Source organism: Dasypus novemcinctus, chromosome 17 (genome assembly GCF_030445035.2).
Source record: "Dasypus novemcinctus isolate mDasNov1 chromosome 17, mDasNov1.1.hap2, whole genome shotgun sequence".
Lineage (NCBI taxonomy): Eukaryota > Metazoa > Chordata > Mammalia > Cingulata > Dasypodidae > Dasypus > Dasypus novemcinctus.
This window is the reverse complement of record NC_080689.1, coordinates 11,105,945-11,231,665: the sequence shown is the minus strand read 5'-3', so window position 1 is coordinate 11,231,665 and position 125,721 is coordinate 11,105,945. Positions and strand designations below refer to the sequence as shown.

Genomic DNA, 125,721 nt, shown 5'->3' with positions numbered 1-125,721 from the left:
GTTCAATAAATGGTGGCTGGAACATCTATTTTTCTACAAAACTGGAAAAATGAACCCAGTTTTAGGAGAACGCATGAAAAAAATAAAGTAAGTCAAGCAGCATTGAAAAAAAAAGTTCAACAATAGTCTGTAAAATCATCTTGGAAAGCATAATATACAATTGGATAGCACTAAGCCAATTTATGGGCTAGGGCATTGCATACTTCCCTTTTCAGGATGGTAGCAAAGTGACTTTTCTCCTTAATTTTCTAAGTTAATGTGATATGATCAAGTGATAAGCTTTGCAACAGAAAAATCCAGTAGAAATCAACAGTATTGTGCACATGAGAAATCAGTTTCTTAATCTGGATAATGGTTAGAAATGCTTACCATGTCTGAGATGGACCTTCTGGACTTATAATTGCCCTGAGGTTTTGCTTAAGAAAGAATAATTTCAGGAAACGGACTTGGCCCAGTGGTTAGGGCGTCCGTCTACCACATGGGAGGTCCACGGCCTCCTTGACCTGTGTGGAGCTGGCCCATGCACAGTGCTGATGTGCACAAGGAGTGCCACACCACACAGGGGTGTCCCCCGCGGAGGTGTCCCCCGCGGAGGGGAGCCCCACGCACAAGGAGTGTACCCGTAAGGAGAGCTGCCCAGCGCGAAAGAAAGTGCAGCCTGCCCAGGAATGGCACCGCCCACACTTCTCGTGCCACTGATGACAACAGCAGCGGACAAAGAAACAAGACGCAGCAAATAGACACAGAGAACAGACAACCGGGGGAGGGAGGGGAATTAAATAAATAATCTTTAAAAAAAAAAAAAAGAATAATTCCATCCTCTGTTAGTTGTTTTACCATTCACACTTAAAATAAAGCTAAAGCACTCCAACTTTCAATATGGAGCATCTTACCTGTTCCTCATTACCACAGATGCACCATACTTACTGGCATTCAGCCTTAAATTAATGATCAGGGGCATGCCACTTTCAGTTAAGTGGCTCCTATTGGAACAGTCCTCCTTCAAATAACAGCCATATATTCTGGGTAAAATATTTTTTAAAAAGATGAAAACACTGGGGCATGATCCAAAATAGACATGCTGACATTGGAGTGGGGCTGACACTTGGAAGAAGAGAATGGCACTGGGTGAGTTTCCCATTTTTATGGCTTTTATCCAAGTACAGGTCCATCAGGGCAACTAAAACTCTGAAAGAAACTCCACAGTCTAACTGATTTGAAGAACTGGAGGACAGGATTTGGGGCAAACACAGCCTCTGCAAAGTGAAGGGTAAAATCCTGGAAAAAAAGAGCCCTAAATTCTAAACACTACAAATCCCCGGCTGACACCTGAACCTGTCCAGCCAACACTAAAAGAACTGAATATGTAACAACTGAAAGTCTCCTAAAAATTTCCTAAAGGCATGCATAAAATGGAGATACATTTATTCAAGAAAATCTACTAAATCTTAGAACAGTGAGTATCTGTGACATTGAGCCACAACCTGCTCCAATCCCACTACCAATCCCCTGGTTTCATGTGGCAGAAGCTCTTTTCTGGACAGATGCTGCCAGTAAGATAAGGGTTCCTTCCTCCCCGCGCTGAGGGTCTAGGGCTCTGCCCCAGCATGACAGGTGAGAATACCAGGGATTCGACTGTCCCTGCCCCAGCCTGCTAATGAGGTTCCACTGGGAGGGGCAGGCCAAGAAGCCCAGGGATGCTACTCATAAGTGTCCCCCAGAAGTGCAGCACCGCCCGCCTCGGGGGCAGGGGCAGGCTATAAGGACTGGTAGCTCAGCAACTCTGCCTGAGAAGACTTGCAACAAAGTGCATAGGGGCATTATCAAAATCAACGGAGATTTTGGTGGCAAGTAAATAAGAGGGGGGCAGTAGGATGCCAGTAGCAATGAGCAAAATGGCAGAGTAGTCAGAAGTTTGTTTAACAGAGAGAACCAGGGAAAGAAACAGCTAGGAAGAGTGATCCTTGGGAGTCCAGAAGCCTGTGCATGGGCCAGGTGGTACCCGTTCAGGAACAATCAGTGGGACGGGGACCAGACTTGAAGCATTACCCAATACACAGATGTGGCTGTCCTATTCGCTCAAAGGACTAACGCCCAACCTCCAACCAAATGCTGGCTGAAAAATAAGCTACTCTGACTCAGGGAACGCCTAAGAAGCGAGGCTTAAAGGTAAACTACACGCATATCTGGTGGTCTGCAAGACTTTGCAGTCTTGTAAAACCCTCTCAGGAGCAACCAGAGAGAGAACTTCTGAGCTACAAGTACCTGGCTGAACATGGGGCAGATGTGTAAACTCCCTGAACTGTATTACAGTCACCAAGCTATACATACATTCAGGGGTGAAGGGTGAAATTCTTACTGCCTAAGGGGAGTAAGCAAAACCTTTAACCAATATCTAATTTATAGAGACACCCAGAAGCACACCGTAGGAAGCTGTGCTAAAAGATATACATCCCAACCAGAACAGTGACTCAAAATAACAATAAATTTTCACCTGGGGCTGGGCCAGGATAGAAGGGAATATTAGGGGGAAATATTCTCCAGGACATTCTGATACAGGTTAACAATACCTAATCACACACCCACACAAAACATGCCGCTGGTCCAGTTCCAACTCTCTATCCATCCCATTCATCACTTGGTAATCACTGCAATCAATGTTTCTGACTGGTTCTAAAATAATACAACTTATGATAATCCTTTTTTAAGCAAGTCTATTCAGTAATTTGTGAAATAATGCATATATACAGAAAAATGCATAAAACAAATATTAATAAGAAAAACTACAGAATGGTGATGAAGTCAGAACAGTGGTTATCTCTGAAAAGGGGTACTGACTGGGAAGAGGCATGAGGGGACCTTCTGAGATGTTGAAAATGTTCTATATAAATGGGTCAGCAAACCATGGCTGATAGTCCAATTCCTGCCCACTGCCTGTTTTCTTAAAGTTTTATTGGAACAAATCCATGCCTGTCATGAACATATTATCTATGGCTGCTTTAGCACTACAAAGACAAAGTTGTGTTCTTGCCTCAGAGACTAAACGACCACAAGACATAAATTTTTATTATCTGGCCTTTTACAGAAGTTTGTCAAACTCTTCTTCTAACTTAGTGTATTAGTCATCCAAAGGGGTGCTGATCCAAAATACCAGAAATCGGTTGGTTTCTATAAAGGGTATTTATTGGGATAGGAGCTTACAGATACCAGGCCATAAAGCATAAGTTACTTCCCTCACCAAAGTCTATTTCCACGTGTTGGTGCAAGATGGCTGCCGCCTGCGAGGGTTCAGCTTTCCTGGGTTCCTCTGGGCTCAGCTCCTCTCTTTTCTCCACAAAGTCAGCCGTAGACTTTGAGGCTCTCTAGACTTTGCCTCTCTCCACAAGGTCAACTGTAGACTATCAGGTGAAGGCTCTGTCTCTCTCCCTGGGGCTCCAGCTTTAGCATCAAACTCCAACATCAAAACTGGAACATCAAAAACCCTTGCATCAAAAGCTCCAACTCTGTCCTTTCCCATGCCTTTTATCTGTGAGTCCCCACCCACCAAGGGGTGGGGACTCTATGCCCTAATGACATGTCTCAATCAAAGCCCTAATTATAACTCAATCATGCCCAGTAGTAGACCAGATTACAAGCATAATCCAATATCCATTTTTGGAATTCATAACCATATCAAACTGCTACACTTGGTCTGGGCAATGGTAATGCAGGTGTGTGTTGTATGTATGTGAATGTAGACACACACACATATATACACACACACATGTATTCACTTAAGCTGTGCAACTTAAGATGTTTGGACCTTATAGTATAAATGATATATACATCAACAAAAATTAAAATTTAAAAATACATATGTGTGGTTTAAGAAATTATTATGAAGAAAATACTCATGTAACTAACTTCCAGGTTATGAAGTAGAAGATTGCACACATCCCAAAAACCTCAATTCCATATCCTTCTATTTCTATTTCTCCCCGTCAGTAATCACACCTTTACATTTGTGACATTTACCCTTACTTTCCTTTATAGTTTTACCATCAAAATATTGATCTCCAAACAATATATTTAGATTTGCTTAAAAAAAGAAACTTTCTATGAATGTAATTAATATATGCATATGCATATGTGTGTGTGTATTTTGTTTCTTTTTTGTTCAAAATTATTTTGAGATATTAGGCCACACAGATGTATGTAGCTCTAGTTTTGTCCATTTTCATTATAGTATTCTACTGTATGCCTATTTCAAAATTTATCTCCTCCATTGTGGCTAGATATTTGAGCTGAAAAGGTTATGAAAAATGCTGTTATAAATATTCTTGATCATGTATCTGGGTACACAAGTGCATGGGCTTCCCTAGGGACCTGAATGGAAGTGAAGGGATATGAAACAGCAAATACTCAAGTTCAAAAGATGATGTCTGTTTCCCAAAATGGTTGTATTAATTTATACTAATTTGTAGTTTGAGAGATTTGCTACCCTGCATCTTTACAAATACTTGGTATTGTCAGACTTCTTACTTTTCTGCTAATATAAAAAATTACAAGTCCCCAATTACTGATTAGATAAACACCTTTTCATGTTTTTGTTTGTCCATATGGATAATTCTCTTTCATGAAATTCCATTCAAGTCTTTTGCCCACTCTTCTACTGGGTTTTCTTTTACTTGCTAATTTATAATTTTCTAAATTCTGGTTCTTTTTAAGTAATATAGATAACAAATATCTTTTTCTATTCTGTAGCTTATTTTTGCACTCTTCTTATAGTGTCTTTTCATGAGAAGTTCCTATATTTAATGGAACTAAAGTTATCTATTATCTCGTTTATGACCAGTGCTATTTGAGTCTCCTTTAAAAAATGCTTCCCTAACCCAAGCTCACGAAGATATTTTCCTACACAGTCTTCTAGAAGCATTAAAGAGCTTGTGTACTGGGTGGACTAGCCCTCCCTGCCCCACCCCACCCCCAATTCTAGTCCACCCAGAACTTCCGAATGTGACCTTATGTTCTCCCATTCTGTAAGTTGTCTTTTTACTTTTTTGATAATGTTCCCAGTACAAAAGTTTGTAATTTTGATGAAGCACAATTTACTTTTTCTTTCTTTTGTTGCTCGTGCTTTTGGTATAAAATCTAAGAATCTATTGTCCACTATAAGGTCCTGAAGATATTTTCCTATGTTTTCTTGTAAGAGTTTTATAATTTTACTTATCTTCTTTAAGAAATAATGTCTTGGTAGTTCTTGCCCGTTTGCTGTTCCATATAAACTTTAGAATCAGTTCAGCAAGTTTCCCACTCAGCACATGTGTACACACACAAATTGAGTATTCCATAATTGGGGTGCTAAGGGTACTCATATTTCCAGTTAGGAAATTGTTGCCAGGTCTTTTGGAGGACTCAATTGGGAAAGTTTTGTGTGTGTCTGTTTTAAGTTGTAATACATCATGAACTTATACTAATACAATTTACGTCCAGGATTATAGGGCTGTGGTGGTTTGAAGCTGTATGTACTCCAAAAAACCATGTTCTTAAATTTAATCCATTCCTGAGGGTGTGAACCCATTGTAAGTAGGACCTTTTGATGAGGTTGCTTCTGTTAAAAAAGCGAGGCCCACCTCAGTCAGGATGGGTCTTAGTCCTATTGCTGGAGTCCTTTATAAGCAGAGTGAAGGTAAGTGGACTTGGCCCAGTGGTTAGGGCGTCCGTCTACCATATGGGAAGTCCGCAGTTCAAACCCCGGGCCTCCTTGACCCGTGTGGAGCTCGCCCACACAAAGTGCTGATGCGCCCAAGGAGTGCCCTGCCACGCAGGGGTGTCCCTGCGTAGGGGAGCCCCACGTGCAGGGGGTGTGCCCCATAAGGAGAGCTGCCCAGCACAAAAGAAAGTGCAGCCTGCCCAGGAATGGTGCCACACACACAGAGAGCTGACACAAGATGACGCAACAAAAAGAAACACAGATTCCTGTGCCACTGACAACAACAGAAAGTGGACAAAGAAAGAACATGCAGAAAACAGACACAGAGAACAGACAACTGGGGCTGGGGGAGGGGGGGAAGGGGAGAGAAATAAATAAATAAATCTTAAAAAAAAAAAAGCAGAGTGAAATTCAGAGAGAAAACCACACAGGAAGCAGCCAGAAGCTGAAGTTAAGGGAATCCTAAAGAGAAGGGAGAGACCAGGAGATGCTGCCACATGCCTTGCCATGTGACAAACTAAGAACCAAGAATCTCTGGCAGCCAGCCCCAGAAAGCCAGTCTTTGGGAAGAAAGCATTGCCTTGATGACACTTTGATTTGGATTTTCTTTTATCCTCATATCCAGCTAATAAATTCCCATTGTTTAAGCCAACTGTTTTAGTTTGTGAAAAGCTGCTGTAGCAACATACCAGAAATGGGTTGGCTTTTACAATGGGGATTTATTATGTTAAAAGCTTACAGTTCCAGGGGAATGGGGGTAGCTCAGTGGTTGAGTACCTGCTTCCCATGTACGAAGTCCTGGGTTCAATTCCCAGTACCTTGTAAAAAAAAATTTTTTTTTCCAAGGCTGAGAAAAATGTCCAGGTTGACTTCCAGCAATCCTGGACTCCTGCTGCATGGCAGGGTGCAATGGGGGCTCTGCCAGTCCCTGCCTTCTCGGGGCCATGATGCCTTCAGCTTCTGACTGCTGTCTCTAGCTTTCTCTCAATTTCTGGGGGCCTCTCTGTCTCTGCAACTTTTTTTCTGTATCTGTGGCTTTTTATTCCTCTGTTTATAAAGGAGTGCAGTAAGGGGATTAAGACCCATCCTGGGTCACAAAATTTAATCAAAGGCCCCTAGCTAAAGTAATTTAATCAAAAGGTCCTACCTACAATAGACTTACACACACACAGGAGTAAGCTTTAAAAACAGGATCCATGATAGCTTCAAACTGCCACATCAACTCATTGCATGGTATGCTCGAGCAGCCTAGGAAATGAAAACAAGGGTTTATTGTTGTTCATTTTAACCTTTTCAATTTTTCCATTTTTTTTTCCCAAACACTTATTTATTTCATTTACTTTGTTTTTTTCTTTTTATTTATCCCCCTCTTCCCCAGATGGTTCTCTTATCTGTCTGTTCATTGTTTGCTCACCTTTTCCACGAGGCACTGGGAACCAAACCCATGATCTCCCACATGAGAGGTGGGTGCCCAACAGACTGAGCCACATCCACTCCCTGTGGGATGCTCTGCCAGCTGGATTGTGACCTCTGCTTATTGGGCAGGGGCAGAGTCTAGCTTGTTGTAGCAGGGGTGGAGTCTAACTCAGTGCAATAAAGATGGCTCCCTAGCTCACTGCAGCAGGAGGCAGCTTTCTAACTTGTTGCAGTGGAAGGTGGCATCTCCTTATCTTCTTTAGGAGGAACCAGGACCTGAACCTGGGGCCTCCCATGTGGTAGGCAGGTACTCAAGTGGTTGAGCCACATCTGCTTCCCTCCATTGAATTTTGTTACTGTATTTTTCATTTCTAAAGTTGCATTTATTTTGAAATCTGCAATGTCACTTTTTATAGTTTCCTAAGCAGTTATTTTCAAGCTTGCCTTTTTCTTATATACAACAAACAGACTTGCTTGATCTTTTCCTGATTATTCCAATACATGAAAACTTTGGGGGTCAGTTTCTACTCTCTGATGTTTCCACTGTGCCTTACTCTTGGTGCACTGTTTCCTTGGATAATTTTGACTTGTGCTAGTCAATGCCTTTTAAAAATTATTTGTGGATGTTTCCTGAGGTTTAGATTAGGGTATTCTCCTGCAAAGATGATTTGCCATGCCTCTACCACATGCCTAGAGTACTACCTAGAGACTGGAAATATTTCCAAGGCACTTCTTGAATTTCTTTCACCATCCTGAAGTAAATTTTGCTACAAATCAAGAGATGACTATCTTGCTTACCCTCCCACCCCACCTGTCCCTTCCTTCCTTTTCATTTCCTATTCTTCCCTCTCATTTTCTTGTTCTTTCTTCTTTTCTTCTCTTTCTTCTTTCTTCTTCCCTTCCTTCCTCATCAGGGAAGGCTTAGTTCTAATTCACCCTTACTATGTGGCAATTGCTCTCTGGGTTTTTGGCTATAGATTTCCCATCTTGGGAGATAGGGCTTTGACTTCCATCTCACATTACGAAGCCACCTAAACCACAGCTCAGTTTCAATAAAGTGTCAAGCCAAACAGCCTACATTTCTCTGCATTCTTGTGTTTCTCTTAGATCTTTGCTTGTCAGCTCTTAAATTGCTCTTAAGATTTAAGCACAGTATTCCAGTTGATAAAAGTTGCTTCCCACATTTTCCAAGCATTTTCAGTTATCTTCAGCAGAACTGTTCCTTAATTTTAAGAAGGCAAAGCAAGCTTTTTACTCAAATGCTTACCATATGAAAAAAAACTAGCTATAAGCATTGCCTTAGTCACCTCCTCTCCTTTTGACACATTCTAGTGTTAAAATTTACACCAATTTTAACTATTTCAGCATTTTAAGCTTCAATTTAAATGCACAGCTATCTTACAGAATAAATAATACATTTAAAACTTGTCATATTTAATACGATATTGAAAATTTCCTGAAAGAGCTAGTTTACAACCAAAATCCTGAAAACATAATAAAGGGAAGTCACTTTCTCTCTCTGGGTATCAGTTTCCTCTTCTGCAAAATCAGAGTGCTACATTAGATTGTGTTTAAAGTATAAATAATCTCCACTGGAAAAGAACTTTAAAAATTCACAATTTAACTTACTTGATAAATTTAAGGGAGGGCAATACATCTAAAATAAAACATGCATTATTTTCTTACATGTATAAACTATTTTCATGAAAATGCCATCTCTGAATACATGTTTTTTTGAAAGACAAGGAAATGCTCAGGCAATGCACATAATGTACATAAACTAGGAAACTGACCTTTTTAAGAGTGAGAAAAAGAAAAGAGAAAGAGTAACACATAAAACTCTGTTATAAAACTGGGAGAAGAATGAATTACCACCATCCCCAGACACCTATTAGCAATTAAACAATTAGCAAATGAATTTTTAAAATCCAGTTTCTGAGTTTGGATCTTCTAAAAGAAAAACACATTCTCTTAGTTTGCTTTTGGTTGATTTCCCAGGCTACAGGAAATTAAAAAAAACATCACTAGAGAGCTCCACCCCAATTGATATGGCAGACTGAGAAGCTTCCTGGCTCTATCCCTGTAGGTAGAGCGGCAGAGACTTTCAGCCTGGCTGTGTTGCAAGCGACTAGATGAGCACACTCTCTAGTCCACATGCTTTGGGGCACACCCAAAAGATGGCACACCGGCACTGAGCCAAATGTCTCCAGCCCCGCCTCACCCTCCTCCCATAAGCCCTGCACTTATCAGCTATGCCCTGTAAGCCAAACCACTATATAAATGCTGCAACTTCCTGAATAAAGCAGACGTGTGTCATGAACCCGTCTCTGGAGTGAGTCTGTCTCTGTCGTCCTTACCCCAACGAGCCCCTCGTTCAACAAGTGGCGCCTGAACAGGGACTCGTTGCAGCCAACACTCCTGCCATCTACGACTTGGATAAGTGATCCTTGCCATGGGTAACCTCCCCTCCTCTGCTCAGACTCCGCAGGCTCGGGCCCTGCACGCTCTCTTGGCAAGTAGGCACATTAAAATATCAGAAAAAGAACTTAACCAGTACTGGGATACAACAGTCCGCTTTAATCCCTGGCTCTCTACCATGTCTCTATGGGACCCTCAAACCTGGGCTAAACTGTTAAAGTGCGTGCGCTCTGCAGAGGTTCATGAAAACAAAATGTCCCCTCTCGGCCTTATCCCTGCGCTCCTACCTATGCATGCTTGCCTTACGGGGGCTCCAGTAGATGAACCAGTCCCTATCCCTGATATAATGTCTGCAGACTGCTTCCCAGCAGCACCGCCTTATACTTTAACCCCTACACAGTTATGGGGCCTGGCTACATAGTCTGATGCTCCTGATTTATACCCTCCACTATCAGAGTTTATATGAGCCGTTAATTCAGAACCCAATGCTACCGATCCTCCTGAGCCCACAATCAGTCTGTCAAACCCATGCACCCCCTATCACCGCCCGACTCTAAAATGGAGGCAAAGTCCCTCAATAGGAGACTCCCCACCCTTGACCTTCCCGCTGCGGAAGTCCCCATGGCTGAGGGACCTCCTACTATGAAACCCACAACCCGCCCCCCCTCCCGCCCCTGAACTTTCCGCTGTGGAACTCCCCATGGGAGTCCCCGCCACAAAAGAACTTTCCGCTGCAGAACTCTCCATGTCAGCACTTCCCACTTCGCAGCTTCCCCCTCCACAGAACCCAGCTCCCCGGGAAGCCTGGGCTATGGGCACACCCTGTGACACCTCAGACTCTCCTGCCAGCAGTCCATGGTTAACTAACTACTCCCAGCTTTGCCAGCAACGAGATACCCATTCTAACACAGGAGCAGAATCACGGCCCCACTTCTGTCCTGTTAATGTAAACCCCACTGCTGCCTGCCCGGCACAACGGTATCCCCATGAACAAAAAACAATCACCACTTTACGCCGTGCCGTGCAAGAGGATGGCCTCAACAGTCCATATGCACAAATGTTATTAGAAAACCTCAGCATAGGCCTTAATTGTGCCACTGATTGGAAAAATCTAGCATGTGCTATATTACCCACTAGGGATTATATCCAATGGAAGGCACTCTATTATGATGAGGCTGAAATACTGGGGGAAAGAAATATGGTGGCTAGAGTTAATATTCCTGCAGAATCCCTACAAGGAGAGGGCCAATATGCATCTCCTACTGTTCGGGCCACAGGAGTCCCCCAATATTTGATCAATGCAGTTTGTGTGTTATGAGAGCATTCAAAAAAATAAATCCTAAAGGAAAACCCCTCCAAATGTCTAAACTTATACAAGGGACTAATAAAGGCTTTGCTGGCTTTTTTGGCCAAGTTAAGAAAGTGGTAGAGAGAAAGTCGCCCGTCCCACAGCAGCGGAGGCGCTAGTAAAGGACCTTTTATGGGAGGGGGCCAACGGCGAATGCCGTACAGCCATCGCTCCATTGGGCAATGGCACACCGGAAGACTGGGTGCTAGCTTGTTGTGACGTTGGCTCAGTATCTGCCAGCGAGCTGGCGGCCGCCCTAGCCCAGCATCTCAAGGTATCCCCCAAATCGAACTCAGGCAATTGTTTCCACTGTCACTCTCCTGGACATTTTGCGAGAGAATGCCCACAAAAACAGACACAAAAATCCTCTCCAGGCAAGCCAAATTCAATCTGTCCTAGGTGCGGCAAGGGGCTCCATTGGAAACGTGACTGTAGGTCTCGCACCAACACCCGTGGAGAAACCCTACTGCCTTTAAACGAGAAGCGGGGCACCTCTCAGCCCGCCAGTAAGAGAGGAAACTCCATTAAATCCAGGCATATATTGGACAATCCCCATCACCCAAAACAAAGCGTGGTTGACACTGGATATCAATGGGAAATCTATAGTAGGTCAGCTCGATACAGGAGCGGACATTTCCGTCCTAAGTAGTAAATATCTAGACCCAGAATGGCCCCTACAAATTGGGCCCATTATTCAGGGAGTAAATGGCCTGAAAACTTCTCATCGGGTCGCAAAGCCCTTAACTTGGATAAACCCAGATGGTACTACAGGACAATTCAACCCCCTGGTATTACACAACTCCCCAATACACTCTGGGGCAGAAACATAATGCCTCAGCTTGGGACCATCCTAACAACCAACCAGTCCCCCCAGTCCTAAAGGCCACTCACTGCTCCACCAATAATGACAATCATGAAACCCCTACCAGTCACCCTAAAATGGGACACTAAACAACCCATCTGGGTAGACCAGTGGCCCCTGCCTTGTGAAAAACTCACTCAACTCAAAATCCTTGTCCAACAACAGCTAGACCTTGGGCACCTAGAGCCCACTACCAGCCCCCATAATACTCCTGTATTTGTCATACAAAAGAAAACAACGGGTAAATGGCACTTTCTTCATGACTTGTGAGCCGTCAACTCTCATATGGAAAAAATGGGCTCACCACAACCAGGTCTCCCTCATTCCTCAGCTGTACACGAAAATAGTTATATTTATATAATAAACACAAAAGATTGTTTCTTTTCCATCCCATTGCATAAACAAAACCACCCATATTTCGCCTTCACGGTTCCAGCAATTAACTATGCTCTTCCAGCTGAGGGTACCAATGAAAAGTCCTCCTCCAAGGCATGAAAAACAGTCCTACTATATGTCAAAATTTCATAGGCAATGTCACATTACCATTGCAAACTTACCGCCAAATCATCCACTACATGGATGACATTCATAGCACACCCTGATCAGGATCATCTAACAAACTGCTTTAAGGTGTTACTCCATAATCTAAAACAGTTGGGACTACAAATCACCCCCGAAAAGGTGCAAACTAAATCGCCTTTCAGCTTTCTAGGATATCATATCAATACGGGCATCAAGCCCTTGTCACCATCTCTACCAATACCACAAAACTGCACATTGAATGAACTGCAGAAAATCTGCGGGGCCATAACTGGATCAGGCACATTTATCCCTATCATCACATAAATTAGCCACCTCTTTTCCCTTTTAGAGGAAGACCCCAATCCCACGGTCGTCGTGTCCTCACCTCTGAGGCTGAAGACGTCATAAAATATATCAATTCCCAAATGCAAAACACAGAACTGGCCAAATTTAATCCTCATAAACCTCTCCTTGCCATAGTATTAGCAACCCCAGGAACACCCACTGAAGTTCTGGGTCAGGATGAGCCCCTATATTGGGTTCACCTTTCCTTCAACAGTCTAAGCAAAATCACATCCCAGGTAACGGCCATCTGCCTACTGGGAAGAAAGCTACGTCACACAGCAAAAGTCATTTATAGCCAGGAGCCTGACAAATTAATCCTGCCCCTTTCTGGAGAGCATATTACCCACCTCATCCAAACCAACCTCGAAACGCAAACGCTTGTAGCAGGATTTCCTGGGCAAATAGATAATCATCTGCCCGCTCACAAACTTCTCTCCACCCTCGAGCAATTGCTGTGCAGTTTCCATGAGAACGCTGACCCGCGGTCCACGCCACTCCCAAATGAAACCCCTGTCTTTACAGATGCCAATAAGGCATTCCATGTAGGACTCACAAAACAGCAAAAACAAATGGATTGGATTATAAAATGCCCCCATGACGGCTCAGTACAGTTTGGATAACTATATGCACTCTTCCTTGCTCTATATCATTGTCAAAATATCCCCATAACTATCTTCTCTGACAGTGCTTATGCGATACAAACCCTATAGCCTTCCACATGCAGTCTTCCACTCAAGAAAAACCCAGCTAGATGACCTGTTAACCCAAACCAAAGCTATCCTTGAAAATAGAGCACAGCCATAGTACATACAACACATTAGAGCACATAGTGGTTTGCCTAGCCCCCTAGCATGAGGGAACCAACAAGCAGACGAATCCATTCGGTTAATCCTCACTACATCTACAATCAACCAGGCACATACCCTACACGCCAAATTCCACATGTCTGCACACGCACTCAAGCGGCTTTTCCCCTCACTCTCTCATCAACAATGTAAACATCTGACTCGCACCTGCGCGCAATGTAGTCCCCTGTTACCACTAGGACCACTACAACCTCAAGAAGTCAACCCAAGGGGGTTATGTCCTAACAGCTTATGGCAAATGGATGTCACCCACGTCCCCTCTTTTGGAACACTGAAATATGTCCATGTAATTATTGACACATATTATGGATTCGTGTTTGCCACCACTCTCTCTGGTGAGCGTACCCGTCATGCTACTTCTGCCTTGTTGCAGGCCATTCTACAAATGGGGGTGCCATGGGCCTTAAAAACAGACAGTGGGCCCTGTTATACCTCCCGATCCTTCCAATCCTTCTGTCCTGAATGGCGGGTCAAACACTCTACAGGCATCCCACACAACCCACAGGGTCAAGCCATCGTTGAGCACGTCCATGCCACCCGAAACAACATATAATAAAACAAAAGGGGGAGAACCCTAGGGATATATCCAAAAACATCATAACAAAAGCCCTAATTACACTAAATTACTTTTCTTTCAGTTCTGAAGGTCTCTCTCCCGCCAACAAGCACTGGGGAGGGCTCCGCTCTATACCCACACCAGTGCCCTTGGTGCGCTGGAAAGACCCCCTAACACAACAGTGGAATGGGCCCCATCCCTTACTAACACAGGGGCGAGGGTTTGCTTGTGTCTTTCCAGAAAACGCAGACCAGCCCATCTGGGTCCCCAGCAGATTGATACGCCCCGCCATGCCCACCGAAAAACGAGATGGCCAATCCTCCGTCGCCGAAGATGACCCCCCAAACAATCACTCAACTCGCAGGTGACATAAATAACCTGTCCCTAGAAAAAAGACGAGAAGGAGGCAGCCCTATAAAACAACGCCGTCAACGCCGTACTCCTGCCCGTCCCATGGGGAGACATCAAATCACCGTGCACAGAAGCCCAACGTAATGGCACCTGCCCCTGCAACACCCGAAACCCTCTTTCTCCTCATTTGCTCGATCCTCACAGCAAACTCTGCTCAATCCTCACAGCAAACTCTGCTCACGGACAGCAACTCTGAACCACAGTAAGGCATCCGCCTCTTATGCCCGTGGACACAGACGCTCCACAGTTCCCAGCTGCATTTGCCACTGACTGTGCCCTCGGCTTGCCATGTCTCAACGAACCTATGATATCGAAAAAATGGAACGGATCACTGAGCAGCTCTTTAAAACACATCCTCAAGTTTACCGTGCAGAACAGAACCACCGAAGAAGATAAAGACTGGGTTCAACTTCTATCCATCTCTCTTAGGAATTTTGTGGAAAATAGAAATAGTAAAAGAAGCTATAATGAACAAAATGGCTCCTTTATCGGCATCACCGGTCACTTTCTTGTCACCAATATGAACTAGATCGACCGCCGTTCCAACATGTCAAGCCCACTCAGCCCGCCTTGGGTACATTGCCCGTACCAGTTCCTCATAATTCCTTCCACCAAAGTATCTGAGCTTCCCCCCTGGGCCAATTGCATCCCCACGAAACCTCCATATGGCAAGATTACACCAACTCTTTGGGCCACAAGCCCAGACACAGAGAAAGACACGCTATCCTACGCAAGTTGCGACCCTCGACTAGTGCTAAGAATGATTTTTGGACCATGGACACTTTGTGGTGAAAACACCTGCATGGACTTGAGCCCTTTCATCGCTATAAACTCTACCTTAACCAATGGAACATGGAGAACATTAAATAAGACATTGAATGGGACTTGGGAGGGAAATCTTAACATAACTAGCATAAGCACTCGCATTATACTACGCTAGTATGCTTCACCCTACCTTTTCTGTTTATTGTTAGCACCAGTGAGTCCTTTCAGTGCTATGACTCCTCCAGCAGCTGCGATATCACCAACTGCTGGAACAGCTCAGCCTTCCCCTATGCCATCCCTGTGCGCATCCCCACATTACTGTGGGTGCCTATAAACGCTACTGATTGGGAAGGTCCCTTTAATATCATAACTCATAAACAAATCTGCTCCAAAAGAGCCGTTGGCCTTGTCGTCACTGTAATTATGGCCATCACCACCAGCCTAGCCAGCATAGGCACAGGCATGGAGCCTTCATCCAAGCCAATCATATTGCAACCACACCAAACCAGCTGGCTAAAAACACAGCTGCCACATTTGACACACAGTCTCTCATCAATAGTCATATCCACGGCGCCTTACTTAACCTCCAGCAACAAATAAATCTCTTAGAAGAAGAAACATATATGTTCTGGCAACTTACTCATACCCATTGTAATCAGCGATTCCCCTCCATTTGCGTTACCCCAATTCCCGTAACTAATGCTTCGCTAGCTCGGCAGCAACTCAGAACCCACTTACTTGGCCCTTGGAACCAACAGTTTCTCAACCTCACCCAACTATTAACATCCCAAATCTTATCGATTAACAACACCTGAACCTCTGGAGTAGACACCTCTTTACTAGCTGCAATGCTGGAGTGCGCACGGTCCCTCCTATCACCTCCCAACCTTCTGCTATGGCTTATAATAGAAATCTTAATTGTTGTCATATGTATTGTCTATCGATGTATCAACAGAAGCCTTCAAGCTTTATCCCAAAAAACTGAAGAACTGAAATTAGTACAATTGGCTCTAATAACAGAGGGGGAGATGTAGGTAGAGCAGCAGAGACATTCAGCCTGGCTGTGTTGCAAGCGACTAGATGAGCACACTCTCTAGTCCACACGCTTTGGGGCACACCCAAAAGATGGCGCACCGGCACTGAGCCAAATGTCCCCAGCCCTGCCTCACCCTCCTCCCGTGAGCCCTTCAACTATCAGCTATGCCCCGTAAGCCAAACCGCTGTATAAATGCTGCAACTTCCTGAATAAAGCAGACGTGCGTCATGAACCCGTCTCCGGAGTGAGTCTGTCTCCGTCCTCCTTACCCCAACGAGCCCCTCGTTCAACATATCCCGACAGAAGTTTTGAACAACCAGCAAGAACTAGCAGGAATATCTTTCTCAAAGCTCCAGAACAGTTAAAGGATTATAGGAACTGGGTGAGGGCCAAATCAAGAAAAAAGGCACTTAATAGCAGTAGGATTTCCTGGTACCCAGGCTGGCCTCACCCCCACCTCCTCACCTAATCAGCCAAATTTTTGGATTAAAGAAATAGAGGAAAGTTAATTTGATAGTCTTTTAAAAATTACAATTATTAACCTGTAAAAATATTTTTAAAATGATACAATCTAAGTAACCCTGGAAATAACTAGTCTGCAAGGCTGAAGGCAAGAGGAATTGTATGAAAGCACTGTACTCTAGTTGATAAAGGTGTTTGCCACAGGAGTATGGGTTAACAATTTTGAAACTGCTATACATGTATACTGGAATTGAACAATTAAATAATAGATGAAGGATTATACGAGTCAGGTTTCTCATTCACGTGGGAGGTTATAGACAAGCAAAGTGAGAAGGTTAGAACAATCCACACGGTAAAGGATTAAAGTTGGAGACATCAATATAAACTCATGTTTAGTTTAATATACAGAAGGTTAAATACAGAAATTTTTCAAATATGTGTATCTACATAGGTTAGTACACACACATATTTCCTTGCTGCCACTGGAACCAGAAGCAATGACTCCCCAGCAGCAACAAGCACACCTAGCTGCCAGATTTTGATTTCTAATACCATTCTCCAATGAACAGAACTAGGGCTCTTTGGAAAAGTGATTAACTCTAGGAATGGGGCAGTATATATAAAAGATAAAACCTGGTGCAATTTAAGTGACAGAAAGTAAGAAAGTGTGCAAAAGAAGCCACATGATGGGGCTATGTCAAAGGAACAAAGGAACCAACTGAAAGAGCTTTCAGTGGCCAAAGCTGGAACAATCTGAGCAACAAAAATAAAGTACTCCAAATATAAATTAAATATGTGAGTCCACACTGATATAAACTATTGAATAAATGGGACAGTATAGACAAACTCTGTGGAGGAGAATTCCAAATAATTTGTGTAGCTACTTTGCCCTCAAAGAGTTGGAGCATAACTCCTCACTGCTTAAGTTTGAGCTGCATGTAGTGACTTCCTTCTTAAGACCACAGTATGAGGAAGCAGATGTGGCTTAAGTGATAAGGCCTCCACCTACCATATGGGAGGACCCAGTTTGATCTCTGTGGCCTCCTGGTGAAAAAAAAGAAGAGAAAGCATGCCTGTGCAGTGAGCCAGTGCCCACATGGTGAGCTAAATGCCCACATGGCGAGCTGAGTGCCTGCGCGGTGAGCTGAGTGCCCACATGGTGAACCAGTGCCCACATGGCAAGCCAGTGCCTGCATGGCAAGCCAACTGCCCATGCAGTGAGCCAGTGCCCATGCAAGTGAGTCACACAGCAAGATGATGACACAACAAAAGAGAGACAAAGGGGAGAGTCAAGGTGAAGTGAGCAGAAACTAGGAACTGAGGTGGAGCAGCTGACAAGGAACCTCTCTCCAGATCAGAGGTCCCCAGGATCAAATCCCAGTGAATCCTAGAGGAGAAAAAATGAGAAGAGAAGACAAAAAGATTACACAGATGATCAGACAGCGAATGGATACAGACAGTACAAATAGCAGGGACGGGGGAGTGGGGAGGGGGAGGCAAAGGGGGAAAAATAAAAAATCTTTAATTAAAAAAAAATAAGACCACAGTATGAAAAGGGAGAAAAAAGAGGAACTTTACACTAGAGAAACCTAACAAGCACTACTTTAACCAAATGATCAAGGTTAACATCAAAACGGTAAGTTATGTTGACAGTCTGTACCCATAATATGATGTGATCAGAATGGCACTTTAACTCTGTGGTCTTCCTCCCCCAAATCCATAACCCCATTCTAATCATGAGAAAAATATCAGAGAAATCCAACTTGACAGACATGCTACAAAATACCTGACCAGTACTTCTCAAAATTGTCAAGATCATCAAAACAAGTCAAGTCTGGAAAACTGTCATAACCAAGATGTGTAAGGAGATAATGACTAAAATGTAAAATGGTGTCTTGGATGGGATCCTGGAACAGAAAAAGGACAGTAGGTAAAACTTAAGGACATCTGAATAAAACATGAACCTCAGTTAATGATATCGTATCCATATTAGTTCATTAATTTTGACAAATATACCATAATGCATATTAATAATAGGAGAAGCTGGGTGTGAGATATATGGAAATTCTCTATAGTATCTTTGTAATTTTTCTGTAAATCTAAAACTTATAAAAGGCTTATTTTTAGCAAGTTTATTTTGAAGTTTTATATAGTGTGGCAGAATAGACACAACAGAAGGCTTAGATAAAAATGGTGTTTTTATATTTATGAAAGTATTTGTCTTTCACCAGAACTGATAAAGTTAGTCTCCTAAGTTTAACTATTAGTCAAAAAATATATATACACATTTTAGTTCATATTATCTACCCAAAAGGCAAAACAGAACTTGGATAATTTTACTAGAGGGGGAAAAATGTTTAGGGCTATTATATATTACATTAGTCTTATTTCGACTTCTAATAAAACAGTTAACAAATAGCTTCCACTGTTTGTTAGTGGAATGGCCTTAACAATGGCCTACGTCAGGTCCTAGGTAATTGGTCCTTACCTACATTCTTTGACTCATCTCATACTGCTCTTCTCCATTTTCACTGACTTAAGCCACACCCATCTTTCTGTTCCAAACACGCTGAGTCTCAGGGCTTTCATACTTTCCATACTTTTGTCTGGTAACTATCTACTGCTGGCTAACAAAACCACCTCCAAAAGTAGTGGCTGAGCACCCGGCCCCCCCCCCCCCCATTTTATTCACTCATGGTTCCTGGTCTAAAATGGCCTCACACGTCTGGGAGTAGTACTGGCTGTTGGCTGGGCCACATACTTCTAGTGGTCAAGCTTGGACTTCTTTCTTTACATGGCTGTAGCAGGGATCCAAGATGAGACCAGAAACATTCTCTTGATCACACTCAAGTCACAGGACCAGTCCATATTCAAGGAAATGATTTCCATCTCTTGATGGGAGAAGTAACAAAGAACATGCAGCCATTTAAAGTCTGTAGAATGCTTTCTGAAATCTTTCCACAGCTGTATCTTAGTCAGCGTCCCTTTAAATTATAAACTCATGAATATGGGTGATTTTGCATATAAAAGACTGTTTTACAAAATATAAATACAAATATACTAGAGCAGGAGTTCTTAACCTCTTTTGTTCCACGGACCCCTTTGCCAGGCAAGGTAAAAACCATGGACCCCCTTATTAAGTCCACACTATACTGTGCATTATTTAGTTTTAAAAATTTATTGAAGTATATCACTCATACATAAACAATAAGTGTAGAGTAATAGTTGTAAACTTACAAAACAAACATATATAACATCATACAGGACGCTCATACCTCACCTTACCACCAATACCTTGCATTGTTGTTAAACATTTTTAACTAAGGATTAAAGAGCATGGCCAAAACATTACTACTAACCAAAGTATTTTCCCCCAACTCACCCTTTTATTATTTTTATATCATTTATATATGAACATACATAAACTATAAGTGTATAGTAAAAGTTGTGAACTTACAAAGCAAACATGCATAACGTCATACAGGAGGTCCATACATCAACCCTCCACCAACACCTTGCATTGTTGTGAGACATTTGTTACAAATTGTGAAAGAATATTGTCAAAATCTTACTACTAATTATAGTCCTTATTTTACATTTGGAATATTTTTCCCCCAACACACCCTATTATTATTTTTTAAATATACTTTTATGATGAAAGTTGTAAACTTACAAAACAATCATGCACATGTGCAGAATTCCCAAACAACACCCCTCTATCAACACACCACATTGTGATGGAATATTTGTTACAGATTATAAGATAATATCACCCGATTGTTATCATGTCCGTAGTATACATTTGATACACATTTTCCCATACTGCCCCATTATCAACACAGTATATCTTTGACACAGATGCAAAAATATTGCATTATTACTGCTAACCACAGTCCATAGGTCACTCCAGTTGTATTTTTCCCATGATTCTCCACATTCCCACCACCCTGCAATAGTGATGTACATTTGCTTTAGCTAATAAAGGACACTCATGCATCTGTACCATCAACCACAATTCTCATCCACCTCTGGGTTTACTGTGCTATTCATTTCATTGATTATTCTCTAGCATTCTGTCATTTGGCATTTACATCCCTAGATTACCATTTTCAGCCACCTCCTCATTCACAAACTAGCTGTTACTCACTATATGTTACTATCCACTCTATACATTTCCATGCTTTTACAGTAAAGCTAATTAAAACTTCTACATACATTAAACATAAGTAGTCCACTTAGTTCTCTTATCTTCTTTAAGATTCCACCACATACCACCAGGTCTTGAAGATATTTTCCAACATTTTCTTCTAGAAACTTTATGATTCTTGCTTTTATATTTAGGTTTTTTCATCCATTTTGAGTTAATTTTTGGATAAGGTGTGAGATAGGAGTTCTCTTTCCTTCTTTTGGCTATGGATATCCAGTTCTCTCAGCATCATTTGTTGAATGGACTATTCTGCCTGAGCTGGGTGGGTTTGACAGGCTAGTCAAAAATCACTTGACCATACATGTGAGGGTCTCTTTCTGAATCATCAATTTGGTTCCGTGTGGTCTATGTGTCTGTCTTTATGCCAGTACCATGATGTTTTTATCACTGTAGCTAGGTAGTATGATTTAAAGTCTGGAGATGAGAGTCCCCCAACTTTGCTTTTCCTTTTTAAGATGTTTCTGGCTATTCAGCACCCCTTACCCTTACAAATAAATTTGATAATCATGTTTTCAATTTATTTAAAAAATGCTGGTGGAATTTTTATCAGGATTGCATTGAATCTGTGTATCAGTTTGGTAGAATTAACATCTTAATTATATTTAGTCTTCCAACCACTAAACATGGAATGTTATTCCAATTATTCAGGCCTTTTAAAATTTCTTTTAATACTGAGTTGTAGTTTTCTGAATACAAGTGCTTTATATTGCTGGTTAAGTTTATTCCTGAATATCTGGGTTTTATCTGTCATATTTTATTTTCACCACTCTTTTGACACATTTGGTTACTTTAACTGATAAAATATACATTTCTAGACTCTCTTCCAGGCCTCTTTCTTTTTTCAGGCTGTAGCACACCCTTTAGTATTTCCTGAAAATCTGGTCTCTTGGCTAGAAATTCGCTCAGTTTCTGTTTATCTGTAAATATTCTAGTCTCCCTCATTTTTGAAAGACAGTCTTGGGGATATAAGATTCTTGGCTGGAAGTTTTTCACTTCTATTTTAACTATATCATACCACTTTCTTCCTGTCATCACGGTTTCTGATGAGAAATCAGCACTTAGTCTTATTGGGTATCCCTTATGTTATGCATTGCTTTTCTCTTGCTGTTTTCAGAATTCTCTGCCTTTGGCATTCTTATTAGTCTGTGTCTTGGAATTGGTCTATTTGGATATTTTTGGATGGGAGTACATTGTGCTTCTTGGACATGGATATCTATGTCCTTCAATAGGATTAGGAAATTTTCTACCATTATTTCTTCAAATATTCCTTCAGCCCCTTTTCCCTCCTCCTTCTGGGACACACATGACATGTATATTTGCACGTCTCTGGCTGTCATTTAGTTCCCTGAGACATTGTTCATTTTTTCCCATTCTTTTCTTCATCTGTTCTTTTGTATGTTGACTTTTAGAGGCCATTTCTTCAACTTCACCAATCCTTTCTTCTGCCTCCTCAAATCTGCTATTATATGATTCCAATGTCTTTTTAATTTCATTTATTGCTCCCTTCATTCCCATAAGATCTGCTATCTTTCTAAGTATGCTTTCCAATTCTTCTTTGGGCTCATCCAATGTCTTTCTAATACCCTTAATCTCTTTAGCCATCTCATTGAACCTATTAAGGAGATTTGTTTTAACACTTATGATTAGTTGTTTCAACTCCTTTATGTCACCTGGAGGTTTAGCTTGCTCCTTTAACTGGGCCAGATCTTCCCGTTTCTTGGTGTGGATTGTAACTTTTTGTTGGTGTCTTGGCATCTGGCTTACTAGATTTATTTATTCCAGGTGCAGTTTTTCTCTTTATTTAGGGCTTCCTGCCATTTTTCCCTTGTTGGTGTGCAGTAAGAGCCACAGATGTAGTTGATGCTATAAGCTGTGTATAAGTATCTCCCAATTTTCTCCTTTGCCAGGGATAGGGATAGATTTGTAGCTGTGTGGAATAATCCAAGTTGTGCAGGCTTAGACTGTAGTTGCCCAGAGAGACTGACGAAGCTTTATGCCCCTTTCTCCCCTGCCTGGGGCAGGGATGGAGCTGCAGATGTGGGCAGCAATCTATGCAGTGTGGGTCCAAAATGACAACAGTTGCCCCAGTAGACTTCCAGTTATTCAGTCTGTGGCAGCCAAAATGTACCTGCAGTTACCTGGAGAAACTGGTGCAGGGCCCACCAGCTTCCTTCCTGCCAGAGGTGGGGCTGAAGGCTAGGCTAGGGCTGCAGGCTTATCTTGGTGGAAGAAACTGGTCCCTACAGTCACTCTGATTTTTCAGTCAGCCTGGCTTCCCCTCATACTGGGGGTGGAGTTAAAATGGAGGCTACTGGCCTTTTTCCAACTTGGACAGATTCAAACTTTATCTGTTCTTAGGGTTACACTTTAACCAGCCTAATTTACTAATCAGTAGCTGAAATCAATGGCCAACTGTCTTTTCCTCCTGATTTTGTGAAATGGAGCTTCCAATTCCAGCCACGAAATAGCTCCTGGGGCAGCTTGCGCTGCCAAAGGATCACTGGCCTCTGCAGTGTGGCTTGTAATTTCCGGGGGAGGCTGGCACAGGTCCCCACAGCTTCCTCCCTGCCAGAGAAGAAGCTGAAGCTTATGCTAGAGTTGCCATCTGGCCTGGATGGAAAGAAGCTGGTCCCTATCAGCACTGTGATTTTCAGTCCACCCTGCTTCCGCTCGTGCCAGGGGCAGAGTTAAGATGGCAGCCTCTTTCTGACTTGGACAGGTTCAAACTTTAGATGTTTTTAGTATTATACTTTAGCCCACTGAATGTACTAATCAGTAACTGAAGTTGGCACCCACCCGTCTCTTCCTCCCCCATTTCTGGCAAGTGGAGCTTCCAATTCCAGCTGCGGAACAGCTCCTGAGGTGACTTGTACCACCAGTGGAGGATGGACACTGGCCTCCAGGGTGTGGAGTGTTCTACTTACGAATCTTTCCTGCAGATGGGGAGTCTCCTTCCATTCCTTCAAGGATGCTGCAGGATGCTCTTCTGGTCTCCTGGAACTCCCAAACAGGTGCTACAGATAGCTCTGGGTGTTTACTAACTACCCTGTAGCCGAAGCTGACTCTAGGAACTCCTTACTCTGTCGCCATCTTGCTGGTTATCCTTGTTGTGTGTATTATTTAATAAATATATCACACCTACACCAACAGGTCCCCATAATGGTTTTTTAAATTTCAATTCAAACTCACGAATCCCTGATTAAGAACTCCTGTACTAGAGAAAAGAAAACAGAATAGCAGCTTGTACAGAAGGGGAAGTACTGGGAGGTTTAGAATGATGATTTTTTGTCTTTTATTATTATTTCTGGAATAGTGAAAATGCTCTAAAAATGACTGAAATGGTAAGTGTACAACTATGTGATTATACCCAATACCACTGTTTACTTTGGATGGATTTATACTTTATTAATGTACCAATAAAATTTGTTAAAAAAAAAAAAATATATATATATATAGGGAAGCAACTGTGACTCAATCAATTGGGCTCCTGTCTATCATATGGGAGGCCCTGGGTTTTTGTCCCAGGGACGGCCCGTGCCCGCAGAGAGCCAGTACAGCAAGATGACCCAATGAAGGGAGACAAGCAGACACAGAAGAATGTGCAGTGAATGGACACTGAGGGCAGACAGCAAGCAAGCCAGAAAGGGGGGGGTGGGGGGGTGGGAACGGGACAATAAAAAAAAAATCTCAACAACAAAAAATGTACACACACACATATAATCTCTTCAGAGTCCTTTCCTAACCACTATATTTAAAGGAGCTCCTTAACCTACCTCTCCTGTTTCATGAACCTATTATATTTTCTTTATAACGTTACCATCATGTTTTTTTTATTGTCTTTTCTATGAAAGAACAAACAATCTGCCTTGTTAAACCACAAGAGGTAGAATAGTAAGCACTAAAAAATTATCTGTTGAATTAACCAATGAATTGGAAGGGAGATAGTTAATTCAAAGAAGTGGAATGTAAGAGGAGTAAGTGAATACATATCAACTCACACCTTTTTCTAAGTTTTTTTTAAATTCCCAACCCCCCCTCATTGTCTGCTCTCTGTGTCCATTTGCTGTGTGTTCTTCTGTGTCTGCTTGTATTCTCATTAGGTGGCTCCGGGAACTGATCCTGGGACCTTCTGAAGTGGGAGAGAGGTGATTACTCTCCTGCACCACCTCAGCTCCCTGTTCTGCTACATCTTATTTTCTCTCCTGTATGTCTCTTGTTCCATCATCTTGCTGTGCCAGCTCTCCACGTTAGCAGACACTCATGGACGGGGCAGCATTCCTACATGGGCCGGCAGTCCCATGGGCCAGCTTGCGCTCACCAGGAGGTCCTGGGCATTGAACCCTGGACCTCCTATATGGTAGACGGAAGCCCAATCGGTTGAACCGCATCCGTTTCCCACATCTTTACAATTTATGCCAAATAACTAAATTTAATAACAATTAACAGAATAAAACATTTCCGTTAGTAAAAGCAAGCTAAATGGAAGTAAGATTTTGTCTCATCTGTCCTGACAAAAAATGAAAGATCTACTTTTTAAGTTCAAGGTAGAAAGCTACTTGAGTCTTTTCCAGATTAGAAAATTTAGAGCTTCACAGCTTCCAAATGTGATAACATTAAGATACCAGTTTAGAAAATAACTGTTAAGATATTCCCAAACACAGTGAACCCCTCAAATGAATCTCTGGGTTTGTCCCATTTGTAAAGCAAGCTCACACAGTGTGAAGTTCCAGGGACTTCTGTTTCCATCCATCACATAGTGGCAATAAAAGTAAAACATAGTGATTTTAATGTGTTAGCCTCTATAGCACCAGGATATCTTGAACTCAGACCACTCTAGTCCCTTCCCAGTTCCAAAAGCATCCCTCAAGACATAGCTGGACTGTTTGGATCACAACTAATCTCAATCAATCCTGGCAGAGAAGGTTGTGCTGTAAAGAATTAACACTTTTTGATATGATTTACTCAAATAGAAACAATCAAGTCACTACAGAGTATTTTTTCCATTTTATTTTTTTCATAAATAACAGATCTACTCAAGAGATCATTTTTATTCAGTTTATTTAAATAAGGATAGGCTACTTAAAAGACTTTTTACATACAAAAATGTACATTACAAGGTTAAACATTTCTGTACTTAAGTACAAAACCTGCACAAGCATTTAATAAAAGAGCACACTTAAAAACATTTTGACCATTTTGTAGCCTCTAAAAATTACTGAAGTTCCACAGTAGTAAATAGAGGAAGCTCTTACATACATATGATTTAAATCTACTGGCAGTTTTACTTAATGTAAGTTTTAAAAAGATCATTGCTACCAAATGAATCTCTAGATCATTTTTAGAATCACCCTCAAAACTTAAGTCAACCAAAATATTATTCAAATAATAATTACAATTCTAAAGAATTTTAATACTAGAAAATATATTATGGGTCTCATTATATTAGTTGAACCACCTTTCTTAAGTGCCTGGTAGCTCTCTAGATTAATAAAGCTATTTTGGAAAACTGTACTGCTTTTATAACCATTAGGAAGCAATTTAGTGGCCTGGTGTTGCAGAGTCCTAAGACTTTCAAGAATTCACACAGCAGTCTACGATCCCTCAAACTTAAGATTAAGGGTCAGTTAGCCTATCTTCACACCTCAGTAAATGAGTAGCACCAAGCATTATGACTGCAAACCTAAGACTGAAGCTTAGTGCCTACAGAAAGGAAGGAGAATGGAAGTAAAGAAATTGAAAGTATGGGAAAGAAGGTAAGTAAAAGGAAAAGAAGGAACAAAGAGGGAGTGAAAAGAACCAAGACAACCTGCCAAAGGCAGGAAGTAGTAAAGTGCCTGTCCCCAGAAGTCACCTACTGGCTCTAATGCCATTCATTTGCCTATCCCAATAAGAATATCGAGCTTTATTGGAATAAAGAATCAGGAGCAACAATAGTAATCTATGTTAGTGTTTAAAGGGCATTCCAAAATTGCATGCCATTCACCTCAAGTCCTTCTAACCTTTTCACACACTAAAGCAACATTTCAAAACATAAGATTTCCAACATTTCTGCTCCAGATTCCCATCATTCAGCATGCTTCATTATGTGGAGAAAGACATTTCAAGACAAAATTTATCTATACACCTTCAGAAGGCACAGCTCTGTAAGACGTTGGTATTATGTAATAATACATGGAACATGGTTTAGCACTTCTCCACATTTCAAACCAAAATAGCTCAAGAATATGCTGCTATATGAGCACTGATCCTGAATGTTCATAATATAAACTTCAATTTGAAGCAACAATGTTACACAGTTCAGCTGTTATTACCAACCTACTCTGTAAGTTAAATATACAAATTAAAAATTAATCTTGAGTAACTAAAAATAAGTTTCCACTGACTTAAAATTGTCAAATGGCTAACTCTCTCTTAACTGAGAGAGAAGTGCAGGTGGAAGCAGAGGGGACAACTGAATATCAAATACAATTTGTCATTCTACCCTAATATCTGCACTTTTAAAAACTCCCGTAACATCTATTTACGTAAAGAATCACAGTTGTCTATCAACAATGTTACATGTATCAGCCCTGCAGATAACTATATATTCAAGATTATTAACAATGTATGCAACATTTAGGATGTATCGATTTTGTGAAGTGTACAGATTTACAGTCTAGAATAAAGGCAGGATGCTTAAAGTTTTAGTACTTACCTGCAAGGCTGAATTACTTTTTTATAAGGCTATTCAACAGGTGAACGCAAATGCTTGTTTTAACACCAAAAGAAACGAGATTGCTCTAAAAAGCATTGAAAAATGCAACCCCCAATTTGAAGCTCAATTATACAAGGGAAAAAGTATAAAGTATTCTTTGTTCTTGGTTAGAAATGTATAGCAGAGAAGTTGACACAAATCATAAATATAAAGTAAACCCTATTTTCTCAAAGACTTCTGTTGTAAAATTGGAGTGGTATCACTTTAACAAAAATAAACAAAAGGCTTTAGTAGATAATCCTGCATGACATAGCCCTGTGGGAAGCTGTCCATATTATACCTAGAGGGGCAACCTGCCCCCCCGAGCTATGGGTACATTTTTCCTATATTGTACTCTGTAGTGACGTCCTGACTTTAGTATCTCCTCCATTGCCAACTACAGATCACCGATATCTTCTCCCAATACACTTCTTGGACTCTCCTAAGTCCTTGAAGTCTACTCCTCTCTTCCTATTCTCTAAACTTCCTGCCATCAGGTACCACCTCTAACATGATTACTCAGCCTGAAAATATTTTAATAACTTAATTTTGAAAAAAATTAAGCTCCTGAAAGGAAGCAATATCTGAACTCACAGAGTGAGAGCACAGACTGCTCATGAAAGGAATAGGGAGGACTACTGCATAACAAAAAAATTTGAAAAGATGGATCAAGTATGAAATTGATCAATTCATAATAAATGTATTCTGTTACCAATTTGAGAAGGAGCAATAGTAAGCAATGACTTCCCTTTTGATTTTTCTGGGAAGAAGCAATGTAAGCACTTAAAGAATAGCAATTTATCCGTATATTCTTATTAGTTTTCCTGTGGCACCAAAAATATGCTTTTCTTAGTGAACACTTGAGGATAAGTTTGGCAATATTTACTAAAATACTGTGATGGACTGTTACATGTCTGCTTGGGAAAAGAAATCAATAAAAATTGTGAATTAGTAAAATAAGAGTTTTTTTAAAATCCCAAATTTCCCCCAAAAGATTCTGAAAGAAACTGAGAATAATTCCTAAAATTAATTGGATGCTTTAATTTCAGATTTGCAGCTAGTGATTTAACTAGGAATAATATAAATGGCTTATACTAAGCCATTAGTTCACAAAGAAATTCTTTCCTATTCAGGGCATAAAAACCAAGAATTTTAAAGGAAGAAAGAAAGAAAGAAAAAAAGACTTTTTTAACCTAATTTAAAACCTCTTAAGAAAATTTCACAATAATCAGGATCTCTGTAAATACTGTCAATAAATGTGAACTTGTTTGAAAAACTACAGTTACAGTTATATTTACATTTTTGGAAACTTTCCTTCATGGCCACGTAACATGCTGTATCTTCCTCTTTGCTTCTGGGGGCTTCAGATTATTCTGAAAAGACATTGGCAGAAATCATCTTATACTCACAAAAAATGTCAAAAAATAGCTAAACACCAAGGTTTACTATTAGTATAGTAATGGTAGATAACTGCTGCCATCTGGTGGGAATAATTTTAATGAATAGTAGAAGATTTGAAAAAAATAAGTAAAGCTTCCCCTGGCTCTCATTTTGCTGGGCCCCTAGTTCTTAACTGTACATTACAATGACTGAGGGCACTGTAAGCTCCTCAGGTGATTCTAATGTGCAGTTAAGAGTTGAGAATGACTGCCTCCTTCCTGCCTAGTCCACCACCTCCCTGTTGACAATACAAAAAGATTTTTTTTTAAAATCACACCTTTGAAAGAATAATATTTCCCTGGGTAGAGAAATGCTGTTTAAGAACCTGAAGTAGGGAAACGGACTTTGGCCCAGTGGTTAGGGCGTCCGTCTACCACATGGGAGGCCCGCGGTTCAAGCCCCGGGCCTCCTTGACCCGTGTGGAGCTGGCCCATGCCCGCGGTTCAAGCCCCGGGCCTCCTTGACCCGTGTGGAGCTGGCCCATGCGCAGTGCTGATGTGCGCAAGGAGTGCCGCGCCACGCAGGGTGTCCCCCGCGTAGGGGAGCCCCACACGCAAGGAGTGTGCCCCATAAGGAGAGCCGCCCAGCGCGAAGGAGGGAGCAGCCTGCCCAGGAATGGCGCCGCCCACACTTCCCGTGCCGCTGCCGACAACAGAAGCGGACAAAGAAACAAGAAACAAGACGCAGCAAAAAGACACAGAAAACAGACAACCGGGGGAGGGGAGGGGAAATAAATAAATAAAAATAAATCTTTAAAAAAAAAAAAAAAAAAAGAACCTGAAGTAGAAGTCTTCAATGCTCACTTCCTATTGCAATATTTGAATTCTGGATTTCTTCTGATTCTTATCCAACACTACCCTTTCCTTCCCTCAAAAAGGTACCTCAATTAAGTAGTAGACAACAAAGTACCATAATAAGTGCATGTTTGGGATCAAACAAACCTGAATTCAAATTCTTATTAATGTTGGAACCTGAACAAGTTCATTTAAATTCTCTAAACTTCTGTTTCATCACCTGTGAAATAGGGATAACAATGGTGTCCATTTCATAAGGTTGCTGAAAGAACTCAGGGCCTCACAGCTACATAGTAGCTTTCTTTTCCCTCTAATAGGGTCTACTATTTGAAAATGTTTTAACTATTCTGAGTTTTCACTCCTGTGACACACAATTAGAAGATGAAAAAAAGCTAAAGTATAATACAAGAATAAAGACCACACAATGCTGGGTGTTTAAAAAATGAAATCACTTTTCTGAGGAACCCAGGGAAAGATAAATAAAGATATATACACATATTTTAAATCTCACAAATTCAACTCTATATAAATTGCTTAACTATAGCAAATTTGCCAGCAGTTGGAAATCCAAGTTAGAGACATTTAAACATAATCGAGAGCACAACATAACAGATCCTCCTAAACTTCCCCTATCCCTCCAAAGATATGTACATTTGAAGGGTAAAGAAGGCAAGTAGTAAATCTTAAAAAGATTCCAGTGACGTTTTAGGGTAAGTTCAAGGTCCAAAAATGTAACTTAATAGATGGTGACCCTGGACAACTTACTTAACATTCTGAGCCACGGAAATAAAGGAGTATTTCCCTCTTTCAGTTGCAAGACAGGTAATGGAACTATATGAGAAAAATCTAGGAAAAGTGCTTAAGAGATTCATTTTACACATTTTAAGCAGAAATAAATTGAATGTACTTTAAAAATATGAGTTTGTGATCATGGATTTTAAAATCCCACAATTCAAAACAAAAAAAAGTAGTAAGATGCAAAATTAAAACCAACTATTAAAGGGTTCAAGAAGAGCATGAAACACACCTGACACACCTGGGGCTATTAGGCAGACCACTTGAGTTTCACTCGTACCTCTTAGGAGTATGGAAACTACCCCTAGACTTACCATAGAATCTGCTTCTTCTTTAGGAGCAGCTCGCTTTAACTTCACGGGAGTAGTTCCAACAGGGGACAGTGGTGGTGACTTCACAGGACCAGAAGGACTTTTCCTATGCGTTAAGTCATGGTTCTGTTTAGTGTCATTATTATTGTGTTCCATTTTATTGTTCACAGGCAAATTGGAAGACAAAATTAAGGGTGAAACACTTGAAGAGGAATTTGATAATTTTGGAAAGGCATTACTGGGAAAGCTTGCCTGAGGGGGAGACTTTAGTCGATCATTATCTCCATTTTCCGTCTTTTTCACTTTTATGCTTGTGCTTGTTGAACTTCCATCAAATACAATGAGGGGTCTTTTCCTTAAGCCATCTACAGTGTTACTCCTGAAACTGAAGAGATGTATTCTTTTAAAAAAAAATATATAATCTGGAATGGCAAACCAATTCTCTGGAATTCAAACTTAAAACAAATATCAAAAAAAAAAGATTCGGTAAGACTAATCTATTATGAGTCTATCAAATAAAATTTTCTAGGTCTACTCTAAATGATACTCTACTTTTCAAGTGATTTTTAAAGTCAGAAGAATTTGTTTACAAGAAACTGAAATTTAGCTTTAATGTATACACAACTGTAGTTATTTAAAACATCAAACTAATGTTAGCATTTGAAACAGGATTTCCTAGTACCTAAAAAAAAAAAAAATCACCAGCTTAGTGATAGGTTATCTTGAACATTCATCAGTTATTATTTACAAGGATAATAAACTATAAAACTATCCCAAGACTACCACAGTGGCAGTCTCGAAATAATAAGGCAGAACATTCTACCGCATTCATTAAAGGTCTCCAAAGCCAAGGCATTTTCTAAACTAACTGTAGCTAACATTTATACAGTTCGTAATTGTGAAATTTGACAAATCTTATTTAGTGTATGAAAATCTAATCTCCACTTTTAATTGTAAAGTTTAAAGTTATACTTTATTCAAAAATTAATTTGTTCCCTACTCATTTACACTTCAAATTATACAATAGATTTGTTTATGGGGGGAAAAAAGATCCTTTTAATTAAATGTTAAAATAACTTGATACACTAGTTATTGGAAAGAACAGTGCAGCCTTGCAATTCCAAATGTAGTCCAGGAATCAACAGCATCACGAGCACCAGCACCTTGGAAGTGTGTAGAAATGCAGAGTAAGGGACCTCATCCTGAACTACTGAACCAGAATCTGCATTTTAGCCAGATCCTCAGATGACTAGCCAAACTCACCAAATGTTTTGTCACCACTGAACATCATTTGGTAGAACATGAAAAAATAAGCTTAATGTACCCACGGCCATTGCAGGAAGGAAAAAGAGTAAAGCTCATCAGCTCATGAGAGAGTTCCATCTTTGATTCACAGGCCATTAAAGTTTGAGAAGCAATGCACTATGAATTTGGTCCCAGGTCTGTGTGACCTTGGTCATGTCACAATTCTTCTGTAGGTCTCGGTTCCTCTAAGTGGGTCCAATGATACTTAATGATTTTTTTAGATCCTGCCAGCTTTAATACAGTCTTTCAAATATCAAATTGTGGTAGAAAGACACAGGATTCTTGTCTCCCAGAAAAACTGCTAGAGGACAGGCAGAAACCCCCTAGAAAAAAAATCTTCTGGAGTTTAGCATACCAGGGGAAGGCTGGACACCGCCCAGAAAAAAAGGAAAAGAAATGTGATGGCAAAACTGAGTTAAAAGCCACAGCTGCAAAAGCCAGCACCCTCCCCCACAATATAGACACTTCAGAATTCTCAGTCCTCGGGGCTGGCAGCTACAGACAAAGGGGGCCCCAGGGAGCCACCTCCCCAGGAGAGAGGAGAGAGAGGGACACAGCCTAAAGTTAACTCAGTTTCAGACCCACAAATTTGGTTTGCTGTGTGCCAGGAGCCCTTCCAGGCTGGGTGGGAGCACACCACTGTTTGCCTTGGAAGCCGGCCAAGAGATCTGACCCTCACAATCTCCTTCTCTACTGACCAGGACTAATTGTTGCTATAGAGGGGAGTGGAATTACTTCCTACCTGGGAAAAGGGAAGGGGCTACAAGCAAAGGTTGGAGAACTGCCTACCAATAAGTCTGAATTACGAGGCTCTTAGCCTTCAGGCAGGAACCTGTCACTCTGATTGCTTCTGTGTTACAACAAACACACTCGGACCAGGCTTTTAACTGAGAGTGCCATCTGCTGGCATATCAAAGAAATGCATGTGAGGAAATTAAAGCAAATAAGAGACTTTTTTGGGCCTTTACAGCCTCCCTTCCCAAGGCCCTAGGAAGCAGATCTGCAACCCATTACTGGGTCCATGGCCCAGATATAAGCAACAGGGACAATCCTAAAGACCCAGAACTGGCTGAATCAAGAATCCAAGGACAGAAGTAAACCACAGCCTCCCACCACTAAAACCCTATGTGAGAGAAATCAAACATCTGAGTAAATTCACCACCCTAATCTAGACATCAGCAAAAAATTACAAGCCATACTAAGAAACTGGAAGAAATGGCCCAAGGAAAGGTATATATCAAAGTCCAAGAAGAGATGCAAGATTTGTGACAACTAATCAAGAGATACACACAGATTTGCAAAATAAAATTAATGAGCTGAAAGACTATAATATGGCTAGAGATAAAGGACATCAAGATGACACTGGACGAGTACAAAGAAGAATCTGAAAACCTGAACAAAAAAAGTAACAGAGCTCATGGTAATGAAAGACATGATAGGTGAGATCAAAAATTATCCATGTGGTGCAGCAGTGCTCCAAAACGTATTCACCAAATGCAATGAATGTGCCACAATGATGAAAGAGGTTGTTAATGTGGGAGGAGTGGGGTGGGGGGTGTATGGAAATCTCATATTTTTTTGAATGTAATATTTTTGTGATCTATGTATCTTCAAAAAAATACAATTAAAAAAAAAAAAGGAAAATAAATAATGCAACCCCCCCCAACATTAGAGGCATATAACAGCAGACTTGAAATGGTAGAAGAAAGAATAAATGATACAGAAGACAGAAAAGCTGAAATTGGAAGGAGGAAAAAAACAGAAAAATTGGAAAAAAAATAGAGCAGGGCCTCAGGGAGTTGTGATAAAGTACAACAACATACATGTCATGGGAATTCCAGTGGATAAGGGAAAAGGGGTATTTGAAGAAATAATAGCTGAAAATTTTCCAACTCTCATGAAAGAAATGAACTTAGATGTCCAAAAAGCACAGCATACCCCAATCACAATAAATCAGAATAGACCTACTTTAAGACACATACTACTCAGAATGTCAAACATCAAAGATAAAAGAGAAAATTCTGAGAGCAGCAAGGGAGAAGCAAACCATCACATACAACGGATGCCCAGTAAGACTTAATGCAGATCTCCCACCAGAAACAACAGAGGAGAGAAGATAACGGTATGACACAATTAGGATACTGAAAGAGAAAAATTGCCAACTGAGAATTCTTCATCCAGCAAAACTGTCCTTGAAATATGAAGGTCATTTTAAAACATTCACAAACAAACAGAAACTGAGAGTTTATAAAAAAGAATCCAACTTTGCAGAAAATATTAAAGAAAGCCTTACAGACTGAAAGAAAAAGGAGAAAGAATAAGAGAAAGGGTAACCAAAAGAGTAAAAAAAGATGAAAATAAGATACGATATATGAAAACCAAAGATTAAAATGGTGAAATAAGTAATGCATTTACAGTACTATCATTGAATGTGAAAGGATTAAACTCCTCAATCAAAAGATACAGGCTGGCAGAATGGATAAAAAAACATGAGCCATCCATATACTGCTTACAAGAGACTCCCCTTAGAACCAGGGATACAAACCGACTGAAAGCGAAAGGCTGGAAGAAAATACTCCACGCAAATGGTAACCAAAAAAGAGCAGAGGAAGTTATACTAATATAAGACGAAACAGAGTTTAAATGCAAAAAAATTATGAGAACAGAAGGCCATTATATAGTAATAAAAGGGACAATCCACTAGGAAGAAATAACAGTAATAGATATCAGGGTGCCCCAAAATACATGAGACAAACTCTGGTAAAACCGAAGGGAGAAATACAAATCTCTGTGATAAAAGCTGGAGACTTCAACACATCACTCACATCATTAGATAGAAAACTGGTTGGAAGGTGAACAAGGAAACAAGAGAACCTGGTGATGAATGCACACTATAATTATAATAAAAGCCACTGACTGTATACTTTGGATGGATGTGTATGTGAATATATCTCAATAAAACTGCTTTAAAAAAAATCAATCTGTGGATTAAAAAAATAATGCAAAAGATGCTTTCCAAAATAACATCAAAGGACTATAGAGATTGTCTTTTGAGTCATGCTTTGAAGGAAAGCATCACCAGCACTCAAATCTTTGCTTAGTACAACATGCCTGTAATAGGTGATCAAGAAGAAAGTACTCCCTTAGTAAGAATCAGCAAAAGTACGTTGAAAGGTATATGCAGCATAATCCACAAATTCCTGAAAAGTTAACAATAATATAGAGCCTGCACCAATATGCGACCTGAAACCTATAATGATGCTAAATTCTGAACAGAAATGTGTTCTTGATCAAAGGTCAGATTATACGTGCATTTATTTTCCAAAAGATTATAAACAACATATTCAACTATTTTCATGCTTGAAGAGTCCTACTTAATCACAAGTTTTTCTTCATAACCAGAGATTACAACTATTCATCAACTCAGAACTACATGTTTCACTAGTACTGGCAATGGCTGCTCCTTATCCCCACACTCCTACTGTCTTTTACTGCCCCTTGTGCACTGTGTTTGACAGTTTTACAGAAGGCCCGAAAACAAACGAACGAAATGATTAACCAATAGGGTGCAATAAAACAGGAGAAGAAAAGATAACTGGCTCACTTAGAGATCTTAAGATTTTTTTCCTCATTAACTAAGGAAATTATTTTACTTGTGGTTTTTGGTTAACTTTTCTGAAAACTTTGAATAGTGTGTCTAAAACTATGTCACAGTCTACTCATTTCTTATTTTTCAAAGTCCTTAAAGTCTTACCTGACTCCTCTCTTTTTCTCACACATCAGCAAATCCCACTGGCTCTACCTATAAAGTATATCCAGATCCCAACCACTTTTACCACATCCACTACTACTATCTTAGTCAAGGTTGTCACCATTTATTGAATGGATTACTGTATAGCCTCCTAATTGGTCTCCTGGCTTCTACCCTTGTATCCTGCCTTCCCACCTTAAACGACTTCTCATTACAGGAGCCAGAGTGATCCAGTAAAAATGTATGTCAGATTGTATCCCCACTGAAAAAAACCCTCCAAGACTCTGCTTATATGAAACAACTCAAAGAAGAATATTTTATAGAAACAGGCAATAGTGTATAGGTTATGAGGGGTAGGGGTGAGTCAGGAAGAAAGCTAGAGTTTAGCAGGTGAAGATTTTGTTTGCAATGATGAAAAGTAGGGGTAATGGATACTGGTGACAACAGCAGATATTGTAAATGTTCTTACTACTACTGAATTGTACACGTGAATGTGGTTTAAATGGAAAGTTTTAATTTATATATATATAGAGATATATATATATGCTACTCAATAAAAAGTTCTCCCCACTCCACCAAACCTCTTTCCCACTACTTTCCCTTTGATTTTCTCTACTCTAGCCCTAATGACCTCGTTGCTCTTCCTAGTACATGATGGGCACACAAATGATCCAGAGCTTTGTTCATTTTCCCTGAAATGCTAGCTAATTCTACAGGCTTCTATGTGGAATTGTCGTTTCTCAGTGAGGCCTTTTCTGGCCACTTTACCTAAAATTGCAATCATTCTTCCTCTTTTACATTTGTCTCAGCACTTAGTACTATGTAACATATTGCATATTTACTTTTCTTTTCTATTGCCTTTCTCCCCACTAAAATATGAGCAGGGTTTTCTTTTTTATCAGTTTACTGCTATAGCACAGTGTCTGTTGCTCAACAGTTGTTGAATAAATGAATAAAAAAGTTTACCTGGGGAAAAAAATAAAAGCAAAATTGTTTAGTCATAAAAGATAAAATGAAAACAAGAGCCACTAAAAAGTACCTTTTAGTCTCACTTTTTATCTCATGTTGTTCTCTTTTTTTCTCCATCATTTTCCCCCATCTATTCTTTGGCAAATCCCTCCGAGGCAATGGTATTGCATGATGAACATAAAGATCAGTAAGATCATCTTTGTTTATTTTTACATCATTTTCAACAGCTATGTTCTTCTGTGTGAAAGGAAACAAAAGTAGTTTCAAAACAACATCCTTTATTTTAATAACTAACAAACTGCCTACCATGGTAAAACATTACTGTTTAACAAATTATGAAATCATTTTCACAATTACACAAATGCTTAACAGATCTACAAGCTATTGCAAGAAGTGGTATTATAAATAAGTTAAGCACTGCAATTATTAGATTTCATCTTGAAGACAATGGTCACATGTCCTCAGTGTGGCAAGTACCAAATCAGCCCACAAATGTTCAGCCAACACACCAGGAATGAAGACCATTTCCAAGAGCATTATTCTAAATCTATAAAGAGGACTGGATATAGAGAAATGCCTGGGGAAAACAGACAAGAGAAAACCAGCAGTTATAACAATGACCACATTCTCCCACAAACCTTTCTTGAGTGTTATTATCACGAACAGATGAGTGAGTTTAAGTCTCACCCTGTATATTATTTCCCATGTTCCTCTAATGTAGTGCTTTCTAAATTAAAGTTAACTACCAAGATTTCAAATGGCCCTGGAGTTGGAAACCACAGTCTTCTTATTGAAGACAATTAACAGCACATCATTAGAATTGCTCCCCATGTTATCTCAGGCCCTTTCAACTACCTTCCAGTCACTGGACGAGCATCCCTATCTAAATAACCTCATTCTCCCTCACTTTCCAATTTGTTCTCAACATCATGGAAAATATGCAGCATAAGGTACAGGAGTAGCTATGGGGATGGAATATGGACTTAGGAAGGAAAACTGAGAATGAAAATGAAGTCACAGACTCATCACTAAAGAAAGACTTAAAAACATTTATATTTAGTACAACTGGCAAAAAAAAATATCCAATCTATGTCCTCTGTAAATCTATCCCAATTCCTATTTTTCTTTAACATTTAAACATATAAAACATACTTCTTTTTCTCTTTTACACTGGACCATCATTTATTATGGATTTTTTTTTACCTTGTGCTCACTTAAAAGGTGTGGGGAAGCACTAGGAATTCTCTTGGACAAGATCCTCAGAGGATTCATAGGCGCATTAGTTTCAGAAGCACTGCTCTAAGGTAATGGTTCTCAAAGTGTGGTCTCTGGAATAGCAGCAAAAACTTGTCAAAAATGCTAATTCTCGGGGAACACCCAGACCTACCAATCAGAAATTCTGGGGATAGAGCTGAGCAATCTGAGTTTCAATACTCCATTAAGTGAGTGTGATGTGCCTAAAATGTTTGACATCCACTGGTGTATGGTAACTGTCATCACTAAAATAATCTACTTGGCAGGAGGAATGAGAAAATTAGAAAAAGGCAGGGTATTGGGAGAAAACCACATAGAATACAAACATCAAAGAGAAGGCAAAATAAGCTACTTAAAACCACAAGGGAACTTTCCTTTTTAAACGAAATGAGGGTGTGTGTGTGGAATAGACGATTTCTCAGATGCCTTCCAGCGCAAAACAGCCAATAATTTCTACTCTCAATTTCTTTTCTTCTGCCGTTCCTCCTCGCTCCCTTTTTTCTCAGCTCGGCATCTCCTGGGACTACTCTTTCCGAGACATCAAGGACCCAGAAAGGTTAAGTCCTGTTTCCCAGGAATTCCTGATATTCTAAAGATGTCTATTTTTCCGGATAGAGGGGTTCGGGAGGGACCTGGTTTGTCTGGGTGGAGGGAGAATGGCAGAAACCGGGCGGGAGAAGCGCGGCAGCAGGAGTGTCCGCGGCCGCCGAGGGTTACTTAGAAGAACTCAGGTCCGAGCGCCTCTCTCGAGCAGGCCCACCCACCCGTTCGCCGCCCCGGCGCTCCCAACCTGCTCCAGGGTGAGAAGAAGGAACTCCTGGGATAGCAGCTCCGGGTGCAGCAACAGCTCCGAATCTGTGCAGCCACGACCACCAACATCCCCCGCCATCGTCGTTGCCAGAAGACCCCGGCAGACCACCCACAAGGCTCCGCGAAGGAAACGTCCCGGACGTGACGCAGAAGGGCGGGGGCTCGCGCATGTCGTCATTTCGGAAGCGCCGCGCGCCCCGCTTGCTCCGCCTCCTGCCCGCTGTTGCTGTCTTGGGGCTGGATCCTATGGGCGAACGATCCCGAGGGAGAAGAGCTGAAAGGAAAAAGTGAATGGCGTTTAAAGCCCTTTTGCAAGAGAGAAAAGATTGGTCGTGACGCCTAGTAGAATGTGCCGAAGGGGTTCCTAGGGCAGCCGAGCGGGAGAGTGTCAGGAGGGAAGGGTAGATATAAATATGACAATCACGTCTGAAATTATTCCTTCCTTCCTTCTCCCCATCCCCCTCCGCCCCGCTCCTTTTTTTTTTTTTTAACCTGTTTACTATTTGTCTCCTAATTCTCCTTTAATAAAATAATAAGTCCAATAAGGCCGGGGGCTTTAATTTATTCTCTGTAATCACCAGCGCCTCCTATATAACGCGCTGATGTTATTTGTTCCTTGAAACTGAATTAACATCACACGTAAAAGTAATAACCAGCTAAGAAACGCTGATAATTGCCATTTGTTTATTAGATACTTTCTGTATTCCAGGTATTGAGTTTTACATGGATTATTTTATTTACTCCTCCTGACAGCCATATGAACGCCTATATTACTAGACTATCTGTTTTTTCAGGTGAGGAAACAGACATAGAGGATTTGTTCAAGCCCGTAGAATGGAGAAAGTAGAAGGACGGCAAAATTCAAGTACATTGTCTCTGCAGTTACTAATAAGTACAATGAAGTAACAGTTTTTTCGTTTGTTCATGACAATTGAACAAATTGTCATGGATGACAAAGTAATCCTTTGAGATTAATTTACTAAGAAATCTTTTTTCTTGCCTCATCTTTGAATGGAGAGAATATATCCCATCATATTTAAAACCTAAACATGCAGACATGTTCTAAATGCTCATTTTTTGCAACCCTGTGATATATCATTTTATTGAATTTACTGCATTATCTACAAAAATATGAGCAACTCTGAAGATCCCAAAATATAAATCTTGAAGAGTACTGGAAAATAATTGAGATGCTAACTCAAAAAAGATAAAGCCGAAGGGCATTTCTGATTTTTAAAAATCTTTACTTATTTATTTAAAATATTTTATTTATTTTTAAAAGATACATAGATCACACAAAATTTTACCTTAAAAATATATAGGGCTTAATTCTTTATGTATGTGAAACTTCTTTTCTGGAAATAGAATTTCAGAGTTGGAAATAGAATTAAAAGGTTCTTGATCCAGTTCTTTCATTTTAGTGTTGAGGAAACTGATCTGAAAGAGATTAAATGAGTTGCTCAAAGTTGAACAGAATGTCTTAGAACTAAGCTGAGGCAGATATTTGGATGTCCTAACTTGGAGTTAAGTATTTTCTCATCATGGTATTCCATATCTAAAATCTGATTAAAAAAAAAAAAAAAGTAATGTTGTGTTTTTTAAAAATGGATTTTAAAAAATTTTAAAGATACATAGATCATCCAAAATGTTACCTTAAAAAACATAAGAGGTTCCCATATACCCCTACTCCCCCCCCAATCTGATTTGATTTTCATAATAATAGGTTAGTGTAACTGGTATTACCCACATTTCCCAGATAAGGTAAAAAGACATTCACTGGGAAGCACATTGTTTTAGTGGCATCACCAACTGCCCTGGTAGAAGACGGGTTGAGAGCAAGACTCCAAGCAAATCCTGTTAGGCACTGGGATCCTGGGTGAGTTACTTCATGAAGTGAGTTACTTCATCTGTTAGTCTCAGTCCCTTCATCAGGAAAGTGCAGTGCCGACTTGTTTCTTGAAGAGTTACCAAAGGTTTGGAGATTATGTCACACACTTGGCACAGAGTAGGTACTTAATAACCAAATAGTTGTTGATTTTAGAACATTCTCTGTCATAGGAGGCAGTCTGGAGAAGTGGAGAAAGAGCAGGATTTGGAGGGGCCCACAACTGAATTATGATCCCTATCACCATGGCTACAGCACTCAGCTAGAATAAATACTTTATATGTCAGAGCTTTAGCTTCCTCACCTGTGAAGTGGAAATATATAATGTCTACTGCACGAAGTTGTAAGGATTGGAACTAAAGTAAAGTGCCTACCCTGTTCGCTGTTGACTGTCATCAGAGGAGATATCTGGCAGGATGGTGGTGTAGGAGAGGGAAAAAAAAGTTTTGAGTCTGAAAATGTGGTAAAGATTCTTGTGCTCTTTATCCCTGTGGTTTTTGGACCAATCACCTAACCTGAAGCCTCAGTCAAGCTCTTCATCAGCAAAAACGTTTTGCCACAGGTAAGATTAAAGCTTTTTCCCCTCCAAGTACTTCCCAACTTTAAAGAAATTAATTAATATTATTCTAAGTGTCTCTGAAGCAAACATCTCAGGGTAGAGGAATGCCCCCTGAAGAAAAAAAAAAAGGAACTATAACGAGATTTATACTTCTGCCTAGCACCCTCATGGAGAGACTAGTGGTATGGCCTACCCACTCCTTCCTGGATGCATTACCTTTTGATTTCTCACTGGATCACTAACATGCACAGTGCTTGCACTTAGTACGTAATTCAGTAAATGTTTGCTGAATGAATGAATAATGAACAAAGTATATACTGAGGAGTCTGGGTTCTGATTCCTCTTGTTGGTAGTATAATATTTAAGATATTTATATTCCAAATGCTTTATCATTCGTTGTCAAAATATCTGAGCTCCTAGTAATGGATGGCAGTGATGGCAGCACAACATTGTGAATGTAATTAACACCACTTGTATACATGGAAGTCATTAAAATGAAAATGTTATATTATACATATATTACCAAAATAAAAATGATATATATAACTGAGCATAAATAAAATTTATTAAAGTGAATATAACAAAAAAAAACTTCATATTTTGGACCAGCATTTCTATCAATTTAGGGTCACAATTCTGCTTTGAGTTTCAAAAAAACTGCTTTCAATGCCATCATATAATTAATTGTTCTATTTTTTATTGTCATTTCTCATTTCTTTCACAATCAGATCATAATATATAGATGCATTTATATACTTAAAGTACTGGCTTTTTGTAAAACTCTTTCATGAGCTCCTTGAAAACAGTATCTCTTTCATCTTTGGGTTCTCAGCATCTGGCATGGGGTCTGGCACAGAGCATGTGAACATTAATTGTGTGCTGAATGAATATGAATGAATGAATGAAACTTTTTCTGGTCCTCAGGCATTTCCATTAGACTCCTGGAACACATTATTTTTTGCCTTATGATCTACTTTGGTGGGTATTTCTTCTACATATCCCGCCAAATGATTTTTAATTTGAGTGAGCGTTAGAATCACCTGGAGGGCTTGTCAAATATTTTGCTGAGCCCTACCCCCAGAGTTTCTGATTTTGGAGTCCTGGGGTGGGGTAGAGGAATTTATATCTAACAGAGTTCCTAAGTGATGCTGATATATGGCTGATTAGTGACCGTATCTTACAAACCACTGCATTGAATTAGGCTACTTGAGGGCAGGGACTGTCTTGCTCACTTCAGTATCCCCTGAGCCTCTAGCATACTATCAGGCACATAGCTGGTTTAAATACTTGTCTTAATTTGCCAGGACTGTTATAATAAAGCCACAAACTGATTGACTTAAACAATAGGGATTTATTGGCTCACAGTTTTGGAGACTACCAAGTCCACGATCAAGGTATTGGCGGTCCATGCCTTCTCCCCTAAGTCTGCAGCATTCTTGTGGTGGCTTGCTGGCAATCCATAACTCAGTCTCTGCCTCCATCACATGGTGATCTGTCTCTATGGTCTCTTATGGCTTTCTGCAACTCAGTTGTATGTGTCTTTGTCTCCTTATGAGGACTCTGGTCATATGGATGCAGTTTGGCCTCATCTAAATAGGAGTTCACAATGAGTCCTCACCCACAGGACTGGGATGGTGAGGGTGATAGAACTTGAGCATGTCTTCATAGGGCACATGAATCAATCTACCGTAATAATTCAAAAGGTTTTTTACTGAAGCTAGACTGAAGTATATGGATGTGTATGATTAAATGAGATTAAAACATGGCACATAGTAGGCTATGTTTGGTTAAAAAAACAAAACCAAAAACTAAATGTGACATTTCTTTCCTTAACTTCCTCTTCTAAAATGACAGTCAAACATCAAGATGTGTTACTCGTAATGGGAGAGTTTAGATTGGAATAACAGTTTAGAAAGCAACAAAAGCCTTTTTTAAAGCCCACCTGTAGTTCATCTATCTAGAGCATTTTAACTCAAGAATTTAAAACTTGTTGATTGCTTTCTAGATGCAGAGAAATATAGCAGAAAACATGACACACATTTCTTGCCCTCATGTGCTTTCACCCAGTGAAGAAGTGAGGAACAAGAATATCACCAAGTGTGATGAAATTAGGAGTAGACTGCTACTGTTAAGCATTCAGTAGTATCTATGCAACTCAATCTTCATTAATCTCTTCTATTAGAACACATCTTTTTTACAGTCTATAAAATAATATGTTTAGCATGGGCCTAAGGGATATTTAATAAAAATAATAAAGTTAATTGGAAATTCTTTGGAAAAACATATGACTTTTATATTTCTTCTTAAAGGTAACCAATAGAAATAACATGAGGAATTTAGAATTAGCCAGAGGTATATACTCACAAATGCATTGGTGTTTACATACAGATACCTGCCATTTGTGAAACAGACTTGTCTAAGTTCCAGGAAAAACAAAAGTTTCTAGATGGAATAAAGTGCACATGTGGAGTTTGCCATTTGAAGAATCCTATGGTAAATCCTTTCATAAAGGATATAATTATTCTGAATTACCTCTTTTCTTATCTTTTTGAAAATGCACATTTTTACTCCTGGATTGTTTAATGTGAAAATCAAAGGTTGTTCCATAAAACAGTCATTCAATGGAACCTAATTTTATTTTTTAAAAAGCTGCTGTATTGTTGAATTCTGGGTTCTTACTCTTGCTATGTTTCTTATTAATTTGGGGTTTGGGATTTGGGGCAAGTCATTCACTTCTTGGACTCAGTCAACTCATCTGGAAAATGGGGAGATTAATATTTCTTCATAAGGGTATGGCAAGGCTTAAATGAGATAATTGATGTAAATCACTTGGCTCAGTGTCTGGCAATCAGTAAATGTTACCCTTGCCATTAGTCTTTTGCAGCTGTCAGCACTGTATAGTATATATAGTATATATATATAGTATGGTAAACAAATAAAATGGAAAAGTGGAAATATGGATTCTAGGGCCAGGAGGGCCAGTGATTAGCCAATGAGATTGGGCAAGAAACAAAAATTTTCTGTGGGCCTTGGTAAAATGAGGAGGCTGGACTAGGTTGCTCTGGTACCCTCTTGGTCCATGGCTCCACTGGCTGCCTGTTGGCTTAGACTTGAGGTGCATTTACTACTTGCCCTTGAAGCTCAGTTGCTGGTGATAGCTCTACACTCCTGGGCAAACCTGTCCCCACCCGGAGGCTGAGCCGGTGGCACTGGTTCCACTGGGTCCTATCTGAAGCACTATGTGTGACTGCAGCATGGGTGTGGCCTAAAGTCACAGGAGGGAAGGAGGGGAGCTGACTTCTGATGGTTTGTTTTCTTCATTAACTTTTTGGGGAGGCGTTCGTTTTTACCCTTTTGAAACAGATCAAGTTATCTGCTTTTCCCACGGTTTTGGATAGCATCTTTGTTTTACATTCCCCAGCAGTTTCACAGCTGGAAGAAAGCTGAGGCCAAGGTGGGCGCTAACGCCAGGGAAGATCATTGGAAAAATTGGGCTTTTTATGCAGTATTGGTTGAGCGCTGGCAACTCTGGAGGGAGATTTCTAATTCTTTCATTATGAAGTTAAATTTTGACTGTATATCAAAGGGATTTTAGTAACCCAGGATTCTTCATTGTGGCTTGACCTACATGAATAGTTACTGATGGACTTTCCAAACAGGAGTGGGTAAATATCCCCAGGATCCCTTCTTAGGTAAGTAGATCCTGCAAATATACCTGCTCCCCTAGGGCCTTCCATTCAGTCCCAGACCCGGGACTGCTGTGGCCAGTGGGGGCTCGAGCCCGGCAATACATTTCGGCTCTATAGCAGGCACCAGCAGCCAGGCAGCTTCCCAAGCCGACTTCGCTGTCAGGTGGCAGGGGGCCGAGCCTGTCCTCGGACTCTGGGTTCATTCACTCGGTATCTCCGGAGGGCCCCCACTAAGGCCAGCACTGTGCTGGGTCGGAGAGAGAGGGGCGAACCAATGCGCAAGGCCCGAGGCTTCCTGAGGCGCTGCATTCCGGCGGGGGCGGCAGAAAGCGCACCAGCGACCACAGCCGCCGCGGCGAACGCGCCCAGGGGTGAACTCAGGCCTCCCTGCAGAGCGCCCCGCCAAGCAGGCGCCGTCGCGAACCCTGTTGACAGAGGAGGAAGCTGAGGCCACGAGGGCGACCTCCCCGCCTCGAGCTGCGCGAGGTTGTGTGGCAAACGCGGGAAGAGTCCCGGCGGGAAGGGCCCTGGCCGGCGGGGTCGACTGCGCGGCGGCCTCCGCGACGCGGCGCGCCGGGGCCGAGGCCGGCGCGGGGACCGGGCGGCGCTCCCGCCCTCCCGCCGGCGCGGGGCGGCGGCCCCACGTGACGGGAAGCGGCAGCTGTGGCGGGGCCGGAGCAGCCCGGGCAGCCGCGGGCCGGGCGAGCGGGGTGGCGCGGCGGCGGCGCGGGAGCCCCAGGCCGCAGGGGCGGCGGCGCGGGCCGAGCGCGGGGCGGCGGCGGCGGGCGCCGGTGAGTGCGGGCGGCGGGCGCGGGAGGGCGGCGGCCGGGCCGGGCCGCGCCGGGAGAGCGTGCGGAGTCGGGGAGCAGCGCGACGGAAAACGGGGTGTTTGGAGGGAGGAGGGACGAGCAAGCGGGTCTGCCCCCGGGGGTGGGGGGCAGCTGTGTGCGAGCGGCCAGGTGTGCGACAGTGGAGGCGGAGTGTGTGCAGGCAGGTGTAATTGGGGGGCTGGAATGCAAGGGTGGGGGGTGGGGAGCAAGTGTGCGGCTCGGAGTCGGGCATACGGTCTTGGGGGCCGCGTACTTGGGGCGAGCAGGCGTGCACATGCGTGTGGGATGGCAGGTGTGTGTGAGTGGGGGTGAGCATGTGTGTACGCTGTGTGAGGAGGGACTGGGTTGCGTTGGGTGTAGGTTTAGGGTTTAGATCTGGGAGACGTAGAGCTTGCTTGGTGAGGGGGAGACTCGGTTTTCTGGGGGAGAGGGGTGAGGAGAGCCCATCCCGCCCCTTCCTGGGAATGGGCTGGGCGCTGTAATTGACGTTTCCTGGAGCTCTTTGGCTTTGGGAGCTCAAATTGAGGGTCCTGCGTGGCCGGAACCATTGCCTGGATTGGGAGGTTGTGAAGGAAACCCCGCACGGGTCCTCTGGGTTCTTCCCAGAGCAGATGAACTGGAGTCCACACCGAGGTGGTCGCGAGAAAAAGCAGGTTTATTGACGCCGGGGACAGCGGTGTCTCCAATCTGCCTTCCGCGACTTTGAGGGGTTTAGGGTTTTTTATCGATTCAAAGGGGCGGGTGGAGGTCGTTCCATCACAGTAAGGAGTGTACACGAGGTGAGCCTAACCGAAATAACCATAAACAAAGGTAAGGTCAGTCTAGAACAGCCATCACGGTAGTAAGTATACACAAGGGGGAGCCTAGTTTTGAAATAACCATAAACAAAGGTAAGGTCGAGCTAGCCAGTGTCAGTAATTTCAGGCATTAGCTTTTGGCTATTCTGTAATATACTGGAAAAATAAGGGGGAAAAAAGCATCTAGATAACGTTCAGTAGTCACTGTCATTTGTTAATTCCTAAGCCTCTGTTAAATGAAGTTTCAGGCTTCATTTTTGCTTCAAAACAAGCTGGGCACTTTTGTTTATCAATTAAGCTGCTAAAACCATTTCAGCATTAGGTTATGGAGGACAGAACTGAACTGCCCCAGCCAAGACTCTGGTGTTGGTGGAGACGAAGGTGGGGTTGGATTTAAACTGCTGTGGTTCAGTAGGGCAGGGCGGTGTTGGAGAAGAGGGAAGAGACCCGTGCTGGGGTTCCTGGCCGCTTGTTAGAGCACTGGGGCAAGGGTGCTAAAAATCTCCCACGGGGTTTCTCCATTCGTTTGCCTTCTGGAGGTCCAGGTAGAAGCTGGATTTTCTGCTTTCTGCTTGCCTCCCTGTGTTACATGGGGACGACTTTTAGAAAAAAGCTGCGGTCTCCAGTTGTCTGCTCCTGTCATTGCTTCCTTCCCGTGTGCTGATGGGTGACCTTCACAAAGTCCCCCCAGATGACTCTGGGGGCCTTAGCTGGCTTGCGGGAAATGGGGGTTCATGCGGTGCTTCTTAATCATATGGATTGCCTGGGTGCTGAGGTGAAAACGTGGAGCAGCGTTTAATCATTGATCAAGTGGTGGTGGGCGCCCCCTCCAGCTGAAGGAAGGCGGCAGCTGCCGTGATTGTAGCGGCAGGTTCGAGCGTTGGTAACCGCCGGTGCCATGATGATCTTCCTGCAACATGAGCCGGTTTATCTGAAGTCGGAATTAGTGACTGTGCAGTCGGCCCACGTGTGCCCACTGCCCCCTTGCTTTGGATGTGATTCTTTCTGTTGGTTAGCCAGAAGCTGGCAGAAAACTGAGGCCGTCCTGGCTCAGTGGTCAGATAGAACATCTCGCCAACTGCTTCCTTTTTTCCCTTCCCTTTCCGCCAGTCAGGCAGTCTCAGCAGTCATGGAAGTGGCCTCTTTGGTGGGTAGTGAAAGGCCTGAGGCACTAGAAAGAGCAGTGACTGGACTCCAGGAGTCTGCCCGCAGCTAGCCCTCCACAGACCCCATCCAGCCACAAGCGGGAGGCAGTGCCACATAGTGAGACATGAGCATGGGGCTTTGGGTTCAAATCCTGGCTTACTTACTGAAACCTTGGGCAATTCACTTGACATTCTGAGTATCAATTTCCTCACTCGAAGTAGGGATAATATTAGAAAATTTGTGTGCATATTAGAAAATATCTAGGGTACAGCATTTGGCACAGGAGCTGGCACTTAGGTGCTCAATAAATTATTCATCAATATAAATGAGGGGATAGGGCAATAACTCTCTCAGCTCTGAAAATCAATGGTTATATGATCTGAGTAATTGTTAGCCCAGTAAATGCTTTGTTCTGGAGTTAGACTCATGGGTTCTCAGTTCCAATTTGCTGTACACACCAATAGATAGATACAGAGATTGGGGGAGAAGTGTGTTAATACCCCTAGCTTTCATTTACTCTGCCTTGTCTTGTCCACCCACGATTGTAAGCCATCCTCTGGGCTCTTGGAGAGAGAGCTTGATTCACCCCTGCAGGCTCCCCAGACCCCTTCAGCCTTGCCATAAACAGAAGTCCATCACCAATCTTCGCTAGGCTGTTTCAGCTGACAAAGTTTTAAAAGCACAGGACGCACTGTTTAAAATGCTATGCATTCTGGTCTTGATTTGCAGCTGGCATTTGTGTTAAGAAAATAAAAAATGAAGTCGTATGGCTTCTTCCTTCACACTGATAGTAAAGTTTTGTGATCCTTTAAGAAAACTCGAGTAAATTTTACTTAATCGGTTAAGCATCTTCATCTTGGGCTGACTCCAGTCCTCATTAGAAATACATTAAAGTAATCATTTGTGGCAGCCAGGTGTTTGAATGCTGTTGAATAATTTGGCCCATACTTTACAACTCATATCCTCTTTGGCAAGCCTGGCCTGCTTTTCTTTATTAAAAAATATGTAACTACTAAACGAAGGTAGACGTAACCACTTAATTTAGGGCTACCCTAAATGAGATGGAGTGCTTTGTGCAGAAGAGCTGGAGAAGGTTGTAGTAAAATCATGCAAATGATCTGAAATCAAGATCTTTTCTTGATAGCAAAGTACTGCTATTGAGTAAATGGAAGTTTTAAGATATGCAATGTAAATAAAAGGGGACCACTGCCTAGTTAGTGTCTAGTAAGCACTCACTGATTCTTCAGACTTTTGCTAGAAGGACCAGAATTGAAAAAGATGCTGTGAAATGACTGCCCTACACACCCCTGTTGTCTCTGCTTCTCTTCCAATTCCCCTTTCCCTTCCCAAGTCAGCTTCATGAGTTATAACTGTTGATATAATATTCTAGACTATCTATATGTGTGTGTATAATCATGTATATAAAACATATAATAATATAATATACACATATACTATAGATGAATATTACCCAGGAAGAAAGATACGGAGTATGAGTAGTTACATACAGGTATACACCACTGTAATATCAAGATGACAAGTTAGATGTTAGACGGTAGCTACCTTTTTCCTCCTGTGCTTAGATGCCCTTACAGGTCACTGAAACGGGTTTATTGTGCTTTAATTAGTCTTATGCTGTTGGAGATTTGGACCCGAAGCGTATCGGGAATTAAAGAAAGAGAGAAAAGAGAGTGAAACAAAGAGTAAGAAAGAGAGAGAGCTGGGATCAGGGGGTCTGCGAGTAATGACTCCTCAGACAACTTTATTTTCTACATGTGGCATTATATATACTCAAACTATCGAGATAACAAGCAGTGTAACTACACATTAACAAGACTCATAAATTAAAGAACTTATCTCAAAGCACAAAGATTTAGTATTCCTTTCAAACTACAAAGTGTGTTTGCTCGTATTTCTCCCTGCCGGGGACAGCTCTATCCTGTTGACTCGAAAGGCTTAATTGCTGCATTCCTATGTTAAAAGCGTAGCCATGGAAACAGCACGTCTCTCTTTCCAAGACCACCATGCCTCAGTTTCCAACATTATGCTGTCTTTGTCAGTTGGGTACAAAAGATAACGTGAAATGGTTGTTAGGTAGTGTCCTAATTTTTGAAAGGGAGAAAGTTCTCTTTGGTACCAGTCAATGTATGTGTTATTGGTTCCTGGCAAATTTCAAGATGCAGACGTAAGAGAGGTCATTTCACCATGAAGACCTAAGAGAGGTGGCTGTGAGAGCTTAGAAGAGCCTGGCCCAGCACGGAGTGCAGTTCAGGGAGAACAATTTCCGCCACATGAATGTATGCCCTGCTTTGGTAGGATTACCAGGCTCGTGAAGAAATGTATAAGTGAATTAGGGCGAGGCAGTTTTGGTGCTCAACCCCATTTGGTGAGAAGCATTGACTGTCGTGACAAAAGTTGTTTAGGGGACATAGGGCAGGGGCAAATCATCTTGGCAGCAGAGAAACCCCAGGAGGTGGGATAATAGACTCCTGATGGGGAAGCAAGAACCCTGGTAGGTGGCGGTACCACAGTGGACGGATCTGTGTAGTCGCTGTTTTCTTCAGGAGGACTGAAGTTCTAAGAGAAGATCAGAAATCACACTTGAACCTCTCAGAAAATAGAGCAGGGAGAATATGGCCTGGAGTAAGAAACAGAAACTGAGGTTGAAGTCCCTGTTCATCACCCAGTAGCTTTGTCACCTTGAGCAAGTCCCGTAAAATGTCTCTATCTCCAAATAATATCAGTCTCTCAGGGTAATTGCGAGGATGAAAGGACAATAAGGAAAATATATCAAACATACAGAAATTCAGTGCTCAGAGTTTCTCCCAAGGCTGGAACCAGATTATCAGCCAGGGGCACAGTCAGTTGACTCCCATCCTTTGTCCAGAGGATGCAGCTGGGCAGAGAGAAGGCTCCCCTGGAGAGGCAGCATGGCAGATGGTGAGGGGCATAGGCTGTTGAGTCAGGCTCCCAGGTCGTCCACTTACTCACCATGGTTATTCAATATTTTCAAACCTGTTTCCTCCCCTCCCCTACAGGATGGAATAACAGTGCCTCATGGGCTCGTTTTGAGCACTAAGCAAGCGCTTAGTACAGAGTCTGGCACCTAACGAGCATTCCAGAAATGTTAGCTCCTCGTAGGCCAGAAAGAACCAGAAACCGGTGTAGGGAGGGATTCAGCCCAGTGCACACTCCTGTTTACAGAGGAGGGGACGGGCCCATACGTTCAGAGCAACTTGACCCCAGTCATCGGCAAGCTGCCAGGTCACAACTAGGACTCAGTCTTCCCAGATTAATATTGGGGATGGCTCCTTGGTACTGTGTCCTCCTCCCTCCCTGTGCGTCTGGTGTTGCCAAGTTAGTTTTGGGGCCTGCGATCTGTCAAGAGGACGTTTAGGAGACCCCGTCTCGCCGTTCTTCCCAGCCGCGCTGTGCCAGGTCTGAGAGGCCACCACCACAGCCGCTCGAGACCTGCTTCTTCCAGAAGTGTGCAGATGGCTCACAATTACCCCAGTTCATTCTGAGCCCCTATCTGGGAAGTACTGCAAATGAACCAAAGCCCCAACTCTCCTATCTGAAATTCACTGTCAGCAGGAAAGACTCTTAATTTATAGGTTTTATTCATACCTGTAATTTTAAGCTAGGGCACTAAACTCGAGAAAAATCACCTCTGCAAGTGACTGAATAAAACAGAGCATAAAAGCAGCCCAGCAGCCCCGAGGGCGTGTTGGGAGCTTTCTACTGGACTGTTGGACGGGGTGTGCTTCACACTGTCCTCTGGGCTAGCGTCGCTCAGGTCATCGCTCCAAGGGTCTCCTTTCTTGTCAGGAGAGGAGACTCAGCTTGCTTTTCTCTCGTTATTTTTTTTCTTTTCTCTTTTTACATTACTCTAAAGCAACATGATGAACGGATAAGTCATGATTACATTTGTTTTAATTTAACTTTTTATTTTGAAATAATTTTAGACTTACAGAAGCATTGGAAAAACAGTGTTGAGTTCCCCTAGACCACTTACCCAGCTTCCCCTTTGATTGCCACCTCTCCTAACAACTAACTCAACTACAGACTTATTCAACTCTCACCAGTTTTCCCACTAATTCCCTTGTTCTGATTCGGGGTCCCTTTTCTGATCCACTTTCCCCACCTTGCACTGAGGTGTCCTGCCTGCCTTGTCTCTTATCTGTGACAGTGCAGCAGTGTTCCCTTGTTTCGGGTATGTTGTAGCACGTCCCTCAGTTTGTGTTTTCTGATGTTTGCTCATGATTAGATTGAGGCTCTGCATTTTTGTCAAGAACAACATAGAGGTGACACGTCATGGTTACAATTTTTTCCCCTGTTCTTTAAAAAAAAAAATCATTGTGGTATCATACACAACGAGGCATTGTATGTTTCCCCCACAAGCAGCAAAAGCACCTCTGGTAGACTCCTCCAGGTCCCAGTCGGGTCTGCCGCACTCGGCCTGAGAATGCCAGCCTCCCTCCCCCACTCCTGGTGAGCCAGGAAACAGCCTCCCGTCCCATCCTGCTTCTGTTTTGTTTCCACATGCTTCAGACCCCTAGTTACCTTGTTATATCACCTCTGGGACTTAAGGGAGATTTTTTTCTGAGAAGCCAACTGCAATGACCAAAAAAAATTTCAAGCGTCCTGGTCACTGAAAGACAAAATTATACCTGTGACCACTGACTGAGCTTTTAAGTAATAATAAACTCCACATGACATTAAGAGTAGCATCACTAAGATAACTGCCGTTTTTCTCTTGATCTTGAGATGATAAAGGGTGTAGTTATAATTCATTACTCAATTTCTAGCCTAAGAAGAGAGCATATTGGTCCATAAAACTACCAACTTGTGCACGACTTAAAGTTTTGAGAAAGTGTTCTTAAAAAAATTTTTTAAGTCTATTTTGAAATATTTTTAAGCGTGTTATTTCTCCTGACTGGAAGGTGATTATTAGACACCCTAGAGTGTCACCAAGCCAGATAAGTATGAACTGCGAGTGTTCAGTGGTTTGTTTTATTAGAGAAGAGAAAGAGAACTTCAATTAGTATTTTAATTTGCTAATTTAGCACAGAGTAAGCTTTCAAAACTAGCTTGCAATAGGAGAACTTTGGCTGATGAGGTTTGCCTCTTTTCACTCAATAAAGAATTGAGAGCCTCAAATTTGCTGTTTTTTTTTTTTAAGTCAAAAACATTGCATGGGAAATAGAGGTTTTCAGACCAAAACAAAGTGCCTGTGTCCAGTCACACCTACCCATCCTGTTTGATACCCATGACAGGTGGCCAGGAGAGGAAAGATGTACAGGGGTTAGTCCCACGGGCCAAAAGAAGCAGCTGGACCTGGGTAGCAGGCTGCTCAGTAGATCCCCCACCCTGCTGCTGCTTTGGCCAGGCAGGTGCCCATGAACACTTGGGACCTAATGGCCCGGTACCCTCCACCCAGCTGAGCCTGTCCCCTTGACTTTTCAGGGTCCTTCTCAGGCTAGATACCAGGGTTGAACTAGAAACAGATCAGCTACCATGGGTCAGGCCAAGAGGAAATTGACCTTGCACTTGCCTGTGAGTTTCCTCTCAAGACCATGTGGAGAGGAAGAGGAGATGCTCTACTGCATCACAGATCTCTTCTTTCTGGCCCCTTCCTTCTGGCCACGATGTTTTCCTTTCCGCTGTGTTCTCTGTGCTTACACTTCTCTCTTGAATCATATCTCATTGCGGTTTTGTTCATATTTCCTTGATAACTAATGATGTTGAGCATCTTTTTATGGGCTTGTTAGCCATTTTTATATCTTTGAAGAAATGTCTATTCAGATCCTTTGCCCATTTCTTGACTGAGTTTCTTGTCTTACTGAATTGTAAGAAAACTGGAGACCAACATGTCTTATCGATATGGACACAAATCTCAACAAAGTACTAGCAACCTGAATCAGCTGCAAATGAAAAGAATTATACACTGTGACCAAACACAAGCTTTCTTTAACATTGAAAAATTGATGTAATACACCATTATCAGTAGAATAAAAATAAAAATTGCATGATGATCTCAATGGATGTAGAAAAAGCACTTGGCAGAATCCAACATTGTTTAATGATCAAAACACTCAACAACTAGAAATAGAAGGGAACTTCCTCAGCCTGATAAAGAGCATCTACAAAAAGCTCACGTTGAATATCATGCTTGATGGTGAAAGACTGGAAGCTTTCTCCTTTGTCTCAGGAACAAAACAAGAATGTCCCTTCTCACCACGTCTGTTCAGCAGTGTAGTGGAGGGTCTAGCCAGCGCATTTAGGCAAGAAAAAGAAATGAAAGCCATCCAAGTTGGAACTCTTTCTTCGCAGATGACATGATCTTGTGTATAGGAAACTCTGAGAAATCCACTAAAGAACTGTTAGAACTAATGGAGCTCAGCAAGGTTGCAAGTATTCAAAAATCGATATACAAAATCAGTTGGATTCCTATATGCTTACAATGAACAGTTTGAAAATGGAATTAAGAAAACAGTTCAGGAGTGTTTTAAGGAGGGCAATGATGTGACATTTTAGAAAGAGCAGTGAGAGAATAGATTGGCGAACTGAAGGCCACCAGAGGTGAGAGTTGGGATTGTAAAGGTCTTGGCAAGGGTGGTAGAGCCTGGCCCTGAACAGCTACTGCCTACACCCTTGCCCATCTTCCAGGAGTTGGCTTGGAATCCAGGTGTTGACTTGGCTTAGATACAAATGTGTGACCATTTACTATAGTGGACTATAGTAAATCCCTCAAAAAACTTCATATCAAATGAAACAATAGCAAATCTATTTTTAGATATGTCCTACTTAAAATGTAGGTGGAGAATTGATCTTCATTTGAAGATTTAATGTTTACATGAAAATTGCTCAAAGGAAAGGAACTTCTATTAGAATACTATTATAAGGCTCCTATTATAACCCATTGATGAGTTTTCCCTACATTCACCCCCAAAGTGATGAAGCTCTGGTGCACATTTAACTGCATGGGCTTTGACGAGTTTGCTTTCTGTAAAAGTGTTGATGTAATTCTAAAATAGGGGATATTTTTTGGGGGGGGGTGCATTGTACAGCAGATCCATTTAAAATTGCTGTCTAATTAAATGCACATTCCATGACAAAGCAGATAATGGTATCATTCTTTGGTTCAAGAATAAGTATTGATAAAGATCCCATTAAAAAAATACCTCTTTGTTATAGCGTTACTTTAGCGGAAGATATTTCTGTCCCAGAGCAACAGTTTATTGCTTTGTTTTATTTTACATATATAAATATTTGAAATCCTGTAATGTTGGATCTGCAAGCCTCTGTCTATGTAATCTATTGATGTATAAAATTGTTTTTATTCCATATTCATTCTATTGTGAATTTGCAAGGCCTGACCTTGGTGGGATTTGGTACAGAGAAAATGAAAAGGGGAGTGAGACATTTAGTACAGCCAGTCTTGAACTGGTTAAAAATTAAGAGTGGTGATCCAAGTGTGGCTCTGGAAGCGAAGGGGAGGTGGTAGAAGTGCCAAGAAGGTAAGAGGCCATGCCCCCAAAGGCACAGGCACTCACCCTGTGCAGGGTGTTTGTCCTCCTGGGCACCCTACCACGGGTTAGTCTTCTCCTTCATCCCCTAATAAATTAAGGGGCATTTATGGGAAATAACTTACAGAACACCCCATATTAGACTTCGATATTCTGAGTAGTGGTCACTAAATATGCATACGATGTAAATTGAGCATTGAATTTAAATGAACTAAGAAATTACAAGCAAATCTCTTCTCATGAATATGATAAATATGCTTCCATTAAATGGAATTTTAAGTAAGGGACATGCAGGTTATAAATTCCAAGTTTATTATACTGAGATGGTCTCTATTTTCAGAGTAAGTTGGTTTGGGGGAATGAGAGGAGTTTAGTCCATGAGCACATATACAACGTAATTTTTAAAACTAATATTTAATAAAAGATGTTTATAATCAATGTAAGATATAGAAAATAATTAAAACAACATCCAGCTTAAGAAATAGAATATTACCAATACCTTGGGAATTTAAGTGTATACCCCTCTCCAATCCTATCCCCTTGAGTTTGTATTTTTTTTTTGAGTTTAAATGCATTTTTATTTTTAGACAACCACATGATATGTTTTTCCTAAAAACAATGCCTCTGCTCCAGATAAATCAGGATCAAAATAAAAGATGAGTTTAAGATGGCATCAGTCCATCTAAGTCCTGTTGTGGTGTGGATGAAATGCAGCAGCCAGTTTTGATGACGGGTGATAGATCCAAAGCAATTACCGAATTTAACATTTCTCCATTTCTAAACCATCCTTAAAGAAAATCATATATGGGATTACACCATCCTCACGGTAGTCCAGGAGAGCAACCATACCATCTGGATTCATGTTTTCACCAATAAAGAACTGATAGTTGTTGAAATTAGCAAGGATGTGCTTGATTTGTTCTGCAGCCCCTGTGATAAAAGATTTTACTCTTTCTGGTCTCTGTTCTTCAAGTTTGCCTTTGATTGACTTCATGGAATCTGTAATGTGCTTCTTGTAAGCTTCCTTTGTGAAGCTGGTTTCCTGCAAGTGATGGCTCATGACAATATCTACACCAGTGAATACTGTCCTTTCGGTACCTCCACCCTCGGGGCCTTCAGCGGAGGCGTTTCCACCAATGAGCGAATCATCAATGCTACCCTCTGTCCTACTGACCGTAGCCCGTCCGCGATCTCCCGAATCTTGTAAATGTTGGAGAACATCTCATCATGGCTGATGGGGTCCTGGTAGATGATCTCGATGGCGGCTGGAGGGAGGAAAGCGGCAGCGGCGGCGTGGCAGGAGCGCGGAGCGAGCGCGGAGCGAGCGCGGAGCGAGCGCGGAGCGAGCGCGGAGCGAGCGCGGAGCGAGCGCGGAGCGAGCGCGGAGCGAGCGCGGAGCGAGCGCGGAGCGAGCGCGGAGCGAGCGCGGAGCGAGCGCGGAGCGAGCGCGGAGCGAGCGCGGAGCGAGCGCGGAGCGAGCGCGGAGCGAGCGCGGAGCGAGCGCGGAGCGAGCGCGGAGCGAGCGCGGAGCGAGCGCGGAGCGAGCGCGGAGCGAGCCTTATTCCCTTACTTTTTTTCAATGGTTTTACAAGGTGTGGCTGAAACCCTAAATATTATATTATTTGAATTTTCATATTTTTGAATCTTACAATGCCTTACATATGATACAGTGTATAGTGTACTGCCATTTTTCCCCCAACATCATGTATAAGACTATGTAGATGGATAGCTGTAGTTTATTCTTTTTTACTGTTGTATTGTATTCCATTCTATTGATAGAAACTTGAGTTTCCAGTTTTTCCCAATCTAAACAAGATTATTTTCAACTTTTTTGGTGAATATGAAATATATTGTACGTGAAATATATTCTGTAGGGTATTTAGTTTAGTCAATAATGTCAGACTTAACCAGATAATGCCAAAATGCTTTTTATCAGTTTAGAAGCTTCTACCAGCTTCTTGTAAACACCTGATATTATCAGGCTTCAGATATTTTGTCAATGTCATAGATATAAAGCCTCATTGTGGTTATAATTTGCTGTGCCATGTGATTAATCAGTTTGAGCATCTTTTCATATGATTATTGACCATTCACATTTCCTCATCTGTAAGAAGCCTGTTTGTATATTTTGCCCATTTTTCTATTAGATTATTTGGCATTTTCTTACAGTAGGAGTTCCTTACATGATCCAGATAACTTTTGTCAGACATGTAATATCAGTGTCTTTTTTCCCCATCCCACCCCCTTTTTACTGACTTACCCTTGCACTTTCTTTTTTGTTCAGTATTTTTTATTAGAGAAGTTGTAGGTTTACAGAAAAATCATGTGGCAAATAGAGTTCCCACATACCCCTTCACACATACGGTTTTCCCTATTATTACCACTTTGCATTAGTGTGGTTCTTGCTCTTTTTTCTTCCTTGTACTTTCTTAATGGCATCTTTTGAAGAACAGAAGTTTTAAATTTTAACATGGCTATTGTGACAGTTTGAAATTGTTTTATGAATCCCAAGAAAGAAAGGATTATGTTCTCGAACTAATCTTTTCCTGTGGGTGTGGTGCCCTTTGATTACATCAGCTTCACTTTAGATCCCCTGAATCGATGGCTTTTGATGGACCTACCTCAGTGAGGCTCAGGTTGAGACTCTGCCCCCTTGCTGGGCCTTACATTAATGGAGACAGAGAGAGAGACATGGAAAAAAGAGCCACTGACATCTTCACCCTGCTCTGTGTGTGTGAGAGAGGGCTCGAGGATTCCTAGCAGCCAAAGCAGAAACACAAAGCCCCCAGGTGGCTGGGCCCACAGAGCAGCTCATGGCTGAAGAAACGAGCTCTGGAAGCTGGGCTCTGGGAGACAGTGAGCCTGGAAGACAAGGCAGGGACCTCAGTAGAGATCGCAGCCTCTTGCCTTGATTTGGACATTTCGTGGCCTTTATAAAAGCAGACAGAAGCATATATCTTTCTTTTTCTCTAGGGTTTGTACTTTCTCATATCTTATTAAAGAAATTCTTCCCTACCCTAAGATCATAAACATACTTTCATATTCTCTTCTCAACATTGTAAAGTAATACCTTCCAGGTTAAGAATCTTAATTTATCTGGATTTAACTTTGATGCATGATATAAGGTAGGAATCCAGTTTTCTATTTTTTCTTCTGTGTGACTATCTAGTTGTCCCAGTACTGATGATTGAAGAATATATCATTTCCCCTGGGATATACAGTGCCCCCTTGTTATATTTCAAATTTCCATACATATACAGTTTGTTTCTAGGCACCCAGATATCTTCTTTTGGTCTTGCCTATATCAGTACCATATCTTTAACCATAGCTTTCTCTTACATCTTGTCTAAGCCCCTTTCCCTTATCTTTTTAAAAGTGTCTTACTCTCCTTGGCCCATCTGTGCCATAGGAATTTTAGATTCTGCTCCTTGAGTTCTACACCAAAAAACAAACAAACAAAAAACTGTTGGAATTTTGGCTAGATTTGCTTTTTTTCCCCCTGGGCCAGTTAGGGGAAATTTTCTTTTTGTTGAGGCGTAATGTGCATACAATAGAGTACATCGAACTAAGTATATAGTTTGAATTTTGACAAATTTATACACCTGCATGATCAGTACCTCAAATAAGATTTAGAATATTTCCACCACTTCAGAAAGTTCCCAGGTACCCCTTTCTCTCTGAAGTAAAGACCATTCTGATTTCTGTCACTGTAGATTAGTTTTGCTTATTTTGGACTTCTCATAAATGAAAATACGTAGTGTGAGTATAGTTTCTTTCATTTAACCTAATGTTGTGAAATTCAGACATCTTGTTGCCTCAGTCACTAGTTGATACCTTTTTATTTCTGAGTAGTATTCCATTGTGTGAGTGTACTACAATTAAATGAATATGAATGAATAAAACTGGATTTTTCCTTTTGGGAGCTATTATGAATAAGGCTGTGATGTACATTCTTCCACACATCTTTTTGTGGACAGATGTATATACCCAAGCAAAATGGAAACATAGAATAGAATTGCGGGGTCATAGGATAAATGCATTAAGTTCATTAAAAATTGCCAGTTTTCCAAAGGAGCTATGCCATTTTATACTTCTTCCAACAAACTGTAAAATTTCCAATTGCTCCATATCATCTTCAACATTTGGTGTTATCAGTGTCTTCCATTGTAGCCATTCTGGAAAGTGTGAAGTGGTGCCTCTTTGTGGTTTAAAGTAAGTTTCTCGGAGGACTAATGATGGTGAGCATCTTTTCACTTCTTTATTAGTCATTCATATTCTCTCTTTTGTGAAGTGTTTATTTGGGTCTTTTTCCACTTAAAAAGGAAGTTTATTTGTCTTTTTATTATAGGTTTGAAGTCGTTTTTATATATTCTGGATATAAGTACTTTGCAGAATATATGGATTGCAAAATTTCCTCCTGGTCTAGGGCTTGTCCATTCATTTTCCTAATGGTGTCTTTTTTTTTTTAATTTAAAGATTTTATTTATTTATTTATTTATTTATTTATTTATTCCCACCCCCCTCCGCCCTGGTTGTCTGTTCTCTGTGTCTATTTGCTGCGTCGTTTTCTTTGTCCGCTTCTGTTGCTGTCAGCGGCACGGGAATCTGTGTTTCTTTTTGTTGCATCATCTTGTTGTGTCAGCTCTCCATGTGTGCAGCACCATACCTGGGCAGGCTGAACTTTCTTTTGCGCTGCGTGGCTCTCCTTATGGGACACACTCCTTGAGTGTGGGGCTCTCCTATGTGGGGGACACCCCTGCGTGGCATGGCACTCCTTGCACGCATCAGCACTGCGCATGGGCCAGCTCCACACGGGTCAGGGAGGCTGGGGTTTGAACCGGGGACCTCCCATGTGGTAGACGGATGCCCTAACCACTGGGCCAAGTCCACTTCCCCCTAACGGTGTCTTTTGATGAATGCATTTTTAATTTTGATAAAGTCTTTTTTTTTTCTTTTATGGTTATTCCTTTTTGTATCCTAAGAACTCTGTGTACCCCAAGGTCCAAAAGATATACTATGTTTTCTTCTAGAAGCTTTATAGTTTTATCTTTTATTTTGAAATCATGTGCTTTTGTTTATGCTGTGAAGTAGGGGTTAGGGTTTATTGTTTTCCCCCTACGGTTATTTAGTTCCTCTAGTACCATTTATTGAACTGACTTTTCTTTTCCATTGAATTGCATTGTTGCCATTGTTGAGAACCAATTGAACGTGTATGTGTGAGACTATTACTGGAGTTTCTTTTCCATTCTGTGATCTATTTGTCTATCATTCTGTCTCAATTACTGCAGTTTTATAAACAATTTCTGAAGTCATTGTGTTTAGGTCTTTTAACTTGTTCTTTATTTTTATATTGCTTTGGCTATTCTAGATCCTTTGCATTTCCATTAAAATTTTAAAGCCACTTTGTCAATTTTTGCAGAAAAGTCTGTTGGAATTAATTATAATTGAGATGGCATCAAATTTTTAGATCAATTTGGGGAGGGAGAATTGACATTTTAATGTGAGTCTTACAATCAATGAACTTAAATATTCCTGTGTTGATGTATGTCTTCTTTAATTTCTCTCTGCATTTTTTTTTTTAGTTTCAGGGTAAGGACCTTATATATCTTTTCTTCCTAGTTTTGAGAAAATTGATTTAATTATGCTAAGAATATCGAATACTTCATTTAGGCCTTCCTTACTGTCTAACAGTAAGATTTTATAAGTTCTCCATAAAGAACACATCTTTGTTAGACAGATTTCTGTGTATTTTATTTTTTCATGCTGTTGTAAATGTCTTTTTTTTTTTTTTTTACATTTTACACTGTTTTTATTTTTTATTTTTTTTAATTGACTTTGTAATAATATTACATTAAAAATATATATGTGAGGTCCCATTCAACCCCACCCCCCCACCCCCCCCTCTCCCCCCCCCAACAACACTCGTTCCCATCATCATGACACATCCATTGGATTTGGTAAGTACATCTTTGGGCACCTCTGCACCTCATATACATTGGTTCACATCATGGCCCATACTCTCCTCCATTCCATCCAGTGGGCCCTGTGAGGATTTACAATGTCCGGTGATTACCTCTGAAGCACCATCCAGGGCTCTTTTTTTTTTTAAGATTGAAGTTTCTAATTGTCATTTGTTGTTATAGATTAGCAATATTGACCAGACTCAGACTTTGAATAAAGTTCCAATTGAGAGCTTTATTAGCTGCGCAGTGACTGTCTCATCCTACGCAGAGGAGAGAGCAGCCCCGAGTTTCAGGGAAGAGGTGCTTTTATAGCCTTTTGGGAGGGGGAGGGGGTTTACTAGTAAGCGAGCGAGCAAGCAGGCACAGAAGCGGAACACTGAGGTTAGCTGAAGGTGGCGTATCTATTTTTTTCTTTTGAAAAGCCCTTTTTTGTGAGCAGCCCCATGTTATTTATTGGCACTCTTCTTTTTTTTTTTTTTTCCTTCAGTTTATTAATGTGATTTTTTTTTATTGACTTTGTAATAATATTACATTAAAAATATATATGTGAGGTCCCATTCAACCCCACCCCCCCACTCCCCCTCTCCCCCCCCCCCAACAACACTTGTTCCCATCATCATGACACATCCATTGGATTTGGTAAGTACATCTTTGGGCACCTCTGCACCTCATAGACAATGGTCCACATCATGGCCCATACTCTCCTCCATTCCATCCAGTGGGCCCTGTGAGGATTTACAATGTCCGGTGATTACCTCTGAAGCACCATCCAGGGCAGCTCCATGTCCCAAAGACGCCTCCACCTCTCATCTCTTCCTGCCTTTCCCCATACCCATCGTCCACCATGTCCACTTTTCCCAATCCAATGCCACCTCTTCTATGTGGACATTGGATTGGTTGTGTCCATTGCACCTCTATGTCAAGAGGAGGCTCAGATTCCACATGGATGCTGGTAGCAATCCTCCCATTTTCAGTTGTAATCACTCTAGGCTCCATGGTGTGGTGGTTGTCCTTCTTCAACTCCATCTTAGCTGAGTGTGGTAAGTCCAATAGATCAGATTGTAGGTGCTGGAGTCTGTTGAGGCTCAGGACCTGGCTATCACATTGTCAGTCCAGAGATTCAAATCCCCTAAATATATCTTAAACCCCAACATTAACTGCACCTCCAGCACATTAGCATGAAAGTCTTATGAAGGGAGATCCCATCTGAGTCCAGATTCATCACACATAAACACCATTTCCAAAGAGGAGCCATCTGCCCTGGTAGTTAACCCCATCGGCCATGACCATAACTCCCATGGGTCTCTTTAGCCCTCAAAGGAATCAATATCTGGGGGTTGTATCTGCTTTATCTGTCTCTCTGACTCTGCTCAGTTGTGCATGAGGGCAATCCTTCTGCCAGCCTCCAGACTCTTTTTTAGAAACTCGTAGCCATATAAACTCATTTCTCCTTTCCATTTCCCCCTTACTTTAGGTCAAACAGCATTTTAAAGTCATGTTATTTTATGTAGACATGGATATTCTGCTGATCCGCATTGAACCTTCCGTATAAGGTCATTTTCCAGTTGCATCATCAGTTGGTAGTTGATAGTGGTCCCTCGTTGCCAGGGAGGCTCATCCCCGGGTGTCATGTCCCACGCTGGGGGGAAGGCATTGCATTTACATGCTGAGTTTGGCTTCGAGACTGGCCACATTTGAGTAACATGAAGGCTGACAGGAGGAAATTTATTGGCACTCTTCTTGGGAGCAGCCCTAAACCCTAAGTTATTTACTGGTACTCTTCTTGAGTGCAGCCCTAAGTTGTTTACACTTTTTTTTATGAGCAGCTCTAAGTTATTATTTATCTGAAGGCACTAGCAATTCCTGTTTCCTGATGTAGTTCTATTCCTATTTTTCCAATGTGGCCTTACCCTTACATTTCTTCCTTTCCTTTATGGTAATTCAAATTTTTGAATTTCTTCGTAGGTAGGCACTAACTGGTAGGGGGCATTTAAAATCATAAGTTTAACAGTCTGGAATTTTTTGTACTAATTTCTAAAATTACCGATTATATATGGGCCGCAGGTAAGCAGTACTAGAAGGACAAACAGGGGCCTTGTTAAAGCATGATGAGGGTTGTGAGCTAAGGGGACCAGTTAAAAAGGCTGTGATACCAGTTGGTGGGCATTTCCTGGGTTTCGTTATGCTCTTTTAAACGCCTGCGAACTAAGGCTAGGCTTTTTTTTTTTTTAATAATTCCCCAATGGTTAGTATAAAAACAGCAGGTTTTTCTTAGGGTTATACACAGGCTTTTTTGCCAGAGGAACAGTAAATTTAATTTTCGCTTATTCTGGAGAATTACTTTAGCGAGGGAGTTTAAGCCTTGTTTTAGATGGCCTATTTGATATTTAAGGTTTTTAATGTTTTGGGTAACTAAGGAGGACAGGGTATTTAAGTTATTGTTTCTTTTCACTAGGGCTGCTGATTTTATTGAGACAGAGCTTGTTACCCTTAGACTTACTAGCAGCGGAACAAGAAAGGGGGCCCTCTTATATTTGGTGACCTGGTTTTGGTACTTCTAGTAAGTTGAAGAGCTCCCTGCCCTTAAGCCCTGGATAGTAATAAACCTGGGGGGTTATATTTATTAGGACACAGAAGTTGTTGGAGTTGGGGAGAATATAAGGGGTTAGACTTGAGATGCAGGCAAACTAAGTTCCCGGAGGGGCAACCAACACCCAGAATTTGTCCGAATTTGTCCAGTTTATAGTTTCATGGTGTTTATAAGAGTTAGCAGAAGTTTAGAAGTTTTTATTCTGGACAGCAGAATGTCGAGGGCTCTCCTGCAGTCATCCTGGGGCCACGGGCGCTCACGTGGATTTCCAGTCAGGCTCCAGATCCATCCATTAATTTTGTTTTACCTTTAAAGAGTTTACACTTTTAATTTTAAAGGGGTGCTGAAGGGCGATGATCTTTTTTCTGTAACTGCTTCCTGCTGGCCATGGGCTGTACTTATTGTCTAATAAGGTGTAAAACTCTTATTTTGACTGGAGGAAGTTGGATCTGGCATTCTGTATGAAGCTGGATGAAGTTTTTATATGGTTAATAAGATGTTCATTCTGAAAGAAACAAACAATTAAAATTTTGGAATACCCATTTTTAAAAGAGGACATTGGATTACAGAAGTAGACAAGATTAGGTGCTTATAAAGATGGCACCCCTTTTTAAAAGCTGGTGGGAACAGTATATATATATTTTTCTAAGTTATTTATTTTCAGAGAGAAATTGCAATAGATACTTAGCTTTGTTTGAAGACACATTTTAAGCTGTTTAATGATTATCACTCATGTGCTCTGTCAGATGCTCCTGGTGAACTGGCACCCTTTGGGCAATTGGTTTTATTCAGGATTAGTATACTAAGTTGAAATTTTTTTTTAGTTTTTAGCTGCGGGAGTGATCAGAACTATAGAATAAAGGTTTTTTGCATTTTGGTTTTAATTGTACAATTTCTCGTAATTTTGACTGTTTAATAGGTGACTTATTATTAGCAAGCAAGCTTCATTTTTGTTACACAGTAGAGTACAGTAGAATAGTAAGTTGACTGAGCCTGGCTGAGACTGCTACTCATAGACATGTTTATTAACTGTTTAGAAAATGAATTTACTAGGAATCTAACATGTCTAATATACTTTTGCACTTGATCCAAAATAGAAAAGATAAATAATTATTAGGCATATATTTAGTACAGGATAAAAGTACAGCACTTTAATATTAATTAATGTATTACTTAATGTAATGGATTCAGAGTTGCAATTAATAGCTTTAAGTTTCAGGTTTGTAATACTTTACATGTTACCTCTCCATAGGAGCAGGCCATAATGCTAATTGTGTTTAAGTTTTACTTACAGTATCCTGATATCATGGCTCCACTTAGCATGTTTTTCACACAGTGAGCAAGTTGCAGCATTGTTGATTTTAGAGAGAGTTTCCAGTATTCTACTAACCTGGTGCATAGTGCTCTCTGGCACTATGGAACAGTGCCAGTCTGGAGGCGATATCCATTGTACACGTGGCTATATCGATTCATCATTGGCTGCTGCAGGAGCTTGAAACTGCAACGTAGTTTCTGTCACTTCAGGAGCAGAACCAGAGACTGATATAGCAAATATTTCTAATTGAGGGGTCAGTGACCAGCCTAGCCAATAACTCACATGGAGAGACAACCTGTAATGTATTCAAGGCCTGGTTTGAATGCACAAGAGTTTGACAATGTTAAAGTTTACTCCTTGTTTTTATATATATTTTAAACAATTTAATGCAAGACATTATATATCAATTGACTGTTTACTTATACAATTTTACCATTAAGATAATGGTAGGTATTTTACTTTAGTAATAGAGGGCAAAAACTATATTTTTCATTGTTAAAATGAAAATAGAAGATTCCCAATAGAATCAAGATAACTTTTTACCATTTACTTAAATATGCACCTTGCGGTGGCTTTCAGACAGGTTTTATTATCACGAAGTTGTTTTTTGCAACTAATATTAATTCAAGTTTTTAGTTAATGACTTTTAGAACTAGAACTATTTAAATGTTTTTAGCCCAGAAGATGCTCTACAAACTTTTTATAATTGACTGTAATTACACTGACCAGTTACTTTACGTTTTAATAAACTTATTAAATTACAATTACTAACCAAAGAAATTTACTTTATTTATTTAAGAGAGCACATCCACAATCTTTTTTTCTTTAGCTTAATTTTATCAACATAAACTTATAATTTCTATTACTCAAAAGACCCTGTACATACAATGTCAATTTATTTAATGGGCACTTCATAAACCGAGGGAGATTACACTCAAGCTAAACAAAAATCGAAATTACTATAGTTTATGCAAGGAATGTTCTTTTTTTCTTTACAGGAAGCTAAAACGTTTTTTTTGTTTAAGTTATGAAAATGAATAATTTTCAAAAGCATATAGACAACCAGGTTTTAAAACACATTATACAATTACTTAATTTGTTTAATCATAATCCCAGAAAGATTTTCCCATAGTTTTTATGGACTTTTTTACTTGTTGGAAACTGAGGCATGGTGGTCTCACAAAGGGAGACGTGCTGTTCTTATGGCTACGCTTTTAACATAGGAATGCAGCAATTAATCTTTTCAAGTTAACAGGATAGAGCTGTCCGGAGCAGGGAGAAATATGAGTAAACACACTGTGTAGTTTGAAAAGAATACTGAATCTCTGTACTTTGAGATAAGTGCTTTAATTTATGAGTCTTGTTAATATGTAGTTACACTGCTTGTTATCTCTATAGTTTGAGTATATATAATGCCACATGTAGAAAATAAAGTTGTTGGAGGAGTCATTACTTGCAGACCCCCTGATCCCAGCTTGTTGTTCTTCTTTTTTTTTTTCCTCCCCCCTTTTTCTCTTTCTTTCATTCCTGATACTCTTCGGGTCAAAATCTCCAACATTTACTTATTGAAATTTGTTAACAGAACTATTAATTACTCTTATTTTATGGCTGTTAAAAGGTTCAAACTGGGAAATTACAGGGCAAACTGATTTCTAATTCTCCAGCCTAGTAGATAGGTTCAATATGCCACACCTAGTCCTGCCCTTAAAACTCTTGCAGAGAGGAGGCTCTTTTTTTAATAGTTCTTATAATTAGACTTTTATAAGACTCTTTTCATCCTGCTCAGTTTAATTTGGGCTCTAAGAATATTTATTCACATATATAACTGCATATTTAATTTTTAACAATTTGAATAGAGCTTTTTTAAGAATTTTCACTTGTTAATTTTATAACACTTTTAAACACCTTTTATTCGACTTATAACATATTAAATGAACTTAACTATTACTTTAATTTTCCTTCTAGGGTAAAAGAACAAATTTTTTGCAGTTAGTTTGAAATAAATTAGGATTTTATTTCTAGAACATTGTTCTTTTAAAGGAGATAAGACCCTTTCTTCTTCAAACACTGAGGAAATAATGAGGTTAAAGCACAAGAAGCTATTTTGATACAACAGACTTTCTTTGTATATTGATTATTCAGGAAACTTTTACTAAAAGAGATTAATGACTTGAGAGACTTTGAGAAAGAACAACAGTTTTAACTTTGCATCAGTACACTATTTGATACTAAATCTTTAAAACTTTGTAGACAGGCCCATCAAATCTTACTCAATTTTAATCATAAGAATTTCTCTTCCACAAACCTTTTACACTTTCAGTATTCATTCAGGTTTTGTCCCACACTCTACTCTTTCCAATAATCAATCATTTTATCTTAGGACAAAATCATCTCCTGTTTCCTTAACAATAAAAACACATTCCATATATCCTACATACTAAGTTACCAGGCAAACTTTCTACAACATGTAATTACCATCAACACTAAACAAGCTTGTTAAAATAATGAACTTTTCTTCACTTTAAATACTTAGTAGCATGTAATACCAGAAACAGTCTTTTTGAAGCAAGTTGGCAGGGGAGGCTGGCCACCAACAAGTTTTCCTGTTATAAAATTACCTTTTATTAGTATTATCAATTCAGGTTTTGTTTAATAAAGACTTTTTGAAATTAGCCGTTTAAATACCTTAATTTAAACAATGCTTCATTAAACTTTTTATAATTATTTATAATTTTAAGACAAATTTTACCTTTACAGAACACATTCCCTTACTTAAAGTTACCACAGAAAAAGAACTCTGAACATGGAAGAAGAATGAACATCTTATTAACCATATGAAAACTTCATCCAACTTCGTGTAGAATGCCAGATCCATCTTCCTCCAGTTAAAATAAAATAAGAGTTTTACACCTTGTTAGGCAATGACTACAGCCCATGGCCAGCAAGAAGCAGTTACAGAAAAGAGATCATCTCCCTTCAGTACCCCTTTTAGATTAAAGGTGTAAACTCTTTAAGGGTAAAACGAAATTAATAGATGGATCTGGAACCTGACTGAAAAGCCATGTGAGCGCCAGTGGCCCCAGGATGACTGCAGGGGACCCCCGCCCCAGGATTCTGCTGTCCAGAATAAAAACTTCTAAACTTCTAAAAACAAAGTCCTGGATGCTACACTAAAGATTGATAAATAATCAATCAAAACAACAAACAGCCATCCACCTCATAGCTCCAACAATAATTATGCCAAAGCTTAGCAAGTTAAACTTTGGCAAAGGGGGGAAATGATGTGGAGTCCCAGGAAACAGTTTAACAATGCAAGGTCTATAAACTTTAAGTATTCAGGGGAAAGCAAACCAAATATGCTAAAAGCTTATCGAGAATGTATGAAGTCCATGCTAAAAGCTTACCTAAGATGTGGAAGATATATATGCTAATTCAAGCCTACTGAAAACTGAAACAAAAGGGCCATTTAACCTTTCCTGTCTGTATAAAAGAAACTCGGAAGTCTTGTTCCGGGCTCGGGTTTACAACAGTAAGCTCCTGAGTCCAACCGGCCGTCAATAAACCATTTCTCCTTCTCAAAAATCAAATAAATAAATAAATAAATAAAGTTACCACAATACCTTCCACAACTTGTGACATGCATCTGAGTTCCAAGAGTTCATGAAAATCAGCCATCCTATTTTAGGACAAAACACATCCTTCCAGAAAAAACTCATTAAATTTCAGTCAGCATTCCCACAAACTTTTAACCTTCTCTAATATTCATTTAAGTTTTACATCCTTCATTTTATCCTGTGAAGAAAAAATATTCATTTCAATTTAGACAAGAACTACTTTTTAATGAAAAGACACAGTAATTTTGTTAAGACTTACAATTTTTTTTGTTATTGTAGAAATCCCATTAACATTCAAACTATTAATATACGCGCTTATTTTATATTTGGCCATTTGAATAGAGTTCTTTTTTTAAAAAATTTTATTTATTTATATCACCATCTGGAGGTATCAAAACATACACTGACATTGAACAAACAGACAAACACAAAACAATTACAACACATTAGCAGAAACATACAGTTTACAATTGACTCATAATTTTTCACAAATTACACAGAACAGAAATACAAAAAGACAAACAATTAAGACAGATGAAAAGACAAACCAGACAACCTGAACCGAGGTCAAGACCGACGTCTCGCTCTGACCAGTGGGTGGGATCTATTTGCTGCATCCATCAGATCCATTTCCCCACATTCCACAGACTCTGCAGAGGTTTTCCAGAAAACAGACTCACCTAGGGACGTCCCGTTTGCTGATCCTGGGCCCAGGAACTCCTGATGCTCTCCAGATAGAATTTAGGTGGAGACAAGTTCCAGGGCCGGGCGGTGTCCGGGGCAGAGGAACGTCTCTCCGAGGCCTTCCCCTAGACCGCCGGTCCATGCCCAGAACCTGCCCGCCTCCCTCAGTCTGAAGAGCTCAGCCCCACTGGAGTGGGGGATGTTGTTGATCAATCTCGCTGGGGCCTCCAAATGTTATAGACCAGCGTCATTGACCAGACTCAGACTTTGAATATAGTTCCAATTGAGAGCTTTATTAGCCACGCAACGACGACTATCTCATCCTGCACAGAGGAGAGCGCAGCCCCGAGTTTCAGGGAAGAGGTGTTCCTATAGCCTTTTAGGAGGGGGAGGGGGTTTACTAGTAAGTGAGCAAGCAGGCATAGAAGCGCAACACTGCGGTTAGCTGAAGGTGGCGTATCTATTTTTTTCTTTTGAAAAGCCCTTTTTTGTGAGCAGCCCCATGTTATTTACTGGTACTCTTCTTGAGTGCAGTCCTAAGTTGTTCACACTTTTTTTACGAGCAGCTCTAAGTTATTTATTTATCTGAAGGCACTTGCAATTCCTATTTCCTAATGTAGTTCTATTCCTATTTTCCCAATGTGGCCTTACCCTTACATTGTGTGTAGGAAAGCAAATTAATTTGGTATATTGGTTTTTGAAAATAAAACATTCTAAACTCTTCAATCTAATATAGCTCTTTGTGTGTTTCCATGTAAGTGGTTATATCTGTGGATTATAATAACAGTAGTAATTATGAACAGTGATAGTTCTGTGTCTTTATTTTCAATTCTTTTTATCTTTTCCTTCTTTTTCTTGTTTTACTCTACTGGAAAGGATTCCTAGTACAAAGTTGAATAAAGATGGTAATAACAGAGATTTTTCTCCTGTTTCTTATTTTAAAGGAAATTATTTTAAAGTTTAACTAGTTGATTTTTTGTTTGTTGCCATAGGTAGACTTTATCAGGAGACTGTGATACCAGTTTTTGTCAGGAATGGATGTTGGATCTTATTTAATGGATTTTCTGCATCTATGGGAATAATTGTATGTTTTTTCTCTTTTAAATCTCTAAATGTGGTGAATTAAACCAACACGTTTTATTACCTTACACCAATATTGCATCCCAACTTAGTTGTATATAATATTTCTTATCTATCAATTGATTCAATTTGCTAATATTTTTGCACATTTATCCATAAATAGGATGATTTTCCTTTTTCCTATATCCTTGTCTGATTTGGATATTAAAGTTATACTTTAAACTGGCTTCATAGAATAAGTTAGCTTATGCTCTCTCTCTTTTTTTTTTTAATTCTCAGGAGAGCTTGCTATGTAAAATTGGAAATTTTGTCCATAAATGTTAGGTAGAACTTGGGGGGAGAACCATCTGGACCTGGTCCTTTGTGGGACAGTCTCCGTGACAGCAGTACAGAGCTGGTTCTCTAGCTGGCCCACAGACTCAGCCAGATCGTCGCCGGGCTTGGGGAAGAAGTAGGGCCTCTCGGTGCCCTTGATGACTGTTGTAAAAAGTCTCCATACAGAAAAAATATTTTGAAGCTTATGGGTAATATAAAAATCTCTGGTGCCTAGCCCTACGTGTAGCCAGGAAAAATGGAATTGTCATTTTTGAGCTCAGCTTTTGGAAGCTTAAGGAGCCTGGGAGGAGGACCAAAGCAACAGGTTCTTTTAACTGTGACCACAGGTACTCATGAAGAGCTAATGTTTCTATGTGCATTTGTAGAAAGAATTCCTATTTTTACATTAGCTTTTTCAAAGACACTCACTTGGATTCTAATTATCACTAGGGGCAGGATATTTAAAATGACAGTGTATGTATTCTTAATTGGGTAGAAAATAAGTATTAATATTTTTATTTTGGCCATTAACACATATTGCTTTATATTTTCACCCATTCATCTATTTTTCTAGTGTATTTCCTTAATATCTCTTTCCTTAAATGGGTATATAATTTGCAATTTTGAGAAAAATATTAATCTTGTAAGTTATAACCATTCCTTTAAGGTGAAGTTCTAACAAAATATTAGTTTCTGTTTTAGAGCAGTTTATGAGATCACATAAAATGTGAATTGTACACATTACAGAAACTTTGTATTTTATTACTATGTTAAGACCTTGCTGATTCAGACCTTAATAAGTTAGATTTATTGATAGTTCAGAGTGGTATGACCTAAAGTTTATCTTTTTATGATTCATATTTTATCTAAATAAATTTATTGTGCGAACTAAATCATAGAATTTTCCCACTGCTTGAAAGAATAAGCCATTTTAAAATATTGTAGTGTAACTTAGCTTTCATTTACCTCCATTCAATTCTGCTTTTTGTAAATTATCATTTAGTTATGGAAGCAGGTCCTTTTAAAGCCTTTTATAGGAAACTTATCTTTAGCAAGACTTGAATAACTGTAGTTACCAGAAAATGAAACAATTATTGCAATTCTTTTAAAATATTATAGAATTATGGCTTTTAATAAACCAAGTGCTTTTCTCTTCCCTACGAAGCCTCGTACTTAGACTAAATATAAGGTGCTTGATTCTAGCCATAATAGGTTTCACTGCAAATGCATTCACTTTTATCCTTACACAAAGTGAAGACAGAGGCTAAAATTATAGAGACTATACTTTAAATAAGTTAAATAAGAGGTATGTTTGGCTTACTAAAGGCTGGCAATACAAAATACCAGAAGTGGGTTAGCTTTTATAATGGGAATTTATTAGGATAAAAGCTTACTGTTCCTCTGAAAATGATGGCATCAAGCCCCTTGTAAAAAAGTTGTCTGATGAGTCTCTATTTGCAGACCCCCTGAAAAAAAAAAAAAAAAAAGACCTCATCAGACATGCTGTCTCACCAAAGGCCGGCTGCCGGCCATCCTGGACTCCCACCCCAGGGCAAGGCCAAACAGGCACAATAGCCGCAGTCCCTTCCTCTTCCCACAGGCCCACTTTCCCCCCAGCTCAGGAGTGGGCCCTCAGGCACATGGCTTGTCTCTCCAGGGCCTGGTCCCTTCTGCTCCGATTCCAGACTCTGGCCTCTCAGCCTCTGGGGCAGGGCCATGGAACAAGGGGTCTGTGAGCTGGAGTTGAAATTCAAAACAACATTACTCTTGGGGGACGTGTTGGTGCGGGTGTGATATATCTTTAAATAATACATAGGATAGTGTGGACTTAGTAAGGGGTCCGTGGTTTTCACCTGACTGGCAAAGGGGTCCATGGAACAAAAAAAATTCAGAACCCCTCCTCTGGGGTTTCTCTGTCTGCAGCTCTGGGCCATCCTGGAGTCCCCTCTCACAGGGCAGGGTGAAAACTGCAGCTCTCTTCCTCCATGTCTTTGCTTCAGTCCTTCATTTATATATGACTCCAGCAGGGGGCCGAGACCCACCCTGGTCACTGCTGGCTGAAGCAATCCAATCCAAGGCCCGCCAGCTGAATCCAGTCCAGTCCAAGGGTCCCACACCCACAGGACTGGATTAACTCCAAGAACATGATCTTTCCTGGGTTTCACCAAAAAAACCTTCAAACTCTTGCAAGGTTTATTATGAGTGCCCAAAGCTTATTTCTCTATTCCTTCTATAAAGCAAGAGACACAATTCATATTTTAAGAAGAAGAATCCTTTTACCTGCCATTTAAGTAAAAGTCCGTCATGATCTTGATGGATCAGGAAAGGAACAAATAATTCCTATTACTTTGCTTTCACTCTCTTTGACATTTCATAACCTGGGTTTTATTCAGTAGCATTATAATAGAAATAAAATTACCATCTAGCTTGGGTTTGAGTGATTGTATTTTGGTTGTAACCAATAGATGGTGGTACTTAAGAAATGTTTTCTGCCAGAGATTATTTGCAAAAACATAGAGGCTTTCCCTGGGATCCCCAGGAAGTGCCTGCAGCCCTGTTGTAGATTAGTACGCGTCCTTCTCTGTGTGCCTTTTGAGCCTCACTCCTTACTTCTCCATCCCTTTCCCATAGGCTCTGAGAAGGTGAATTCATGTAAGGAAACACAAAAATGCTCATGTTGTGACTGTGTTCTGGCTTCTTAAAAAATTTTTTTTGTTTTATTTTGAAGTAATACCAAATTTACAGCACAGTTACAAAAGTAGTATAAACACCTCATACAGAATTCCATATACCCCATTCCCCTAATACCCAGACCCACGAATGTTAACATTGCTACCTTTGCCGTATCGTTCTTTCTATCATTCATTCATTAATCTCTACCTGTCTTATGAACATTTGAGAGCAGGTTGCACACATCATACCCTTTCTTTTTTTTAAAGATTTATTATTTATTTCTCCCCTCCCTCCCCCATTGTCTGCTCTTTGTGTCCATTCGCTGTGTATTCTTCTGTGGGAATCTGTGTTTCTTTTTGTTGTGTCGTCTTGCTGTGTCGGCTCTCCATGTGTGCATGGCACCATTCCTGGGCAGGCTGCACTTTTTTTGTGCTGGGTGGCTCTCCTTACGTGGCATACTTCCTTATGCATGGGGCTTCCCTACGTGGGGACACCCGTGCATGGCAGGGCACTCCTCGTGCGCATCAGCGCTGCGCATGGGCCAGCTCATCACACGGGTCAAGAGGCCCTGGTTTTGAACCCTGGACCTCCCATGTGGTAGGCAGACGCCCTATCCATTGGGCCAATCTGCTTCCCACATCATACTCTTTGAACACGCAATACTTCCGTGTATATTTCCTAAGCACAGGATGTTCATTTATGTAATCACCTTGAGTGCAGTTATCAAGTTCAAGAAATTAAACATCGATATAAAGCTGCATTCTGTATTCCAGTTTTTTCTTATGTCCCAATAATGTCTTTTTGAGCCCTTTCTCCTCCATTCTCAGATCCTATCCAGTATTATGTATAGCACTTGTCATTATCTCTTTAGTTTCTCTTTCTTTCCTTTTTTTTTTTAAAGTTGTGGAAACATATATGACATAAATCTTCTTCCAGTTTCTCCCAAGGGTATCATTTGGGGGGATTAGTCACATCCCCAGTGTTGCAGTACCTCACTACCATCCATTGCTAGAACTTCCCTTTACCCCAAACAGAAACCCTACATTCATTTTGCATTAACTCCCCATTGCCCCTGCCCCCAGGCCCTAGTAGCCTATACTCTACTTTCTGTCCCTATGAGTTTGCATAATCTCTGATATTTTCTTTGTGGTTACCATAGGGGTCAAATTTAATAACTTAAATCTATAACAATCTCATTTGCAGTGATACCAATTTAACAACTTCAATAGCTTACATAAACTATGTTCCTATACCCCTCTGTCTCCACATCTTTATGTAGTTCTTGTCACAGATTACATATTTATACATTGAGTCTAAAACCATTGATTTATCATTACAATTTATGCATTTGGCTTAGATCCTGTAGAAAGTAAAAACTGCATTTACAAATAAAAAATAAAAGTGTCTAGTGTCCTTTCCTTTCAACCCGGCATATCCCCCTTTTTTGTTAGTTCAGGGACCTGGAGTCTCTCACTCATCTGTAGATGCCGTTGCCCCATGGGCAAGAAATGGTAGAGTTATAAAATCTTTGAGTCAAAAAAATACCAGAGGGTTTCCTAATTCCTTCTTTTTTCCCTGATGGATGAATCTTTCTGAAAGAGTTGTAGGAGTTCTTCCAGCTTTTCTGGAATGCCTCAAAGGGTTAAGGAATGAATTTAACCTCTAGAGGTACAGCCCTCTTCCATTTCAGCAGCTTGGAGTGATAGAAAAGACTCAACCAGCATCCCTCTCGCGTCCATCAGCCCTGCAGGTCTCTTTAAAGCTCTGTGACTTCCCTCTCCCAAGTGGCAGTATCAGGGATGGCTGCCTGGGAATCTGCCCTCCGGCCGGCTTCAGAAACAGGGCAAGGCTGTCTTGACTGGGTTTGTTGCCTCTGACTTTGTGGAGGATGACGCCGAGGTCATTTTTGGAAGGAGTAGGAAGCCAAGGGTCAAAGGATTGGGGCAGCCTCTCTTCCAGTCGGAGTAATCCAAATTTACTAAGAATCGTAACTCACCACCTGAACTACTTTGGAGATCTGAGACACGTCTTTAATATTCTCGAAGCCAGATGTGATACTGGGGTCAATGGACATACCTTGTTTGGAAGAATCCAAAGGAATTAAGGAAGGGTTCCTGCTGTCAAGGATTTCTGAAAGGGATGGAGGGAAAGATTGAGCACACAAGCAGTTGCTATGACCCAGCGTTTATTTAATGCAACATCTCAGAGCCTTAGAAACTCAGGGGGAAGACCAATGAGAACTGTGTTTGTTTTTTTCCAAAGCCATCTTGTTATGTTGCCAATGGGTCAAAAGAGTTCCGTCTCTCCAGAACAATGTCAGAAAACTGCACGCCCATCTCAGCTCTATTGAGAGTGAGCAGGGTACCCTTAAATTAGAAGCCGATATGTGCTTGCTCTCTTGGGGTCTTCTTTTTAAAGGGTAGGGGGAGATCCAGATGGGAAATATTTTCTTTCCCTTACTGTTTTTAAGTAGTGTTCTTTAGTTCAAATTATAACTGAGGCATGCATGTCTATTTATGTGTCTGGTTATTCCTCGTAACTTGAAAACTAATTCTTCCCCCCTTCCCGCAGGTCAGCCAGCAGACATGATGACCATCAAGGCCTTCCAGCTGGTCGCCGCCGTGGAGCGGGAGCTGCTGATGCGCGACAAAGATCGCTTCAACATAGAATGCGTCGAGTGCTGTGGGAAGAACCTCTACGTTGGCACCAACGACTGCTTTATTTACCACTTCCTCCTGGAGGAGAAGATCGCGCCCTGCGGGACAGCCACCTTCACTGCCACGAAACAGCTGCACCGACACCTGGGCTCCAAGAAGCCGGTGAATGAGCTGAGGGCCGCGTCGGCCCTCAACAGGCTCCTGGTGCTGTGCGACAACTTCATCACCCTGGTGGACATGAGGGACCTGGAGCCCGTCCCCACGGGGGCCCGAATCAAAGGGGCGGTGACGTTCGCTTTGAACGAGAACCCCGTGAGCGGGGACCCCTTCTGCGTGGAGGTCTGCATCATCTCCGTCAAGCGGAGAACCATCCAGATGTTCCTGGTGTACGAGGACCGGGTCCAGATCGTCAAGGAGGTGTCGACGCCAGAGCAGCCCTTCGCCGTGGCTGTGGACGGCCACTTCCTGTGCCTGGCGCTGACCACTCAGTACATCATCCTGAACTATAACACGGGGGTCTCCCAGGACCTGTTTCCTTACTGCAGCGAGGAGAAGCGCCCGATCGTGAAGCGGATCGGGAGGCAGGAGTTCCTGCTGGCCGGTCCCGGAGGCCTGGGTGAGCACGGGGCTGTAGTGCTGCTCGCCTCCCCCTCTGGCCCACCCCCTTGGGGTTCTCTCTGCTCATTAACACGGGCATCCGCCAATGGTATTTTAGTTGTGAAATACTTTGAAAAGTCTTTGCCAGTAGTGAGGATATGTGGCAAGATATTAACAGAACCGCATAACCAGTGTTGGCTAAAACTTTTTTAGCTTGTTTTCCTGAGTGTGGGGTTAGTGGGACAAAAAGAGGCTAGTCATAGAACTAGTTTTTTGTTGTTTTTTTTTTTAAAGATTTATTTATTTATTAACCCCCTCTCCCAGTTGTCTGCTCTCTGTGTCCATTTGCTGTGTGTTCTTCTGTGGCTGCTTCTATCCTTATCAGCAGCACCGGGAATCTGTGTTTCTTTTTGTTGCGTCATCTTGTTGTATCAGCTCTCCATGTGTGCAGCACCATTCCTGGGCAGGCTGCACTTTCTTTTGCACTGGGCGGCTCTCACGGGGTGCACTCCTTGCGCGTGGGGCTCCCCTCTGCCGGGGTCACCCCTGTGTGGCAGGACACTCCTTGTGCGCATCAGCACTGTGCATGGGCCAGCTCCACGCGGGTCAAGGAGGGTTGAACTGGGTTTGAACCGCAGACCTCCCATGTGGTAGGCGGATGCCCTATCCACTGGGCCAAGTCCGCTTCCCAGAACTGGTTTTATTTTATGCTAAACTGGAGCTTGAAAATGGTCTGGGGGGAAATTCCTTTAAATAAGTAACTACAAATAAAAATCTATAAGACTTTCCTATAAGATTTTGCTCTGTGGGTAGACTTGACAGTTGATGGTTTTTACTCTTCGTTCGAGAAAGGATTTGAGGTGGCTCTTTTACAATTATTTTCAAATTTGGAGACTTCAGTGTTATGCCTATAATTTTCTCTTTTATTTTCTCCAGGTTCATCCCACCAAAAAGTTTTTAGTAGCTAGTTCCTTAAAAGGGAACAAGCCAAAAGGGTAGTAATGCAAAATACCAGAAATCTGTTGACTTTTATAAAGGATATTTATTTGGGTAGGAGCTTACAGTTACCAGGCCATAGAGCATTAGTTACTTCCCTCACCAAAGTCTGTTGCCATGTGTTGGAGCAAGATGGGTGCCAACATCTGCGAGGGTTCAGGCTTCCTGGGTTCCTCTCTTCCCAGGGCTGGCTTCTCTTTCCTCACAACCAAGCTCCTCTGTGTGCTTATTTCCTGGGGTCTCCAGCTCAAGATTCCAGCCTCAAAACTCAACAGCCAAACTCCAGCTCTGTCCTTTGCCATGTCTTTTATCTGTGAGTCCTCACCCATCTAGGGGTGGGGACTCAACACCCTACTGACGTGGCCCAATCAAAGCCCTAATCATAATTTAATCATGCCCACATAGAGACCAGTTTACAAATAAACCAATATTTCTTCTTGGAATTCATCAATAAACTGCTCCAGGGACTTCGACCATTCTAGTATGGCTTTAGCCAGTTCTGTGGATAGCCTTGTCACTGTTGAGAACTGGGACTTAACTCTCGTATGTCTTCTAGTCACCGGTGGCGCCTTTTAGAATTAGTGTGTATGTAAATGTCACAGGGTGCTGGTGGTAGTAAATAGTGAATGCCTTTAAATACTGATGTTCTTTCACCCTAGAGAGCTTTTTTTGTGCATGGGGACACTTTCCCATATATTTTCTTTCTCTCTTTCCCTCTTTCCCTCTTTCTCTCTCTCTCTCTTTCTCTTTCTTTCATTTAGTGGCAATACACTTTTTTTAAAAAGAAGGTTTAGATTACATAAGTGTTACATCAGAAATATAGGGTATTCCCATATACCCCCTCTCCTTCTCCCCCACTTTCCCACATTAACAAATCTTTCACTAGTGTGGTACATTTGTTACAATTGATGAATACGTGTTGAAGCATTGCTACTACCCGTGGTCTATAGTTTACATTATAGTTTATACTTTGCCCTGCACAATTTTATAGGTTTTAACAAAATGTGTAATGGCCTGTATCCATCATTGCAATGTCATGCAGGACAATTCCCATGTCCCTAAAATGCCCCATGTTACACCTGTTCTTCCCCCTCCCCTCAGAAACTCTGGTGGCCACTGCCTTTATATCAATGATACAAGTTCTTCCATTGCTAAAATAATAAGTCTCCTTTTGTCCATGGTTGCATTCCCTCCTTATGTTTGTTCATTTCTCAGTCTTGAGGATTTTGGGGTGGTGATGCCCACTCTGTTTCTGATTGAGAGGAGCCATATATTTTCTTGTAATAACAAAATTTCAGATCATGAACTAATGCACAATTTTATTTTTACTGTTTGTAAAAATTTTTTTTCTTTACCCCAACTACCTTTTTCTTAAAAAAAATCCAATTTTTATTATGGAAAAATATATAAGTCTATAAAACAGAATAGCAGAATGAACCCAGTGTACCAATCACCTACCTTCAGCCATCATAAATACTTAGCTAGAAGCTTTAGGTTACAGACCCTTTTTTTTTTTTTAAGGAGGTACTGGGGATTGAGCCCGGGACCTAGTATGTGGGAAGCAGGCTCTCGACTACGGAGTTACACTTGCTCCCTGTACAGACACCTTTAAAAAAAAGAAAACCACAATGGCATCCTTTGTATCTCCTGTTATCATACATATATAGACACACACAAAAATACATACATTTATGTTTAGGTATATGCTCATTTTTCAGTTTGTTTGAGTCAGATTCTAAATAAGTCCTATGCATTGCTATTGATCTATCTGTTAAGTTTCTTTTATCTTTAGTTTCCTCCTCTTTTTTTTTTTTTCTTTAAAATTTTGTTGAAGAAATTGGATCATTTCATCTGTAGTTTCTCACAATCTGACTTTTGATGATTTCTTCATCTTGTTGTGGAATATATCACTTGACTTTTATGTTTCCTGCAAATTGTTAAAGAGGTTTTATTGCCTGTGTTTTCTGGGAAAGGGCAAGATTAATTTTTAGGTGGTGGAATACTTCTACTGTCTTTTATGCTATCAGTAGCTATTGATGATTATTGCCTCAACCCATGAAATCATGGAGCTATTATGTTCCAATTCTACTTGATGTACTAACTGGAACACTTTTCCATGTTGACTATTTGGTTAGCCCCTGATACCTTGTAAAGAAAGGCAGGATGAGGCCATATTCAATAAGGTGATTCCTTCTTTCTTCCAAAAGTTGCTTTTAGAAAGTATCATTATGAACCCATGGTTTTAACCGTGTTTGATGTGTTTCGTTCCATCTTTGCCTGGTGGGAGATTATTCAGGTTGACTCCTGAGTCTCTTGGACATAACCCCACTGCCTTGGTAGCTTCCTTGCCTTCTGGTATGCCGAGGTACTCCATATTCACTTCCTTCATTTCTTGCCCCTCATCTGGTTTCAGTCATTTCTCCAAGGAGCCCTAATGTTTATAGGCCATGCTCTGGGAATTAGAGGTGCTTATGGTCTGTTGTTTCTAGGCCCTCTCTATAGACAGATCTAGGATACATACATTTTTTAAAGATAAGTTCTATCATGAGATAATATGGACACAACCAATTCAACTCTGGGCTATGGGATATTAACCCCGTGCCACTGTATACCTCTATCTCCTTTCAACCATAACAAAAATCTTCGTTCTCTGCCACCCCAACCTAATTGTTCTTTTGATTTATCCCATGGGACACAAAAGAGAATAACAATACCATCATTACTGTCACACAATATAATTATTGAAAATAGCTTGATTGTTTGCAGTTCTTCTTGTTCTTACAGTATAACCCACAAGGAATGTCTGGTCAAATTTTATGTTTTAATGTCACTTGGAATAGTTCCCTTCTGTGTGGTTATGCCACCAATTGGATATACAATTAGATTGATTTCTTCCCTTTATTTTGGATTTTTAAATTTAAAAATTTATATCAATTTTTTAAATTACAAAAATATTTACTGAAAGTCAGGGCAAGAAACCAAGGTATAGGGAAACGGACTTGGCCCAGTGGTTAGGGCGTCCATCTACCACATGGGAGGTCCCCGGTTCAAACCCCCGGCCTCCTTGACCCATGTGGAGCTGGCCCATGCGCAGTGCTGATGCGCGCAAGGAGTTCCTGCCACGCAGGGGTGTCCCTGGTGTAGGGGAGCCCCACACGCAAGAAGTGCACCCTGTAAGGAGAGCCGCCCAGCGGGAAAGAAAGTGCAGCCTGCCCAGGAATGGCGCCGCCCACACTTCCCGTGCCGCTGACAACAAAAGCGGACAAAGAAACAAGATGCAGCAAATAGACACAGAGAACAGACAACCGGGGGATGGGGGAGAATTAAATAAATCTTTAAAAAAAAAAAAAAAAAAAGAAACCAAGGTATATTCAAGCTTTTTAGCTTATATACTATAAATTTTATCTAGTTTCCCTTTTCCCCATAGATTATCTTTATTTTTATGGCTTATTTTTGCATTTTTATGTTAAAAATATGAACAAATATATAAATATTTGTATTTCCCTCTTTCTTTGATAAATAGCAGCATACTTTTCTCCATCTTGCAGTTTTTTACTTTACAGTACAGAGAGCACTGCATAGTATAATTCAGAGATATTCTTCTTTTGTGTATGTAACTGCATGGTACTCTATTGTGTGATTATGATAGTTTATGTAATCAGAATCTGATATTGGACATTTGGGTTTTTACCAGTTTTATGCAATTAAAAACAGGGAATCTTTTTGTTTTTTTTTCTTTCAGTGTATCTTTGGGAAAATTTTCTAGAAGTGGGATTGCTGAGTCAAAGGTTAAATGCATATGAATTTTGCTAAGAATTGCCAGAGTCCCCACCATAAAGGTTGTAACTCTTTATATTCCCTCCAGCAATGTATGACAGTGCTTGTTTCCCCATAGCTTTGCCAACAAAGTGTGTTGTCAAATTTTTGTGTGTTTGCCAGTCTGGTAAAGAGAAATGGTTTCTCAGTATAGTTTTAGTTTGCATTTCTCCTATTATGAGCAAGGTTGGATGTTTTGTCATATGTTTAAGAGCCATTTGCTTTGCTCCACCTCCACCCCCCACTTTATATGGCTCCCTTATCTGTTTGCTTGTTGTTTTTGCTTATTTGTGCGCATTGTCTGCTTTTTTCTCTCTAGGAGGCATGGGAACCAAACCTGGGACCTTCCATGTGGGACATGGGTGCCCATCCTCTTGAGCCACATCTGCTCCCTGCTCTTTTGTTAGTTTGTTTCTGCTCGCTGTTTTTGCTCAATGTCTGCTTGCTGTTTGTCTTCTTTAGTAAGCACCGGGAACTGAACCCACGACCTCCCATGTGGGAGGTGGGCGCCCAACCGCTTGAGCCACATCCATTCCCCCCTTTGCATTGTTTTTGAGGGTTCTTCGTGTAAAACTTGAGATTCTGATTTGTCTGTTATGTAAGTTGGAAATGTTTGTTCCTAGTTTGTTTTTTACGATACAAAAACTTTCCTTGGGCTTTAATTTCTTTATCATCACATGTATCAACCTTTTCACATATTGCTTCTTGATTGAATCATAATTAGAAAAATTTCCCTCTGTTCTGGATTAGAGAAATTCACCCATGTCTTATGCTAGTACTCATATGGCTTTATTTCCTACAGCGAAGAGTCTTAAGGAATGGATTCAGTTTCATGTTTCCATAAGGCTGCCCAGTTATCCCAACAAACTTATTGAAGAGTCTATCTTCCTCCCTAATTTAAGTTGCTGCCTTTATTTTGTATGCTAATTTATCTTGTGCCATTGGCTCTATCTCTGGATTTTCTGTTTTCTTCCATTAGCCTGTTTGCCTGTTCCTACATGTTTCAGTTATCAAGGCTTTATAGTAAAAACCCTTGACTCCAATATCCCTTTGTTGGGTTTAATGTTAGAATTGAAGGGAAATGGTAGTTATTTTTAGGATGCATTGTCCCCCAATCTGACTCATTCAGTTACAGGGGCATCATGTTAAATAAACCAACCTTCTTTATTGTCGCACTCCTTTTAAATGGAAAGGTCTCTTGTAAAACCCTCTTAGCATTACCGATACACAGGTTCTACATGCAGGAAGTAATCAGCACCTTCATTACATGAGTTCAGAAATTCATAGTTGAAATAAATGACTACAAGGAGTGGAAAAGTGCATTGTGTATTTCCATTTTGTTCACTGCCTTTTTGCCTGAATTTCACTGGAGACAGAGTGTCATGAACAACTGTTCTTACCTTTTTGTTCCAGTTTAAATTTTATTACTTTAAGGAATATGTTGTTGAAATTTTCATGATGTGATTGAATATTATGACTTCTTTAACTCATTCCTTTGATAATGGTTCTAGAAAAAAGCAAATAATCCAGCTCCTTCTCACCTGCCTGTGCACCCTCCCATTCCCCAGCTCAGATAAGGGAGTTGACTGAAATTTAGAGGGTGCACGATTGAAAACAATGGTTTTAAAAGGTGTGCTATTTCCATTTGTTACATTTGCACGTGGACAGCACCTGTACTCCTACAACAGTATGGAAACAATAGAGTTTACCACCCACTTAGCAAGAATATAATTAGTTCAAATCGTGCAACAAATGGGGCCCCCAGGTGGGTGTCAGCAAGTACCCTCTATTCCTGAGTGGCCCCATACTGCTTGACCTGGACTCCCAAATTGCCGCTTACTGCTCTGCTCTTTCATTGTAGGGACCTTCTGCTTTCCTTTTTGAGTGGAAGCCGTTGTTCTTGAGCTCCAGTGCCTGTCTGGGCCTCCACCCAGCACATTTCCCGAGGTTGTGCAGTGGGTGACCACCTAAAGCGGGTCCCGCCACGACCCTGGTTGAACTCCAGTCTCAGCTAGAGCCGCGCTCTGGGTGTCCCCGCGGCTTCACGGAGCCCGGTTGCTGGGCCTGAAGTTCAGCAGTCTTGGGGTGACCCCGGGCTCGCCCCTTGCCTGGCTCGCGGTGCACCAAGTACTTGGGTGAAGATGGTGGCCCTCGGATGGCATGTCCTGCCCCTCTGGGCCCTCTCCAGCTGCAGGGCAAGTGGAGATAGCGCTAACCTTCTTTCCTGCGCCGAAGCTCAGTCTCACTCTCAGGGTCTTAATACATCCGGGGGTGCACCGAGTGCTTCTCTCCACCAGCATTTTTCAATGCTGTTTGAATACTATTGGCAGGTTAACTCGAATTTTAATAACGTCCTCTCTGCTGCCGTAAGAATGAATGGAAAGGCCATACTTGGTGCCATTGGTCAGGAGTATTCTCCACTTCTGGACCAGAACCAGACCACCCAGTTACCCAGTCTGCCCTTTACGGCCTTAGGCACTCGGTGTACTTATCCCATGTTTTCATTGAACTTGTTGACGTATTACCCACTTGGCTTACCTTCATGCTCAAAACAAAATGAAAACCAAAGGCCCCTGCCCAAGTCAGAAGTGTCCTTCCATGCTGGTCTGCAGAGATATTTTCTCTTGCTTCATCTTGGATCCTTCTCTGTTGTTTTTTGGCTTTCGTTGGACAGTTCATGCCCCTGGAGAAGAATGTTGACGTCCTCCGAGAAGGCACTTCCGCTGCGGACTCCCCTCTTCCAGAAGTCCCTGAGCTCCAGGTCACCCAACCCCCAATTTTGTGTCCTAACTAGCCCTGCATCCTGATCCCTGTTGTCTTTTTAGAGCCAGCCCAGTTCTCCTGACCCACCGGATTCAAAGCTGCATGTGCCCTTAATTCACCCTTTCTCTTGCCTGCAGTGAGTCAGATGGCAGGTGGACCTCGGGAGGTTATTACACGGCTCTGTGACCTCCTCTGTCGTGTCTGAACCCGTTCCGCTTAGAGAGGCCTCCAGTAGTAGGATTAAGACCCACCCTGATTGACCGGGGCGGTTCTTTAACAAAAGCAGCCTTGTCAAAAGGTCCTACACCCACAGAATGCATTTAATTTAAGGACATGTTTTAATGGGGTTCACTCCGCTTCAAACCCCAGGCGGTACTGACACCTTAACAGGATGAAGTCTTCCAATCCACGCACAGGAAACAACTTTCTGTTTATTTAGGTCATCTTTAATTTTTTTTCAGCCGTGTTTGTGGTTTTCCTTGTACAAGTCCTTTACATCCTTGGTTAAATTTATTCTTTAGATTCTTCAATTTATTCTTTAGTTCCTATTATAACTAAAAGAGTTGTTTTCTTGATTTCCTTTTTGGATTGTTGCTGGTGTACAGAAACACTACTGTCTTGTATGTTGATCTTGTATCTCTTTTATACCTTTCTTGTTTCTTTAAAGATTTATTTATTTATTTTCCCCCTGATGTGGAGAGAGGTTCCCTGTCAATTGTGCTACCTCAGTTCCTGGTTTCTGTTGCGTTTCGCCTTGACTCTCCTCTTGTCTCTCTTTTGATGCATCATCATCTTGCTGCATGACTCATTGGCACGGGCACTGGCTCATCACGTGGGCACTTGCACTCACCACGCAGGCACTCGTGCGGGCACTGGCTTGCCATGTGGGCACTTTCTCTTCTTCTTTTTCACCAGGAGGCCCCAGGGATCGAATCCAGGTGCTCCCATATGGTAGGCGGAAGCCCTATCACTTGAGCCACATCCACTTCCCTCCTACCTTTCTTATGGTATATAGTTTATGTTTGATTTATATTTCTTGTGTGATAATTATAGTTTATATTTATATTTCTTGTGTGATGATTACTTTTGTATTTGCCTTAACCCCCTCACCATATGTGAGTTCTTGAATATCTCAGCTTCTTTATTTCTCTGTACTGTACTGTTCTATTTACTATATAGAACCTAGTAAATGTTTATTGAGTTTAAATTGAAGTACAATATGCTTATTTCTAGGTTTGTATGTACTTATTTATTTTTTAAGGTTTATTTTTTATTTATTTCTCTCCCTTTCCCCCTCCCCCAGTTGTCTGCTCCTCTGTGTCCATTCGCTGTGTGTTCTTCTGTGACCGCTTCTATCCTTATCAGTGGCACCGGGAATCTGTGTTTCTTTTTTTGTTGCGTCATCTTGCTGTGTTAGCTCTCTGTGTGTGCAGCGCCATTCTTGGGCAGGCCGCACTTTCTTTCGGGCTGGGTGGCTCTCCTTACAGGGCGTGCTACGCAGGGGACACCCTGCGTGGCATGGCACTCCTTGCGTGCATCAGCACTGTGCATGGGCCAGCTCCCATGTGGACCTCCCGTGTGGTAGGTGGCGTCATATGCATTGGGCTGAGTCCGCTTTCCTGTCTTATTTATTAAATGTTCCTGATGACTTAACCCAAAGCCATATACAATACTCTTTTGAAATATTATCCTCAATTTTATACTATTTTTTAAAATGTTGTAATGATCATTCTTATATGTATCAGTTTATGAAATGTGTTTCCATTGGATAGATTTAAAAATAGAATTACCACATTAAAGTAAAAATGTATATTCATAATGTCCCAATACTGGGTGTATTAGTCAGCCAAAGGGGTACTGATGCAAAATACCAGAAATCTATTGGCTTTTATAAAAGGATATTTATATGGGGTAGAAGCTTACAGTTACCAGGCCATAAAGCGTGAGTTACTTCCCTCACCAAAGTTTTTTGCAACGTGTTGGGGCTAGATGGCTGCCGACGTCTGCCAAGAGTTCAGGCTTCCTTTGTTCCTCCTTCCTGGGGCTCTGTTTCTCTCCAGGCTCGGCTGCTGTGCTCACTCCACAAGGGCAGCTATAGACTATCAGGCAAACGTCTCTGTCTCTCTCCCTGGGACTTCTGCCATATCTAAGGAGCACTCTCTATTCCTCTGTGATCTCTGTGTGTTCACTTCCTGGGATCCAGCTCAAAACTCCAACCAACTCCTCTGTTCTGTTGTGTAGTTTTATGATCAAGGGGCTGGGGACTCAACACCCTACGGACGGGGCCCAATCAAGGCCCTAATCATAATTTAATCACACTCAAGTACAGACCAGTTTACAAACATAATCCAATAACTATTTTTCAAATTCATGAACAATGCCAAACTACTACACTGGGTATTACCAGTTCTAAGACTTAGCCAATCTGATGGGTAAATTTTATTTTTTACTTTTTAAAATTTGTGTTTCCCTGGTTACTAATTGGAATCTCTTCATATATTTTATTAGCCATTTGCATTTTGTCATCTGTGAATTGTCAGTTCATATCTTTTGTCTATCTTTCTATTGAGTTGTTAGTCCATTTATTGATTTTGAAGATTTTAAAGGATCAAAAAGGAAATATTTAATGTGGAAGAATGATTCACATTAAGCCACTGTGACTCCTGACTGGTAGCCACAGATTCTCTCTCTCTCTCTCACGTACTCTCATTCATAAGGTTCTTTGTTCTGTCATCTTGACAGTTTCTCATTTCTGCTACTTAAAATGCAGAGAGCCAAAATTTAAACCGTCAAGTGGGACCAAACAATTATTAAAATGCAGTATGTTTTGTAGCAAGATCCTCAGAATATGTTATGCAGGAGCAAGATGGACTCACATATGCGTGAGATACCACATATGTCTCAAGAACAGCCTAATTTAGAGGAAAAGGGTTATGTTCCAGTTTTAGTAACCACAGAAAACTTAGCAGGGTTGTTGATTTCAAGTTTAGGAATTTTGCTCATATGGTGTATTTTAAATACTCCGCATTGTAAAGTGATCTCCATATCTTTCTCTCTGTGTCCACCCTGCCTCCCTTTCTCTGTTGTGTAGAGTAAAAACCATTTATCTTCGGCAGCAGCAGGCTGCTTTTAAAGGCATTTTATGTCAACTCATTTGAAAATTGCATTAAAATGGATTGTCTTTGCTAGGTGATTGTATTAGTTTTCCTCTCTACCTCTCTCCCCTATGCTTGGTAATATCCTTGGCGGAATGTATACAGCTATTTGGAAGTGGCAAGCTTAGTGCTTTATGAACACAATAAGCTGTCATTTAATTATTATTGACAAATACTTAATAGCAGTCCATCTTTTTATTCCCCCCACCCCAGGTACCGAGGCCAGGCATTAAACCTGGGACCTCATATATGGGAAGCCACAGCTCAACCACTGAGCTTTACCGGCTCCCCCCCAAAGTTGATTTTTTGGTTTGTTTTTTTGTTTTTAGGAGGCACCGGGGACCGAGCCTGAGACTTCATACATGGGAAGCAGGCGCTCAATCTCTGAGATATGCCTACTCACCAGCAGTCCATCTTGAATTGCAAAATTTGTTCTATCCTTGTGTTATAGAGTATGTATAGCCAAAATTAGACTTAAACTCTGAACATTGAGAATTCCTGGTAGAGCACCTAGGAAAGCACCTCGTCTATAGTAGTCCTCAGTTGATACTTGTTAAGTGACTGTATAAGGAAAAACTGTAACTTAGAGATGCAAACCAGTTGGAGAACTGAAGATGAACGAAAAGTATGAAGCTTCTTAAATTGTTTGAAAGTAACATATTCTGTACATGTGAGGATGTCTGCTTTGTAAACCTTCTTGTGGATACATGCAAACATTTTCAACCTCATTTTTAATTGGAAGTCAATATAAGGAGTGAATTCTGGGTAGGATAGTTCCCTTCACAAAAGTGAAGCCACAAAGGGGTCTTCAAACATGGACCATCTTATATTTCCTCTCTTGAACTAAAAGGCTGCACGGGAAATTTGATGGGGGGAGTCTCCTGGATTCAGACACAGCTACAGAAAAAAGGACCACAGTCCTCTGAAGTCCTGACTAGCTCCTCTGTTTCTCTTCACAGGCATGTTCGCAACCGTTGCAGGCATCTCCCAGCGTGCCCCAGTGCACTGGTCAGAGAATGTGATTGGGGCAGCCGTGTGCTTTCCGTACGTCATCGCCCTGGACGACGAGTTCATCACGGTCCACAGCATGTTGGACCAGCAGCAGAAGCAGACCCTGCCCTTCAAGGAAGGCCACATCCTCCAGGACTTTGAAGGTACGCGTTCATTTAGGAGGCTTAACGAAACGTGCTCGTCTGGCCTTTCATGAGGATATTTCTTTAAGTGTTATGAAGGGCCCCCTCGGAATGGGCACGGTGCTAAGCACGGAGATACGCAGAGAGTGTACCGTTTCTGCACATCAGGGACCTCAGGGCTAATAGGGAGCTGGACGTTTAAACAAATTTCCCATGCAGCCTTTTAGTTCCCCCTTGGGATAGCAAAGGGGGAAGTAGTTCCCTGTGCTGTCAGGGCAGGCTTCCCCACGGAGGCGGTGTTTGACCCAAACCTTTAAGGATGAGTAGGAGTTAGCCAAGCAGGTGTGTTGTGAAAGAACCTTCAGACAGAGGGAAAGGCGTGTGCAAATCTGCACAAGAGGGAGACCTGGGCTTCAGGCCTTGCGGGCAGTGGTGTGGCTGTGGTGCAAGGCGTTGGTGGAGGAGCGACATCAGGTGTGGCCGGAGAGCCGGCCAGAGCATCCCGGGAAGGGACTTGATCCTGTATGTGATGGCAAGCCAGTTGAGGGCTTTATTTTACTTTTCGTAAACTATATTATGCACATTTTCAAATGTACAGAAAAGTTGAAAGAAAAAGAAAGTGAACCACCATATGCCATCTGCCTCGATTTAATAACAGTTTAACGTTTTGCTGAACCGTTTGAAAACAGGTTGAAGGCATCATGACATTTAATCCTGAAATACTTAAGCATGCATCTCCTAAGAAGGGCATTTCCCCCCAAACTGCAATGCCATTTTCAGTCCTAAGAGAAATTAACATTAATTTTATAGTGTCATCCAATATCTTGCCCATATTCAAATTTCCTCAGTTGTCCTAAGAATGCCTTCGATTGCTCTTCAAACCAGGATATAATCTAGATTTTTGAATTGCATTTGCTGTTCAAAGATTTTAGTTTACCAAACATTGCCTTGCCTGAGTCAAATGGCTATTGTAGACACTGAGGCTAGAAACTCATAAGACACACAGTCCCCATCAAGGGCGAGATTCCAATTGGGACACCGACACATTTATTACAACAACATATACAATAACACTAGGGAGCTGTGTCTACTTAGTGTGAAAACAGGCACAGGTGTCGTGGAGCCTAGAAGATGAGGACGTAACCCTCCCTAGGTGGGAGCAAGGGGAGGCTTCTTAGAAAAGGTGGTACCAGCGCAGAGGGGACAGAAGCTGGTTTGAGTATTAGAAAACTTACTTTGGTAGTGATGCAGAAGACACATTGTCTAGACAAGAGCCCAGGGCAGGAAGACCAGGAAGACATGGTACTATCCCCAGGCGAGGAAAGACGAGGGCTTAATTAAACCAGGCATTGGGACTGGAGCAGGAGAGCACAAGGGGGCGGGAAAGGCTCACCCCACAGTGTGAATTGTCCCTCACGTGGAAATAAAAGACTGTCCCATCCCTTTCTGTAACGGGAGAAACACTTGCCTTCAGAAGTTTCTCCAGAAGAGACAGAGTGTCACTGAAAAGCTTAGTAGCAGGAGCTGGTTTTGGATTGCAGTTCCCACTCCTCCGTGGACTGTTTGTGTAAGGTCTCATGAGCAAAATGAGGGTAAGTGTTAGCCACAGACCAGCTTAATTTAGAGGACTGTTGGGAATGAATACATTAACACCAGGGAGAAGCGGCTGTGGCTCAATCAGTTGGGCTCCCGTCTACCATATGGGAGGCCCTGGGTTCAAGTCCCAGGGCCTCCTTGTGAAGGCAGGCTCGCCCACACGCCATGGAGAGCCCACTCAGCAAGGTGACACAACAAAAAGAAGGGAGACAAGTGAGAACTCAGAGGAGCCGGCAGCGAATGGACACAAAGCAGACAGCAAGCAAGCCATGGGGGGGCGGGGGCACGGGGATAAATAAATACAGACACAGAAGAACATACAGAGAATGGACACAGAGAGCAGACAGCACACAAAAGTTGTGAGGGGGGTATAAAAAAAAATTAACACCACGATTTTGGAGGTATTTGAATGGCATGAAATATGATCACATTGATTATTCCAAGTATTCTATTATGAGCTTAAGTTTTATGTAAACTAACCTGGTGAGGAAAGAACTTTTTAATCTTAAATGAAATATACCATAACTCTTATTGGTAATTTTCCATGATTGATACCTACAATCTTAATGGACTATATATTTTCAAACTACTACGTATATCAGCATTTCCTGATTTTAAGAAAAGGCCTAAAAGCCTATTTTATACCTTGGAAATGTATAAAATGTAAGTCCTTTTCTGACGGGTGTTGGTATGGGAAGAAGAAAAGGGAAGTGTTATGACTTACAGTTTCTGTAGGAATTCTGTGTTGGGAAAGCTCTGATGAATTTGATCAATAATTCAGATAATTATTTGGTTTGGGGGAAGCCAGGTGTTTTCTTGGAGGCAGTATGTGTTTTTCCTTTCCAACAATAATGAATTTCTTTATAGGAAGAGTGATCGTCGCCACAAGTAAAGGCGTTTACATCTTGGTCCCATTACCTCTGGAAAAACAAATACAGGATCTTCTGGCAAGTCGTAGGGTGGAAGAGGCACTGGTTTTAGCAAAAGGAGCCCGGAGGAACATTCCAAAGGAAAAATTTCAGGTGTGTAATGAACTGTCACGTGAGAAAGCATTTCTGAAGCCATCAGTCAGGAAACATTCATCCTGAACTGACCGTACCGGGCATTCTGCCATGTGCCAGGCCAGGCTGATTGCTTTTTTATCTTTTATTTAATTTTCTCAGCAACTCCAAGGAAGTGATACTGTATCTACATTTTACAGTAAGGAAACAGGTCTCAGAACAATCGAATAGCTTGACTAAGAGTACACAGCTAACAAGGGGAAATGTCAGGTGTGAACCTTCTGACTTAGTCCCAGGACTTGGTATCCTGGGGTATATTTCTCATCACCTTTCTTTTTCAGTGCCCCTTCAGAGAAGAATCAAAGACATAATTCTCAGAAACCAGAAGAGTGAGGTCAGGTTAAGTTTTCTCTAATTTAGAATTTGCACTTGTTGGGATGGGGTTGAACTGAAGTTTAGATTTATATTATCTACAGGAAACGTTTTGCTAGCCATGTTGACAAACTATGTAATACTGCAGAAACACATCTAATAAATTTACCTAGGAGAAAAACTTAATTCACTTAAGCAATGCTAGCTTTAAAATATAATTTGTATGATAAAGATAGTTGATAAAATAATCACCAGTTATTCTTCTCTGATGAAATAAGCTTCCCTAAAAATTGGTTCTCAGTCAACTGTTAGATTAGTTCCTGTTCCTCTATATATTTGAGAATAATTAAAACATAATATTGATCTGTGTACTTGTACTTCATATGAAAATTTAAACTGATAGAGACTTTCATGTAAATAACGACACCTTTGATGGTTATGAATCAGTGAGCTTTTGCACCTGACTATATGATCGTTGCAGAACCAAAACGAAGCATTTTGGCCCTCAGTGTTTCATGCAGCAAAGGGTGGATTCTGAAAGTGAAAGAAGATAGGATATGTAATTTTTGGTTATGGGCTGTGAAGAGGGCATCTTTCCTACATCTTTCCTACATTCCTACATTAAAATATTGATCAAACTTTACATCTTCTTTCCTGGTTTTGATTTAAATAGACTAATATAGTGACATTCAGCAGGGGGCAGCAAAAGCAAAAAGAAGAAAGCTGCTATTTGCTCAGCCCCCATCACTGTGCTGAACACACATGTATTCTTTCAGTTAAACCCCACTGTGACTGAGACGCGATGAGAAGGGAGGAGGACCTGGAGTCTGAGCGCTGGGGTCTGGGGCCGGCCTCGGCTCGGCCTGCCCCAGCTCCCTTTCTCTTCTCTCAAAGCAGCGGCGCTAGTGACGCTGTGGCGGCCCCAGGAGCCGCCGCCCGTAGGCGTGTGCTGGTGGCAGGGCCTGGACGATGCAGTCAGTCCTTAGCATTGTCTTGCCCATGTCCTTGCACACAGTCTGTGTGCACACTTTAAATACACAACATTGGCTTAAGGAGGCTTTCGATTTAACTCGCTCTTCTCTTTTTTTGCCAAAAATAAAGATACGCAGTCAATATTAGATAATATTAGGAGTTATTTGTTCTCTAATCTGATATGTCAGGTTTTTCTATATCTATTAGTTTTTCCCCTTTCTTATCTGCTTCCCGCCTCCTCCCTGTTGCTCCGAACTCATAGGTCCAGCCCTAGAAAAATACCCTTAGAATTATCTTGGGTTTAGTCTATATTCTCGAGTCCCATTGTGACTCCTGGTGCTCACACCCGTCTCATGTTTTGCCTGAATTATTTTTACAGTCTCCCTCTCCACACCGCCTACTGGAATGATCTTTCTAAAATATAGCCCCCACCCCCTTTTTTTTTTAACCAATGATCGGTTGTTGTTTTTTTCTCATTTAACAAGATGTCCAGAAATAACAGGTCCAGGGTGTGAGCAGACAATCAGAGTCACTGGGGATATAGCCCAAGTCTTTTGCTTAAAAACGTGAGTAGTTGCCTGGTTGCCTCAGGGTGAAGTCCACAGCCTTGAAGGCTTCCCACTCTGGCCCACCCACCTTCTCCACTATCCACTCTCCCATCCCTGTCACACACATGCATAAATTCCACGCTCCAGCCTCAAAAGGTCGAGTACGATGGGAACTGACCATTCCTGAGCCCATCCGTATGACAGGCACTTTGTGAGGCATTTAAAAATATTTCTTCTTTAATTCTCTAAACAAGTCAGTAATAACCGATGCCTCTGCCCTCACCCTGGCAACAAAGATGGAAGCGCAGCTGTTTTCCACTGGACGTGAGGCTGGTTAATCAGAGCCAGGCTCGTGAAACCAGTGCTCTTGGTCCTGCGAGCCCTTGCCTCCCCATTCTTGGAATGTGCCATGTCCTTCCACATACTTTTCTGCCCTTCCCCTTTTTCTTTAGTTATTTATACTATTTTCTATCATTGGAGTGTATTTCTGTACTCTATAAGATACTATGTCCACACCTTGCTTAAATAAATCCTCTCTAAAGCCGGGTTCCTGTTCCTCCAGGCAGAACTAATAACTTTTTCCTTTGCACTGCTCCTGTCTCTTCCTTTTTTAATTGCAGAAGTTGTAAGTTTACAGAAAATCATGTACAGTCCTTTGGATTCTTTTTTTTTTTTAGGAAGTACCAGGGATTGAACGCAGTACCTCCTATATGGGAAGCAGGTACTCAACCACTGACTACACCTGCTCCTCGTACCTGATGCTGAAATAGGAAGGAAAAGATTAGTGGATAATTGCAAAGCTTTGAACTGGTGTTCAAAGTCATGATACAATGAATTGTGTAGCAGAAGGTTTTTGCTTTAAAAAGAAACCATATAAGAAATATTAGCCAAAATCAACAAAAAAGGTTTTAGAAATTATTCTTCCCGAATGGGAAGAGTAATTTCTAAAATTACTTTTTTTTTTTTTTAGGAGGTGCCAGTGATAGAGCCCAGGACCTCATATCTGAGAAGGAGGCGGTCAGCCACTGAGCTACACCTCCTCCCCATGTTATATGTTTTTTAAGGTTAGGTATGACTCTTATAATAGTTAAGTACAGGAATTATTTTAATTTTGGGTTGCTTGTGACCACAAGCTAGCTCCTGGGCTTAGAGAAACCAGAAAGGAAAGGAAAGGGGCAAGCAGCTCAGGACAGGCCCTTCACCTTCCCATGCCTTTTTCTTCATTTAAAGCAAGGACTCAGTTGCCTCACTGAAGTCTAACTAGGGGTGGATTTGTCCATTGTAACTGGGGCTGAGATTATAAGAATGTTTCTTCTAAAGATCGAAAAGGGTCAGATCAGAGTTGTTTGGAACTTTAGGAAAACAGGGCTTAAGTTACAGTTAAGGTAAGGTTAGGATGCTATAGAGAAAAAGGCAGTAAAGAGACTTGTGTTTTACAGAAAAAGGCTTGAGCCGTGTACAAAAAAATCTTGATTTGTATCATTTATTGTGAGTAGTATTTATATTGTTTGAGCTCTGAAATGTTTTTTTACATTTCCTCTAAAAAGAGATGTATTTCTATCTATATATAAAGTATAAATCTCTGCTCTCTATATATAAATCTCTAAAGACAAGGATGCCCCTTTCACATGTAACCATGGTGGTATCATCATACCTCCCCCAAATCAGTGATAGTCCCTTCGTGTCATCCAACAGCCAGTGAGCATGCGCATTTCCCAATTGGTTCTATAAAGGTCTTGGTCATTGCATTTTCTTTTCGGAAAATTCCCACAAGGGCCACACAGTCCAGTCACTCTGATTTCAAGTCACGTGGGTCAGTCCTTCTCTGTGTGGTTGTGCCATCAACTGGGGATAGAGCTGTTTCACTTGACTTCTGTTTTTTTAAGGATTAAAGATTGTTTTTATTTTTATTTTAATTTTGCTATATAATTATGTGAAGCAATATATACGTAGTTCAAAAGTCAAGTCAACAAAACAGCATGTATTCAAAGAAGCCTAAACTCTGCTTCTCTCCCTTCACCCTATTCTCTTCTTTCCACCTTTCTTTTTTACTACATGGTTAGTTTGTGTGTTCTCACCACCCACTCCCTCCCTCCTTGTCTGTCTTTCTGTCTATCCAGCTACTTTCATTGGGAGGGTTTGCATTTTTGTTCCAATGGTTACTTTAATAATATCAAATTTGTAAAATCCCTTTGGTTTTCTTTTGTGTGTGTATGTGTGTAGGGGGATGACTGATGTCTATTGGTTACCTACTTTGAGCAGTATTTGAAATTGGCTAGTGTAACCTCTTCTTTTTTTTAATTGTCTTTTTTTTTTTAAAGATATATAGTCACAAAAAATGTTACAATAAAAAATATAAGAGGTTCCCATATACCCCATACCCCACCCCACCCCCACTCCTCCCACATCAACAACTGTTTTATCATTGTGGCACATTCATTCCATTTGGTGAATACCTTTTGGAGCACTGCTGTACTACATGGATAATAGTTTACATTGTAGTTTACACTCTCCCCCAGTCTATTCAGTGGGTTATGGCAGGATATATAATGTCCAGCATCTGTCCCTGCAGTATCATTCAGGACAACTCCAAGTCCTGAAAGTGCCCCCACATCACATCTCTTCTTCCCTCTCCCTGCCCTCAACAACTACCGTGGCCACTGTCTCCACATCAATGGTACAGTTTCTTCCATTGCTGGAGTCACAATAGTTCTATAGTAGAATACCAATAAGTCCACTCTAATCCATATTTTATTCCTCCATCCTGCGGACCCTGAGATGGTGATGTCCACTCCAACTCTGAATCGAGAGGGGTCTTAGATCCCACATGGCTGATGGATATGATTCTCCGGCTTGCAGTTGTAGGTACTCTTGATTCCCTGGTGTAGTGGTTGACCACCTTCATCTCACTGTTAGCTGACCTGGGTAAGTCAAATGAACTGGAGAGTAGGAGTTGCAACCCTGCTGAGGCTGAGGGCCCAGCTGGCACATGAGTATAAACCAACCCCAGCACCAACCACAGGTTCAGTAAAAGTGACAGGACTTAAGAGGCATGTGTAGAGAGGTCGCATCTGATTCCAACTCCATCACACTCAGGAGCACAAATTCCAACGTAGGGCCCACTGACAAGGCACTGAACTCCAGAGCCATCTGCCATGACCATAGAACCTATGTGTCTTCATAGCCCTCTTTACTCTTTCCTTCTTTTCTCCCAGCATCTGTTTTGAAGTAATATCCTTTTATTTCCAGTTAATGTGTGTAAGGCAATGATAAGCAAATTGTATTTTTTGTATAATGGCCCCAAATTCTCCCATTTTTTTATAGTTTTGTTTTTGTTTTTTTAAAAGATTTATTTTATTAATTTCTCTCCCCTTTCCCCCCCACCTGCCCCAGTCGTCTGTTCTCTGTGTCCATTTGCTGCACGTTCTTTTGTCCACTTCTGTTGTTGTCAGTGGCATAGTAATCTGTGTCTCTTTTCGTTAGGTTGTCTTGCTGTGTCAGCTCTCCGTGTGTGCGGTGCCATTCCTGGGCAGGCTGAAAATTTCTTTCATGCTGGGTGGCTCTCCTTATGGGATGCACTCCTTGCACGGTGGGGCCTCCCCTACACGGGGGACACCCCTGCATGGCACAGCACTCCTTGCGCGCATCAGCACTGTGCGTGGGCCAGCTCCACACAAGTCAAGGAGGTCCGGGGTTTGAACCGTAGAACTCCCATGTGGTAGATGGACGTCTGAACCACTGGGCCAAGTCCGCTTCCCTGTTTTTGTTTTAAAGATTTATTTATTTCTCCCCCCTCCCTCCATTGTCTGTTCTCTGTGTCCACTCGCAGTGTTTTCTTCTGTGTCTGCTTGTATTCTTATTAGGTTGCTCTGGGAAGCGATCCTGGGACCTTCCAGAGTGGGAGAGAGGCGATCATTCTCTTGCACCACCACAGCTCCCTGGTCTGCTGCATTTCTTATTGTCTCTCCTCTGTGTCTCTTTTTGTTGCATCATCGTGTTTTGCCAGCTCTCCGCGTGGGCCAGCTCTCCACATGGGCCAGCACTCCTGCATGGGCCAGCACTCTACGTGGGCCAGCTTGCCACACTGGCCAGCTTGCCTTCACTAGGAGGCCCTGGCTGTCGAACCCTGCACCTCCTATATTGTAGGTGGGGACCCAGTTGCTTGAGCCACAACTGCTTCCCTTGATAGTTTTCTTGTCTCTATCTAGATAGATCATATAGTCATCATGTGCTTTCCTGTCCCCTTTCTAATTAACAATTAGTCTTAGTCCTTTAGGCAAATCTATATTGAATGCTCAAAACCAGTCCTTATCTTGAAGTCTCTCCAGGCATTTGGGATTTCTGACACGATCTTCTGGTGCACTTTTCCTTACAGGTACATGGAAACAATGTGCCTGAGCTCTTGTGTGTTGATAACAGTTCTTCTACAGCCTTTAGGCTTGAAGGCCAGTTTGGCTGGATATAAAATCCTTGACTCACATTTTCTGTCAATGAGAAACTTAAATATGTTCCAGCATTATTTTTTGGCATAAAACATTGCCGTCAAAAAGTCTGATGATAATATAAATTCCTTTCCCTTCCTGTGGTTTGGTCCTTTTGCTTAGATGCCCAAAGGATTGTTTTTCTTTTTTCTTTAAAGTCTAATTCCTTGGTTTTTGCACTCACTGGCAAATTGGAGCCCGTGAGGGCCCCTCCCATTTCCTACTGCTTTTCTCACAATGGCCTGCCACACTAACTGGTGGCTGGCTGGGGACTCTTCAGGGCTTGGGGCCTTCCTAAGCGCCATACCTTCTCTTTCCTTTTTCCTACAGTTTCTGTTACCAGTCAGGTCTTGTCATTTTTGGTGATTTGTCTCCAATGGCTCGTATTTTCAAGTTTGTGGGGGTACTTTTTTGCTTAGTTTTATTATAAATGTTGTCAGTAAATTTTTGGTTTTGCTGTTCTACTTTAAAAACTACATTGCCACCATCTTCTCAGATTCCTTTCTTTTAGAACATTTTAAAGTAAATTTTTTGAAAACCCAGAAGCCATTTTTAAAAAATCAGTACATTCATGCACACACCCAACACATCACTCAGGTACACATTTTGCATGACAAAACCAACATAAACAAATTCAAAAGATAATTTGCAAAGTAGGAAAAATATTTGCAGCTTGTAATACAGAAGAGGTCATTTCTCTGTTGCGTGAAGAAAACCTTCAAACAATAAGAAAAAGCTGAATAACCCAAGAGAAATGAATATGAACAGATATTTCATAGAAAACGAAATGCAAATGTCTTGTAAATATCTGAAGAGCTGCTTTGTCTCACATATGAGACACACAAATGAAAAATACACTAATACATTTTTTTATCCATCAGATTGTCAAAGATCAAAAAGTTTGAGAGTACTTTAAGGTGAGGGTATGGGCAACAGCCCCTCTCAATAAATCACTTGTAAGAATATCAGTTGCTCCAACCCTGTGGGAGGGCAGTTTAAGAATATCAAAATCACATTACAATGCCATTTCTTGAAAATTATTTTACAGATCTAATCACAAAAATGCAAAATAATAAATACAGATGTCTCTTCATGGAACTATTGTTTGTATTAAAAAAAAACAACAACCACAATCTAGAAGCCATCAGGAGAGGGAGGTTGAATACAGTAGGTCCAGCAATGGGTTGGAATGCTGTGCAATCAGGAAAAAGAATCAAGGATTTTATGCCCTGGGATGGAAGGCTTTCTATTAGAGAATAAGTTAAAATTTTAAAAATAATAACAACATGGTATCCTACTACTATTAAAATGGGGAGAAAGTATTTGCTTATAAATACATAAAATATCTCTGGAAGGCTACATGAGAAATAAAAACTTGATTACTTCTGGAGGGGAAGTACGGGTGGGAGTACGGGAACTCAAGAGAGACTTTTCACATGTTCCTTTTGGATGTTTTGAATATATTGAGTCTTGTGAATTGAATGTATTACCTCTTTTAAAATTTCAAAAAAGTGCGGAAGAAAAAATACAGGGATGTAATAAAATTTTTAATAGCATGTCTCCTTTTTTACTTTCAGAACATCCTTTTCCTCTCTATAAAAGTGGCCAATATTATTTTACTGTTTCCTTCTATCTCCTTCCGAAAAGTCTGTTCCAAAAGGATTTTATTGTGCAAGCTCCCCCTTTTCTTGCCCCCCACCATTCCCACTTCTGGAATTGACTCTCTCTTCTGCTAGCGTTTATCTATTGCAAACTTTCTTCCAGAGCAGGGCCACCTGGAGTTTACTTTGTAGAACACTCGTTCCTGGATATTAATAGGTACCAGGCGGGAAAAAGGTTCTGTCCTGAAAGATTTAAATTAATTGGGTTTCTTAACTGAAGGATTTCTCAGAGGCTTTAGTGTCCTAGTATTTACTGTGATTCCCTAAGAAGGCTTGTTATTATATTTCTTATTTTTCTGTGAATCCCTAAGAGAGGATATACATACACATTATTTTATGTGTATTTGTATAAAGTATATACAGCATATAATTTTATGTATATACTTTATTATAATTTTATATATTAACATTTACATATGCATACACACACACACCAGTTTACAAACTTATCCGATCACAAAGGATTGCCTTTTAAAGGAGGAGAATCTCAGGAGACTAGGATTCTACTTATTATACTGATTTAGACAATAAATAAGAGTTTTTGGATAAGTAAAGCAACCCATCCTTAAGTATATATTAGAGAGGAAGGTTTGAATCTAGTTAACTGTATAAAATTCACATTGATTTTTGTTCAGAAGGTTGTCTCTTCTTAGTTTTACAAGACTGCTACTCCTGCGTGTCCCCGAGTTTCTAGGCATTAGGCTGTCTTCTTTGCATCTGTCTGGTTTCTGAGACTGTATTTGTGGTTTGCCTTCCAAGCCTGGCATTTGTTCTCAGGGAGGGGGAAATACCCGGTGCCCAGCTTTCCTTGAGATAAACCCACTGGCAAGGGTGAGGTATTTGCTCCTTACTCTATAACTGCCTTTTGGGATCCAAGTCTAATCCTAGAAGTAGACTTTGCAGCTTGTGAAAGAATCTCTTTTTCTATTGGAAGACTTCTAGAATAGGTCTCACCCTGTCTTTATAACCTAACACCTCAGTTGTCTCCTAATACCATAGGAGGGGTATGATGTCACCTCAACCCCCTACTCGGGCCACCCAGATTAAGGAACCACCCTAGGAGAAAGTCCCAAGAGAAGGGAGGCCCAGGAAAGAACCAGAGGCAGTGCCAGTGCTCTAGTCCCTTAAGTCCAGATTCTTCCAGTGTGTGTGTTTATCCCGCTTGACCTGTAGATGTACATGATGCACTTTCTCCCAGTAGTGGTTTCAGACTCAGAATACTCCTATTAGAGCTAAGAAAAATATTCTAGTCTGAGTCCAGATTTGACCTACTGGGTTCCTACAGACTTTAAAGAAAATGCCGGTTTTCTTAGTTGCAGCAAATAACTGAATTAATAGTTCTGATGTGAGCCTAACGCTTGACTCACTGTTGCATTAAGTTTGGCCTGTGAGCTGTCCTCACCTGAGATGCAGCGCTTCAGGAACCGGCTCCTGTCTGCCGCAAAGGTTCCTGTCACCCCTTTCTCATCTGTGCTGCCATCATGTGGTTATTTCAGCTACACCTGAAAAAGGACTTCAGTTTTTACTACTTGTAGAAAACTTGCTTTTAAAAATACAACTACCGATTTACTCTAACCCTTTTTCTTTTGTTAGAAAAGGGTGCCCTTTCCGCTCCCTGTCCTCCTAGTGACATAGACCTGGTCGGCTCAAGCAAAAAAGACTTAAAGGGTTGGTGGAAACAGCCACCCAAGTACTGGCATTAGTTAGAAGTGCAGACTACAAGCTCAGACCAAAGAGAGTCAGCATTTACCGAATGCTTTCTATTAATATGAGCCAGGCACTGTAATAAAGGTCAGGCGTGATTGAACTCTCTTAATCTTGGCAACAATTCTATGTCTATGAGGCAGGTACTTCTACGATCTTGAAAAGATGGGCCTACAGACTTAGAAGGACTAAATAATTGCCCAGGGTCATGAAGCTCATGATGGGCAGAGCCAGGACTCAAACCTACGCGTTCTGATTCCAGAATTTTAAACCACAGCTCCTTTGGCTATTATCAAGGCTCAATAAATGAACATAATCTAGCTGGAGAAGTTTTATATTTCATAGGCCAGGCATGTCAAGGAAGAGCCATAATACAAGCTATATTCTGAATTTAGGGCTAAGAACTGTTCTCTCCAGCAGCTCTTGTGTGATATTTTACGTAGCCTTGAAAAACAAATTGAGAAAGCTTTAGATTACTATCTTATGTTTTACAAAATTTTCAGTTCCCCAAATCACAAGTTATAAATCCCAATTCAGAAATATAATAGTAATGATATAGGTTTTGCCTTTAGTTTCAAGTTGCTTCTGGATCCCGTGTGATCTCCTGAGCTTAGCTGTGGGGCTCCAGCCAGTACTGCCATGTCACGATCAGCCCCTGAGCCCCACTCCTTAGAGGTCTGTTAAAATCACTGCCTCATATTGAGTGCTAACTGGCAATGAAAAAAAAAAGTTTAAAAGTTCCACTGGTGGACATAATCAGCCAGGGTCCACAGGCTGGAGGAATAGAGTATGGATTGGAGTGGACTTACTGTTATTGTACTATGGAACTGTTGTGATTAGTAATGGAAGAAATTGTAGCATTGATGTGGAGAAAGTGGCCGCGGTAGCTGCTGAAGGTAGGGAGAGGGAAGAAGAGATGTGATGTGGGGGCATTTTCGGGACTTGGAGTTGTCCTGGGTGGTACTGCAGGGACAGATGCTGGATATTGTATGTCTTGCCATGGCCCACTGGGTGGACTGGGAGAGAGTATAAACAATGTAAATTATAATCCATGTGGTGTAGCAGTGCTCCAAAATGTGTTCACCAAATGCAGTGAATGTGCCACAATGATGAAAGAGGTTGTTGATGTGGGAGGAGTGTGGTGAGGGGGGTGGGCGGTATATGGGAACCTCATATTTTTTTAATGTAACATTAAAAAAAAATAAGGAAGAAAAGAAGTTCCACTGTTGAGTTAGTACAGAAGTCAGGGAAATAAGCAGACTTTGTTTTTCCCCGACCCCCACCCGTGTTGTCACTCACCCTTCCCATCCTTTTCCTGTCAGCTTTCATCTGGTTCTAAGTGGCTCCAGGTAGTTCAGAGACCAGGAGAAGGTGTCTGGTCATAGCAGACAACCTGGAAAGTAGAGTGTCACTTTCCGAGACTGAAGACTGGCCGTGTTTGGGAAAGCTTCGGCCACAGTCAGTGGCGTTCTCTGTGTCACCCGTGGAGCTTATAGCCAGGATGGAAGAATATGTGTATGCTTCTCCCGAGGCTACTTAGCATTTCCAGACAAAAACACATAAAGCAACCCCTTCTAGTTTTGTAGATTGGGAGTGTTAGCCAAAGTAACTTATATTGTCCTTCAGGTAGAGGGAGAGTAGATGACATTTGAATCCTGAAGCCACGAGGGTAAATTGTCTTCCATCTGAATTGCTCCTCACGGAGCTTGGGTGTGATTGAGAATTCTTCTACCACAGGTGCTGGGGCTTTTTATCCTTTTTGCTGAGTGGATGGCCTTTATTATTTCTACCTTCAGAAAAGTCACTGGCATTCTAGGGCAGCAGCACTTTGGCCCACCATGTCCGCTTACTTTTGTGGCATAACTAGGCCAGTCTTTAGGGCAGAAGAGCTGGTTACAGGAAGGAAAAATAAAGGCAGGTGGTGAGAAGAGAAACAAGAGGTTTAACAACCTGCTTTTTTCTGATGTGTCTAAAGGAATGTCTGTTTGGAGAGGGGAGTCTGTGTTTTGCAACAGGGGTCTGTAGCTGTGCCTTTGAGAGACCTTTAAAACTCTGGCAATGCCCTCTTTTAAAGCTGACTTGGGAGAACAGGATTGCTAGCCTTTATGTGCCGACTGTCTTCATTTCCCTCCTTAGTTCAGCAGGTAACAGCATTACCTGCTGTGTACCTGGATGGATCAGTGAGTGGAAAGAACTGGCCTCTCAAAGCAGAAAGATCTCTTTGAAGTACTGGATTGACCACGTACTACTTTAGTAACTTTGGTAGAATTTTCCCATCTGGAAAATGGGGATGGTTAGTGACAATGGAAGTGAAAGATTGATTAGATAGTTCTTTAGATCCATAAGTATTTATTAAATGGCAGATACTACGCTTGGGGTGTGGCACTATTATGATGAATAATATGTACACCTTGCCTTCAAGGAGGTTATGGCTTATAAAATAGCCTGGTAGATTGGAAAGAGGAGAAATTGAAGTCAGAGAGCGTAATTAAAGCACAGAGTCTTTACTTGTGAGGCGATGAGGGCTTGGGCTATGGTGTTGGAAACAGAAAGAATGGAACATAGAGGCACATCCAACAGTATTTCAAAGAATGGATAGACAAAACCCAAAAACCCACTGAATTAGATGGTGACAGGGAGTGGGTGGAATTAAAGACACTACAAGACAACTTTCTAAAGTGTATTTTGCTATTGCTGGGTGTTATAAGAAACAGGGGTTCTGCGGTCAAGGAAATTTGGTTATTAACTGGATTACACAAGGGTAAACTGGCACCTTTATTTCAAGAATTCTCAGGCTTTAATGTGTTAGTGTGGGTCATGCATCACCAAGAAGGAGATGTAATATTCAGTGTTGCCCCAACTTTGACCAGGAAAGCCATCCATTAACTCACTTATCTGTTCATTCGTTCATTCAGTGGGCTAGGCCTAGTGCTCTGAGGAGTCTACCCTTTGGTTAATTGCTGCTGTGAAGTCCAGAAACATGGTAGAAGGACAAGCAGCTTCTAGACTGCCAGATTCACTCGTGTTGCAAATATACACCTGAGCAATCAGGGATAGAAGCAATCACGGAAGCACTGCAAGTTAATGAGGTGCATAGAGACAAAGGAATGCATTTGGGACTTATGAAAAGGAACCCATGAAGAAGATGAAAGAAGAACAGTTAAATAGAGAGCAACTTTATTTCTAATATAAAGGGTTCATTACCAATACATAGACTGAAAATAATTTTATATTGCCTTGTTTTTTCTTACTTTAACTTGTAACTTCAAATATCTATATAATAATTAACCTTTAGCTTGGGTCATGAATTAAAATTTCTTTTCCCTCTACTGCAATGTTTCTCTAAGAGATTAAGCCTCTCTTTCCTTACAGGTAATGTACAGAAGGATTCTGCAGCAGGCGGGGTTTATACAGTTTGCACAACTTCAGTTTCTGGAAGCTAAAGAGCTCTTCAGGTAATTAGAGGTGGTGGTAGCCAGACTTTCATGACAGTGTCCCTTCTTGACCCACATGTGCTGCACCCCCTGTGGTCTTCAAATTTGATGACATAATGGACAAGTGTTGCTGTGGTTAGATTATGCTTTGGATAGAAATGTTTGATATTTATAAATAGCCAATACCACCAATGCTAGTTCCTCTGCTCTTGCCCTCTCACCCTTAGTCGTAGTTTAACTGATGTATAGTGTGAAAGGGTTGAGGGGCACGTTTCGTAGTTCTATGAAGGAAGGTTTAGGGCATCAAGACTGTTTAGAGCCAGAAGTGAATTTGATAACGTATGAAGGATTCCTAGGAAAATATTACTGTCCACTCTTGCTTTTCTCCAGAGATTTAACAAGAAGATACTAGTTTTTAAAAAAGAGCGGGGCTTCGGGAAGACCTCTATTTTTAAATGGTATATTCCTGGTTAGCTCTTTTTGAAAGTTGGTGTTCTTTTATGGCAGTCCCGTCCGGTAGTATCATTAGTCCTGTAAGTGTAGATAGCTCTTGGATGGGTTCTCTCCCCTCTACTTTCTCTGTCCGTCTCTCTCTCGGGAAAGGGACCTCTAGGGACATAAGAAGCCCGTGCTTGTTTCACATGCATGCTTTGTCTTCACATCCTGCTTTTCCCTATTGCCCTTGCCTCCAAGGCTGGGTGCTCAGAGAGGCAAGAGCTGTTTATATGCTTGCTCGTCACATCTTGCAGAAGATGAAGTTAAACCTGCTGTAATCGTCTTTCAATATTCCACTAAAACATTGTCTATAGAATGAATTTTCAAAATGTCTCTCTAACAGACTCTGTACAATTTAGAGCCATCTAAAAAAGCCTCAGACTAGATTATTTACATAGAAGTAACCACAGGAGCAGAATGCCTCTCGGAAGCATGCTGTCCACTTCCCCTTCTATGAGATGTTTGCATTTTGGTCCAGGCATGCATGTATATCCACTGTGACTGATTTCTTCCTCTTTAAAAAATTGTTTGTAGAGGACACAGACTTCTGAATAAAGAAGTGATCACTTGTTGAATAATGATGTCCTATATAACTTTTACACAAACTCCTTGGGCTGCTTTCAGCTGCTCCTTGAAAGATCAGCAGCTTTGGGGTTGAAATAGATTCTTTACCTCTTTGGTTCTTTTTCTGGAAGATCTTGTATTATCACTGCAATGTTGAAGCCTTCCTCACTTGGTTAATGAGTGTACCCTAATACATTTTCACTTTCTGGTGGGTTAATTTGAAACAATAGGTAAATGGCCATAGATGCATTCCTAGAAAAGTTCCCTGCTTTTGCAAAGAGTAATAGGGCTTGCCAGTCTTTAATGCAAGGTTCTGATGCTTCTATAGGTCAACCTCTAAGTAGTTTAACTTTAACTGGACTGCTATTCAGCTTTTGTCAAAAGTATGACAGAAAATAGGTGTTTGAACAAGTTACTCCTAAGACAAGGATGATTCCACTTTGCTTTCTTATACTTGTGACAGACATTGCTAATAAGTCATGCTTTTTTCATTGAGCTGGGACATATGCTCAAACTCCTCTATCCACGATTATAGGCCCAAACTTCAGCTAACCGTGGTTGGTACCTAAGATAAAACCTGTTTGCCATCCATGTCATGGAAACATATGCTCTGTGTCTGTCCCTCTAGATATGGCACAGCCTATCCTCTCTTTGTATCCAGTTAGGCTCAGCAGTTCTTTCCTTCAGTAGATCTTGCCTAAGCATCAATGATAGGACCTCTGCTTTTATGGTGTCCAGATATGAACTTGGAAGACAGACATTAACCATCATACAGAATAGATTCTACTTTGCAGTCTTTGTGGAGTGCTATGGGAACACTGTAGGATGGGGGTTAGCTCTGCTGGGGGAAGAATCTTCCTTCAAAGGATTTGTCCTGATCCTTAAGTGATGAATGCAGAAGTTTCCCAAGCAAAGAATCATGTGTTAAGCCAAGGTTTCTTGCCTGCAGCACTATTGACATTTTGGGCCAGATAACTCATATTGTGGATGCTATTATATGCATTGTTAAGTATTTAGAGCATCCCTATCCTCTGCCCACTAGATGCCATAGCAATCAAAAGATTAGGAAGAGCATTAAATGCCATGCTAAGAGGACTGAAATTATTCTGTGGGTTGTTTAGAACCAAAGAAGGTCAGGAGAGGGTGAGGGTGTAAAGAGTGGCATGGAAAGAAAGGAGACCAGGGGCAGAGAGCCAGCTAGAAGGCTTCTGCAGTAGAATGGAGGAGAGATGACTAGAGCTTGCACCAGGGCAGATGCACTGAACACCATGGGGAGCGTAGCTCCCAGGCCTCCCCCCGAGGTCCCATTCACTGTGGCTGCAGAGGGTCCTTGGAGCTGTTTCCTCTATAGGTTCCCACCGGTGGGTCTGATAATCGGCCAGGGCTGCGATCCACAACTAGGTGATGCCATTAACTGTTGCCATTGTAGACAAGAAGAGCGAGCTGGAGGGGAGCAAGGGACACACCATGGATTAGAGATGAGCCGTCACTGAACACTCACGAGGTGTATTAGTCAGCCAAAAGGGTATTGGTGCAAAGTACCAGGAATCTGTTAGCTTTTATAAAGGGGATTTATTTGGGGTAAAAGCTTACAGGTGGACAAGAGTCCAACTCAGGGTTGCTTTCTCACCAAAGTCAGTTGCCATGTGCTGAAGCAGGATGGCAGGCGATCTCTGCTGGTCTCTCTGGTCTTTCGGGCCTTCTCAGCTGCTCAGCTGCTGTGTTCTGTTCAGCTGCAAACCATCAGGCAAATGGCTCATCTCTCTTCTTAGGGCTTTAGTTGTTTGAGTCTTTCTGTCACGTGGCAGGACCAAAAGGACCAAGTTCTCTCCTCTTCCATGTCTTCTTGAGTGAATGTCCATTTATATCAGTCCACCAAGGGGATAGGGACTCAATCTGAGTCACTCCTTACTGATGTGGTCAAATCAAAGCCCTAATCTTAACAGGTAATTTAATCAAGACATGTCAGCGAAATCTAATGCATTTAAAGGGTATCACACCCAGAATAATAAATTTACAAACATAATCTCCTTTTTTGGGTGTTCATAAATAATCTCAAACTGCCACGTTAGGTTAGGACACTTTTGCACTGACCATCCAGGTTGCATGCTAATGTTATTCTCAGAAATTCTGTTTTAAGAGTCACTATAAAAATGACCACACAAATGCTCCCACGTCTTCTATTGTAACATCACTGGTGAGGAAGTCTTAAGGTATGACCTTTTAAAGTCCCTTATTTATGGACCATTCAACAAAACTGTTTTTAATTTAGTGCCAGGAAAGACACTGGTCAGAAGAGCTAGAGTGCTGCTTGATCAGAAATGATGCCTTCTTATCATTTGTGCTCCTTTTCTTGTACCTTTGTTTCCAGGAAGGTCAGTGTTAAATCTGATGTTCAAATCATATTAGATGTTTTAGTGTTCCACTTAAACAGCCTTTTTGGGTATGTATCTTTTACCACAGTCCCCTCTGTTGTTTTTTTGGAGTCAGATGGTGGCACACATTTCAATAGTGCTTTGCTGCACGGGCAAACTGGGACGCCACTTTGATGTGCTTACCCAGATAGCCAGCTCACTGCTACTAAGGTGTGCGTATCTGCACATGCCTCCAGTGTTGTTTTGTGTGCCTATGTGTACTCTTTCTCTCTTTTTGCTTCATTTAGTTTGCCACTGTAATTGCAGAAGCGGCCAGCTTGATGTCCGGGAGCTGATCTCTCTCTACCCCTTCCTGTTGCCCACCTCCTCTTCATTCACACGGTCTCACCCTCCTCTTCATGAGTATGCAGACCTGAACCAGCTGACCCAGGGGGACCAGGAAAAGATGACCAAGTGTAAACGGTTCCTCATGAGCTACCTGAATGAAGTCCGCAGCACCGAGGTAGCAAACGGCTACAAGGAAGACATTGACACGGCCTTGCTCAAGCTATATGCAGAGGCTGACCACGAGAGTCTGCTGGACCTCCTGGTCACCGAGAACTTCTGTCTGCTGACGGACAGCGCTGCCTGGCTAGAGAAACACAAAAAGTGAGTGTGCCTTCCCGGACGTGGCCAGAGGTTCATGCCTGGCCCTGCCCCACCCGATGCTAACGTCCTTTGCTAGGGAGAGTCGTGAGGCTCACTCAGCCAGTGTGATGTGCAAGTTCCCAAAAATTTTGAGTGACTGCCATGAAATCCTAATGACAGTAGGAGCAGAGTGCTCCTTAAATTTTATCACTCTAAGCACGATCTGCAGGCCAATTTGGGTCTTGGAGAGCATTGGCTCTCATGCCCCTTCTTTCATGATAGATAAGACCGTTTGGAACTAGTGATAGGCTTTGTCAGTAAATGAATGATTTGTGAGTTTCCTCCTTATTCAAGCTAGGATTCCCTTACAGAAGAAACAACATGTATGTTGGTAAACTTAATCCTGCACTTTCGTCATTGATAACCAAAGTGAATAGGTAGATATGTAGAGAAATAGATGAAAAGGGAGAATTTCTGCATCCCGTTGGATAAAGGTTATGGTTTGGAATTATGCCTTCCTTATATATGTGACTTTGTAGGTGCCCCCAACCCATTGCTGTGTATCAGTAAATACTGACTGACTTGATTAAGGCTGGCAGCTTCCTTATCTTGGGCAAGTAATCAAGTAGTATAAGCATTTGAGGCCTCAGTTTTTTCATCATTAAAAATAAGAGGGTTTGGGTGATCTCTCAGTTTCCTTTAAGCAGTAAGATTTTTTTGTCTGTGGTTTTTGTTATGTATTTGAAAAGGGCAAAAATACTATGAAATCCATGGAGACCCCAGGACGACTCTGCTAGATTCTGTTGGGTACCCCAAGACGACACAGGCGTGCACTTGGCCTCTGCTTGGGTAGGCTCTCTTGGCAGCTCCTCGCAGTGGCTGGTGTGTGCAAAGGAATGACAGAGCCAGAAAACAGTCTTTTGCCTCACACCTCGGGATGGGAGGCTCTGGCCAGTCAGCATGACGTTCCGTAAGGTTAAAGAGAAGAGTGCCAGTCTTCAGTATCTTGAGAGTTTACTCTTGAAGGGGAAAAAACCAACCACCGAAGACCCGGGGTCAGCTAACTCAGTTCCCAGCTGGGGAGGGGGAGGAGGAAGGCCAGGTGCGTGGCACACCTGCAGAGTTTGGGGAGGAGGAGAACAGCTCCGTGCCCAGACAGTGCCAATGTGATTGCTAATCTTTTCAGGTTAGAAATGAGGAAATTGAGGGTTGGAGAAGTTAATCTACTTGCTGAAGGTCACACAGCTCATAATAATGGAGCCTAAATGGAAACTCAGATCCTTGAACCCTAGATGCCCTCCCCAGGGCCCTCGCTGACTTTCTGTTCTCTGCGATGCTGGGATAGCCTTGTCATTCATTGCTATTGTTTGCATTCCAAGCCCATACCCCTTTCAGCAGCAGCTCAGACAGCGTACCTTTCGAACACTATTTAACACCTCATGATGGGTTAATGTTAACTGAGGAGATATGAAATTATATTAACATTTGAAACAAATTGTAAAGCAGTTCCATATATGATTTTCCATGGCTTTATATAGTTTTATTTTTCAGCATATCTTAGACTTGACTATGATCCTTTTTAGAAATTGATAGGGCATAAATTATCAGTATATAAATAAACAAAATTTAATTATCAGTTAAGTAAATAAACAGAAACAAGGATCCCTAATTTGTGGTTGGACTGAATTGAATCTGAATACCCAGGACCAGGATGAGTGGGTGTCCCTGTGTGGTGTTGCCACCATCCACGGTGGGAGGGAATGTGCACTTTTTTTTTGCAATATACGTACAACATACAATTTCCCATTTTACACTTTCAAGTATACAAGTACCCATTATATTTAATTGGTTTTAATTATAATTAATTGCACTAGATGTGGTATATAGTTACAATTAGTTACATTTACATTGTTATGCCACAATCATCTCCATGTATTACCAAAACTTTCCTGTCACCCCAACAGAAACTCTCTACTCATTAAACATTGACTTTTCATTCACCATCCTACCTCCCCTGGTTACCTGTAATCTGCTTTCTATCTCTATGAATTTGCTTATTCTAGATATTTTGTATGAGTGAAATCATACAATATCTGTCCTTTTGTGTCTGGCTTATTTCACTGAACATGATGTCTTCAGGGTTCATTCATGTTATAACATGTATCAGAACTTCATTCGTTTTTTTTAATTAAAAAATTTATTGAAGTATATCATTCATACATGAACATATATAAACAGTAGGTATAGAGTAAAAGTTGTGAATTTACAAAACAAACATGCCTACATTCCTTTTTATGGCTGAGTATTTTCCATTGTGTGTGTGTGTGTTTATGCATTCATCTGTTGAGGACACTTGGGTTGCTTCTGCCTTTTTATTATTGTGACTAATGCTACTCTGAACATTGGTGTACCAGTATCTGAGTCCCTGCTTTTAGTTCTCTTTGGTATATATATGTATATATATGTGTACACACACACACACACACACACCTAGAAGTGGAATTGCAGGTCATATGTTAATTCTATACTTAATGTTCTTAGGAAACCCCAAACTCTTTTCCACAACAGCTGCATCATTTTACATTCCCACCAATCAACAAAGTACAAGATTTCTTTTCTCTGCATCCTCACCAACATTTATGTTCCTTTTTTAAAAAATAGCCATTCTAGAGAGTATGAAATAATATCTCATTGTGGTATTGATGTTCATTTCCCTAATAGCTAATGATTTTGCATGTCTTTTCATGTGCTTAATTGGCCATTTGTGTATCTTCTTTGGAGAAATGTCTATTCAAGTACTTTGCCCAATTTAAATTAGGTGATTTGTCTTTTTGTTGTTGAGTGGTAGGAGTTCTTAATATATGAGAGTGTCTACTACAAAGTTGTTTTCTTTCAGATATTTTGCTCTTGGATTGCTCTATCATTATAATAATCAAGATGCTGCTGCACTTCAGGTTAGTTCAAAAGCATTTTAACATTATTTATAAATTAGTATCACTTAACTTAGTAATAATACTTTTAAAAAGTCACATATTGATACTCCAATTTTAATTTTTGCCTGATCTACAACCTTTTTTATGGAACAATAATACTGTTTTAGAAAGTCAATTCCTAGAAAATTGGTGGCCAGGAGTTTTTCAGCCATACTTTCGGTTCCACCCTCTTCAAGTATCTGGGTGTGACTTAGCTCCAGGTCTCACCCTCCGAGCACATTGGGGTGATGGCCACACTTTGCCCAGTCTCTGGGGGACAGTCTCAACCTCTTAGTGCAGTGAGGAGGCGGCAGCAATTCTCCCTAAACTCTGGCACACAGACCCAACCCCTCAGAGCAACGGGGTGGTGACCTAACCCTTCCCAGCCTATGGGGAATGCGTCCACACTCTGTAGCCTGGAGTGGCCAAACTCTTCCCACACAGTGGGTTGGGACATCCACCCTCTTCAAATGCCAGGAGCAAACTCACCCTCTCTGCACACATGGGTTCCCTCTCTCGGTCCCAGGAGATGTCTTAAGTCCAGATCACAGTTTCCATAGTTTTCCTCTTGAAGCTGTTTTCCTTCAGTTTCTCCCTTTCCCGTCCCTTTTAGTCCAAACTGACAGTGATTTTGTTCATACAAGTCTTGTAAAAAGCTTGTTGGTATGAAATAGTGTTGTAAGCTGTCAGACAGTAAGACTTACCACAAGTCCTTCCTGAATAACTGCTTTTCCAATCCTGATTTATAAGTTCCAAGTTTATAAAAGTCCTCACATGGGGCGCTATCCTCTGGGGGCCTGTTTTCCAGAAGCTTGGAATTTCCCAAATCATCACTCTCTGGTTTCTTTATACCTAGCAATTCAACTCTCAGCTTATCTCTTTCCTCTAGCATTTTTCTGTAAGCTGCAAGGAGAAGCCAAGCTGCATTCTCCGCATTTAATTTTGAAATTTCCTCAGCTAAATGTCCAATCTGAACATTTTTGAATTCTGCCTTCCATCTAACATCAGGACTCAATTCTGCCAAGTTTTCTGCAGCTTTAAAACAAGGATTGCCTTTCCTCCAGTTTCCAATAACTCATTCGTCATTTCCATCTAAGGCCTTATCAGAAGTCTTTTTAGCATCCATATTTCTACAACAGTCTCTAGGCCTTTTCTATCAAGCATCTAAATTCCTCCAAAAAAATACCCCTTACCCATTTATAAAACTGTTCCAGCATTTTTAGTACTTGCAGGCAGCACAAACCCCATTTCCGGTACCAATTTCTATATTAGTTTGCCAAAGAGCTGCCAGTGCAAAGTATCAGAAACGTGTTGGCTTTTAGAAAGGGTATATATTTGGGGTAAAAGCTTACAGTTAAGGCTGTAAAAAACCCAATTCATGGCACCATAACAGGTACTATCTCACCCGAGTCAGCTGCCATGCATTAAAGCAATGTGGCCGGCAAACTCTGCCTGATCTCTGCCTTCCCCTCCAGCTGATCTGTCTCCTGGAGCTCAGCTGAGGGAAACCAGGCATAGGGCTTATCTCTTACCGGGCCTCTTCTCTCAGGCTTGGCTGCTCCGCTTTCTTCCCAATTTTAGCTGCAAGTTATCAGGCAAATGGCTGACCTCTCCCTGAGGCCTCAGCCATTTGAGATTCTCATTTTTGTCACATGGCAGGATCACAAATGGCAGACCTCTCCTTTCCAGTGTTTCTCCATTTTTTATTGGACCCAGCAAGAGGAAGACTTGACCTGAGTCACATCTCACTGACATAGTCCATTTGAAAAGGTTGCTCACTCCCACAGGAGTGGACCAGCCCACAAACATAATCTTTCTCTTCTAGGAATTCATAATATAATTTCAAACTGTCACACAGAGTAGGCATTTTCTAATATATAAAGTGCAACACTTGACAATCACAGAGTTTGAAAGACTCCAAACTCAAGAATTCCTGTGATGGAGAAGGTAGAAACACAGCATAGATGATGGTTGTAGGTGAATTTCTTCTATGTCAAGATATTGTCAGGGATTGTAATTTGTTTAATTCACGATGAATACTTTTCATACACTTAACCTCTACCCCAAAATTTTATTTACTGTTTGTATTTCTGTGATAGCATAAAAAAAAAAGGCAAAGAACTTGGTATTTTACTTTTCAATTTCTAGGACCATGTTTTATTTTCTCTTAAAACAATAAAATTTATTTAAGTGTTTAAATTTTTCCTACCACTTTTAAATTTTAAAATACCAAGTAAATGAAGATAATGCTCTTTTCTAAGCTAATTCTCCAAGTCATCTAACTTTCTATTCTTTTTTGACTTTTATTCCTTTCTAGTTATGGGTGAACATTGTGAATGGAGATATTCACGACGCCACGCGCTCAGACCTTTATGACTACGTCGTTGATTTCCTTACCTACTGCTTAGACCAAGAACTAGTGTGGAAGTATGCCGATTGGGTATTACAGAAAAGTGAGGAGGTTTGTGCTCCATAAGTGCATTCTTTTGGGGGCTGATAAAACAAGTAAACGAGCAAACAAAAACTTAATTTTAGGTTGGGAAAAATCTACCTTTCAACCTCTTTCTTTCTTCCCCTTGAACCATTTGAATTCTGGCTCTTAGCGGGGTGTCTGCATTTCATTGCTCCTGAAGCATATACTTTTCAGTGACCTCTGAGACAGGTCACTTGTATAGAAGAGCATGGTGCAGTCACTTGGTTAGCATCTTCTTACAAACATGTGTTTTTTAAATCACCCTTTGTTAGCTGATGCAAAGTACCAGAAATCTGTTGGCTTTGATAAAGGGTATTTATTTGGGGTAGAAGCTTACAGTCACAAGACCCTAAAGAGTCCAACTCAAGGTACCATAAGAGGTCCTTGCTCACCCAAAGTCATTTGCCACATGTTGAAGCAAGATGGCGGGCAGTGTCTATGAGGGTTCAGCTTTCCTTCTTCCTCTTAAGGCTCTGTGGTCCCAGCTTCTTCCGATCTCAGCTGTAGGCTGGCATAAGGCTCATCTCACTCCCTGGGGCTCATCTCTTTCCAGGCTCAGCTGCTCTGATCTCTTCATAAGGTCAGCTGTAGACTCTCAGGCTCGTCTATCTTCCCAGGACCTCTGCCGTGTCTAATGGACCTCTACCATGTCTAATGGAGCTTTCTCTCTTTCCTCACATATCTGCTTCTCTGTGTGTCTATTTCTGTGTGAGAGCCTATTTTATCAGCCCAAGGGGGCTAGGACTCAATGCTGAGTTGCACTCTAATGATGTGCTTGAATCAAAGCCCTAATCTTAATTTAATCAGAAGTCTCTGCTGAATCTAATACAAAGGATATCATGCCCAGAGAAACAGACCAGTTGACAAACATAATCAATATCTCTTTTTGGAATTCATAAATAATATCAAACTTCCACACACCCCTAAATGATGCCTGGTACTTTGTTTTCTATGTGCTGCAGTGGGATAAGATTGTTGCCCAGCAGGGTTTGGTCCTTAGAAGTAGAGAGCTCCAAGGCCTGGACCCTGCTTCCACCACCCCCGACCTGGGCGTTGTGGCCTGAGGGGCAGGGAAGCTGTGACAGGGCTCGGCTCATCTTGGAAGCAGAGAAAGAATGGCAGTGAAAAAGCAACTGTTAGCTGGAGGTTGTAGGGGAGCCAGCCTACTCAGGACAGAGGAGTACAATCCTCAGTGAAGCTCCAAAGGTGACCAGAAAAAAGATAAAGATTCCCTGCCATTACAAAAGTATCATTTCATTGGCTCCCCTTGGAGAGACAAAATAGCTTTCCGGGGCTAAACCTTTGCCTTAAATGTAGAAAGTCTGAGTCTTGTGGCCGCCCTTCTAGAGTTCGAGTGTGTTCTCCAAGGCGCTGTCCTAACAGGGGAGATGGAAAGTCAGAGCCCTCATGCTCACACACAGCGCAGGGCAGATCTGAGAGAGGCGAAAGGTTTCGGTTCTTCTCTTGGTGCTAACACATGACAGCTAACATCTACTGAGTTCTCCGAGCCAGATGATGGACCAGGCACTTTTAAATGTCACGATGCCCACAGGAGGAGGGCAGTATGTACAGAGGAAGAAACCGAGGCTCAGAGAGGATAAGAAACTTTCCCAAGGTCATGTATTAATAATAGTCGGTAGAGCCGAGACATAAATCCAGGCTTCTAGAACCCAAAATTCATATTCGAAACAGCTTTGCTGTCTTTCTCTTGCTGGGTATTTTGTGGTGGGCGTGTGTGAGAGAGCATGCATACACAAGTTGTAAGAGAGGTGCAGCATGGATTTACTTCTTTACCACCCCCACTTAGAATTTCTTGGAAGACTGGAATTGCACTAGTATGTTCTAGTTGATGAGCATGGGAAGATAGCCTGGAAACTTGTTCAGGGACTGAAGATGCAAATCTCAGATAATCCACAATGGAGATAATCAATGTTCCAAAAATTGAGAGTCTACTATACGACTTTTCAGTCTTTTTACTTACTTTCACTTACTATTCAGCAAGTAACTATCCTCGTTTTTGGATAATCTTTGCATTAAAAAGTTACTGTTCCTTGGGTTTTCAAAAAGCTGCTATCAGTAAGTGCTTCATTCTTTAGTTTCCAGCTCTTTTAATAAAAATCCAGAGGGACTTACAAGGAGGGTTACAGAATTTGACTGCCTCTTTCATCTTCGCTCAGAGCTCTTTTGTCTTTGTTAAGGCCTGGTGCTTGATGTTTTTCTCTATCACTGTGTGTATTTGTGTGTGTGTGTTTTTTTTTTTTTTTCAGGAGGTACCAGGGATTGAACCCAACCACTGAGCTACACCCGCTCCCTATCACTGTATTTTTAATTTTGATTTTACCCAAAATGCGCAATGAGTTAAATGAAAATGGTGACTTCGAAAAGCATAATAACTAAATTGTTACTCTTATTTCAGGTTGGAGTTCAAGTTTTCACCAAGAGATCTTTGGATGAACAGCAGAAGAATAGTTTTAATCCCAACGATATTATCAGTTGCCTTAAAAAATACCCTAAAGCCCTTGTTAAGTATCTGGAACATCTAGTTATAGACAGAAGACTGCAGGTGAGTACTTCAGCACCTTAGACTGAAGTGTAGGCCGTAATGCCACAGGAGTAATTTAAGAGATGGATTTAGCCTATAAAACTTTTTGGCAAATGGTCTGATTTAATGTTTTATGTTCCACGGGTGCTCGGTCTGTACTTGCTGACGTTCTGGGGGGAGAACTTGAAGCTTGATGAAAGAGAACCGGACGAATGAGTAGCTTTTGTTGTCACCCTTCATCACATCTCCACTCAGCTTATATTTTTCTTCTCTATTCCTTCTTTCTTTATTTTGCTTTAAGGAAATGAGAGAAGCTGCCTCTTTTTTGTAGAATATCTAAGTCCTATGGCCTTTACTTCTTAAACTGAGAGTCCTTAAGAAATACCCCCCCCCCCCCCCCCGATTTTAAACTCATCTTTATGTTGGGATTTCTGGGAGGTTTTCGAAGCGTTAGATGTACTCGGGCTACTGGACCTCGAGCATCTGCCTCGTGGATCCTCAGCCCAGACCTGCCCTCTGAGGGGGTGCGATTGGCGAGATCCCTGGGGGCGCTTTCTGTCCGCAAATGCTGTTGAATTCCTCCTTTTCTGCAGAAGGAAGAGTTTCACACGCACTTAGCGCTCCTGTACCTGGACGAGGTGCTGCAGCAGAGAGCCGGTGCCGACGGCAAGGGCGCAGAAGTCACGGAGACACAGGCCAAGCTCCGCAGCCTGCTCCAGAAGTCCGACCTATACAGAGTCCACTTTCTGATTGGTGAGGAAGATTTCCCTGTTCTCTCCATTTATAAATTTCTGCCAAAGAAGGGAGCAGAGACAAGCATGTTTGCAGAGTCACTTCTTTGGATCTCTTGGGTTGAACCCCTGACCCTCTGTTGACACACAGCCAGCCCTCACGGGTATCTCCTGCCTCCACCCTCTAGAAATGGATCGTGACCCTTCCAATTGATGGCATAAATGCTGTCCTGGTAGATTTTGGCAGTCTGGGTATTTATTGAGCAGATCTTCATTTAAATGGATTTATTCAGTTTTGAAACACTGGTATCATAGTTTCTTTGGATGAATCCAGTTTGAGTCCAGTATTTGATCTGTGGCACTGACAGCTGGCCACGGCGCCCCCGCTGCCCACTCTTGGGCTGCATGAGGCTCAGAGCCTCTAGAGCCTAAGCCAGAGGAGGGCAGCAGAGACATTCTCCGCACCGCTCAGGAGTGTGGAGACCACAGGTCTGTGTTGTTATGGCAGCGGCACAGTGCTTGCACCTGGCGGAATGAACTGGTTTCTTGCTGTCTTTGACATCACAGAATTTCCAGCCTTGTACTTACTGGGATTAGTAACCTGCCTTTCTTGGACACCATTTAACACCATCCTTTGGCCACTGAACTGTCAACCACACATAGGTAAAAATGCTTAGCATGCGTTACGGCACTTAATTTCCACAAAAACCCTCTGAAGTAAGTCTTTTTACCTGCCCTTTTACAGGAGAGTAAATTAAAGCTTAGAGAGCTTCCCTGATTTGACCCAGGACACACAGCAGTAGAGCCAGAACTTGCACTTGGGTTGAGTGTTTCACACGAACAGCAAATTCTTACTCTGGCTTGCAGGTGCACCAGGGCTGACATTCAGCTGCAGCGTTCCCTCACCCTCGGCGGCCGCTCACAGCCAGGGCCTGTGCTGCTGGGTTGGTGCCCATGCTATGCTGGTTGACAAATAGTTTTGAGTATCACCTCCGGTTTATATCATACTTTATGCTTTATAGAAAGTCATGCAAGTCACAAATCTGTTGGTCATTGTTTTCATTCAGTGAACTTTTTAAAGCCTGTATAGTCTGTCAGACTAATCACATGGAGGCTATAAAGATGCATGAGACCTGGATTTTGTCCCCAAGAGACCCGTAGTGTAATGGAAACGCAGATAAGGGCTGGGAGAACTTTCGCACTGTGCCGAGGGAGCAGCGAGCCATCCCTCGGGGTGGAGGGTTCAGGGAGAGCCCCTAGGAGAGTTACTGCTTGAATGGTCATTAAGGTTTGCAGGGGGAGTCTGTAGAAAATGGGGTTTCCCCAGGCCCTGAGGGAAGAGCACTAAAAACTCAAAGACTGACTTGCCCACTTCCTTAGTTAGGTAATGGGGGGTGGGGTCCACCAGCCAGGGGTTTCCTGCCCAGCCTACTCAATCAGACCAAATGCAAATGAGGTCCTAGATGTGAAAAGCGTAATCACTCCATAAGTGCAAAATCATATCATTATCTCTTCTTTTTTTTTTTTTTCAAAGATTTATTTTTTATGTATTTTTCTCCCCTCCCCCCCTCCCCCCCGAGTTGTCTGCTCTCCGTGTCTATTCTCTGTGTGTTCTTCTGGTCCTGTGACTGCTTCTATCCTTATCAGCGGCACCGGGAATCTGTGTTTTTTTTTTGTTGCGTCATCTTATTGTGTCAGCTCTCCGTGTGTACGGCACCATTCCTGGGCAGGCTACACTTTCTTTCGCACTGGGTGGGTCTCCTTACAGGGCACACTCCTTGTATGTGGGGCTCCCCTACACGGGGAACACCCCTGCGTGGCACAGCACTCCTTGCACGCATCAGCACTGCACATGGGCCAGCTCCACACGGGTCAAGGAGGCCCGGGGTTTGACCTCCCATGTGGTAGACGGACGCCCTAACCATTGGGCCCAGTCCACTTCCCGCATTATCTCTTCTTAAAGATCGTTGTGCCTCCCCCAGTGCCTTACATATGGCAGCCTCTCAGGATGATTCTGGGGTGCCATAAGAGGGCAACAGGATGCCCACTATTGCTCCTGTGGCCTGCCCTGGGTAACATATACCATGGAGCCCTTTGCTGCAAGTCGAGTGGTGTCTGGCATGTGCATTGGGTCCAAGGGGTGGGTGGGAGGCCCCCCGCAGCCAAGGTTTAGCTGCAGAATGCCTATAATTTGAGCAGTAACCCTGGCCTGTAAAATAAGACTTGTCCTCAGAGTATCGCTTTGCAGTTGGAAGAGACCTTATGTTATATTCCTATTTCACAGATGAGGCAGGAAGCCAAGTGAGGCAGCCAGCTTAGGACAAGAGGCAGCCAGCTTAGGACAGGGCTGGGCAGGACTCACTGCCTATAGCCGGGCAGCTCCCTTTGCAGGAGAAACAAGAGAAAACCTTTAGAATAGCATAGCTATTTGCTTTTAACAATATGGTGCATATTCCATTCAGAGAAGTCTTTTTAAACTGGATAGAGGTGTTCAGCACACTTGTGGGGGTGGGGGCCGGGAAAGGGTGGTACTTGTCTGGATTGAAGTGAATTGAAGTGAATATAGTAGCCTTCTGCTTTACGGAAAAGATAAGCACACTGGAAAAGTCATTAGCTGGAGGCCTGCTGTTGTGGAGCTTTTTGAGATCATGGATTTATTTTATTCATTTTCTAAGCGGTGGGGAAAAGACTTCTTCTGAGATCTGGCCGACCTGTCAGTGGAGTGTGTATTCTGTTCTACTTGCGAATGCCCTGGTCAAAGCCTGAAAACACAAGGAAGCCTGACGTAGGTGCGGTGTTGAGCAGTGTCCAGGTGGCCCACTTTCCTTTGCCTTTCCTTAAGAAGAGGGAGCACACCGCCTGGCACGCTGAGCGCGGGTCTTCCTTGGCTCTTCTAAATAGCGAGTTCTGTTTCCCAGATAAAATCCAGGGCGCCGGCCTGCACATGGAGCGCGCCATCCTGCACGGGAAGCTGGAGGAGCACGAGAAAGCCCTGCACATCCTGGTCCACGAGCTGAAGGACTTCTCAGCGGCTGAGGACTACTGCCTGTGGCGCTCCGAGGGCCGCGACGGCCCCTACCGGCAGCGGCTCTTCCACGCGCTGCTTGCCATTTACCTCCCCGCCGGCCCCTCCGACCACGATCTCGTCGTGGCTGCCGTGGACCTGCTGAACCACCACGCCCCCGAGTTTGACGCAGCCCAGGTGCTGCAGCTGCTGCCCGACACCTGGTCCGTGCAGCTGCTCTGCCCCTTCCTGACGGGAGCCATGAGGGACAGCACGCACACCATGAGGATGACTCAGGTGGCTCTGGGCCTGGCCAAGTCCGAAAACCTCCTCTACAAATACGACAAGGTGAGCTGACCTTCGCCCGAAGGTAGCTTTTGCTTCTGGAACGTCGGTCAGTTGTTTTTTCCGTGACATTACCAGTTCAGACAGGGGATTCTCCTCATGTAGATGCTGAGGCCTGTGTGGGCAGAGCCAGGGCTGGGCTGACCCACTGGTGTAGGTTTTCTCTGCTTTTAAACATGGGAGACAAAGGGAGGGGTGTGGGGAAGGCTAAGAGCAGGTCACGCCACCATCACAGCTGACCCGTCCCGAGTGGACCCTGCCGGTCGCTCGTCCAGGCACATTACGGGTGGGGTATCATTCCGTTGTCACCGTTTCATGTGCTGTCCACTGCTGCTGGCTCCGTTTCACAGAAGAGGAGCCTGAGGCACAGAGCAGCCAGGTGACTGCATGGAGGAGGCAGGCGGGCGACCCAGGCCAATTCACAGCTCCACGTTCTTGATCTCTAAGCTGCTCTCCCCCTCTGGAGACTTCTTTCTTGTGAGACCCACGTTCCAGCTGTTCGCAGAGTGATCTTTCCACAGTGGGAATCTGATCACGGCACTCTCCCGCTGAAAGCCTCCACTGGCTCTCCGCTCCCCGCCTCATCTGGCCCATCCTTCTCCATCCCCTGCTACTTCCCAGCAGGAATCCTTGCTTCAGCTGCAGGGCACCTCCCGGGCGCGGCCTGCCCTTTCATACCTCCTTGGCCTCCTAACACCGTTGGCGCAGCCTGAAGTAGCTCACTGTTTCCTTTTGGGCCTGGTGGATGCCTTCTGGCAACCCAGCCTACACGTGTCTTCCTTTGTGAAACCACCTCATCCCACATAAGCCAAGTTCACCACCGTCTCTTTGGCCTACCCATCTACGGCATGCCTGTATTCAGAACTTTCTCCCTCTATTAGGAGATTCTGGCTGCCTCGGCCCCTGGGGCTGAGCCCATCATATCGAAGGCATTTAATGTTTGCTGAACGACTGATGCACATAAGGAGTGCAGTTTGAACTCACACAGCTGCTACTCAGTCCTGCCAGTAGACTGACTTGCTGGGTTTACCTGGAGAGGAGGACTGTTGGAGTTACATCACTTTTTTGTTAGTTTCCTTTAAGGAAATGAAATTGTTGCCTAGATTTATGAGGTGTCTGTGATTATTATCTCCATTTCCCAGAAAAGGATTGTGCCACTAATTACCCATGTGACTTTGACTAAGTCCTTCTACGCGTGTATTGCTTTTCTTGTCTGCAAAGAAGAGGACCAAAGAATTAGGTGATTTATAACAGGCCTTGCTTAAAAATACCAGTGCTCAGAGAAGGATTGAGAAAAGATCTTGGATAAAGATTTAAACAGTATCTGACTTGACCAGGCAAGCAGTAATTACTTTTGTTTTTTTGTTGTTTTTTTTTAAAGAGGCAATGTAGCTTTTTCATTCCTCTGGTGACAAAAGATGGTTTTGTTTACTCTCACTTCCAAATAACCTATTACATTGTTTCAAGAAGTTGATATTAACTCTGTCTTCAAAGTGACAATAACCCATGTAGTAAATGAGTGTCACCTTTGCCAAACTGGAAAACAGATCGTTACCGTGTAACCATTTGTGACAAACTTCTTGGTCTTTTGCAGATGAAGCTAAAGGGAAGCTCAATTCGGCTCTCCGACAAAAAGCTGTGCCAGATGTGCCAAAATCCCTTCGGTGAGCCTGTGTTTGTAAGATACCCAAATGGTGGTCTCGTCCACACCCACTGTGCTGCAAGCAGACACACAAACCCGAACTCGCCCAGCCCTGGCAGTCGGACCTGAAAGGTAGCCACGTGACCATGCGAGGTGAATTCCTCCTCCTTCACCAAGCTCGCTGGGTGCAGAGAGCAGAAAGCAGCTGCTCTGCATGGCGGCCGAGACGCAGGGATGTCACCCTTCAGTCAGTGTGAAACAGGGCCTCTGCTGCTGAGCACTTTATACAGGAATGTAAATGGAAAATCCCGTAAAATACCGAAAAGAGACGTTCAAAGACTAACTTGTCCAGGTACATGGTAATCAAAAAACATCTACTCTGAAAGAAAAATGAGCCTTTCCTGTGCTATCCAGACAAATCAGACTCCCTGCCCTCACACCCCTAGACCTCTAGACCCACATTTGCACTGAAAACATTTTGCTTCCACGTGGCACAGAGATGCAGCCCTTGCTCCCCCAGGTGGCTGGCCAGGGCGCAGAGCCCTGAGGGAGGCAGGCCCTATCCAGTTTTGGGGACTATTTAGTGGGCACTACCTTTGCCCTTAGAAATGGCCAACTTTGTGAAGGCGTTTTTTTCTTTCTTCCCACTCATCTCTCCACCCCAAAAAGATTCTGCCTTGTTCACACAAGCACTCACTTGGGGATAAACATGTATGCTTTCGCTGCACAGCCAGCAAAGACCTATTAGAAACTGGTAACGCCTCCAAGAAAGAAGTTGCTTTCACCAATTCGAAGATTAGCTGCATAAGCAGGAAAAATATGGTGGCAGAGAACCCAGTAGTACGTTCCCTTGCAGTCACATCGTTCTGCTGATGTGAAACTCCATAATTAACACGTCCAAGACTTTCATTTGGACTTATATCACATTTGTATTTTTTCTCTTGTTTAGAAACTCATCTCATATTTGTTGGGGATATTTTTTCTTGATAACATATACCTCTTATTCAATACTTGGGAAAGTAAAAGGGAAATATTGATGAGCACAAACTGAAATTTATTTCCACGAGAGGCCAGTTTTAACCTCACACACTTAGCAGGTCAGGCACTTGGTGAAAGCTGCCTTTACACCCACAGACGTCCCCGTTGCCGATGGGCGTGTCCGCACGCTCTGACATGGAAATGTGCGTAGGCTGCCTTACCTCATGTACTCGACGTGCCTGCACTGAAGTTTACCAACACGGAAAAGAGCCTCCCGTTCATAACAGATTGGGAATTCACTTTGTGTTTCTGTATAACACTGCTGATAACCCGAAGCTCTTGTTATTTCACTGCCCTCTTTTCAACTTGTGATTATTAACTCTACTAGGAACCTACGGCAATGAAATTATGTCCTACCATAACCCTTGGAAAAAAGCTTTGGCTTGACTATGTGACAGGAGAGGACCCTGGGAAACCCCCTCCCTTCATCAGCCTGAGCCTTACCAAGGTGGGGGGAGGAGCTCTCTCCCCATTCTTTAAAAAATGCTTCCTGAACTAATAATGGTATTTTGCCCTTACGTGGTTTTAAGGGGGTCAAGAAGCAAAGCGTCAATGCGTTGTTTGGGGGAATTGGCACCATTCTTTCCCAACTATGTCTCAATTATCTCAAGAATAAATGAATAAGGAATTCTCCTTGTAGGCAACCATGTGCTGTGTGAATCGATATGAACTTGAAGGCTGGTCATGAGTTCTACATCGTGGGTGGCTGTTAGGGAGTGGTCATACCAAGGCAGGCATTAGCTTTCCAGCTTGTGAATTTGAGTTTAGTTCCTCAAAGATCAAGGTGCTAGTATGTGCAGCATTGTACTTGGAAAGCACTGTTTCTCTGTGCACACACAAAAGCTGGGAAAAGCCGGTGGTTGCTCAGTCCTGACTTGAGGATGCTTTTTCCTTTGAGCATTGGTCAATAATGTGAACTGTTCGCTATCCTTTAGAATGACGGGCACTAGAGTTGAACAGTTTTCCATCTCTAGTGAATCATTTAACACAAGCAGAATTCGGTAACAATGTACAGACTTATCTCATGTTAAAAACCATGCCTTGCTCTAACCTTTCTCTAACTCCCACAAGGCCCTTTCCTCAAATAATATTTTTAAAAAGAAATACATAGTTCTTTCCAATGGACCTGCTGTTTTTTGACTGTGCCATTGAAGAAAGCAATTGGAACCATCACTCAGCCCTTTGTGTCCTCATTAGTTTCAGCATAACCATTCTAGTTAAAACAGCATGAACTCCACTTGGTTTACATTAATATTCTATGGGCAATAATACTCGGTTTTATGAACTGTTTATCTGCTGTGCCTATCAAGTATTAATGTAAAAGTGTCGCGTAGGCCCGTGGAGCATTGAGCCTGGGCTCAGCTGAAAAGCTCATGCTGAAGAGCCTTATCAAATGTGCTGACTTCCAGAATGGAGGCAGGCACAGGTGGCTGCTTTTTGCTTGCTCTCCTCTGGAAACCTTTGTCCTTGTGCTTTAGCCTTCATTCCTAATTGAGTCCCTGACACATAAAATGTACAAATGTAAACTTGTTGATTTTATTAAAACTTCTTTTAATTCTTTGTTCTTTCTGGTTTTTGTTTTTTTTTTTTTTTAATAAAGATGACCTCGGTGGAGTAATGATTTCCACTGACTTGGTACGTAGTCCAAGGAGTGGTCTAACATAGTCATCATCTCAGTTCCTCCCAGCACCTGCAGAGGACTTGCGCTGGTGTCCTTTAAATTCTTGGTTACTGCTTTACTGAATTTTAACCTGCTCACTTCTGAATTAATTTACGGCATATTCTTAGCTGCTCCTTGACATCAAATTAATCATGCACTGAAGAAATTTAACAGATTTTTGGTTACTTCTTACGTACCTTTTAACCAAATGCTCTTCAACAAGCATGCTGCCCTTGGATTTCTAACCTCGCACCTATGCAAGGAATGTCAGTCTTTTTTCATCTCACCTCTTAAATTTTACTTTATCCCTTGGTACCTTGTTCATAGCAGCTCTTTAAGAAATCCTTGTTGAATAGCTTTCACAGTACTTTCACATCTTTCATTCCAAGCATTGTACTAGTTTTGAGAAAAAGGTATGTTAATGCGAATGACACCCTTTTCTGCATGCCAGTAAGGCTGGGTAAATCCCAAATATCTGTCACAGAACAGCACCTTTTATGTTCTTTTAAAATTTCTGTATCTTTGATATCCTAAGATCCATTAGCATATTAGAGATTAAAACAAGGGAGGGGATTTTAAACTTATAAAACTGGTGAGGAGGAGATTATGGACTCACTAATGAAGAATATT

The 125,721-nt window shown here is 41.7% G+C and overlaps 2 protein-coding genes and 1 pseudogene across 7 annotated transcripts; 1 reads left to right on the top strand and 2 right to left on the bottom strand.

Moving 5' to 3' along the window:
* Window positions 1-25,947: 25,947 nt before the first annotated feature.
* C17H2orf49 (chromosome 17 C2orf49 homolog) lies at window positions 25,948-39,238 on the bottom strand. Of its 2 annotated transcripts, XM_058278280.2 has the most exons (5): window positions 39,049-39,226; window positions 37,075-37,241; window positions 31,232-31,364; window positions 30,983-31,105; window positions 25,948-29,012 (listed from the first exon to the last, which is right to left on the bottom strand). In XM_058278280.2, exons 1-5 carry the CDS (start codon window positions 39,145-39,147, stop codon window positions 28,956-28,958), a joined length of 579 nt encoding a protein of 192 aa, XP_058134263.1. In that variant the 5' UTR covers window positions 39,148-39,226; the 3' UTR covers window positions 25,948-28,955. The 2 variants fall into 2 exon arrangements, with proteins under 2 accessions (XP_058134263.1, XP_058134262.1); XM_058278279.2 differs by having other exon boundaries at window positions 30,983-31,364; window positions 39,049-39,238.
* Window positions 39,239-39,290: 52 nt separating this feature from the next.
* TGFBRAP1 (transforming growth factor beta receptor associated protein 1) lies at window positions 39,291-124,996 on the top strand. 5 transcript variants are annotated; one of them, XM_058278270.2, is made up of 14 exons: window positions 39,297-39,933; window positions 40,825-40,944; window positions 41,475-41,515; window positions 76,309-77,010; window positions 88,681-88,875; window positions 91,318-91,472; window positions 104,562-104,644; window positions 108,364-108,705; window positions 111,581-111,638; window positions 113,974-114,117; window positions 116,546-116,692; window positions 117,265-117,424; window positions 120,321-120,754; window positions 122,346-124,996. In XM_058278270.2, the coding sequence occupies exons 4-14, from the start codon at window positions 76,323-76,325 to the stop codon at window positions 122,520-122,522; spliced, it is 2,583 nt and encodes an 860-aa protein (XP_058134253.1). In that variant the 5' UTR covers window positions 39,297-39,933; window positions 40,825-40,944; window positions 41,475-41,515; window positions 76,309-76,322; the 3' UTR covers window positions 122,523-124,996. The 5 variants fall into 5 exon arrangements, with proteins under 5 accessions (XP_058134255.1, XP_058134253.1, XP_058134254.1 ...); XM_058278272.1 differs by lacking the exon at window positions 41,475-41,515 and having other exon boundaries at window positions 39,291-40,944; XM_058278271.2 differs by lacking the exons at window positions 39,297-39,933; window positions 40,825-40,944; window positions 41,475-41,515 and adding an exon at window positions 44,780-45,204.
* On the bottom strand, window positions 56,245-65,504 carry LOC101435405 (translationally-controlled tumor protein-like; annotated as a pseudogene).
* Window positions 124,997-125,721: the final 725 nt, after the last annotated feature.

Coding starts and splice junctions, on each gene's coding strand:
- TGFBRAP1 (XM_058278272.1), top strand. CDS start 76,323: ATGATGACCATCAAGGCCTTCCAGCTGGTCGCCGCCGTGGAGCGGGAG. Junction 108,706..111,580: donor TGGCTAGAGAAACACAAAAA/GTGAGTGTGCCT, acceptor GTTTTCTTTCAG/ATATTTTGCTCTTGGATTGC. Junction 111,639..113,973: donor AAGATGCTGCTGCACTTCAG/GTTAGTTCAAAA, acceptor ATTCCTTTCTAG/TTATGGGTGAACATTGTGAA.
- C17H2orf49 (XM_058278279.2), bottom strand. CDS start 39,147: ATGGCGGGGGATGTTGGTGGTCGTGGCTGCACAGATTCGGAGCTGTTG. Junction 37,242..39,048: donor TTCTTCTCACCCTGGAGCAG/GTTGGGAGCGCC, acceptor CCTTTCACACAG/AAGAACATAGCTGTTGAAAA. Junction 29,013..30,982: donor AAGAAGAAGCAGATTCTATG/GTAAGTCTAGGG, acceptor ATGTCTTTTCAG/AATAATCTGAAGCCCCCAGA.